The sequence below is a fragment of the Papilio polytes genome, unplaced genomic scaffold (genome assembly GCF_000836215.1).
Source record: "Papilio polytes unplaced genomic scaffold, Ppol_1.0 DF820844.1, whole genome shotgun sequence".
NCBI classification, from domain to species: domain Eukaryota; kingdom Metazoa; phylum Arthropoda; class Insecta; order Lepidoptera; family Papilionidae; genus Papilio; species Papilio polytes.
In genome coordinates, this window is record NW_013528360.1 from 297212 (window position 1) to 441390 (window position 144179).

The 144179-nt window shown below is 34.7% G+C and overlaps 14 protein-coding genes across 18 annotated transcripts in view; 7 read left to right on the top strand and 7 right to left on the bottom strand.

The window, feature by feature from the left end:
• Positions 1–6243: 6243 nt before the first annotated feature.
• Positions 6244–8882, bottom strand: LOC106110144 (putative mediator of RNA polymerase II transcription subunit 26). The gene is made up of 2 exons (XM_013291859.1): positions 8830–8882; positions 6244–7974 (listed from the first exon to the last, which is right to left on the bottom strand). Exon 2 carries the CDS (start codon positions 7902–7904, stop codon positions 7095–7097), a length of 810 nt encoding a protein of 269 aa, XP_013147313.1. The 5' UTR covers positions 7905–7974; positions 8830–8882; the 3' UTR covers positions 6244–7094.
• LOC106110118 lies at positions 8826–9793 on the bottom strand. Its single transcript, XM_013291830.1, has 3 exons — positions 9619–9793; positions 9161–9486; positions 8826–9013 (listed from the first exon to the last, which is right to left on the bottom strand). The coding sequence occupies exons 1-3, from the start codon at positions 9735–9737 to the stop codon at positions 8826–8828; spliced, it is 633 nt and encodes a 210-aa protein (XP_013147284.1). The 5' UTR covers positions 9738–9793.
• Positions 9794–13243: 3450 nt separating this feature from the next.
• Positions 13244–18469, top strand: LOC106110181 (organic cation transporter protein-like). Its single transcript, XM_013291919.1, has 5 exons — positions 13244–13468; positions 13951–14358; positions 16518–16925; positions 17051–17294; positions 17988–18469. Exons 2-5 carry the CDS (start codon positions 13964–13966, stop codon positions 18408–18410), a joined length of 1470 nt encoding a protein of 489 aa, XP_013147373.1. The 5' UTR covers positions 13244–13468; positions 13951–13963; the 3' UTR covers positions 18411–18469.
• Positions 18470–18474: 5 nt separating this feature from the next.
• On the bottom strand, positions 18475–24415 carry LOC106110182 (pancreatic triacylglycerol lipase-like). 2 transcript variants are annotated; one of them, XM_013291921.1, is made up of 9 exons: positions 24155–24415; positions 21488–21574; positions 21132–21183; positions 20769–20870; positions 20287–20428; positions 19755–19903; positions 19470–19684; positions 19063–19216; positions 18475–18840 (listed from the first exon to the last, which is right to left on the bottom strand). In XM_013291921.1, exons 1-9 carry the CDS (start codon positions 24204–24206, stop codon positions 18768–18770), a joined length of 1026 nt encoding a protein of 341 aa, XP_013147375.1. In that variant the 5' UTR covers positions 24207–24415; the 3' UTR covers positions 18475–18767. The 2 variants fall into 2 exon arrangements, with proteins under 2 accessions (XP_013147375.1, XP_013147374.1); XM_013291920.1 differs by having other exon boundaries at positions 20769–20873.
• A 1482-nt stretch (positions 24416–25897) lies between these two features.
• Positions 25898–53834, bottom strand: LOC106110168 (synapse-associated protein of 47 kDa). Of its 3 annotated transcripts, none has more exons than XM_013291896.1 (10): positions 53441–53834; positions 52918–53115; positions 51290–51369; positions 50919–50984; positions 50145–50266; positions 30043–30183; positions 29791–29930; positions 29600–29712; positions 29216–29329; positions 25898–26523 (listed from the first exon to the last, which is right to left on the bottom strand). In XM_013291896.1, exons 1-10 carry the CDS (start codon positions 53566–53568, stop codon positions 26399–26401), a joined length of 1227 nt encoding a protein of 408 aa, XP_013147350.1. In that variant the 5' UTR covers positions 53569–53834; the 3' UTR covers positions 25898–26398. The 3 variants fall into 3 exon arrangements, with proteins under 3 accessions (XP_013147350.1, XP_013147349.1, XP_013147351.1); XM_013291895.1 differs by having other exon boundaries at positions 52909–53115; XM_013291897.1 differs by lacking the exon at positions 25898–26523 and adding an exon at positions 28146–28846 and having other exon boundaries at positions 52909–53115.
• Positions 53835–54115: 281 nt separating this feature from the next.
• On the top strand, positions 54116–62545 carry LOC106110119 (ubiquitin carboxyl-terminal hydrolase 8-like). Its single transcript, XM_013291831.1, has 12 exons — positions 54116–54372; positions 54445–54675; positions 55571–55710; positions 56251–56413; positions 58039–58195; positions 58613–58754; positions 59487–59662; positions 60372–60491; positions 60681–60806; positions 61380–61500; positions 61890–62062; positions 62531–62545. The coding sequence occupies exons 1-12, from the start codon at positions 54272–54274 to the stop codon at positions 62543–62545; spliced, it is 1665 nt and encodes a 554-aa protein (XP_013147285.1). The 5' UTR covers positions 54116–54271.
• LOC106110163 (ubiquitin carboxyl-terminal hydrolase 8-like) lies at positions 61901–72593 on the top strand. The gene is made up of 9 exons (XM_013291883.1): positions 61901–62062; positions 63049–63141; positions 63568–63693; positions 69162–69292; positions 69382–69481; positions 69552–69677; positions 69798–69992; positions 70228–70571; positions 71032–72593. The coding sequence occupies exons 2-9, from the start codon at positions 63070–63072 to the stop codon at positions 71132–71134; spliced, it is 1197 nt and encodes a 398-aa protein (XP_013147337.1). The 5' UTR covers positions 61901–62062; positions 63049–63069; the 3' UTR covers positions 71135–72593.
• Positions 72594–73324: 731 nt separating this feature from the next.
• On the bottom strand, positions 73325–75011 carry LOC106110135. The gene is made up of 3 exons (XM_013291848.1): positions 74802–75011; positions 74474–74711; positions 73325–73962 (listed from the first exon to the last, which is right to left on the bottom strand). The coding sequence occupies exons 1-3, from the start codon at positions 74925–74927 to the stop codon at positions 73868–73870; spliced, it is 459 nt and encodes a 152-aa protein (XP_013147302.1). The 5' UTR covers positions 74928–75011; the 3' UTR covers positions 73325–73867.
• Positions 75012–75305: 294 nt separating this feature from the next.
• On the top strand, positions 75306–76503 carry LOC106110146. The gene is made up of 2 exons (XM_013291861.1): positions 75306–75728; positions 75885–76503. Exons 1-2 carry the CDS (start codon positions 75419–75421, stop codon positions 76106–76108), a joined length of 534 nt encoding a protein of 177 aa, XP_013147315.1. The 5' UTR covers positions 75306–75418; the 3' UTR covers positions 76109–76503.
• Positions 76504–79799: 3296 nt separating this feature from the next.
• Positions 79800–93415, bottom strand: LOC106110169. The gene is made up of 8 exons (XM_013291898.1): positions 93117–93415; positions 90404–90590; positions 90039–90143; positions 83206–83340; positions 82464–82592; positions 81863–82031; positions 81237–81379; positions 79800–80779 (listed from the first exon to the last, which is right to left on the bottom strand). The coding sequence occupies exons 1-8, from the start codon at positions 93263–93265 to the stop codon at positions 80687–80689; spliced, it is 1110 nt and encodes a 369-aa protein (XP_013147352.1). The 5' UTR covers positions 93266–93415; the 3' UTR covers positions 79800–80686.
• An 899-nt stretch (positions 93416–94314) lies between these two features.
• LOC106110128 (chromatin target of PRMT1 protein-like) lies at positions 94315–98185 on the top strand. Its single transcript, XM_013291840.1, has 5 exons — positions 94315–94713; positions 94935–95095; positions 95757–95855; positions 96486–96592; positions 97520–98185. The coding sequence occupies exons 1-5, from the start codon at positions 94501–94503 to the stop codon at positions 97678–97680; spliced, it is 741 nt and encodes a 246-aa protein (XP_013147294.1). The 5' UTR covers positions 94315–94500; the 3' UTR covers positions 97681–98185.
• Positions 98186–103483: 5298 nt separating this feature from the next.
• On the top strand, positions 103484–122054 carry LOC106110153 (serine proteinase stubble). The gene is made up of 14 exons (XM_013291873.1): positions 103484–103669; positions 112003–112149; positions 113500–113610; positions 114000–114196; positions 114545–114754; positions 115592–115719; positions 116191–116330; positions 116799–117041; positions 117507–117584; positions 118121–118280; positions 118554–118741; positions 119451–119540; positions 120077–120231; positions 120720–122054. Exons 1-14 carry the CDS (start codon positions 103585–103587, stop codon positions 120885–120887), a joined length of 2100 nt encoding a protein of 699 aa, XP_013147327.1. The 5' UTR covers positions 103484–103584; the 3' UTR covers positions 120888–122054.
• Positions 122055–123385: 1331 nt separating this feature from the next.
• LOC106110151 (bipolar kinesin KRP-130) lies at positions 123386–136792 on the bottom strand. Its single transcript, XM_013291870.1, has 20 exons — positions 136551–136792; positions 135809–135956; positions 135198–135347; positions 134540–134758; positions 134195–134283; positions 133244–133492; positions 132338–132591; positions 131629–131858; positions 131018–131181; positions 130168–130307; positions 129601–129692; positions 129036–129236; positions 128449–128616; positions 127448–127829; positions 126932–127047; positions 126379–126510; positions 125725–125947; positions 124668–124771; positions 123968–124162; positions 123386–123600 (listed from the first exon to the last, which is right to left on the bottom strand). The coding sequence occupies exons 1-20, from the start codon at positions 136613–136615 to the stop codon at positions 123466–123468; spliced, it is 3456 nt and encodes a 1151-aa protein (XP_013147324.1). The 5' UTR covers positions 136616–136792; the 3' UTR covers positions 123386–123465.
• Positions 136793–143643: 6851 nt separating this feature from the next.
• LOC106110154 (NGFI-A-binding protein homolog) overlaps positions 143644–144179 on the top strand; it is a 26547-nt gene continuing 26011 nt past the window's right edge. For both annotated transcript variants that reach the window (XM_013291874.1, XM_013291875.1), the window contains exon 1: positions 143644–144024. In XM_013291874.1, the coding sequence (XP_013147328.1) occupies positions 143886–144024 (139 nt within the window). In that variant the 5' untranslated portion in view covers positions 143644–143885. The remainder of the gene's footprint in view (positions 144025–144179) is intronic.

Genomic DNA, 144179 nt, shown 5'->3' on the forward strand with positions numbered 1-144179 from the left:
GATGTTAATCTATACATTAAAATTTAAACTAACCTTGAACTCTAAACAAAAGAAAACTATAAAAATTTCAAACTAATCAAACTTTAATTCGCGGGTGACATGCAATAACAAAAGAACGTTGTTTTAGTAATACCATGGTTGGGTTTTCCCCACTTGCTAACGATCGATATAGTAACCAAGTAACAATGATATAGATTGTCCACAATTGTGCGTATTTAATTCGTGATTTATGACTGGGAACAATTAGGAATTACCCAACTTTCATTGGAATCGAAATGATGCACGGTATCCCCATGACGCAGTAATTTAATTTTATTACAAATGTTTGGATGAATGTTTGTTAATGTCTATCTCCAAAACGGCTTAATAGATCTCTATTAATTAGCACAAATGTATAACATGGAAGAACATTGGGTACTTACTAAGATTTTTTAAATTCCACGCAGACGAATCGCAGTCGAAAAATGTGACGACGATTGTAGACGATAGAAAACGATATACGTTTAAATGCATTAATTAACCTTGAAATATATCAGAACTACAATTCCAACAGTTTAATTTAATTGAGAAAGATGTTCCATTAACTGTTTGAGAGGTAACACCGTAAATAGACACATAAAAACTGGAAGTGCCACTCGAAGTCGGAGTGCGGGATATAAATACATACTGTATTGTAGAGAACACGTGTTAAATGCCTCATCTGGCAATGATTATGGGACACTGTTTATACCTATTTGTTACGGAAGCTTTTATTATTTGTTATATAAAATCTTACTTATATTATAAATGCGAAAGGTCGATAGATGGATGGATGTTTGTTTAAGTTTGTAACTTGAACGGCTTAATGTATCTCAATGAAATTTGGCATATTTGGAGTATAGTCTGGAAGAACACATAGGCTACTAACTTTAATTTTTTTTTAATTTCAGCGGACGGAGTCGCGGAGGAAAGCTAGTTTCCCATAAAATGTGCCCGAGTTTTGGGCTTTTTGAGATAACCTAAGGGCATTAAAGAATCTAGAATCTGTTGAGCCGTGTTAGATGAAATAAACATCCATACATCCAAAATTTCGTACTTATAATATTAGCATGAAGTACTTATTAGATTCTTTTGGAAACAACGTAAATAATAGACACGTCACTTATCGCCTGTTATCATAGTGTGCACAAAAACTCTTACGTTACTATAATAGGATTTTTAATGCGCTATTATCAGCTGATAATGGAAAACAATATGTTGATATAATGTGTTGATACGCGGATTTAACAACACATCTTTATAATATTACTAGCGTTCGCCCGCGACGTCGTCCGCGTGGATTTGTAGCCTGTGTTCTTCCAGACTATCCTCTACATCTATACCAAATTTCATCGAATTTGATTCCGAAGAAATTTACCCTAATTTAGCCTAAACGGCTAAACCGAAAACAAATCAAATCAAGCCTAGTTACTCAAGTAGAGTTTTTACGCTATTTGTAAGAATGTTTCTTTATTTACACAAAATATTCAATATTTTACTTAGTAGAATCTACAAGACTTGTCTTTAAATTGGTGCTAAGGTCAGATAGAGGTCAACAGTTGTTTTTGCACTTTCAGTCACTTTTTACCACCGGCTGCTAAAAGGTTACCGCATGCAGTGACATACGCCTGAAGAGTTAAACTTGTAACGTATATTGAAAAAAATAGAATCCTGAAAGCTGAAAGTGTATTTTCGTCAACAGATATTTCAGTCATGCAAATAATCTTACTAATATTATAAATGTGTAAATTCAGATGGATGGATGTTTGTTAGAGTTTGTAGTGTTGAAAAGGATGGATAGAACAAATATACGAGTAGTGTGGTAGACACTCTTTAATTTGAATATCGAACTTGATCCAAAAAGGTTTCATATATATGCACTTGTAAGAACTTTTTGATTCACCCTCGTACTTATTTTTTTTTAATTACATGCGGACGGAGTCGCGAGCTAGTTATTATATATGTTTAGTTCATTAGCCGAGAATTTTTACTTTCCTAGTAAGAGATAACAATAAGCTTATGTTCCTAAACGACAGGTTATTGCGATCTGTAGTTTTTTTAAGATATCGTAGTCTGTTTTAGCACAAATTGGACATGAAATCTGGTGGTGGATGGTGGTAAATCGTTATATCGTTTAATCTATACTAATATTATAAAGAGGAAAGCTTTGTTTAATTGTAATGAATAGGGCTTAAAAATTTCACCGTTAAAGGTAATTTATCTGTGAGTAACATAGGCTGTATTTTTTAATTTCTTTATCATCGGACGGAGTCGCGAGCAAATGCTATGGAAGATAAAAACAATTTAATTGTTGTAGCCATTAGGTTATAATTTTGATAACAATGTAGCCGTTAAATTGACATTAATGAGTGGTGAGAAAGCGGTGATTTTGATATCTTTATGTTCAAGCCTGAAATCGTTGAAATCTACTGAGAATTTGATAATAGAGTTGTTGAACATCACATTGTCAAAGGTTAATTTTTGAAACATCCAAGTAAAATTTTATTAATTAACTATAAAATAAACTTTATTTTCTATGCCTTTCTTAGGAAATAAATTAAAGGGTTTTTTTTCTGAGAAGAATTTTCTCTCGCAACTTGCGATAATGCTTTCATGTGAAGTTAAACTGATTATTTATTATTTATATAAAAGAAGAAAACGGTCCGGAATTTTATCTAAATAAATATATTTTCTTTACCAATTCTGGATTCAATACCATGCAGTTACAACTCTACAATAAACCTGTGGTAACTTAGAAAAAAACCGTAAACTTTTAAAACTATTATTTAACAAACAAAACAATACAAGAAACGGTTAACTTAAGTTGTATAACATGCATGAACATAACATCGTCAAGGTAATACTTGCCAAAATATGCAAAAAAAAGAATCACAATTATGCGCGTTCCTTATTTAGTCTCGGGTTCGTATTCGCACTTAACATCCGTTTAATACAAAATTATGTAAAACTTTGAAAACGAAACTCGTACAATAGAATCGCTTTGTTTTTAAGTTTCACTTAAGTTTTCGTAGCGCGGTCTTTGAACGCTAGCGCACGTAATCTCGCGGCGACGGTCGGGTACATACTGGCTCGGCCGCCCTGTCCTTCGCGACTCAACACTTTCACTGTAGATAAACCTACGGATAGGGGTGACGGATTCGAATCCAAACACACTCAGAATGATGAACAAACTTAGGGAGTCCCTTAACATTGATATATATTACAAATAACTACTCTAAGGTGTTGTTTAATAATCATTGATGTTTCTGAGTTAGAAATCTTTGTGACTAAATCATTTTTTTTAAACAGATAATCTACAATTGGTGAATAGCATTAGTAGAAACTATCCTAATAAAATTTGCAGATTTAATTAACAAACGGTTCTCGAAATACAATCCTTCAGTATAAACAGAAAATACATATATCTTACTAATATTATAAATGCAAAAATTTGGATAATTAGACGCATGTTTGTTAGAGTTTCAAACTAAACTGCTAAACGGACATCTTGAAATTTAGCCTAGTTGTAGAGCATAGTCTGGAAGAACACATAGGCGGTTTGCTTTTGTTTTTTTCTAATTCCGCTCGGTCGAAATCGCGGGTATTGTACAGTAGTTAATTATGCATCATACATGAACAAATTCCATTCACATTACACGCATTACTAAGGTGAATATCAAAGTACCGGAAATCGGCGAGCGATAGCAAGAACCGATCACATACGATCAGACATCTTTTGTCATTACCGCATATACCTAAGGTGTCTTTGAAACATATGTCATTACAAGAAACGCATCTTTTTAATCGGAAATTACTTTATCAAGGAAAAATCTTTCTAGAATGAAGCAATAAACCCGCCAGATGCTACGTGACCACCAGTTAGAAATAATTGATATCTATAGACTCCATCCGCATGGAATTTAAAAAAAAAAAACAAAAGTGAGTAGCCTATATGTTTTTCCAGATTATCCTCTACATCTATACCAAATTTCATCTAAATCCGTTCAGCCGTTTAGGCTACAAACTCTTACAAACATCCATCCATCCATCTAAACTTACACATTTATAAAATTAGTATGAAGTATGGTAACTAACAAATAAAGAGGTAAATTTAGACATAGATGTATGGAAGACTACGTATTGATTGGACACTATGTAGACAAGACAGATTGACAAAATATGCCGAAAGATTTTGGTCTTTATCACAAATTAAATAAAATACCGAATTGCTTAAATTTTTGTAAATATGGAAATACTGCGAGCGGGAAAATGTGCGATTCTCGATTGTTTCGCAGCCAATTCAATTGTTTATTCAAGTAAAAATCGCGTAAGTAAGCCTCCATATAACCTCATAAGAATCAAAACTTATCAGTCGTGCGACATTTTAGTCAAAGGTGTGCACACGCATTGTAAATAATTCATCTGCAGTAGGAACACTGGAATACTGCAACACCCTAAGCGGCAGTATTTGATGAATGCTGGTATGTAAAACATATTGTCATTATGTACTAATTGTTATGTAAGTCACAATCAATTGTTTACTTCACTACATCCACTTAGAATTCATTACATTTCAATGAATGTATGGATCTTTACCAACATACAATTCCCAGAATGTTTTTTGGAACTTCAATGAGAAGTTATTCTGTTAATTCCGTAAAATTGTATTGTAAAAACCTATTGTTTTTGTAGATATTTACAGAGCGATTGGTCTTTCTCAGGGGTTAAGCACTTCAGGTCCTAGCTTCTAATCCCGTTATGTGTAAATTGTCTGTCAATTTTAGAATTTCACATATATGTACATTCCTTAGAACTGATAAATTCTATCAGATTGTGTCGTCCGATATATCAAAACTATCCTGCAAATTATTTTTCAGATTATTATTGTCGGAGCCAGGATGCGGTGATCTTTACCGATTGAGATTGACATGTTGCAACGACCGCTCGTAAATGTCACTCGTAAAATACAATAAAAATCACTTATTTAATAAGTACTTAATGTCTCATAAACTTCCTTAGGGACTGCTACAAAAGACATTCGACTTCGCAGTTACACAAAACAGACAGACAGCAAACTTCGGGCTACATGCTTCGCCTTCGGCCTAAAGTGTGAAGCAACCAGTTAATAATTTTACGTCATTTCTCAATACATATGCTTTCTAGGCGTTTAGTAGCAAGGTATTGCGTAAAAATATTATCATAGTATAATTACAGTTGCATTAATTTAACATTTAAAATCAATCACCGATATGTGTTTGATAAATGGTCGTTGCCAAACGCGCGAACCTGTCGGTTGATTGAACTTTGAAAATAAACGCTATACTATCAAAAAATGTTAATAATCAGTTGTTTTTTTTATTACATAAGGTGGCAAACGAGCAAGCGGCCTGAATACGCCAAAATGGCGAAGCGACCGCTGCTCATAGACATGTGCACAGAGGTTGCGTTGCCTACCCTTGATCGACGGAGGAGACCCACTTAAAGAGAATATTTCCCCTTTCTATGCGTCTCCTGCACTGTCAAATCCACGTTCCCTTCTCACCACACTCATCAGAGGAAACGAGGAATTGCTGCCACTTCACGCCTGTCTTCTGTGTGGTCGTGGTATTGCTTATGTCGAGCCTGCCCTACAGTGCGAAGATGTGAAAGCGGGCTCTACCACTGTTTCTTTAAAATATCGGTATAAATAAACGAAGTAAAGTATTGGTACATATTTTATTTACAAACAGTAGAATTCAATTGCCTTTATTGCCGCTAGTTTACCTTGTGTTAACAATAGCTTAATTTATAATTTAAGATACTGGTAACACTCACTAATTGGTTCCTATTAGGGTACTAATGTTACGCGGTATTTGATGTTACACGGCGAGCATTTATGCGGTCTGTGGGAAAAAGCAACAAGTCGCTTAATACGAATGTTACACCATACACACGTAAAATTAAAACCGTACTTACTACCTAGTAACTAAACGTTTCTTGGACGAGGCTTTAAAAATAAAGCCCGTGTAAGTTCAAGGTGTCCTTCGACACCACTGCTGCCACCAAAATTGGCAAATGTCATGAACGAAAACAATTGTAAACTTTTATTGCGTACGATTCCGTAACGATACCGACATGACACGTATTAAAAAAATACATTTTACATGCAGATTTTACAGCGGGCGCACACCTTTGACTAATCTATCGCACAACTGTTGTGCGATTGTCGATTGTTTCGCAGCCGATTCAACTGTTTAGTTGCACAACTAATCGAGTAGTGTGCGCACCTCTATATAATTTCATAGTAATCAAACCGAGACTAAACGATTGTGCGATAAATTCGTTTTAGGTGTTCGCAAGTTCTTACTGGACAACTTACTTATACAAACATTATATTTAATATATGAACTTCTTCTATTACTACAAATAATTCCAGATAACAACATTTTTATAAGCACAGAAGTCAACGCTATAGTACAGTTGGGGAAGTACGCAGTGTCCCACTTACGGAGACATTGACATATTCTTTGCAATGAGACAAACTCCGCTCCTTCTTACTATTGTTTCATTTCTTCAAGCGAATGTGGCTTGTATTGTTGAACACTGCTTAATTCCCCGACTGTACATAAAATGTCGTAAAGTATAAAAGAATTCAATTCGTTAAAAGGGTGGACTCCCACAGGTGTTGAAATAAAATTAAGGCCAACAGAGAAACATCATTTGCGACGTAAATGACAGCGTTAATAAGAAACGATAGCACGAGGAAACAAATTGCAACAATTTATATAATTAGCTTTTATTATACGGTGTCTTGTAGAACTGCATACGAGTACTTTTAAACGAATCATTATATACAGACTACAGAAATATCAGTGCTGTTTATTCAATTAGGAAAAAAATTGGATTGCATCGTACTTGTAAGTAACGTCCCTTTTCCTTCTATACACTATTAAAATGTACTACAGAGTTTCTTGAAAGTTGAAAACAATTTAATTCGCAACTGGAACAAATGTATCGGGACATTTCACGATGTTTGAATTAGCGTCAATCTACGTGTCTAAATATTAACTGCTCTATTATTTAGTATAGTACAGTACTTAGTATATTGTTTGTCCTGGCCTCAATTTAATAATTTCCGGATGGTTAGGGTCGCCATTACCTCTCACTACATAAACCGTTCTAACAGATTGGTCCTCTTTATGTTCATTATAGTTATTGCTATATCCTTTGTAAATATCTGAGTTTAAATTATTGAAACTGTTATAATTATAGTTAGAGTCCAATTCTTGATACTTGTTAATGTATTCAATGTTTCTAGTATCAGGGAACTTAAATCCTCTTGGATCTCTTTTGCTTTCTTCTCTGTTAACTTCTCTTATATCCTTATCGAAGTATGATTCATCTGGAAATTTCAAACCTTTACCAACTCTTACTTTAGTATTAATATCATCTGGAAAAGACCATTTTGTATTATCTATGTTTTCAAAGGACAAATTATCTTCAAAGTCATCCAAATATTTGCCAGGTCTATTTTGAATTCGCTCTTCTATTGTGTTCTCTTCTAAATTCTTGAATCGTATTTTATTTAAACCATCATTATTTTTATTATAAGGATAATTGTTGCCGTATTTTTGTACTGGATAGCCATTTATTTGATTTTGTTGGTTATATTGATATGGGAAGTTATTGTTTATAAAATTTTGAGGAAACTGGTTTTGTTGGTTGTTGTAATTCTGAGACAATTGGTTGTAGAATTGATTGATATTTTGTTGATTGTTTTGTGGTGCGTTGAAGAATCTGAAGAAGCCACCATTGTGGTTGTTCAGGTAGTAGACGAGTTGCTCAGCATCTGTGGGGCAGAGGGGGTATGCGACGCGGCACGACGAGGGGTTATTCTTAGACGACATCCCCAGGAAGGCAGCTCGGCCGAAGACGAACAAAGGATTAGAACTTATACCTCGGTATGCTGATAGTAACCTGGAGATGTAGATATAAAAGAATTTAGTTAAACACCTATGTTAATACGTGAATTTTATTTAATATTTCTAATTCGTAGTGTCAAAACTAGCTTTAATGGTGTTAAACACAGCTAGATATATGATCAATTTGTTGTACATCCTATTGCAGTAGCAAGTCTGCTAATTAAACCCATACAGAGCCATGGAAAGATAATAGTTTCATTTATTTATTTATTTATTTATTTATTTATTTATTTATTGCAATTAAATTATACAAACATTATACAAACATCTATATAAAGTAACAACAATAAGTACCCCTTCGGGCGTGTAATATATTGAGTACAAATGCAGCGAAACAAACTTTGGGAACATCAACATAACCGTATCATATTTGCATCTAAAGTTATAGTCATTGCATGTAGTTGCATTATAGTCAATTCTTCAACTAGTTTCACATAAACCATTATCGTATTGTAATAAATAAAATACCGCTAGCTGTTAGTTTTAATTGGGTCAGTTATAATTTTGATAAGCGCCCCGTTACTGCATCTGAAGTTCCCTCACGTTCAGGTAGTCGCCATTTATATCGATAGGAACTGGGCCAGCAGAAGTGACAATGGACTAATGGCTGTGGTTATTGACATGAGTTCGAATCCAGTAATATTGCGAATAAAGCACATTTAAAAGAAAAAGTATGTGCTGGGTTCTAAAATATCTAACACTTTATAATTTAATTAAATAGATTAATTATCTACATCGCAGAAACTCCTACGTCAAAATAATAGCAATTAGCCATTTAATAACGTATTGCTATTTTTAATTGCAGTTTAAATATTGTTAGTATGACTTAAATAATGATCAGAATACTTACGTGAGCAGAGGCTGCAGTCCAGCGATGGACTGCAAAGTTCCGGAGACCGGGGCTCCGCTTGCCGCCTCGCACAGCAACCGCGCCACGCACTCCCGATCGTCGAACAATGCTATCGATGTTAGAGCTTCGCTAACAGTCGATAATGCTTCAGTGGCCAGTGACGGCCTTTGACGATTAGGTGGCCCTGAAATGACATAAATGGAGCCCCTTACATACTATATTTTACTACCACCCTTACTACATTTTGTACGGTAAATTACTGATGCATTGTATAAACAAGCATTAAAACTTTGGGTAAAGTAGATCGTGTACAAAACCATTTGTAACTTACTGTAAATACCGCTTGGGTCTTGTCCGTAAAACGGAGATCCTCCAATACCGGGTGGTTGGACATAGGGTGCGTAAGGTCCATAATATCCAGGAGTCAAACCCTGTGGTCCCTGCACCCTAGGTTTGCGTCTCCTCCTCTTCTTTACTTTACCTACCCTATTATCGTCTAAGAATGTTATTTCCTGTTTATCTTCATTTGTGTTCAATTGTATATTATCATTGACTTTTGATATCATTTTGTTAGAGTCGAAATAGACATCTCGATCACTTTCTTCAAAATTGAATTTAGTACGACTTTGTATAGTTCCGTTCAAGTTAAAGATTTTACTGAAAGTAACAAACATTTTTAGAAATTGAACAATATATGTGTAAACTAGATGTACTCGTATGTAGATGTAGATTATTATCGATAGCAATTGTTCTTTAAGTATTTAAAATTATGAAATCATTTATACTTACATTAGCAAAGCTTCCGGGTCGTATTCCACTGTTGAATTATTTAGTTTGTCGGACAATTCCTCGCAGAATATTGACAAAAAGACCAAAGAAACAGCGACGTACAAACACTTAAATCTCATGACGAAATCTGCAAAATAACTTCCAATTAACACGATTATTTCTTTACAAACATTTACTCTTCTCCTCAGTAACTATAATTACAAGAAATGCAATATTTTAAAGTATCGAAATTAATAATTGCTACTTTGTAGTTAAACCCTGTTTATTAGTTCTCTAAATTGTCTTACATATGTCTTTATTAAATTTCAAATAAGCGTAACTTACAGCTTTAAGTAACAGACGGTCTCAACACTAACATCACCGACTTCCAAATGAGCTTTTTCTCAATTTCTCCAACTCTCTGTTGTAGAAAGCTCTGAGATCATACATCCTCCGCGCAGCACCTTACAAGGGTTTATGATCACATAATGCCATAACAAGGACACCTTACAAGTGTTAGGCAATATTAACGATAGTGAAAACAAAAATTTAACACGGATCTAACAGATAATATAAGCTATAAAATATAGGAATTTAGGTTTCATTCTTTTTTCAATAAGCGTGAAAAATTTTCATCTTAGAGAAAAATTGCTATATGTAAATGGTAGGCGTTTTTACCTAATGCAAAAAATATTCTCATTTAACCTTCCATATTCGGCGTATTCTAACAGTAGAGACTGTTGTTGTTAGTCAGTGTAATGTAACACTTTAAATTGATAATGTTAAGTGTGTTTAAAGATTATATTTCTAGTGTTAATCTTAAAAGAAACAAAAGTATGCGTGTGTTCATCTCAGCAGTCTTGCGTAACGCAAACCTTCCTCGAGCCTACGTCCAAGTGAACGACCTTTCCTTAAGACTCGACATGTTTACGATTTTGTAACTTATCAATTTGTAACTTAATAACAGATTATCAATGTAATATCTATTTGTTTTGCAACGCTTCTAAAACATACATCACAATGGTACGAAACTTAGACGGGGTTTAAACACTACATAGGATTAAGACTCGAGGATGTTCATGTCATAACAAGATCGTTCGCACACCTTTGACAAAACTATCGCACACTGTTGTGCGACTGTCGATTGTTTCGCAGCCAATTTAACTGTTTAGTTGCACAACTAAAAATTGCATAGTGTGCGCACCTCCATATTCATAGGAATCAAAGCGAGACTAAACAGTCAAAAGTACTAAAAATCTTTAGTTTAATTTGCTAAAACACTTCAAACCTCCCTTAAACAATGAACCTCATGAAATAATCAGAAAGTTGCTTAATTCTTTGCTGTAAATAAATCCATAAATACATAATAAAATATCGGCGAATTTGTCGTACTTGGAGGACAACACAAGGTTATGTCCTCGTCGAAACTTGCAAAAGCGAAAACAAAAGGATTTTACTTATGGTGTAATAAATACATTAAGATAAGTTGAAATCAAAATTATTATAAGGCTTTTGTACAATTCTACATAATAATTTTATTCTAAATCTATCTGAAGTTATTCAGATTTTTTTTTATAACATCATAAATGTTAATGTTAAGATGACGAATGGCAAATGCATGATGTTTTTTTTATATACAAAACGGCGGCAAACGAGCAAGCGGCCACCTAAATCCGCCAAAATGGCGAAGCGACCGCTGCCCATAGAAATCCGCAATTGCAGATGCGTTGCCTACCCTTATCCGACGGAGGAGGAGACGCACATAAAGAGGATATTGCCGCTTCCTATGCATCTCCTCCACCGTCAAATCCACTTTCCCATCCCTCCTCCTCTTAAAGAAAAAGGTGGGACGGGTAAGGGACTAAAATCGGGCCTCCGGCACCACACTCATCAGACGAAACGCGGAATTGCTTCCACTTCACGCCTGTCTTCTGTGTGGTCGTGGTATTACACCGGGCGAGCCGACCCATTCGTGCGAAGATGAATGGCAAATCGGATCTAGATTAAAATAAGCACAGATAAAACATAATCCAGAAAAATCACATAGATTAATTACCGAGTTTTTTAAATTCCGCACGGAAGTCACCGGTAAGAGCTGGTCTTAAATGAAGATAATCGCCTCAATATTTTGTTAACTATACGCTTTCTAAACGAATCCTTCTGTCATATTATTATCAAACAGCCTTTTTATCAGCAAATTCATACTGTATTCTGTATTCATTTTATTTATATCTTTAATCTAGAAGTGTTTGCTGAAGAATTTATCTCATGACTTGAGCCGACCTAATTTTACATAAATCTGATGTCTGCGACGTTTATAAAAGCAACTGTTGTTTATAAAGCAATCATCTTATCTAGAAGGTACAAATAAATCTTTTTATACAACTTGCATGTCATCTACACATATGTATAACAAAATTGGAGTGTCTGTTTGTAATATCAAATGAAAAATTCCAGATTTCGGGAAGATGTTGTATTTATTGCCTGTCTTTCCGCAAGCCGAATTTGTTTCGGGTAATCTCCGAAACGGCTGGGCCGATTTTGACCGGACTTAGAGAGAGTAGCTGAATAGACGGACATATTATAGGCTACTTTTTCATCTTAATGCATGGACGAAGTTGCAGGAAACAGGTAGTATTATATAAAGGGAAGATATGTATTTGTATATTTTCGTATGTAAGGAATATAATCAAAACCTACTGCAAAAACGGTTTTTTTTTTTAATTCCGCGCGAATGAAGACGCAAGCTAGTTAATTAATAATTTTGTCATATTAAAAACGATTAAGACAAAATGTAGCTATTTTCATTTAATTAAAATCCCATCTATACTATAATAATAAAGCGTAAAGACTCACTTCTTTGTTGCCTAAGATGTCAGCTAATTGCTGACATCTTAGGCAACAAAGAAGCATGTTTTTGAATAATTCTGTTGTTAATAAAAAGCCCTACACTTACGTCACGCTTTAGGCTATATATTTTCATGCCATTAAACTTAGGGGGTAAATATTTTGGATAAAAACCCTAATGTGGGAAAGTGACCATAAATTGCTCGCAACATCAAGAAAGTAAGATCGCCAAAGTTTGTCATGTCAATTTGGTATTGATAATTTGACAAATATAAACAATAAAATAAAATTTTCATAATTTCATGCGGATGAAGCCGCACGGGATCAGCTAGTTATTTAACACGCGTGTATCCATGTTTTCACTGCAGATTGAAAACAATATCATATTTAATAAATGAAATGTATTTAATCAAAATAAATGTATTGAGACATAATATTTTTAATTCGACTTGATTACAAAGAAAAAATAATTCTTTTGTTATACTTAGTTGTAAATTTCATATTAACTATGTTATAGTTTAAATTGTTAAAACATTTTGCCACTTTGTAAATTGTTTAAAAAGAATTAAAGACACTACCAATGCAATATTTTACTCACGCGTCACACATGTACTATTATTATAAATGTTTGTCGACAAATTCGCGTTTGTTTCTTGCTCAGGTTCCTTTATCTAGGAAACAGTAAGACTGACTTTGAAGGGAATTTTAATGGGAAGTTCTGGTAAAAAGATGCGATAGTAATACGGATTTCAGTTTTAATTCCACGTTAAGGAAGTCGCGGTCGATCACTAGTATCTCATATGTTTTATAGTCAGTGTCAGAGACAAGGCTCTCACGGCAAGTTGTATCTCGTTTTCCTCAGTATTATAGACGATTTTGTGAATTTTATTCAAGAACATTTAAAATGTGATTTTATTAAAATAATTTAAAATCTTTGTGCCCTGAAAGAGTTATTTGTGAATATTTCATGTAAAGAGCAATGGATTTAAGTGTGTGAATATCGTGTTTTTGTTTTTCTTTTAAGGTATGTTTTTATATTATAACTACAATAACAGATAATTTATACTCAATTTGTTTGTGTTCGAAGTACATTTCGCTGGTACGGAAGCGATTTAGAGTACATTAAATTTTATGTTTTTGTTTTTTTTATTTCATCCATACTTACATGGTTTCGAAAGTTATATGTAGATGACGTATTCGAATAAAAGCCTAGAAATGTAAGTGGTCTTACCTTATTTGGTAGACGCCTGTGATGGGCATGTCCTACATACATTAGTTAAAATAAATTTATAAGTTTGGTAAAATTCACCACAAATAGATTTCTTTATTTATATTTAAGAACGAATTTAGTTTTTTTTAAAAAGTTGTTCTAGAATTTATAACATATAAAATATGTTTTAAAAAATTAAAAACACACTCTAAGGAATTATATAAGTACGTAACTAAGACGCGTTTTATCATAAAAATAAAACGGTTTTAAAAACAGCAAATTTTACATGTTTTCAGGTTACAAACAAAAATGGTAATCCAACTCTCCTCTCAAATAAACAGCGCCAAAAAAGAAGATGGCTTTGCCAACATTCTCGGCCACATCGGAAGATGGCAGATCTTAGTCTGCGCTACAGTTTCTCTTGTAAAATTATCCTCTGGTTGGGTTCAAATGGCAGTACTCTTTCTTACACCGAAATTAAACTTCTGGTGCATAGAATTTTCTAATTCAAGTCGAATTGTTCACAATGCAACATGTTATGACGATTGTTTGAAGTACGAGTACGATCCGAGCCCGTTTGAGAACACGATTGTATCGGAATGGGGTCTAATCTGCAGCAGAAGTTGGCTGGCGAGCTTTACACAGACAGTCCTGCAGTTTGGGATATTATTAGGAAGTATTTTGTTCGGATTTCTTTCTGATAGGTAAGTTATTGACTGACTTTCCAAAAGAAGGAGGTACTCAATTGTTCTGTATGTTTTTTAACGTATAGTTTGCTAAAGCGTGTTGATATTACTGTAGTAATTTCTAAGAACACATAGGCTCGTTTTTTTAACATTGCGAGTAGCTTTACCATAAATTTGTATCGCTAGCTTTCGCCCTTGACTATGCGTGAATTAAAAAAACATAAGTAAGTAACCTATGTGTTCTTCCAGACTAATCTTTACATCTATGCCAAATTTCATCGTGATCCATTCAGCAGTGTAGGCTAGAAACTCTAACAAACATCTGTTTAAATTTTCGCAAAAATATTAGTAAGAAGTAAGGTATTACGAATACACTGTTTTTAGTATATTTCAAGTTTTTGCTATTTTTATGTCTTCAAAAAGGATGAGAGAACCGGCGTTTGGGTAGTGCGCGGTAGGGTAACTAACCCAGGGCACTGAACGGAAATAGGCACCACACGCCACAAGTCTGTTAAAGATATACAAAGTTGTAACAATTGATTGTTAGAGTTAATAGCTTTAGTATCTACAAACGTAAACGGAATACGTGACCTGAATAATCTGCATTAATTAATTTAAATATCTGTTAACTAGTAAACCCGGTTTTTGACTACATTTATCGATTTACGAAACACAAAAATTTCTCAACACAGTAAACTTGTTTAAAATTACTGTATAAAGGATTCAATTAAAATAAAAAATTAATTTTGCGTTGAAATCAAAAAGTGATAAAGAAGAGATACTGGTTATAAAATTAACAATAAAAAATCAAGGCTACCAATAAAATATTATGATAAAAATAATTACATTTTTGTAGTTCCTTATGAATTTATTCCGCAACTTAAAACTTTAAATCCATATAAGACAATCAAAACATTATTTATCTTCGATATTTTAATAAAAGTTATAGCAAATATTAAATATTATTATGGAAAATCTTAATTACAAACATGTGTAGGGCCATTGACTCCTCTGCGAGAGGTAAATCCTAAAAATGAGGCCACTGAAACCATTACTGTGTTACGCCTTCCCGCTACGACATGACTTTGTATGGATGGTGGGAAGTCCTTGGATGCGTTCGGAATACCGTATATTGTATGGAAGGCCTTTGTCTAATAATTATAATCATAAAAGATGACAAACACGATTCAGTATATCAAATTAATATATAACATCGTGACTATATTAATTTCGCGGATAATAAGCTTGTAGCGTTTTTTAACTCATCTGTAAACGACTTTAGCGTGTTCTATGAATTTAATTGACCCTGACTTAAAAACAATGGGTTTTATCTGACCCTTGATCTTTATAAGTTGTGGCGTAGAAATACATTGCTTGCCAAATGTTAGTTTTATAAATTCATATTTTTACGCGTAAATGCGTATCAAATTTAAATGTTCTTTAACATTTTTAATTTAACGTAACCTTTTATGATCCTATCACTCTTAAAATCCTTTGTTAAATCATTACTGCATAAAAAATAAAAATATTTAACATCTTAAGATAAGAAATTGTGCCAAGGTTACAGAAGAACATAAAAATAGTGATGTTTTGTACATTTGTTGCATCTCGTAGGAGATAAAATAATAAATTATCATACACGTATATAATCTATTTTGATAACAATTTTACATGATTCGACATTATCTTGAAGATATATTTCATTGTTTAACTGAATAATGGCCTAAAAATAAATTAAATGATGTAATAATCAGAACTTTCAAAAATAATTTAATAATCATGCTAATATATGAAAGGTTAGATGGATGTTTGTTAGAGTTTGCAAAGAAACTGCTGAACGGGTCTCAATAAAATTTGGCATAGATATAGAAGTTAGTTTGGAAGAACACATAGGCTACTTAGTTTTTTTTTATTCCACGCGGGCTGTGACGCGGGCTAAAGCTAGTAAATAATAATTTATAGTTACTTGAGTATATATCACTACGCGATAATGCGGCTTTGTTGCAGCGTTACTTCAATAACAGTAAAGTTAATATTGGATTTTATATGAATGACATTGAATTAACTAAGAATATAACATTATTTACAAGCATAACACATTATCTGATAATCTCAGTATTGCTTTCTGCATTATGTGACATTCTGCCTTCCACTGACATATATTACGTTCCTTACAGGTATGGCCGAAAGAACACATTCCTCGTCTCAATAACAGCTCTCATAGTCTTCGGATTCGCCATCCCTTTCGCACCCGATTACACTACCTTTACCGTTTTACGGTTCTTCCTCGGTATAGCAACATCGGGAACTATGGTCGTCTCTTTCGTGCTGATCATGGAGACAGCCGGCCCCAACTTCAGGGAGATATTGGGCTGCTTGTTCCAAATACCATTTATAATAGGACATATGACTGTGCCGTTGTTCGCCTACTTTTTCAGGAGTTGGGACTCTTACAGTTTGGCGTTGGCGATACCACCTGTCATATATTTTGGATACTTTTTCTTATTAACGGAATCACCACGATGGTTGGTCAGCGTTGGACGAGTGAAGGAGGCAACTGTTATTGTAAAGAGAGCTTGTGTAATGTAAGTCTTTTATTACCTACTACCTTTTATGCCTAAGCTAAGAGTACTTAATCTTTGATTGTCATAGATTAACTTCAGAAAGGGTTCAAAGGCTACAAAATAATCCTTTAAAATTAATCTTCCAGGAACAATCTACCAACAACTAAAGTAGAAGAGAATCTCAGTAAATTAGCACAGAGTATACAGAGCAGTCCGTCAGGGCCCAAACTCAACTATTCAGCGCTGTTTCGCAAGTCGCTGCGGCTGAGGACAGTCTGCTGCTGCGTCATGTGGACCATCAGCGGGCTGACGTTCTTCGGCTTCAATCAGTACATCAGCCAGACTAGCCCAGATCCATTCATCAGCGTTGCTGCTGCTGGAGCTATACAGGTAGCTGGCATGTCTATTTAAAAGTGAAAAAGAATGGATCTTTTTTTAATTTAGAAAGCTGGAGTGTACATTAAAAGTAATATAAAAGAGGTTATAATTACTTAATCTAATCTGTTTGAAATTATGTCTGTAATAAGTTTAACAATAAAATTCATGGCACGCGTGATCAAGGGCGATGTATTAAATATAGTTACGCTTTGATTTTCCTCGCAATGAATGGAGACATCGAAGAGACTTCCTTATGGCAGTCGATAAGGAATCCTTGAATTTACAATTGGAATGAATAGTACGGAAAAGGAACAAATTAAAGAAAACTTACCATTATACGATTGTACTAATAAAACCCGTGAATATTTATGAAGACAACTGGGCTGATAAGGGAAAGCATGCAAAGACGATAAGGTTTCCGTAAACTAACAATAATATACAGCATAGTGTTTATTACTTTTCTCCATTGTGAGATTTAACAAAGTACGTGTAAATCATACTAAATTTATGAATGCGAAAGTTTAGATGGATGGATGTTTGTTAGAGTTTGTAGCTCAAATTGCTGAACGGATCTCGGTGAAATTTGGCATAGGTGCAGAGGATAGTGTATAAAACGCATAAGCTAAATCCATTTTTTTAATTTCAAGCGGATGGAGTCGCAAGCAAAAGCTAGTGGTGAATTAAACCAAGTTTATTCTTTTCCAGATTCCATCGAATCTTATATCAATTTGGTTGATAAAATACTTCGGTAGAAGGATCACGACTGCGATGTTCTTCACGCTGGGGGGCGTCTGCGTGGTGGTGCTAGGAGTCGTCCCTGATGATTTTTGGATTACACTAACTCTTGGGACATTAGGAGTCAGTTGTGCTGCTATAGTCGCCGCTACTATTTACATTTATACCTCGGAGCTGTTCCCTACTGTTGTAAGGAACATGGCGATGGGATCCAGCTCAATGTCTATGAGGATTGGATCTATGATAGCACCGTTTGTATCCAATTTGTCATTAACAGTGTCATGGTTACCTACATTGATATTTGGTTTCGCGCCAATAGCGGCTGGCATAGTTTGTCTGTTACTCCCAGAGACGAAAGGAACTACATTACCTGATAGTTTAGAAGATGATTAAGTACAATTAAGTTTATTTTATAGCTTTATTAAGTATACGATTAATTAATAAATGTTGAATTTACAATTTTATTTCCCACGACCTTCCTTTTGCCTTCTATATAAATGAATGATAATCGTAACAAGTATTTAGTTGGTTTTAAGAATGACGAAGTATTCTAACGGATTGTTAGTAATAAAACTACACGCTAGGATCAACAGTAGATGGCCTAAAAACAGTGACCTAGGGCTAATACAGACTAGTAAATTAAGCAATAACATTTATGCACCTAACGCCGATATTTTCTATTATAATTAACAGTCTATTTTTTAATTAAATACAATAACTAGTTAATGAGTATAATTTTAGTTTTTCGCATCAGTCTGCGCCTCTTTCACCCAAAGCGAAGGGAGATTCCGCCGCCGTTCTTAAATAATAATTTCCACGCAACCTGAAATAAAAAAATAACCAATACAAAAACAAAACAGATCACACTGGAACCGTAGTCTTTTGAGATAAATCTATCGCATAACGGTTTAGTCGCGCTTTGATTCCTATGATCTTATACTACTCGATTTTTAGTTAAATAGGCCGCGAAACATTGACAATCGCACAACGTTTTTCGATAGTTTAGTCAAAAGGTGTGCTCTAAGTAATGTTAGTGTAAACTTACATGGGGGTAGCGTTATACCCCATGAGGACTATGGGCTCGTGGTGACAATGGCCGCGCAGGAACGCGTCGTAACCGGTGCAGCGCCGCGCCGCGAACACGCCGCCTTCCACAGACTCCGCCCAGAACCGCCACGACCTCCAGTGGCTGCAGAAGTCTAAGGAACCATTGTTATAGGTATTGTTGTCTCTGTTTTTGTCAAAAAGTACAAAAGAGATACAATATGTAACACAATTGTAAATACAGTGGAGTTCTTTGGTCATTTTCTGAAGGTTCATATTTTTAGATGTAATTGCTATTATATTTACGCAGGAGCTTTAATATTAAGATATGTAAATAAAACTTGCGGGATTTATTAGTGTTACTATTAACTATCAGAAATAGAATTAAAGCAACAAATTTATAAATACCTTCAACAGTAAGCGGCACTGTGAGAGGTAAACATCCCGGTTGTTTAGCGCGTCCTTCGTTGGGCCAGAAGTCAGCATGTCCTATCGCCGAGGGCGCGCCAAAGCCCCCGCCATCTGTATGGATGACATCGACAAAGCGTGCGTCCTGAGGAGTCAGCGGCTTCAGGAATAAGGCCGGATAGAAACCAGGATATGCAGCGTCTAGTACTGTTAACCTGTAATAAATTCTCCACCAATTGATTTCAGAATAGTTTAGTTCTTTCAGAGCTTAGCTTGTGAACATACCTGGGCACTTTATATCCTAAAGTCTTCAGATATCTGCAACAGAAGCCGCCGAGATGTGCTCCCAGCGAGTGACCGATTAGATGCAGTCTATCGATAGGGAGACCACCTTTGAGTAGCTTCGCCATTGCCTTGGCTGTTTCCTCACCAAGCTGAAAACAAAAAAATACTCTAGTATTATACATTCATCGGTAAAACAGTTAAGCGGATTTCTATGAAATTTGGCTATAAATAACTAAATAATAAGCAGGAGTTGCCACAAAAATACATTTTAAATTTAATGTACAACAACCTGAGTAAGTAAAAAAAATTGGCAAAAGGTGGCAAAGGGGAAAAGTAAGGCAGGGAAGACCCAGGCCGTTCCTGCACTGGTTTTCAAGGTTGCAAGAACACACAGTCTAAGTACGCTCCAAGTTTTTTGTTTTTTAATTCCGAGCGTAGGAAATCACGGGCAAAAACTGTAATTAAGTAGTTATACACATCGTATAATAAATCGAGTTAATTAATTCAAAAATATTTTTGATAAAATCCTAACCAGCTTTAAATCGAGTATAACGTTGATGTAGTTTCCGAAGCCAAGATTGCTCCAGTCCAGCAGCAGAAAGTTGTGACCGCCACGACGCTGGTATGCACGCACAACTGTCAGTATGCTGTCGTCTGTAGCCTGCTCCACGTACCTGCGACATGACAAATTACATTACATGGTCTATCTGTCGGTGGCTGAGGGGTTTGAGCCCTTGACTTGTAATCCACAGTTCCTAGGTTTGGAACCCAGTTCGAATTTCGCCATGTACCAATGTGATTTTCGATTTCTCGAACTTCATATGTACATAATTTACCCGACGTTCTTACAGTGAAGGAAAACATCATGAGTACCTGCAAATATTGGATAAGATAAGTTTGAAGGCGATCTGCAGTGGGTCAAAATGTCTCCGAGCGTCTTAGTGGGGATGAATAGTTAGCTGATTATAAACTAAGTATTGTTACTTTAATTATTATGTTACTTACATAACTCACCCGTGTATGTACAGCGAAGTGGGTTTTGTAATGTCGAACTCGGGCTCTGCCAGCAATTGTTTGAGAGTCGCGTAGTGGTATACCGCCGGCTCGCTGATGTCCCTGCTGAAGTGACACGGGAATATATTGTAGATTTCGCCCGCGACAGCGTCCGGGTGGAATTAAAAAAAAAAACAAAAACGTGAACTGCCTATGTGTTCTTCCAGACTATCCTCTACATCTGTACCAAATTTCATCGAATTCCGTTCACCTGTTTAGGCTACAAACATCCATCCATATTAACTTTCGCATTTATAATATTAGTATGAAGTATGATCATATAGTAAATTGTGTTAAAACAAACGTAAATAAATAACAACTCACCCGTAATAAAGAATCCTAACGTCCTTGGAGTTAGCCACTCGGCCGCGCGGAACTGAAATGTAACACGCACATATCAATTGATCAATATCTTATCTAGTTAACTAATATTATGAATCCGAAAGTTAAGATGGATGGATGGTTGTTTTATTTTGTAGCCTAAACGGCTTAACGAATCTTGATCTAATTTGGCATAGATGTAGAGAGTAGGTAGCCTGTAAGAAAACATAGCTACTTACTTTTTTTTTCCACGAAGAAGAAGTCGCGGCCAAAAGGTAATTTAATAACTTAGAAAACAGAATTCTAGTCAAGGAAGTCTATTTCCTACCCACTCTAGTGAAATTATGTATGATACATACCGGGCACCATAGCGCGAAGAATGTTCCGGAAACTGTAAGGTGACAATGGAAGAGATGCGTTCCTCTGAGCCATGCCTGGTGACGTCACTGGAATATTCATGTGTCAAAGAAACTTTGAAATATATAGGGCTGGTTAATCTATACATATAAAAAATTGGAGTGTCTGTTCGTAATATCAAAAGAAAAATTCCAGGTTTCAGGAAGATGATGTATTTGCATTGCTAATAACTAAAGTCGCATTTAAAAAGTTTTTGTCTGTCTGTCTGTCCTTAAAGCGCGTTTGTTCCGGGTAATCTGCGAAACGATTTTGAAGAGACTTTCACTGAAGAGTAGCTGACATATACGGGGATATTATAGGCTACTGTTTTATCTTTATTGTACGTGGACAAAGTCGCGGGCAACAGCTAGTTCATTACATTTACAGCGAAGATAAATAAAGTCTTCCGTATCTTAATTAGACAATACTCTCGTACTTGGCATCTGGCAAAAAATTACATCCGACATTGGAATTTGTCATGGCAACAAAGTTGAAAAAAGCATAAAAGCTGACCTTTTCGTAGCGAAAATGATATTCGGTTTTAAATTCACAGTATCATTATACTGCGATGTTATATTGCTACGTTGGTATTAAAGTAACATAAACAGAACCTGGATAAGAACTAGATATGTCGGTTCTAATAGACGACCTACATAAAGGAGGTTAGAAACCTTTACAAGCGAGAAAAATATCAGTTCCTTGGACTCTCGCTTATCCGGTTTTGACAGAAATTTACTGTTTTTGTTTTTGAATTTATATAAGATAGCTCTTCCCCTGCGACTTCATCCGCATAAACTTATGAAAATGTTATTTAATAGTTTACATGTGCCAAATAATCAATTGCAAATGTCAAAATACCAATTACCTTACTATGGCAATTTTGCTTTCTTGATGTTGGCAGCAACTTATGGTCTCTTTCCCACATTAGGGTTTTTATCCAAAATATTATCCCTCTATGTTTAATGGCGTGAAAATACATAGTCTAAAGCATGACGTAAGTGTAGGGCTCTTTATTACAAAAAGAATTATTCAAAAATATGCTATAATTGCTGACTTCTTAGGCAACAAAGTAGTGTGTGTTTACGCTTTATTATAATAGTATAGATATAGATTTCGCCAATGGGAACAGTTGTGTAGAGAATCAAAAAATTGCATTAAAAATTAAAATATATAATATTGTGTTGGTAACATGTAATATTTTTTTGCTATAAAAACTCCGTCTAGTTAACAGTTAAGTATATAATTATAACCACATACTTTGTGGTCAATGTTAGTAAATCGTAAACCAAAGGTTTCTGTATAATAATTGTGGTTCTTGATGCTATAAATAACTAAAGTAATTACATAGATCGCGTCTACATTTGTCCTTGGAAATGCTATGTTTAAGTTACGGCTGGTTTCCCAGTTATATTTAAGCATTCATTAGTGTATTTTGTATGATTACTTCATGAAATTCCGATCTACGTAACTTAAATTTTAATCTTTTAAGTTTAGTTCAACTTAATACTAATGAATCGATAGGTAACGATAAAATAGAAACTTCAGCAACCCAGCATTAGTTGAATTGATAACTCCAGTTTTAAAGGACTTCATTTATATTTTTGACCGACTTCCCAAAAGAAGGAGGTACTCAATTCGTATGCAGATATGTTTTTTTAAACTTAGGATAGAGCTGAAGATAGACTATATATTACTCGAAGATTTCTTTTTAACCTTATATTTGAAAAACGCTAGAAATTGCACGTTACAGTCAAAAGAATAGAGTACAATTTCATTTTTCATTCGATGAATATACGTATTAAAATGGCTTATCTAAGTTACTAATTATTCTTATAAAAAACAGACAATTGGAAACTGTGTAACGGACAAAAAATATTGAGATTTAGTTAATTACCATTATGGTAATTTATTTACCATATTAATAAAGCTACGTGAATGAAAATCAAACTAACTCCGAGTATAAAATTATGTCTGAATGAAGTCTGAGGACCTATCGTTTTTACAACTAATGGAGACGCGGTCTAGGTATAAAAGTCTCTTGGCTTACAATCATTTTAGACCTTTCACACACTTATTTGGATTTCCTTTTTGATTTTTCTTTCGAAAACAGTAGTTAGTAGTACTTGATTAATTTCTTTACTGGTGAACCTTGAATTTTTCGCTGCACACGGGTCTCTGAGGACCTAGAGGTCATCTGCACCACATTAGCGACTTTATTTTTTTTTTATAATATAATGTGGCAAACGAGCAAGCGGCCACCTGAATCCACCGAAATGGAAAGCGACCGCTATCCATAGACATCCGCAATTGCAGATGCGTTGCCTACCCTCCATTGACGGAGGAGGAGACGCACATAAAGAGGACGTTTTTCTTTCCTATGCGTCTCCTCCACCATCAAATCCACTTTTCCTTTCCATCCTCTCCTCTTAAGAAAAGGGTGGAAATGGAAAGGGACAAAAATTAGGCCTCCGACACCACACTCATCAGTCGAAACGCGGAATTGGTTCCACTTCACGCCTGTCTGTGGTCGTGGTATTACACCGGGCGAGCCGGCCTATTCGTGCGAAGATGTTAAAGCGGGCTCTACCACTGTTTTAGTTATTGAGTAAATGTAGAGACAAGATACTTACCAAAAATAATATTTAGAATAACCAAATAAATTATTTCCAACTTGTAGCGCATTTTACACAAATACACAGTCTATACAACTTTAAATATTCAAATACACCATAAACTAAATCACTAATAATTTTCTTGATATTTCAAAGTAAGAAACCGTATAAAAAATTAATTTGTTTCAAGATATTACTAGATTACATTTAAATTATCTCTAATGATATTGAGCGGATAATATGTATCAGGATTAAATTGAAAACAACGTCGCAACAGAAGTGACCCAGCACGACTGGCTTCAGTCTTCATTGCTCGACCTTCTTGAGTTTTTGTCATCGCACGCAACACTACTCGTAATTATTAATTCGACAATAACTGTTGTGACAATTGACGTGACATCTTCACGGCCGCGGTAATGTAGGTTGGACAGCGGTGTAGATGAAAATATCTACTTATATAAATGCGAAAGTTTAGATGGATGGATCTTTGTAAGCTTGAAACCTAAACTGCTGAATGCATCGTGATTTAGTGATATAGAGGATAGTCTGGAGTAAACCATTTTTGAGTTAATGATATTTGGTCCAAATTTTATAGTAGCTCGGGGTTAATTGCAAGCGCAGATCAAGGGTTGCTCCCCAATAGGCGGATAAAAACTCGTAGTATGTCATGCCTCCGTTAGGGGTGAGCAACGCGGATTCCTTTACATTAAGTTAATTCCTAGTGTCCTGCACAACGTGGACGATATTGTCATCATAGTTTGTTCACACTGTATCATTAGTAACGAAATCTATAAATTGCAAGTAACTTTACACGCAACCTTGTATACGACCCTTGGGTCAAGTGATCGCGGCTGCATATTAAATGAAAAACTATTCATATCTCACGGTCGAATATACAAAATGACTGTCAAAGATTACTTTTTTTTTCTCATAAATATAAATAAACCAGCCAATTCTTGTCTTTTTTTATTACAAAATGCATGTAGGTTAAGTATACTTTAAGGTTATGTACAATTGACTGGATATATAACGAGTTTTTTTTTAAAACTTCGATCGCTACGCTATATTATTTTTATTTTTTTTAAACATTGGTTTGATATTAAAATTATATAAACTTGAAAATAAGTGATATTAGTCGGTTTAATTTTTATTATCTTTATTTTAAATACACAATGTGGGAATGTTTAACAATACACTTTTCAGCATCAGGCAAATTATCCATTTATCTGACAAACATATAACTATCACATTTAAACTAAAAATAATTTTATAACCTAAAATAATAAATACAAACAAAAAAGGAAATATTGTAAAGTATTGGAGAACGAGAGTTTCCCGTTAAGCCTATCGGCGCATTTGGGTAATTTTTCCATTGGGCTGATCGACCCAATGGGAAAAAAATCCCAATCGGCCCAACGGGAAACCCCTTATAGAACAAATATTTACAAAAAATATTTTAAAAATTTACAAAGGAACCTCAAACAAAATGTATAATACAATTCACATAAATAAATTTTATTGTACAAATTTAATTCACAAAAACAATCAAACTCTAACAAAATCATAGCATAAAACAATTGGCATTAAAAAGATAAATTGTATGGAAAAATGGATATGTGAGCTAATTTTGATGTAGACTTGATAACAAAAAAAAACATATTTTATTGTAGATTTGTTAAAATAAGCTACAGCCTCCTTTATATTTTTATTATGAAAAATTACATTTATTTATTAAATGTGGGTTTTATCATTTATTTGTTAAAATTCAAATAAAGGCAGCCTAACATATACTTATTCTCATAACATCTTCAATGTTTTAAGTAATATTCTTTCGAGTAATAGTAACTCAATTTTATTATGCTTCTATTTCTTCTTTTTAAAGTATATTCCGTTTTATTTCTTTTTATTGATCAAATTTCACAAAACCAAACAGTGCCTTGAAAATAAATTTGAGCATAGTAATTGACTGATATAAGATTATTATAAAACACAAATGAAAATGATGAAATCACTTAATTTCCATTACACAAAATCAAATTGAATTTAAAATATGAAATAAAATAATACATGAATGTAACAAATAAATACGTTAGCGGTTATCTTCCAACTTGCAATACTTTACTTTAAATATTTGACGAACATTTGCCATAAAATCCTTTCTTCTTTTCTAAAACTTGATTGTCAACTGTTGCCGACGATTGCCAATTGCTGCCAACGATTGCCAACTGTTGCCAACAATTGCCAACTATTGCCAACTGTTGTCTACTTGAGATCAACGTCATCTCCCAATAGATCGTCGCACTCTTTCTCCCACTTATCATCTCCACTCTTCTCCGCCACCACCTCGTACTCTTTCAACTCCGCTTCGAGTTCTTTCTCCCATTGCTCTGAAAGTTTTATTATGTTTTATACTTTTAACATTCAGGAAAACAAAATAATCAATAATTCAATTGTAATTTTACCAGAATGAAATATTTTGTCTTCGTTAATTTCTTTGTTTAAATTATTTATCATCGTTCTTTTGGGATTGGTCTTTTGACTTTTGATATTACACATTTCTTATTACCATTTCAAAGCCGGAAATTTCGTTGCGTTTTACATTCGCGACTTATTTTAAGGCATACTTTGAGCTAGAAATTTGTAAATAAAAATGCAAATGCTATTTTAGAATAATATAATTATTTCAATTCATAATAGCTAACTATAAATGCCATTAATAACTATATGATTTACTAAACATTCCTTTACTGACAGAGTGTCCCTACACAGTCGCTACGAGATAGTAACACGAATATAGGGTTTATATGTTGCTAAAATATATTTTTATCAACTAATACAGATTATAAAAACATATTAAGATAGCAGCATTAGACTTTTAATTTCTTGAGTCCATTAGAAAAATTACTCTGAATTGTTTTTCATTAAATTAAAAAAACCTACAACACAAAAGTTTCGTAAACTTATAAGATAAATTAAAAATAAACCATCTTTATCCGTACTAAAGTGTCCATTATGAGATCGACGCAAAACCCTAGCCTTAGTATTTAAAATAAGGTTGAAAACGAGAAAAACTAGGCCTGTACGTATCACCAAATCCGCCCCCTAAAACTAGTAGAAGTTTACAAACTAACAAACACAACTAAAATTAAATACTAAGCTATGGCATTTCTTTTAAATTGAATTCACTGATTGAATTGTATGAGATATAATTGACCTGTCACAGAAGTGATATGCCTGCTATAGAAAAATGTATTAAATCGGATGAAATTAGTACTTTAATTTTTCCGTACTTACGAGGTAAATCTAAACATTCATTACAAACACGACTACTGTTTAGATGTGATTTTAAATAGTAACAACTGGGGAAATTTTAATACTTGAATCATTTTTTTTTATTTTTTTCTAAGAGACTTCAACATACAATCATTATGCTCCTCATTAATTAAATATGGACAAACTAACACACAGATATCAGAAAAATGGTGTTTCAACATTGCTACGTGGAATAAGATGGAATAAAAAAGACCAACTTTGAGAAATGCATCGAAAATATATCGAAACCAATACCAAAAGCAATATTATGTATAGCGAAGTTATTTTAATAAAATATATAGCAATGTCGAAACCCACGAATATTAGCAACATTTCTACGGAACAGAACATTGATACATATGAACATTATCTTATTTACTTATACATATATATAACATTCAATAGACATTAAGAATTTCTATAGGGACTAGAAAAATTTATAGACGTATAATTTATATAAGACTCAAATCTATAAAACGTACTCAAACTAAAACAAAATAAACTCAGCATCTCGGTTAGTTTATAAACCAAATAATACGATAAATATTTATAATTGAATGCAATATTACAATCATTTCTTTCGTTTAAATTGACAATATTTCTATTTTAATGAACAGTAAATATTTTAATGAGTAAGTATTTTAATGAAAGTTTGAATCATTAAAATCTAATAATGAACATATTTAATTAAAATAAATTATAAACTCTCCATCTTAACTGAAAATAAAATTTGAGTACGTTTTATACATTTCCGTCAAATAGTGTCAGAGATCTTTAGTCATATAAGACGTAGCAGTGACGTTAGACGTGGTATGTAGTCATTCCTCAAACATACGATATAACAAGGATGAAGATATGAGTACACACAGATATACAATATATCTCGAAACGAGAAACATATAGTAGAAACAGTTTTATTCTATACATAACGTTAGAAACAACACATATAGGGAACGTGTAGACAACAGTTTAATATGGTTGATAGAACAATGAAATGATTAAGTAAGTAGTAAAATAAAATCATAGACAAAGAATGAAATAAAGATTATTAGGAAATCCAAGATAAATTTCCAGAACATTCCATTATTCTATCAAGAAACAAGTTATAATGAGCTTCAAACACATTCTTACAGAAAAGCATCGTTTGGCGATTTTATATCAAATCCGATTTCAAACACAAACTATTCGAGTCAACACCGGCGTAAGGGCGAGATGGGGCAATGGCCCAGGGCGCCAAAGGCGCGTAGTAGAAATCTCGCCCAGGGCGTCGTAATGGTAAAACCGGCCCTGTAGTACATTTTAATATCCGCGAACCTTTTAGATATGATAATAAATCGTCAATACGAATACGATCGGGTGTTTCGGGATGTCCCTTTGGAAGTCCGTGGCTCGCTTAAGCTGCATTCCAGAAAAAAGAAAAAAATCGTAGTGTAACAATCTCGATACAACACAGATATTCCTTTTGGTAGAATTACCGAAATGTTGCTTTCTCGCCAGATCTTAAGACGTTCAGAATTTCTCAAAGTTGGTAATTTTTAACACGTCAATCCAAAAGAAATATACCATTGTAATAGAAGAACAATGTCAGTTGAAATCAGTCTTAAAAATGAATCAATAATGAAACAAATGAATGATAAATAAATCAAACTAAAATAGCACAAACAAACAAATAGGAACTCCTGTTTAGAACTTAGAAGACAAAATATCTCTAATTACAAAAGAAACTGGGACTTCTTAAATTATTTAGAGTTTACACCGAAGTCTTACCATCGTCGTTTTCACGATCTACTTTCAAAGACTTTATTCGTTTCTTGACATCGTCTATCGATTCTTGGGACGATTTCTCTTTGGATATCAGTCTGTCGCTTGCCGATTTAACATCTGACCGTGTGAGGAAAAACAAAACAAATGAAATAAAAAATAACAAACAAATATGAAAAATAAAATAAAGCGTACAATGTATCTGAAATGAAAAACTTCAAAATTCAAAATAGTGCAATAGTGTTATAATTAATAAAAAAAAAAAACATTTAAAAACAATTTAGCTTATGTGTTCGATAAGTGTAAGAATGACAAAAAATATCAAGTAAAAAATGTTTAAGGAAAATCCTAACCTAACACATGAAGTGTCCTAACCTAACAGATCCGTACCTTGCGAGTCGTCGGCGCTTTGCTGGCGGCCGGCGGCGGCGTCCGCCTCGTTAGCCTGGCAGATCAGCGACAGGCGGTAGAAATAGTTCCGCCAGAAGTTCTCCTCCGTGATGCTGCACACAGAACAATATTGAAAAATAAACTAAGAACAGAACAACCACACAGCAATTGACATATCGATTTAAACTCACACTTTGGGTACGAGATCGAAGCGCATCTTCTCGAGGTTGGGGTCCTCAGCCATGAGAGCGACGGCAACCGGGTACATCTTGTCATAATCGAAATCGAAATCGACGCCGGCGGGAGGCGCGCGAACGAAGTTACGTCGGTCCTGCAACGGTTGTACAACGCTCAGTCTCAGCACAGTAAACAAGAAACTTGCAGCAAACTTATGATATACAATTTGTAAAAAGTTAAGACTAGCTATCTACGAATGTACTTACAGTGGAGAGAGAAAGGCACTCCTCCTTGAGTGCGGCTTCATTGGGAGCCCCGACCCAGGGGGGCACGGCGGCGCCACTGCCGCGACCTTCCTGGCCCTTGATGAACGCGTCCTGCTCGCGGTTGAACTCGCCCAGGATGCTCTGTTGGCAAGACGAGACGTGATTTACAGTTGTCTTCAGAACCTAGACTACACTATATGGCGTAGTTTCATAATATAACAGGGGTAGTTTTCTTTCTAATCCATAAATTTTCGTACTTTACTTCTACACAAAATTGTCTCATAATCTTGTGGTCAGGATTATAAAGACTCGAGTAATTAATGTGGAATCTTAGCAGCTTCTTAACTTTGTAGTGCTACGATAGTTCAAAACTTTGTAGGTGAAGTTTTGAATATTAACTGCAAAGTTCAGTCTAATATAATGTTCGTTAAAGGCGATAAGTTCGCGAGTCGTTGCCAAAGCAAATAGGCCGTTACCACTCAAATTACCGGGAGCTCATCGATTCACTCGAATTTACGAGAAAAACCATTAATCTTAATGCGGAAGAGGGAATTTCTGGCGAAAGTCTCATTAACCTTTACTGGATTCGCTCTTGACGTAAATTTAATGGGAAATCTACGTCTTCGAGGAGAATAATGTAATTTGATCCGTCATATCGAAATTCATAAAGATTATTTTGGGACCTATAATTTCAAATACAAGTTGTTGATACTTTTTATTGATATATTATAATCTTGTTTGCTACTAACTTCTTGCGAGTTTTAATATATCCCCATACTATTTAAAGAAATAACCAATATGCTCTAGAAAAACTAGATTAATCGAATAACTATAATCGCAGTCTATAGGGCTTCAAACAGGTCGTTGCCTGACTAGCATTTCAGCGAACTTTCAGTTACAATAAACAATGTGACATAACACATAAATACCATAAAAACAAACATTCATCTTTTCTATATTTGGAAGTAATAGTGCCACCATTTTGAATTGGTTGTAAAAGTCAAAAGCAAGGTCGGAAACCGTTGGGAAGCAGAAATATCGTCGCCTTCACGTGAAAAATCGAGCTTCTTTTGTGTGAAATGGCCGGCAATTGAAAGGCTTTTGAAGGACCGGAGCCTCTAAGCACGATCATAATAGTCTACGAGCCTTTAAAAATGTAAGAGATATTTTATATTCTGTTCTCTTCATTCAATATACGTTGTTCCAATGTTGATAGGTTTACATCTTTCAGCCGTAAGCATTAGTGGTCAAAGTCGAAATATACCAGGTGTCCCAATTAGCGGCGATGGACATTGTAATTTGAAACAGAAGTTACAAATCAACAAATTTTCATTAAAATTCGTGTCAATCAAATAGGTTCTAAAATATCAGAGCAGTTAAAAAACCCAATTAGCCAAACCATAACCGGAGACGAATCCAATCTCTTTGTTCATACGAAAATTTTAAATGAAAAATATTGAACATTTCCATCTCGACTTTATTAAGGCAATTTTTCTTTCCGGTTACTTTGGCGAAGGTAAGATATAATGATATTTTCCTTCAAAGAAACAAATATACCCTGAGAACCGGTAATTTTACAAACTTCCTCGATAAAACATTAAAGGCATAACCAGCAACATTTTGGCCCCACAAATTACAAATAAAAAACTAGAATATACGAATGAACATTGGGATAAATACATTAAGCTTAGTAACATCAGAATGAAGGAAGCTGACAATTCCGATAAGGAACAAAAGAAAACCGGAACAATGGCTTGCTATTGGACAAAGAACAAGTGTATAGGGGACAGTAATGTGATTGTGAAAGTTGCAATTAAGTTAGTAATGTTGAGACAAACTCCATTACTGTACTCAGTAGATTAACAATTATCGCTACAATAAACATAACGTAATAATGATTTATTTAGAAAGAAACAAATATAAATTCAAAAGGATAAAAGAGACTTTTTTGGTAAACATAAAATGGTGATACCTTGTATATTGGGATAAGAAGGCTTGAGATAAGAATCGTGATAAACTCGAGTAACTAGGGGAGCGATCCATCACTTAACTAGGACAAGGAAAACTTTGTTCCTTTTACATTAAGTTACTTTGACTTAATTTATTTTTATTTAGTAACCAAGCTAGTAAAAGTAGCAAATAACTCAAAGAAGTTAAAGAAACGTTTAATTAAAAATAACTAAAAAAAAAAATAAGTCCAATCAAAACGTTTTTTTTTTTTTTAATAATATAAGGTGGCAAACGAGCAAGCGGCCACCTGAATCCACCGAAATGGAAAGCCACCGCTGCCCATAGACATCCGCAAATGCAGATGCATTGCCTACCCTTAATTGACAGAGAAGGAGACGCACATAAAGAGGACATTTCCCCTTCCTATGCGTCTCCTCCACCGTCAAATCCACTTTTCCTTCCCATTCTTTCCTCTTAAGAAAAGGGTGGAAAGGGAAAGGGACTAAAACGATGCCTCCGGCACCACACTCATCAGACGAAATGCGGAATTGCTTCCACTTCACGCCTGTTTTCTGTGTGGTCGTGGCATTACACCGTGCGAGCCGGCCCATTCGTGCGAAGATGTTAAAGCGGGCTCTACCACTGTTAAACACTGTTATAACAAGCCAGAACCCGGTAAGTAACTCAATATTAGTCGTAAAAGTAAAACATGTAACACTTTTGTACAGAAATATAACACAAATGATTCCTCATCCATTATGTGACAAGGGATCAATGAATGAGGAATACGGTAGCAATATAGCTAATGATGTAGATGGGCAGCATTACGAACAAACGATAGCCATCGATCAAGAGGACGGACGAGCGCGGGTAAAGGTACACAATGGAACAGAAAGTAATTGTTTTACCATTATAAGAGGGGAAATAAACATTTACTGGATAAGTTATATAGAATTATGGGGAAAATTGAAAGAAGCATGTCGATCGATCTCATATCGATAGCGTAGATGTCTCAGGGGGGTGTCAGTAGGCTCTTAACTTGGAACCTGCTAGTTTTGGGTTCAAATTCCGCTGTACTTGAATGTTTTACGATTTTCTAATTTCATACTCACGTTCTTAGGTGAAGAAAATTTCATGATGCATCGTGGTAAACCAACCCGCAGTTTGCTAGCGTGGTTAACTAGGACCAAGTCACCCCTAACATTGGAGTGAGCTGATGACAATAATTTATCGAGATCTTTGTAATGAATGTCATAGATTTAAATTTATAGTGACGACGAGATATAACAGTTACCTTAATAAAGTGACATCATATAACCAGCTTAATAAAAATTTAAAATGGAATTTTAAAAGGCATACAAACAATGAAAATGTCATTAATGATACAGACAAGAGTGTAACAATGGACGATGACGTCACGGGAACTCATAATGACGCGCGTGACAGTAACAAAGCTCCAACTCGTATAACGATGTAACTTCTGCTAGTTATAGTTAACAGAGCTATAGATACAAAGAGATTTCATTTAAAGTTTTCATACCATCTAATAATCCTATAATACTAACATTATATAAATGCCACAGTTTAGATAGATGTTTGTTTGTTATAGTTCGTAGTCTAAACGACTGAACGGATTTCGATGAAATAAGGTATAGATATAGAGGATAGACTGGAAGAACACATAGGCTAATCAATTATTAATTCCACACGGGCGGAGTTGAGGGCGAAAGCTAGTATTAGATAAGTTTGATCATCGCACCTTTCTACAATCGACGCACGTAATAAAAGAAAGGAATAATAATTTATTTGTATAGGTTTTTCGCCAGAAACGAACGGCAAAATTTAACACAATCGTGTAATATTAATAATCAACATTATATCAATGTTCGCGCATAAACCCTCAGAGATATAGCCTCGTGTAAGCTAAACGTCCTAAAAGCTTTTAAGCAACATTAAACTCGAGGGTTCTTTAGCAAATTCATTTTACTAGAAGTGATAAGGGTCTCGGAAAATGGACGCAAATCCACAAAGTGAGAAGCAAACCTGTTGGTGACAGTAAATGTATTAATATAAATTATTTCGTCTAATAATTTAAATACATAAGATTATCCGGAGCCCTAAAAGCCCCAGTTTAATTTATAATAAATAATAACTCTTACTATATTAAAGAAATATATTTTTCGAGTATATAAACGTCTTTTTTTATTACTGCATATTAGTACTCCGGTACACAGTTTCAAGTTTAATAAGCATAGTTACATAAAGTTCTAAAACTTGAGTTCTTTGAAGTGCTTCTAAGTTAGAACATTCTCTAAATATCAAAGCTTTTCAAATTAATTAACATTTAGGTTGCTGAAGCGAGACTCGTTTCCGAGAAGGTACAGAGCAGTACTGTCCTTCACTCCAACAAATTACTTTATACCTTCTATGTAAAATAATTATATACGACGATTGAATATAAATAAAATAGATTGGAAATAAAAGACATAACTTATTTATTTACGTAGTTCAAGTATAGAAAAAGAAAACAGAATATTTATGCTAATAATAAACAGAAAAGATTTGATTGTTTCCATTGAAAAGGCTCCGAAATTACTAAATTAATATCAAAAATTTTTTGGCCTTTGAGAAGCTACATTATCATTGAGTAACATAATCAACGGGAAGGGTAAAGTTATGAAAAATTAACATGGATCGAATTATAATTGTGACTATATTTCATGTTCGAAAGGCCACATGATATTTACAAAAGATTAATATATTCCTTTATAAAAAGGTTAAAAACGCGATATAAGAAATAACCCAAGTCTCAGAATAATTAAAAAAGTATTTTTTTAGACTGGCTTAAAAATTCGTAGCATCTGCGTTGAGCTACGTGTGCGCAGTTACGCTCGTAGCTCAATGAGAAAACTTGTCTGGCCGCTAGAGGGCAAACTACAAGGGGTAGAAAGTTTACCGTAGCCGTAACGACGCCCGTTATTAAAGCACTTTATCCAACTCTATTTGAAGTATACTTTTTGTTGGAAACGCTTTGTTCTGCGAACCATTTTGATTAAGGGGAAGTGACCTTTAATAAAATTTATTACGCTCCCCCTTGCTTTCTTAAGATGTTACAATTTTTTCTATACTTCAGTGTTTATGAAAGTCGATATAAAAGTTTCAAACGTAAAAGTTGCTTGAATAGTAGTATAATATAGTAATAGTATCTAATCTTATAAAATCTTTGTGATGTTATGTCATAAAAAAATGAATATCTTTTATCGATTTATTCAGATATTGCGAATTTCAATTTCGAGTCTCTGTGCACACTACTTTGTGTCATTTGATGCAACATTTATATGATATCGTAGATTGAAAATATGAGCTTTATGAAGATGTCATATAAATGGAAATGAAATATTTCATTGGTCGTCTCTTAAAGATATGAATAAAAAGTATAACATTTAAAGGAAAATACCATGGAATAGAGTGTTTTAGGGTCATTGTATAGTACATATACGTTGTACACAAGTAAAGCTGACAAAACATACCAATAAATAAAAATAATACACAATAAGAACACCAAATGAATAAACAAGAAACCCTTAAAATAACTGAATGTATTCGAAATGAAAAATAAATGTAATACAATACAGGAATACGAGAAAATTCTGGAAGATAACGTCTCCGTGAACAATGGAGACGCGTCCCGGCTCCGGCGCGCTAACATAATTCATGTCCTTGTTATCCATTTTTACGTATTTTTATAGAGTAAAAAAAGATAAAATAGGAAGCGCTACATTTCCCTTCTAGTACTTATGTAAGAGTTTAAAGTTAAAGTAATGTATCTTAGTACTCTATAAATTCTGGTTTAAAAGGTACTCTATATAAATGTGGTTATACAAAACTTGAAAACAAACTCCTTTCCGACGAGCGTGTGGCGTAACCTGTTTTGCATAACAACGACCCTTGGATAAGTTTAAAAGCTCCATTATGTAGTTTATAATGTACATTAATCTTCCTTATGTATCTAACATTTAAGCGAAAATACGACAAAGTAGAACATCAAATACTTCACTAGATATGCCCGTGCGGCTTCATCAGCCTGAAATTATAAAAAAATAACTTTAACTTATTATTTACATTTGTCAAGTTCTCAATAGCAAATGTCAAAATTACCGTAACTTTTCTTCCTTAATGTTGGCAGCTTGTGGTTTATGGTCCCTTTGCTAACTGATTGCTGACATCTTACGCCACGAAGTACTAAGTGTTTACGCTTTATTATTTTAAGTGTAGATATGTATGTAGCTTTAAGTCAGTAGAGACTTTAAAAATCCGAGAGAACTTAAGACCTAGAATCGATAAGTTATCCGAGGCGACAATTCGGCGCACGGCTTTTAACTCAATTCAACCTCGAATATCTGAAAGCGTTACCAAAACTATTTTTGGATCCCATCCAACATTTCAAACTTACGTAATTGAATCCATTAACTAGAGTATCTATTGTTAATTTATTAAATTGTTTCTTGTCCGAGAACTTTCGGAAAACAGTATTTGTATATAGTGTATAGACACGGACAAGAATAAATCAGAATATACATTTTATATGAATTAAAAAAAGTTATCTTCCTAATATTATAAATGCAAAAGTTTATATAGATGGATGTTTGTTAGAGTTTGTAGCCTAAACAGCTGAAATACCCACGATGAAATTAGGCATAGATGTAGAGGATAGTCTGGAAGAATATACAGGCTACTTCCTTTTTTTTTAATTCCACGCGGACGGAGTTGCAGGCGACAGCTAGCATAACATATTTGCACCGAATTTATTTAAATTCAGAAAAAGTGACGAATAAAAGTAATCGTAATATAACTAAGTTGTTTTTACAAACACGAAAAAACTAAAAGTCATCGAAAGAAATTATCCTAACGTAAAACTTGGCAAAATAAGTTCCATGAAAACGCAAAGTAATCTATTTAAGTAATAACATTGGAGATTAATACAACTTTCTTATACTATTATCGTATACTCCATTAGGCGAATTCGCGACCATAAAAGCGTATTACATACCCAAACGTTATTGTTAACTGGAAAAACTTTCAGAGTAATAGGGCGGTACATAAAGAAAAAGAAAATTTACATTTCACTTATAAGGCAAAACTTAGTTTTACCTTTTAGGCGCTTTTCCATATAGATTATTGTTATTTAAGAAAATTAAATATTGTATTTGATTAATAAATCAATCGTAATAAAAATTGGGGACCAAAAGTCACAAACTTCATAGTTAATTTTCAAAGCGAAACTCAACTCTACCTTATAAAAGGCAAAAGATCAAAGCAAAACTTATAAATTCTATCTTTGTAAAGTTTTCATCTCGTTAAGCAGGAATCGCACAAGATGACAGACCTCGATGAATATAAAGAGGGTAGAACGAAATTCGACAATCGTATTACCGTTCTACTAAAAGTTTAGTCCCACAGGTCCATCGAAGGCGAGTTTTATTACCAAGTCATAACTTTACTTTTAACCTAATATAAAAGTAACGAAATCAGAATTAAACATCAAAGTTCAATCCATTTAAATGAAAACAAAGAGCTTATTGAATTGGACCAAAACCTTTCTATAATAATTGGCGCTTGCGGAGATATAACATTGGTAATTTATGTCGAATTAAGTTAGTTTTTCTTGTATAAGTTTTTACGATTGTAAAAGATAATAGAATAGATTACTGATACAAGTGGGGTTAAGTAGAAAGCTAAAACGTGCAATATTCAAGTGGTAAAAGCAATCGAGCAATTTTAACCCCCGGAGAGTAACTCTGAATCCTATTCACGCTCGTTGAATTTCCCGACTTATTGATTTTACACGAGAGAGCGATTTGCGCATCGTATACACGCCACTGGAATAATTTGGGCTGAACGAAAACCTGTATTTGCTAAACAATCGATTTTATAACAAGAGAAATAACAAAGTTATGAAGAATCTTATAAGGACGGAAATTTCAAAATTAATAAAACAATTTACAATAAATCACATATTTCATATCTTGTTTTATAATTTTTTCTTAGGTATTGTAATATGTGAAATGTGTGAGAATATTGAATTAAACATCGTAACAATGTCTAGAAAGTTCAACCACGCTAAACTCAAAAGCTATGTATTCCCTGTAGTGATAAATGCAGGCGGTATTTCCACCGTGTTGGCGCCTGCCGGCCGTCCGCCGCCGCTTACGTAACAGCGTGTATTGATCGGGAGCGGCCGCCCCCACCCCGCGCCCTCCCGCGTGTCCCCCCCACCCACAGCCAGCTCCGCAAACCCGACCAATAGGAGCACACCATTTAATTTTAATTCGATGGCCGCCGTAACGGCAACACTGTTGATTTGTCAGCAATGTTGCCACATCGCGTGGCTTTATGCGTTCCGATTTCTGATTCACGTTTTAAACACATTTCAAATTGTTTAGATTTACTTCCTTTTTCGCATGCTGAAGTTTTCTTACACATAAAAGTATTTCAATAAAGCAGTTACGTGCGGTTTATTGCCGCTGCGGGAGAAGTTTATTTAGGCGAGTCAATATAACCCACATAAATAAGATTTAACATCTTGTTTGCGTCAATAGATTTGTTCTTTGATGACACCAAAATATACGAGTTTAGAAATTAACCATAATATAAACTGCAAGTTACATCTTGTATCTAAAATTTACTCAGCAACAAAAACTGTTTTCATTATTTACAAAGATAGTCTTAAAATGTACATAAGTAATCGGTCCTAAGATTAACGTCACAACTTAGGAGGGATAAAAGGGGATGTCTAAACTTCAAAAGGCTTGAAAGTTTGCCGACATCGACCCACGCTTATCCGACTGATAAAGACTGGAAATGACAAGCGTGGAGTTAATATAATTTACTAAACTTTAATCAAAAACTAACATAGTAATTATTTTTATCAAAACATTATTATAACGTTAAGACTATCTGATCTAGTGGAGATATATTACTGTGAGGCGAGGACATAAATTACATAATCTAAGTGGCATACTCTTTAGAGTTCTCCTAAAAAATCATTAATTAAAAATGCATTATTCGTACAAAATACATTATCATTATCGTCATCAACTTGCCCTTAATCCTTATAGAGGGTCGGCACAGTATGTGCTGTTCTTCCATGCATCTCTATCAGCTGACATATCTGAATCCACTCCTTTCTTAAGCATATCCTCTTTCACACAATCCATCCATACTTTCTTCGTCTTCCTCTTCCTTTGTAGCCATCCACAATCATTCTTAACACTTTCTGGTTTATGTCTCCATCGTCTCGTCGCATAATATGTACAAAATACATTATAAGTATTAATATTCTATTTAAAGAACTGCAACAAAATACTTTTGTTACTGTCTTTCTACGGTGAAAGCGGACAGTAATTTATTTAATTGCTAACATATGGAGCATATGCTTATAATTTAACCTAATTTTATTAAAACAAAGAGAAATACGATGTTTTTATGTAAATAATTCAGTGGGGTAATTTTTATGTTGTTGCGTGCTGGGAAAAATTACTTCTATTTATATAAATTCCTTCAGTAAAGTAAAAACAAAGAAATAGAAGCTACAGTTTACTTATTAACAAGTGACATAAATGGGTCACTTAAGGGACATTTCCATCAAATCTGGCCCCTAATTTTTTTTATTACAGTTGCAATTTATTTTTACTTAAATAAACAATGACGTAAATGTGATGCGTAAAATGACGGTAGTCATTTGCGTTCATTACTCCCGCCCCCTACATCCCCCACAGCCCCTACGTCACTCGTAATCAGTTGATTAATTCATTACGCAGAATAATACGACGGCTCTAATTTTACCACTGAGATTATGTAAAACGATTTCGTAAATCTCGTATTTCCTAGAATATACGTTTAACTTGATAAATAGAAATATTATACCCGCATATAAAATAAAAAGTAGGGTTTTACACTACAGTGTACATCAGTTCTAATATTCAGAATTTAACTTCGTTAGTTTATAAAATAAATTTACAATATAGTATACAAAAATTATTAAAGCCATCATAATTTATTCGCCGGCACTACCGCCGTACTTTATCTACAAAGAAATTGAGTAAAAATTTTCTGGAGATATAATTTTCATCAGATCTCCGCAACAGGAACCGAAACGACGGACCCTCCCGAACGAACCGTGAAATTATATTTTCTGCTACAAATAAACAAGTCAAACATCGTAAAGGAATGTTGGCAAATATACCGGTTTTATAAGTCTACATTTTAGGTTGTCTCGTTACAGCGAGATTTTACATTTGCTTTTTTTATTTTTTCACAAGTTTTCCATACTTTTTAGGTTACATTTTTCTACTTTGAAATTCTTTGAAAATTCTGAAAATTTATTCTGAATGTAAATAAAAATTACTGTAGAGGTTAGTTATATTGTTAGTTCCACTAAATCATAGGATTTCAGGCAAAAACATTAATTTCTGTAATACATAATTTTTACATATGTGTGCGTTATCGCAAAATATTTATAAGAATACGGACGCGTACACGTAGTCCCCTACGGTTTCAATCTCGTAGCGCTACGAGATTGAACTGTCAAGCTACATGAAACAGAAAACAAGACGTGTTCGTAATCTTGTTACACTTTGAGAATATCAAGGCCTTTCCTTTACATGCTTACTTAACTTCGACTTCCTAAAATTATTAAGATTTCAAGTTAATCTAAGTAGAGAGTTAACCAAGGTCCGAATTTATCAATTTGTATTAATTATTCGATTACCCTCTCAATAATAGATCATGTTTTAAATTCCTATTGCGATCTATAGATCGGTTAAATTCAAACCAAATAGATTAAAAATAATACCGCGGCTGAGCAAAAATCTGAAATTGCGTAGCTAGCCAATCCAATCACATTTTTCATTTCCAACGAAAGTACAAGAAATAAAGCCTTAATTAAAGGCTAGTAGACAGACTAAGATCAAAGTAATTACACTTTAAAAATCCAAAACAAACACCGAGTTGAATTCATAAACATGCTATCTCTTGCTTTGAGGGCACACTTAACAGTAATTGGCCTGCGTATCAAACAATACTTTGAAATGCGAAAAAAATGTGAAAAAATAAATGTGAGAACCATAGACCACGCTACAAACAAAAATTGAACCATAATTTACTTATCAATATTTCCAAATAAAAATATAAGATACTAGCTTTCGCCCGTGACTTTGTCTGCGTGGATTTAACAAATACTAAAGTGAGTAACCTATGTGTTCTTCCAGACTATAAATCTAGGCCAAATTTCATCGAGATCCGTTTAGGCTACAAACTCTAACACAAATCCATCTATCTAAACTTTCGAATTTATAATATTAGTAAGAAGTGAGATAGTACGATATTAAATGGAACCCCTTCGGTCCCATAGGTTTCTATTGAGTGAAGAATTGTATTTATTCGTTTTTAGAAACACGCAATACATATTTAAAAATAAATTTATTCTGAAAGCATATACATTTTAATAATAGAGCAAAAGAAAAAATATAATTTACTTAACTTGGAAACGATACTCCGATCCCAAGCAATCCAAAGTTACATCGGTTATGAAGACTGAGGCAAAGTAATTTAAGTTATAGTGGGGGCTATTTGTTGCTGTCCCAAGTTACGAACGGGGTGGGGGATATATTGCTTCGATATTACTACTTTTATACAATGATAAAATTCTTAATATTTCTATATTTTCAAAAAGATACCTATAGTTTTTACTACATTATTCTTATTAAATGTATGAATTAAGAGGCGAGAAATTTATGTTCTAGTCACCCCTAATTTAAGGAAGGCTCTGAACCCCATAATGGTGACGTCTAACAAGCTAATGATATATTAGCTATCATTAACAAAGATGTAACAAACAGAATAAAATCTCTGCTTACCACCCTTGGTTACGGGCTCAAGCCCGGCTCTAATATATTAAAACAACATTCAAGTGTTGTTTTAATATATTAGAGAAGTACGTAAAAATCAACGGGATTTTGCATATAAAGTTAATTTGTAAATCCCATTAGAGAAAAATTTGATGTAAATTGCATATTGAACAAGAAATTGCTTTGGGGAGATGTAGAGTTTAGGGGTTCTGAAACCTGCGAGCGAAATTAATTTATTCAGCTCCAGGAATCTGATATTGGATTCATATTTAATCTCGATTGCGGTTGCCCCAGCAGCCTTTATTCAGCAGTAAATTTAAGATATTAAGGTTACGATTAAGGTATTTTTAAACATTACAAAACATCAACATAAAGAAAAGAATAAAGTATATTCTAAGCGTCTACAATATTTAAAACATGTCTACTAAACTCATTATTCCTTGCAGTTGAAAAACATTGACACAGGCAAATTACCTCCATCAGTATTCGGAACAAGAGACGGCAAGACTTTGCATACTTGCTCCATTTACTGTCGAGGAAACTGAAGACAAAAGGCGATTAAAATAATGAACCGATTAACATAGTAAGAGGATAAAATGAAAAAGCGATACCTATTTTATATCGGAACTTGGTAATAAAGGAACATTTGTTTGCAGAACTATAGAAAATGTACATTTAAAACCGATAATTTTTAAGCTATCGCCTACAAACTCGACAGAGCTGAATTAAAAAGAAAACTTAGTAATTTATATGAGCCTTTTAGTGATACCTTTTCAAACAAACGTCCATCCATTCGCCTTTAACATAAGTAAAAATAGCAGTAATACAGTAAATAAAACTAAAAGTAGGTAGGTGCCGGAGGCCTAATTTTTGTCCCTTTCCATTTCCACATTTATCTAAATAGAAAATGTTTTGACGGTGGAGATGTATAGGAAGGGGAAATATCCTCTTTATGTGCGTATACTCCTCCGTCGAATTAGGGTAGGCAACGCATCTGCAATGATGTCCATGGGCAGCGGTCGCTTCGCCAGTTTGGCGGTTTCAAGTGGCCGCTTGCTCGTTTGCCACTTCGTTATATAAAAAAAGTAAATTGGTATTCAAGCTAGTTTAATAAAATCACAAACAAGGTATTCGAAGATATAAGAGTGAGCAACACGAAATAAACTAATCTAGATATAATATTACAACTATATATAACCTAAATAACAAATTCCTAAACATTTAACTTTAATGTAGAGGCAACGTAACAATAATTCAGACAGGGAATGGAATTTATTTGCATGAACGCGTTGCGAAGCTTTGAGAAATGTTTTATTCATGAAAAGCCAAGTGTAACTGAAAATAACTTAACAGACGATAAAAAAGGTTCTTTCGAGTGTATTTACTAAAGCGCTGTGATATTGCTTTTTTGTTTTTTGTCAAGAAAAAAAATTTCTCTATGTTAAAAAGCCTACACTCCTATATTAGTCTATCTTTAAAGGGTTGACTAAACGCTTAAAAAACATTAGCGTAAATTTAGGGCCAGTCCCACCACTGGCTGATAAAGCTTAAAAATTTGATATTTCCATAACAAATTTTACACGTTGGATTGTTATCAGACAGTTTACAATTTGGTGGGACAGACCCTTAATCTCTTTTAGTCGCAGTTACCTTGTCAATACGACAATTAATGACTTTCAAAGGGTATAATTACCGTCCATATCCACGTATTCAATCAGGGGGGTAGCATCCCTTTCTATTAGCGTATATATCCGTTAAGTGAAGGGGAAATGTAATAAAGCTCCAGCTTAAAAGGAAGCAAAGGTCAACAGTGAGGAGGGCTCGAGAGGGGTGTAGGAGGTGGGGGGAATTGGGTCAATGTGACGCTGATGTGGGTCGCACCTATTTCGATGAAGGTAACACGAAAAATCAATCAAGTTAAAAATCGATGTTAGAATATTCTTTTTTTATTAATTATTCACAATAGATATTTATACTGGTGAAATATATATTCATTAATAAATAATAATGATATACATTCATTATTTTTATTCTAAAGGGGGACACCTAAACTGACCTTTACAGTTCTACACGGAGTTACATTTTCTCTCTCTCTCTCTTATGGTCACAAAATCAATAATTCCGTAGCATCGCTATAAAAATTGTGAGTTTAAAAACAGTAATATAAAATGTCACGCAAGCCCACATTTACGATTGTCATACACCAACGTAGGTACTATTTTGGGAATTCAATGAACGGAATCTGTAATTGAGTCAAAGTTATACAACCAAACAGTTGAACAAACTGGAACAACAAACATTTGTTCAAACTTTGGACAAACATTAATGTTAGAAATATTAATGTAAATTGTAATTATACGACTAAACTAAAGATATTATTATCATATTATTATTATAAATGCGAAAGTTTAGATGGATGGATGTTTGTTAGAATTTGTAGCCTAAACGGCTAAACCGATTTCAATGGAATTTGGTACAGATGTAGAGGATAGTCTGGAACACATAGGCTACTCGCTTCTTTTTTAATTCCACGCGGATGAAGTCGCGGGCAAAAGCTAGTATCTTCATAAAACTATCCACATAAATATTTAGACATACTGCCTACAGACGATAGGGACAGAAACCATAAAGTTTTAAGATTGAGTGTGGATACAAAGGTAGAGGAAGGAAGAAAGCATGGATGGATTGAAAGAGGATATGCTTAAGCATCCCTTCTTAAGAAGGGAGTGGATTCAGATATGGCTGACAGAAATGTATGGAAGAGCACATACTGTGCCTGTGCTAGGATAAGGGCAAGTTGATGATGATACTGTCATTTTTTTAGTAAAACTATTTTTATAGACTTTGAATAAAATAGTTGGTATAAAGCATATTTTTAAAAGCAATATAAAAACCTATGTAGGCCACAATCGATGCACACCCATTCCATTTCAATTATTTTAAAACGAGCCAAATATATCGCACTATACAAAATCCAATCAACTGGGATTGAAGCGACGTCTGTTACGAGAACGGTATCAAAACAGTGGCGATCAGTGACGTCATCGGAAATAAAGTGCACTAAAAGCGATGACTATTTACTGTTACAGACTAAAGGCTGGTAATTCAATTATTAATCAAGGCTAAATTTATTTCTCCAATTAGAGTAACAAAAGCAGTACACTATTGCATGCAAATTTATTTCCGAGTCGAAGTAATTTTCACCCTCGCCACCTGTCCTTATTCTACCCCTGTACATTCTGCGCATCAGTTTTTCGTCCGCCGGGTATATCTCTTCCGTCATCTCAATCACTTCCTTCATGATCACAACACCTTTCACGCAATCCATCCATCTCTTTCTAAGCCTACCCCTGTACACTGTTACCATGGTGCAGACAAATCGGTTGGGATTACACAACGTCCCATTTACGGTTGGCAGGCCGCCAATCCGGTGCCAACCGACAACCCGACGCCAATACGACGCCGTCTAGTCTGCAAAATCGTACAAACCTGTTCTACTTCATACCACTCTCATTATTTGCTCATCTATACTGACATTATAAAAAGGGAATATTTGTATTTATGTATGTACTGAAATAACTCAAAAACTACTGGACCGATTTCCAAAATTCTTTCACCATTGAAAAGCTACATTGTCACTCAGTAACATTAGCTACGTTTTTTTTTAATTTCACGCAGGCGAGGTCGCAACAGCCAGTTATTTATGAATTGGCAAAAGAACTTTCATTAAAAATCTTTTAGATTTGTCCCCTTGACAAGATTGGAAGCAATCTTTGTACCAAAATCACACAAATGGGCAAATATGTCCAGTTTGGCCATAAAATAAATAGAAAAGTGTTTAGTAAAGAAATGTTTTCAAATGATCACCGCTGATTTCAACGTCGTCAACTTGGTCTTACGGTACACCATAATTATATAATGCATCTAACATTTCATCGTAACTAGACTACGAACTACGTACTCATAGCTGCAGTGTACATTTCCTGCGACGTAGACGTTAACAAGGCTTCCGGGGCCGCTGTAACTTCATCAGAATGCATTAGAAACTCGGTGGGGCGTATTAAAAGCCACCATTAGGTTGCGGACACACTCACGTTACTAGAATTTAGCAAATACTTTAGAAATATAAACTGTTAATATATCTATACTGATATATAAAAATATCTAGAGGAGGAAAGAATTGAAAGATTTTTTTGTACGTATTGATATAACTCAAAAACTACAGGACCGATTTCAAAAATTCTTTCACCATTAAAAAGCTACGTTATCGCTGAGTAAGACAGGCTATCTTTTTAAATTTCACGTGGACGAAGACGCGAACAACAGCTAGTTTATTATAAAAAAAGACTGTTATAGTGTATTTGCCAAATTAACATTTCGGAAAGTGCATTTCAATAATTAAAAAAAAACCAAAAAACACCGCCCTATATCATATGATTCAAAATAAATGACATAGTATCTTTGTCTCTATATGGAGACTAGATACGGTATAAAAGGCTTTCAATTTAATGAACTCTGAGCACACCAGTGTATTCAAGGCTTTACTCAATACCGCCTACGCGCCAGTTACACGAGCACACTAAATCAAACTCCCCTCACCAACAGAGTAAATATCTCCACAACACTGACGTTCAAAACAAAATTAAGCTCTAACAAAGTTATGAAGCTTTGACGTAGTTACAGCGTAAGTTTAATCGCTTTTCGGACGAAATTTAGATTCAATTCCATACAGTTACACTTTTTTATTATAGTTGAATTTATAATACAACAAAGTGAGTCCAAGCTCCCCGCTACGCATTACGTAGCGTGGTAGTCTACAAAGTGCTACGTAGTAAAACACGTAGCGGTATTCTAGACTCGCCAAAATGTAAATATTGGTATTTCATAGTTAACAAAGCTACAAATGAAGTTTAAAAGTTTAATTCGAATAATAAATTTAACCACGAAACTTCAATGAAGAAAACAGTTTCAAGTTTTCTATAAATAAATTATATTAGAAAGTAATATAGTAGTTGTAATTTAATATCAACCCTGGGGGTAGGTAGAGACAGCAACGCCCACATTGTCTAGTATTATCCACGCCGCATTACATGAGCATCCGACAGCTTACTTGGCTGTCGGCCATTATACTGGCTTCGATTGAAAACAGGATATTAAAAAATTTGCTACAAGACGTTATAAGGACTTGCTGTTACTTAAGTCAGATTTAAGTTAAGTACAAAAAACAAAAGATTCACGGCGAACTAATGACGGAGTAGAGATAACACCCATCTTAGGCTTAGTACGTAGTGTTCAGTACACTACATATAATGAACTGCAAGTAGCCACTCAACAGCTGAAAGGGTCATTTACGAGCAAGCGGCGGGAAACAGGTCGAGAACGGAGCTTAAATATCGAACGAGCTAACTCCAACCTAAGAACGTATTCCACAAAAATTTAAAGTGAAACTAAATGTATAAGCTCCAATATTTTCAACAAAGCTTCTGTAAGAAATTATTTCAGTAATATAGTTCATTCGGACCAAGTGCTAGCACAAATTCCCAATTCCTGTTATGTCGAAAGAAAAATACAGCTTTTCTATTTCGATTCTATTACGTAACGCGTCATATAATTTCGTTGAAACCTAGCTAAGGAATATTGAAGGCAGTGCGAGACTCGACAAAAGTAGGTCAAGAGAATGAAGCAATCCAACAGGGAGTTGAATTTGACAAGCTTCATTTTATAAAAGTACGATTTCACACACCCTAATTACACATCTCTTACTCCAAAGCAATTCGATTCAGGAGTTATATAAAATAGTAATAGCAAGTGCGTAGTAAATTTAGTTCAAAAACAGAAGTCTCAAGTCTCAAATAAAACATAATAAGAAATTGTAACGTAATGATTTAATCCATCTACCCTACATTATCCGACCTCAGCAAACTAATACGAGGGCACTAATGATCCCAAACCGCCTACAATCACAGCCACCGCTACTTAACTACGACCCCTCAATAAAATCCAACGACCAAACACTTCGGTCCGTTTACTCAGGCGACATTACGACTGCTCTGAATGATTACGTCACAGGAAAGGAGGTAGTCATTGCTTCATAAGAAACTAATAAAGAACATTGTAAAGGTAATCTAGTTGTACGTAGTAATTAATTGCATTGCTGATAAGATAATAATGAAGCTTAAGGAGACGAAAATACCTAAAATAAAAAAATACTATTTTTGATTAAGATGCGAAAATATAAATGCTGAGAGTGATTAGCTAAACCGAATAGTATAAACTTGATGTTATCAAAATAGAATAATTTACCGTTAAGAAAAATCTGGGAGAAGGTATATTAAGGGCTTGAATTTTTAAATGTAAGAGTGTAAGACTCCAATCGTTGAATCCAAAAAGAGAAGATAACATTTCAGTCTCTAAAATAGACTTGTATTTGATTGTCAATAGTAATCAACTTTGTCAAAAAATGATAGGTAAAATAATAACTTAATGATTGGCTTCTGAAAGCAATAAAGTTGGCGTGGGACTTGGCAAATAACATAATGAGGCTATTTGGCACTCAAGTTGGACAAAAGTCATTAAATCGATCATAAATGTTTTACAACTACGTAAAATTTCTAGACAAAATATTAAACGACTAGCTAAGTCCTATGCGACTTCATCCGCATATAATTATAAAAAATTCATTTTATTGTACACATTTGCCAAATTATCAATTGCAAATGTCGACATGACATGATGTCAAACCATGGCAACCTTGATTCCTTGATGTTGGCAACAACTTATGGTCTCTTTCCCACATTGGATAGAAATATCCAAAATAGTCACCCGCTAAGTTTAACGGCGTGAAAATATATAGCCTAAAGCGTGACGTAAGTATAGGGCTTTTTATTAAAAAAAAGAGTTATTCGAAAATATACTGTGATTGCTGACATCTTAGGCACCAAAGAAGTGTGTGTTTACGCTTTATTATAATATACATAGTATAGATTAGACAGAAGTAATAAAAATGTAACAAATGTAGTGATTTCCTTACTCAATAGGAGGTAGACACAATAGAATTAAATAAAGAAAAGCAAATTTCTTTTACAACTTTACAACTTATGTAACCGATTTGGCAACACTTCAAAAAACAACTTGAATTCAGACAACTATAATAAATCAAGCTATGCCTTTTACACTAAAAATGTTGGATAACATAGCTCAAGAGCCAAATAAAACTTGGCTTAAGTTAAATTCTTTAGGCCTACTTAGCTAATGATATATTTTATTGTTCACTAACTTATTCTAGGCATTGTAACTAATGTTTTTATATCTTAAGCTTAAAATGTATGTATTGCTCCTGTTAACAGAACTCAAATTACGACCGTTACTATGTGGCCAATATTGTAATCTTTTGGCTAAAACCTTAACATGCTTGATCTGATTGCATAGACATTTTACAGAGTAAAAAATGTTACTTCTTACTTATATTATAAATGCGAAAGTTTAGATGGATGGACGTTTGTTAGTTTGTAGCCTAAATGACTGAAAGGATTTCGATGAAATTTGGCATAGATTCAGAGGATAGTCTGGCAGAACACATAGGATACTTAGTTTTTTAATCCCACGCTAACAGAGTCGTGAGCGAAAGCTAGTATTACATAAAGAATAAATTTCTCTTATATCATAACAAATATCCCAAACAATAAATCTGAGTTTGCGAGCCCCCGTACATTGGGAGCGACACGGATAATAAATTGATATTTATCTTACTTTCAGATGCCGCGCGGTTACATAACTAAGGTGAATTTTACGATAAAACGTGAAATATTTCTAGATTTTACTATTGTCTTTGTTTGTTATATACTTTTTAGTATCTAGGAAAGTAAATTAGATGTTTAACCGAATTATTTGACTAAGTTTTTACTTGAGACATATTTGTTAATAGTGGGCGTAAACGAAAGTCTAGCCACAGAGATAGAGATGGTCGACGCCTATGTTGTGTAGATAATATTAAATAATTGAAAACTATTAAAAAACACAAAAAATCATCAAATGTGATAATAAAGAAATATTTTACGACTTAATAAACGTGACTCAGTAATACAACAGTAAAAAACAATGTTCATGATAACAATACATTTTATAAATAACCGGAAATACTATTTCAAGACTTCAATCTGAAAAAAATTTCAGCGTTCACATCCCGTACTTTAAGCTACTTCTGAAAACATCCCAAAAGTTACAACTTAAAGCAATACTACTTACGTTTTCTTCCACCGTCTTCTTGATCTTGGCACCAGCCTCGCTGACTTTGGCGCCGGCCTTGTTGACGGCCGAGTACAGGAAGTTGCCCAGAGACTTCGCCCCGGCGACTGCCTTCGTCGTTACTGTCGATACACAATGGAACTATAGCTTATATACGAATTTGTACACAGAACAATACGCTTGATGTTATTACAAACCCGAAGATTCTGTTAACGAATAGATTTTGATACTAATTACTGACCAAGATGGGCAAAAAGCCAAGATACATTTATTTTTATTTTATTAACAGGGGATTATTTTACGCAATGGCAATCAATACCACCCTTACTGGGTTGATTGCCACACAGTCTAGGCACCCTTAGGTGGTCTTCAAACTCTTCAGTTGAGATATAGATAACAACGACCTGGCAATGAGACGCCAAAATATTTAAAAAAAAGTATAATACGTGAACATGTCTGAAATAAATGGAATACATTTCTATCCTAAACTTGATAAGAGTTTCAAAGATTAGACGGCTCTTGGGAAATCATCTGAGTAGAAGGCCGATAGGGTCAGACTATAGAGACGAGAAAATTGCATCAATAAACAATTTCAAGTCTGTAGAAATAAAAATTATTTACCTTGAAATTTACTGAAATGAGTCATCGCCATTCACATTTAACGAAATGCGGAACACGTAAAACATAAGTAAAAAATAAAACGTGACCTAAATAACTATAGAAACACTACAGAGTTTAAAACATAATTAAAAAATAAAATAAAAAGATACTAACACTCTTGCATATCAGGCACTTCTATTGCATCAACTGAGAACAACTTTTTATTTCCTGCACCTGAAACTGGGCATCAACAAAAAAAAACATAAAGCAACTACAAAACAAAAAAAAATAAAAAGGTCATACAGTAAGGAGAAAAGGGTCATACAATAATGATAAGGGCCAAAGTAGTACCCTGTGGCACTCCATAGTCAACGGCTAAAAAAAACTTGCCTTTACTTACCAGTCTTTAATTTCTAGATACATTAAATAGACCTTATAAAAGCATGATTACACGCTATACAAGCATAGCTAGATATGTGCATTTTAGCAAATTAAGTGATCAACGAAATCAAACGCTTTACTATAATTTTTAGTGTTTGACTTACCATTGCCAACTCCACCTGGTTGTTCCTCAGTTGGAGTACCGCCAGTCGACGCTGGTCTGCTGTCCGCTCCACCGGTAGCGCTGCGTCCAAATTATACATTACACATACTAAAAAAAAATAATAACAAAAAAAAACCATAAAGTGCATGCAAAACATCCAATAATGTTTAGTACATTACCAGGTACCTTGTTATGTAGTATTTTAATAGGTTTTCTAGAGATCTTGCGTGAGTTTTTAATAATTAAATCGTAGATGTGAGCCTTCTGTTGTTTTACGTGTTAGAACTTGATAATGTTAAAATAGACAATAACGATTTTTTCGAGTTTTTAGTAACGCTAAATTAACTAAAGAGTATCGATTTAGAGCGATACATGACCGATTCTATACATAAATTCGGGACTGCAATGCGGATCTATTGTGAATAATTTAATAGGTTTATTAATTACTTGATAATAATGCAACAAATCAAATCAAATCTTTTTTGAACAAATCCGTATTTTGCTGACGTAAATCCTAAGGTGAACTACATTCATGTTCTAACCATATTCAGTAAACGTATTATTGCATAGTTACATAACACGTCTGCGCAAGTGATGTTGCCACGCCCATTTTTTTTAAGCAAAAAATCCCACAAAATCTACCCATGTAGATTTATTATTCCCAATGGACCTCAAAAGAGAATCGGCCGTAAAGTTAATCTGATGATAGATAACACTGTTAAGATAAACTACAACTTACAAAAAATAACAAAATGAATGAAATATTAATATAACCCATAAGTAATACTTTTTTTTGGATTTTTTTGTATAGTTTTGTGTATTTTCATGACAATTTGTTATACCTAAAGTAGGTATCAGTTTGATTTCATTTTTTGTTATATACTTGAATTTTTACTTCCTGTTTGCCCCTAGGAACTGCTGATTATATAAGATAAAGTATGGAAACATTTTTTTTGTTTAAAAAATATAGTATCATAAAATATGCACAATGATAAAGAAAAAATGGGGTTAGAGCAGAGTAATGAGTTTACAAAGTTATATTTCTAGATGCTTCTAGAATAAGAAAAGAAATGTTAAGTTTTATTTGCTTTGTATAAAGTAGATGTATGTTATAAAAATAATTGTAGACATGTGGCCAATTTGAAAAAAAAATATGACATTTTTCCAAATTTTATTTTAAATTTTTTGTTAATTTCCAAATCAAAATGAAATATGAGTTTAGGTCTGGATGAGATATTTTGTAGAAATTTTGATACATAGCTGATATGCAAAAAAAACGTGATTTTTTTTTAAATTGGTGCATCAAAAGCAAATGAAAAGTTGATGATAAAGCATCTTTAACTCAGCTAAGCATTTGTGCTGACACAATATTAAGAAAAGCAATTTTTGTTAAAAAATGTATTGAAACATTTCTATTGCTTTGCGATTTTTTACATTAAAGTTTAAAATTTAGTGGCATGTCATTTCTATACCATAAAAATACTTCATCTACATTTGAAATTGATATGTAACACAAATTGTAAAAAAAATGTAAATTTTTTTTTCATAGTAATGACATCCAATAAATGAAAAAAACTAAAAAAAAATTGTGCAAACTCATTGCATCTGCCAACCCCGTACCTATTATACCTGGAGTTATCATCATCATCCTTCCCCTCAGGCTTGGCTTCCACTGCCTCAGCTGGTTCTGGAGCTACCTCCGCAGCCTCTGTGGGCGCGGCTTCATTTTTTCTTAAACCAGGAATGGGTATCCCGGATCCCAGCCAGCCAGTCATCTGTGACTTCACGTTGGTGATCAGGTCCAACTTGCTGGCTCCCTTGGTGGGACTGTAATGATAAGAAATGTTAGGAAATTTCATCATAAAATAAAAAAATTGTTACATAATCATAAATCAGAAGTTTTTTTGCAAAATGGTTAGATAATTTTCTGTGAAATTATACAATTGACCTAATTCTGTTGGAAGTACATTGTAAATTATGCAACAAAGGAAATAGCACAATCTGTGCATTTTTAATAGAACAATTAACAGCTGTTGGTTTCTAATAGTACTTTACTATATATTTCTGCAGATTTTTAGTTTTAGAAATTTTAACAAAAATATATAGAACGAAATAGAAACAAAAGAAGTAGGTAAACAATGATATTGAGTGCCTTTGTTTTTCGCCTTCCGCCTGCTCTCCAGTGGCGTCCTTGGTTGGGGTGGGCACCTCTTCATCTTGGGGCTCGCCCTTGGCTGCTCCCATCCACGACGAAACCTGATTTGTGAGCCCTGAAAACATTTTCACTGGCACTAGCTAGTCAACTACACGGACACAAGCACTCTAGTCTTACTACGCCGCGACACAAACAGACATGACACGCGCGAGACGTCTGGTAGGCGGCTGTGGGAAGCGTAGTCAGCTGAAAAACTAAATGGAACACCGCAATCGACCAGGAGACACGGACCAAGTCTTCATTGCGCATGAGAACTTGCGCAGATAGGGTTTTCCGCGAGTTGCAATAACATTAAACTTAAACGTCAAGTTTTGCAAATCAATAAATAATGTCATGTCAGAAAATGTCAGAAGAGGAAATGTCAAATTGTCAATTTACTTTTTAAAGAGAGAAAAACAATTTTCAAGAAGAAAGGAAGGAGGTATTAAAAAAAATCATTTAATTTAAATGAAAATGTAATCTTCCTTTGCATTGTTGTATTGCAGAAACTGTACACTATTTGCCAAAGAGTTAATTGAGTACGTTCAATTTTTCCGTATCCATATCAATGAATTAAAAAATCTGATTGACCGAATGAATAATTGATTGACAGCTGAATGAAATTGTGACGTTTCGAACTTGGATATTTGTATTCATAGATTTTTTGTTTCGTTTAATGTAATAATAACTAATTCATCATTAATTACAACAAATGTAGTGAACAGATATTTTATTTATATTACTGTGCAAACGACAGTGATTTCTTCACGAAAACACAAAATTATCAAGATGACGGAGACGCGTCGCTTGCAGCTTCATCTTGGCAAATGTATCGAAGATTTAGACAAATTACACAATGTTCCGGATTTAAAATCGAAAAGAGCTCATTTGTAAGTAAATAATGAAATATAAATTATAGTTTACTTGTACTATAAATCAATACAAGATAATAATTATTACAGGTTATGTAAAACTGCTCAGAAATTGTTTGAGAAAGCTGAACAGGAGCGCGACAGAGGCGATGAGGAAAACTCTTACGTTTACTATATGAAATATCTCCGCGTTGTGGCGTTCCTCAGCAAGGACAAGGAGTACATTAAAGATAAAACTTACTACAACAACATGCTAGGAACAAAAAATCCCAATAAGGCTATTGATGCAGCTGAAATGTTAAAGAACAGCCTTATTGATAGGTATGTCATGTATCTGTATTTATTATAATGCTATATTTTCTGTAATTTATTCTTATATGCATATCTCTTGTTTGAAAATAAAATAAATTACAATACTGTCAATATCCTAAATGTTTATATTATTAAATGTATCAAACTGATTTTTAAAATCTAAGTTTTCATAATGCCATGTTATGTGATATGTGACCATTCCTTTATAGAATCTTTGAATTAAATAAATTTCTCGCAGATTTGAAATTTGTACCAAATATCATACTTCAAAAATGAGCACATGAATATCCAATTAGTTTTAGTACTTGCTTAGCTTAAGCTATATTAAACAGAATGTTTTATAATTAAATAAAACAATGTAACTGGTATATTTTTAAATTTGCATTGTTAAGTTGTTTGTAAGCACGAGAAGACATAAAAGTGTATCTCAATTCTTCATAAGTTACATTACAAAGTTCCACCAACTGAACGCCATAAATATATAAAAATAACCACCGAAGAAATACTGAAAGATATATTAAGCACTTCACTTTAAAAGCAATACTAACCTGACAGAAGTCAAAGTTTTTAATTGAATTTGGAGTTTAATCTTTACCAATAAAATGCTGTTTTATACATGTTTATGGGCCTGTCCCACCAAAGTGTAAATATGATAACAATTGAACATGTAAAATAAGTGATGGAAATTTCGGATTTTGTTGCCTTGTCTGACAGTGACACCATTTTTAAGCTATCTGAGCCTCTATCAGCCAGTGGTGGGACAGGCCTTAAATATCATTTTTGTGTTTTGCTAAGTGATTTTAAGAGATAATAAGAAAATCACACACTTATGCTGCAGTCAGTTTAGTATATGAAGATTAGAAATGCCTTATAAATGGAAGTACAAATTCTTTTTGATTTCCAGATATGCAAAGGAACAGAAAGCAAAACGATTGCATGATATAAAAGAGAATGAACTTGTTAAGCAGATGATTGACGAGAATAGGAAGAAAGCAATTGAAGCCATCCCAGTACACGAGCAACCACAACCTTTAGGAGTACCAGGTTTCTATATATTTTTTTAATTTCATCCTTATTACAGTGGAGACACAAAGATTCCAAAACCAGCTTTAGTCAATGTTTTGATGTTTTTGACAGTGGTAGAGCTTGCTTTAACATCTTCATACCCATGTGCCGGCTTGCCCGGTGAAATATCACGACCACACAAAAGACAGGCGTGAAATGGAAGCAATTCCGCGTTTCGTCTGATGAGTGCGGTGCTGTAGGTCCAACTATAGTCCCTTTTCCTTCAACTCCTCTTTTTTATAAGAAAAGGATAGGGAGCGAATGTGGGCTTGACGGTGGAGGAGTCGCATAGGGAGGAGAAATATCTATGTGCATTTCCTCCGCCATAGATTAAGGCTGCATTTGCTATTTTGAATGTCTATGGGCATTGGTCATCTCGCCATTTTAGCGGATTCAGGCGGTCTCTTGCTTTGCCACCTTATGTTATAAAAGCAATTATGTCACCTGTTACAGAATTACTTAATTTTAGTGGACACCTATTCTCTTGAGTATAAGTTTTATGTAAATTTGTTCTTTTAGGTCCAGATGAAGTAACAATTAAGAGTGAACAGTTGTATTCAATTCTCAAGAGTGGGAAATTGAAAGTAATGATCCTTGATGCTCGTCCGGGGAAGGACTATTTGGAATCTCACATAAATTACCCCGCCTGTATCAGTATACCTGAAGAATGTATTTCACCAGGGTACGATATATTTCACTCATATTATTTTAAATCTATATTTCTATACTTTATTTTAGAAAGAGGTAAGATTTGTATTTTTGTATGTTTTGTAATAACTCAAAAAATACTGTGCCTATTTCAAAATTCTTTCACTGTTAGAAAGGTAATTTGTCAGTGAGTAACATAGGCTATATTTTTTATTATTTTTTAATTTCACGTCGGCGAAATCGCGAGCAATAGCTAGTATGTAATAATTGCCTTTGTTTAAGTAACTCAATGAATATGTCAAGTTTTATATTGCAGAAGATTTTTTATCTTATTCACTTCACTATCATATGAAGTGACTTGCATTTATAATATGAAATGTTTTGTTGCTTGTTTTTATTATTTATCTCTTCACAAGACCAATCTGTCACTTCTGTGCATCATACTATTATAAATGCGTTTAGATGGATGGATGTTATTATGTAAATTTTTTTTTATACGCGCGGATTGGCGCGGGCTAGTTATAAATAATAATGGAAATTAGAGGTGGGCGATACAAATCATATATAGTTTCAAAAACTATATATTAAATCAATATCTGAAAATCGTATACGGGCTTGTCCCATAACTATATATTTTCAATAACTATATATTTCTACCTACGCGGTACGACACGCATCGGCATCATCTGTACGACAAATCGCCAAATCGCATGAGACAGACATATATTGCATTAGAGCGGTAAGGTATATCCGTCGCAATTCAAAAAATCTGATATTTAGTAAAAGATTTAAACACGATATTTTTGTCATGGACTATTTTAACGTCTATTACTATACGAATAAAGCTTAGTGTCAAATAAATGTAGGATATCATGTAAACACGGTATTTTTGTTATAGACTATTGTAAATACTATTGTTGTACGAATAAAGTTTAGTTTCAAATAACTGTAAAATATCGTATATTATCAATATAGTTTTCTGATATCTTACCTAGCAGATTTAAACACGGTATTTTTGTCATGGACTAATAAAGCTTAGTTTCAAATAAATTTAAATTTTTTTTATTTAACCTTGAAGTCGACCTCGTCGCATCGTTTTAGTTAAATTGTTTCGAAATGTGTAATTGCGGTAGAAAGTTTGCCTTAATTTTCTATGCGTTTTAAAAATTTAGAAATACGATTTTTGAAGACCCTTTAATTTGTTCTAATTTAATAGGCTTTGTAATTAATAGTTCCAATTTAAAATAATAACAGAAAAAATTATATTAGTGTTCATTACAATAAATTAAATATATTAGTGGAAGTTAATGATTCATTTCAACCGTGTTATGATTTATGATTCTAAAATGGTTATGCGAGCCAAAAATATCTATATATTATAGTATATAGTTTTGATATCTGATATTGAAAATCGAAATCTGATTCAGGTACGATTTAAAAAAAAACAGATATGACACATCTCTAATGGAAATCTCAAAAACTAACCAATAAGATAAAATTGAATGAATGACTGAATGACTTCTGTTTCATGCAAGAGACTAGGAATATGTTTTTAATTTGTTGTGATTGTTTTTTTTTTCATTTTCTTTCATTCCTGCTGTTTTGATTCTTTGCAGTAATCTTGTTGGCATTGTAGTTATATTATGACGATTGTTGCAGGCAATCAGCGAATGTTCTAGAACAGAATTTGCCGTCATCGTCCCGTGCGGTGTGGTCGGAGCGCGCCGCCATGGAGCTCATCGTGATGCTGGACTGGAGCAGCACGGCTGTCATACCTGGGAAGACATTGCATCTCCTCAAGACTATACTACTAAAGGTATGCTTTAAGCAGAATTTGTTATGACTTTTAATTAATTTTAAATTATCTAATTAAGATTGCATCATTTTAGTATAGTGAAAACATGTACTAAATATTTAGTAGTAAAATTAATAAATTATTTTCATTTTCTTAATTAAAAACTCTTCAGATATGACAATACAATATATATAAAATTATTTCTTGTTCGCGACTTTTATCGCGTGGAATTAAAAAAAAAAAGTAGAAAAAAAATATGCCCTATGTTTCTAAGTGATAGCATAGCTTTTTAATGGTGTAAGAATTTTGAAATTGGCTCAGTTGCTTTTGAGTTATTTCATATTTTCTCGTTAAAATATTAGTAAAACGATTTTTTTTTCATGTCAAGCATTTGTTAACCTTTTGCCTGCTGCATACTTACAACTTTGTTAATTCCAGTGGGACATAAAAGTCCAGTACGCTCGCCAGCCGCTGGCACTGCTCGGAGGATATGAAGACTGGCTGCTCAAGTACCCGGCATTCACTACCAACCACCTCGCTGTTCCTCCCAGTCAGAATAGCATGCTTGATGATATGTTAGGTAAGTATTACAGTTTAGTTCTCTACCATTGTTGACCACATCAGGTAAAATAACAAATCGTCTTGAAGTTTCAACACCACTTAAAAATAGCAACCTTGTAGGAGAGAGAAAGAACTGCATTATTTTGTAAAGTGCGTCGGTGGCTCAGGGGTTTGAGCATCTGTCTTATAATAACCAGGTCCTGGGTTTGAATTCCGCTGAACCAATGTGATTTTCGGTCCGAATTTCATATTTAGATAATTAACCGGACGTTCTTAGGGTAAAGAAACACATCGTGATGCTTGCTGCACATATGTGTGAAGTCAACTCGCAGTCCAGCGTGGTTGACTAAGATCTAGTCACCCTTAGGGTAGGCTCCAAGTCCCTCAGTGGGGTAGTATAGTGTTTTTTTTTTTGTGACTGAATGGCCACTGTTTGCCTTGAAGAGGCATTTACAGATTCACCGGGTTTGAGGTGGCCGAGCGCAGATGGCGCTTAGCCTAAACCTCCTTTATGAGTAACTGAGCTCGATGGCTCCCTCAGGAGCCTCGGCACGAACCGTTACTTCGTTATTATTACCGGATTGGGAGGCCACCGAGCTCTTAGATCGCTTCGGTGAACGCTCCATGGAGTGACTAGGCACAAGGGCCCCCGAGAGGGGACCTCGGCTTGGGCTGTCACTCAATACGCGTTTAGCATTCCGATTCAAGGGCGCCCGAGAGGTAGTATAGTGATGTTGTATGTGTGTTATAGGTGAGATAGAGTACCCCAACTGGTCTGACGTGATCCCCCCGTCCCCCCCGGCGCAGCAGCCCTCGCCCCCGCAGCTCGCGCCGCAGCACCCCGCACAGCACGCCGCACAGCACGCCCCGCAGCACGCCGCGCCGCGCCCCAAGCCCGGCGAGCCCGTCGTTGATAGGAGTAGTAAAGTAATTACTTTAATTTTTCATAAATACTAGCTGCTCCCGTGCGACTTCATTCGCATGAAATTATGAAATTTTATTTTTACATTTGTCAAATTATCAATTACAAATGTCAAAATAACATGACATGACAACCTTGCTTCCTTGATGTTGGCAGCAACTTATGGTCTCTTTCCCACATTAGGGTTTTTATCCAATTTATTTACCAACTAAATATAATAGCGTGAAAATATATAGCCTAAAGCGTGAAGTAAGTGTAGGACTTTTTATTAAAAAAAAAAGAATTATTTTAAAATATGCAATAATTGCTGACATCTTAGGCAACAAAGAAGTGTGTGTTTATGTTTTATTATAATAGTATAGATAAATAAACGATATTTTAGTAATGACAAACGCACAAAGTTTAGTGACAAAACATGTTAGTCTCTTAAACAAACAAGCTAGTCTGTAGCTTATAAAGTGTTAAGGATTTTTACTGTAGTCTTTTTGTTGACTATTTTGGTAATGACCCTTATATTCCACTAGATAGGTTAAATGTCGTGACGTTTTGTACTTCTTTGACAGTAACGTTCTAAGACTGGACTGGTATTCGACTGTGGTAATTATTACTGACGTTTTAATGTTGGAATTATGCAAAATATTACTAAGTTTGCATCTTTTAGAGACGAGTGTTTTACAGACTTTCGAAAAGGAGATTTAACTGTAATATTTGCAGATGGCGGCGGTGCAGCTGTACGAGGAGCGCGCGCGCAGCATGCAGCTCATCCTGGAGGAGCAGCAGCGCATCGCCGACACCTCGCTCACCCTCGAGATGCAGAGGATCGAGGCTGAACAGGTACCTGGACACTGCTCACGTTACTGGACCTTGTATTCTTCATCATCATCATCAGCTCACTATACTTCCACACTGAGGGGCTTGAAACCTACCCTTAGTAGACTTCACATATATCTTTGAATTCAGGCATCACAATGTTTTCCGTAAAAAGAAAAGTATACTAATGAAGTGCTGTTCTGTTCTGTCCAGGACTGGGAGAAGGTGCGCGAGCAGCGGGAGGCGGCTCAGCGCGAGGACCTGCGCGCCATGTACCAGCTGCGCCAGCAGGAGATCTCCTCGCTCCTCATGCAGCTGGAGAACAAGCAGTTCGATATGGTAACTATCCTCTTTACAAAGCTTACCATTTCCAGACAACTGTTTAATGATTTATACCATTAGTTAATGATAGTAGGGTTTTTTTTTGTTTTTTAACGTTTTTACGTATAATAAGATAACCGGAAAAAATTAACTCTTGAGCTAAACATTTGAATAAAATCACAATAATATTCGTGCGACTAAAACGCCCGAAGTGTTGTGACGTCGTCAAACAACAAGACAGTATTTGATTGGTTCTCAGAGTTCATCCATTTGCCCTTATCCCTTACGGAGGGTCGGCACAGTATGTGCTCTTCCATACATCTCTATCAGCCGCCATATCTGAATCCACTTCTTCCTTAAGCATATCCTCTTTCACACAATCCATCCATACTTTCTTCGCTTTTCCTCTTCCTTTGTAGCCAAACACATTCATTCTTAACACTTGGTTACCCGAGTTATCAAAATTAAAAAAATTGGCGAGGAATTTTTATAAAAAAAGACACTTTTTAATGATGAAATTTGTTTTAATAAAATAAATAATGTTCATAAAACAGTTTCAGTATGAATGAATGTAATACTTGTGCGGCACAGGAGCAGGAGAACCAGCGGCTGCGCGAGCAGCTGGAGGAGTACCAGCGGCGCGAGCGCGAGGAGGAGCGCCTGGCCGACAGCGCGCGCGCGCCCAGCGCCGCCAGCGACGCAGACGCGCACGGTACTCACATGCCTTATTTTACTCTCTTTCCCTTTCCACCCTTTTCTTAAAAAGCCCCCAGTAATACCACGACCACACAGAAAACAGGCGGGAAGTGGAAGCAATTCCGCGTACAGTCTGATGAGTGTGGTGCCGGAGCCTTAGTTTTATTCTCTTTTCCTTTCCACCTTTTTCTTAAAAGGAAAGGATGGGAAGGAAAAGTGGATTTGACGGTGGAGAAGCATAGGAAGAGGAAATGTCCTCTTTATGTGTGTCTTCTCCTCCGATAATGAAGGACCGATTTTGGTGAAACTTCGACTACAGATAGCTGATATATTGGAGAATGTTATAGGCTACTTTTTTCTTTATTTTTTTAATCCAACGCCTGATATATGTAATTTGTATGGTAGCGGCGGCGGCGCGGCAGGAGGCGAGCGCGGCGGCGCTGCGGGAGCTGAGCGCGCGGCGTGCGCGCATCGCGGAGGTGCGCGCGGCGCGGCACCACCTCGACCGCCGCAGGGAGCTGCTGGAGGCGGAGAGGAAGCGGAAATTAACCGAAGCACGAACACGAAGGAAGCCACAGGTACTCACATACTTCATAATATCACTACGACTGCGAATTCATCCGCGTGGATTTGAAAAAGGTAAATAGAATATGTGTTCTTTCAAACATGTCACTTCGATGTTAAAAAACAACACAGTATCTCATTGCTTCTCAAGGTTAAAAAACCAAAAATCGATTCATTTTTATTATTCCTGGTACAAATAAGTGGTAGTTAATGATTTTTTTCATTTGTTTTTTACTTTAAAGTTAGTTTTGATATCGTGTCTACAGTAAAATACTTCAAGAGTGTATTTCTATATAAACTAACGTAAATGAACTGTGTATTGTCAACACAGCGACGCCATATTAGATAAGCCACTTACTTCGACCAATAGTGTGCGTTTTAGAACTTAGCGAGGGAATTTGAAAAAAGACACTTTTTAATGATTAAATTTCGCCACTAAATCACATTATATTAAAAAAATATTTGCAAGTACGTTTTTATAGCAACAAGGATGCTAAAAAAAGTTTGGTCCAATTTGGCGTCATATGCACATTGCCTATTAGCAGTTTTGGCTATACACTCTGACAAACATTCATAGTATATTTTACTTTATTTTAAAAATAAAATTAAAAATCTAACTTCTAACAAATATTATAAATGCGAGAGTTTAGATGGATGAATGTTTGTTAAAGTTTGTTGCTTAAACGGCTAAAAGGATCTCGATGGAATTTGGCATAGTTCTAAAGGATAGCCTGGAAGAACACATATGTTACCTACTTTTGTTTTTAACTCCACGCGAACGGAGCCGCGGGCGAAAGCTAGTATTATATAAAACAACGCACCCACCGGCTGCGGAGTCCAATAACTTAGTAAGATCCGTTAATCATATGTAAAATAGAAGATAAAAGCATTTAAGTAGAAAACAGAAATTGGTTATAAGAAGATCTTCACGTAATATGTCTATTATAAATACTGACACAAAAATTATATGACATAGTTAGAGTAATCAGTGTTCTGTCAGGACGACGACGGGGACACGTTCATGGAGCCCCCGGAGGAGTCCGCCGACGTGCCGGGGATGAACCGCTCACACTCCTCGCCCAATATACCTAAGGTGTGTGTTTCATTTTTTTAGTATTTTTAGAATTACTCGCTTAATTTGATTTTGTGAATCCAAATATATGTGTTCATGATTGTGTACACTTATGACTATTAATGTATACAATTGCAATCAGTAATGCACTCATTTACAATCATAAGTGTGTACTTTTGAAATCACAAGTGTGTAACAATTACAATCGAGTGTGTACATTTACAATCACAAGTGAGTATATTTGTAATCAAAAGTGTGTACAATTACAATCAAGTATGTGCAGTTACTATCACAAGTGTGTACACTTACAATCACAATTGTGTACACTTACAATCACAAATGTGTACACTTACAATCACAAGTGTGTACACTTACAATCACAAGTGTGTACATATTTAATCACAAGTGTGTACAAGTGTGTACAAATGTGTAATTGTCGGTGAGCAGCAGGCGTCCGAGGAGGAAGAGGAGGAGGTGCCGGCGCCGGCGTTCGACCGCAGCACGAAGCCGCACAAGGTGGCGCCCTCCAGCGACATGCAGCACAGGGACTTCCAGCCCGTGTGGGGCGGCGTCGTGAGTATATACTGACACTCTGTACCCCTAACACAAACTCTTCTAATCGGTTATACTTTAAATATACGCTGTAAGGTTTCATTTTGAATGACTTTTCTGGATTAAAAAAGATAGATTTCGACTTTGAACGATTATATCTGATACTTACTTTTGTTTACGGCTTCGTCCGTGTAAAAAAATAGTATGAAAACTAGTCTATGTTTCCCAGTGATGACATGATTTTTAGTAGTACAAGCCTTTTTCAAATCGGCTCAGTCGTTTTTGTGATATTTCAATACATACAAAAATACAAATCTTTCCTCTTTATAACATTGGTATAGATTCTACGTATCTACGGAACTGAAAATTTGAAGAATTTATAGGCTACATATTTTGTTTTTATATAATTCCGGACAAATTCGTGGGCAGAAGCTATTGTGATACTTTGAATTCGACATAAGTACTAGTTTCTACGTGTATTTTGGGTTTTCACTAAATATAGACAGGTTATATTGACACGTGTTACGAAGCCAGAGTCATGCAGAGTGCTATCACACGTGGCATTCGGGTCATGAAGACTTCGAGCACGCTTTTTGACACACTTTGCCACACGTGAATCTAATCTCATTTATATGTCCAATTTTGTTTTAAACTGTAATTCGGTTGAAGGGCAGAAACTTAAAAAACATTAACCGACTTCAAAAAAAGTCAATTCGATCGATTTTTTTAATAAATGTTTAAAGTTATGAAATTCTGAGTTGAAATTAGTATTTTCTACTTAAATAAAAATATCGTAATTACATTAAAAAGGTCATAATTAAACTGTAAATCGTCAACATGTAATGGATTAACTACAAAAAAAAAATTAAAACCGATACTGATGCATTTAAAATTAAAAATGAAATCAAAACGATTTTACGAAGTCTATTTTTTTACTAAAATAATAGAAAGTAAGAATCATTAGAGACAGTCTTGTTTTGCTGTCTGTACCAATTAGTAAAAATCGATATGACCGCGTGCAATGTCACGTGACACGTAGCGACAGCGGACAGTGTAATGACATTACTTGCGCGGGAAATAATGAACTTTTATATAGTAAATATACCACAATATATAAATAAATATATTTACAAACAGAACAGAACTGACAAAATAGATATAAATATTTCATAACGCTTTCCACAAGTTTTTTTTTTTATAACATAAGGTGGCAAACGAGCAAGCGGCCACTTGAATCCGCCAAAATGGCGAAGCGACCGCTGCCCATAGACATCCGCAATTGCAGATGCGTTGCCTACCCTTATACGACGGAGGAGGAGACGCACATAAAGAGGATATTTCCCCTTCCTATGCATCTCCTCCATCGTCAAATCCACTTCCCCTTCCCATCCTCTCCTTATAAGAAAAGGGTGATAAAGAGAAAGGGACTTAAATTAGGCCTCCGGCACCACACTCATCAGACGAAACACGGAATTGCTTCCACTTCACGCCTGTCTTCTGTGTGGTCGTGGTATTACACCGGGCGTGCCGGCCCATTCGTGCTAAGATGTTAAAGCGGGCACTACCACTGTAAAAGTAAAAAGAAGTGGCGATTTTTTCACATTATTCTTAATAAAAGCTATATAAAACTTATCTAGTACAAGCTTATAGGATTAGGTCCGAACTCAAGAAATAAACGACGCATAAAAAACACCTTGAAATGTTTTCTAGCACGCAAACTCGGTTATTTAGCATTTTCTTGACTTGTATTCGAATATATATGGATACATTTTAAGAAATAAATGTTTTAAACACTATTTTGTTACATATTCTGAAATAAAACCTGTAATAAGATGTTTGAAATATAGACAAATCAAAATTTTCCCTAAAATTCATTAAAACCTGCCTCAAAAAATTATATCTAATAAAACATTTTTGACATGTAACTAAAATGTATAATAACTTAATTATTTTTAATGTTATTTCATTAAAATATATCAAAACTCAATGTAAATAAATTTTAGCATCTAAATAAGTGTTACTTGATGTGTCTGGACACGCAATGGTGTAAAGGTCAGAAGCCCAAGGCTGTGGGATCTATTCTACATCTATCAAGCTTTCTTGACCTCTACTTAGTCTTGGCAACTTGACCATTAGCGAATGGACTTGATACCTGATTAATTTTATATTTTCGCAGTTGTTTCAAAATAGCGTTAATTAAAGAAACATTATTACTACGGCGTTACAAACCCCCCACTCTCCCTGCTATCATTGGCAACGCCCGTGTCACTTATTACACTGCTTTTTTAGCATTCCAGTCATCTATACTTATATTATAAAGACGAAAGGTTTGTATTTTAGGATTTTTGCATGTATTAAAATCATTCAAAAACTACAGGACCGATTTAAAAAAAATTTCACCATTAAAAAGCTACGTTATCACTGAGGAAGATAAGCTTTTACTTATTTTTAATTACACATAAGACGGCATAAAAATTACCGGATTATTCCCAACTGTCACCCCGTTCTGTCCCCACGTAAGAGTAAAAAGTTTCATCCGTCCCACCTTTTGGTCAAACTATCACCAATAAGGTGGAAGATGGAACCGTTAAGATATAAAATAAGTTCAAACCGTCCCCTCGTCGCAAAAGGTGAGACGGATGAAACTTTTTATTCTCATCTGTCTCCACGTGGGGTCAGAGCGGGGTGACGGTTAGGAATAATCCAAATTACCAGACGAAACTAGTCTTTCTTTACCCATTTCTTACTCTATTAGTAATAATTCGTATTTTAGTACATATGGGTGCGACATTTTGACTCCGTCTGACCGATTCCGTCCCTTGTTGTCAGGGGAAACAATCCGATATCATCGCCGCGCCCTGTCTAGTGTTCGTAAAGATTGTATAACCTTTGACGTTTAAAGAAACCATTCTGGTTTAGACAAAACATGCAAATATGAACAAAATTAGCACATCAAGTTCTAAAATTAGTTTATTTTTTCACTAATTACTAGCTGTTGCTAGCGACTTCGCCCGCGTGAAATTTAAAAATGATAAATATACAGCCTGTGTTACTCAGTGATAACGTAGCTTTTAATGGTGAAAGAATCTTCGAAATCGGCCCAGTAGTTTTTGATTTTAATACATACATAAATACAAATCTATCCTCTTTATATCAGGATAGAAAAATAAAACGATAACAGTTTTTTATACTGTATTGTACATACATAAAGCCAATAATCTTAACGTCAAGCTATATATAGCAAATAAACAAATACTCGAAAGGGTAAAGTCTCAAGGCTGCGAAATACGTTGTTAACGTCGGTTAAGAGAAGTCATCAATCAAACGATATCGTAACAAGTAAAAAAAAGCTGTATAGACTCCTGGTAAAGTGACCATCGTATACGGTTTCATACAAACCAGAGCGTAGAGCAGATATCGCAAACAAAATTGAGCTTAAATACAATTAAAATAGGGTTCCTTTTTAGGATAGATAAAGGCGTGCAAGGTAAATTTAATCATTGTATAAATCGTATGAAAACAAATGGTCTTATGAAGACTGCCTGACTTTAAAAGGGCCAAAGTAAAGCCAAATATACTGCTAGAAGGACCAATCTTATTTAGATGGGAAAATAGTGGAGTAACGTTGACAGAAAACGGAAAATAGAATATCGTAGAAGTCTTTAAACGTATCCACTATATCGTAAAAATCACAATTACTCTAACAAGGCTTTAAATACAAGATTTCTTGAAAATAAACTAAAAAATTGCAACGTAGACGTAAAATAACTAGCAACTTGAAATTTGCAGTAGCAAAAAATTCTACTTATATTCCACGTCGACATGCAAACAATAATGGCACTTGAAAAATATCGCGTGTACACGTATTCACCCTAATGCCACCCCCAACCCAACACCCTTACCTCCCTTTCGGACGGACATAGAACCTTCAGTTGTATCGTCGTGGCTGGACGCATAGCCTGTGTCAACAGTGGAAAAAAATAAAAAAAACAAATGATCGCGTCAATTATATCAACAGTATTTATGTTGTATTTGATCGTCTTACTCGTGTTGGTCTTTCCCCTGTCTAAATACAGGGAAATTCATTGGGTTTGATGTGATTTACAACGACCTTGAGACCGCGTTATTTTATTCTAATTGTTTAATTCGTGTTTGCAAACGAATTTGTGGAAAATTTTTACTATCGTACTCGATTGTGCTGAAGTGAAAATTAGAGTTCAAAGCTTTTAAAAAGCTTACAAAAAGCATTACAATATTTTTTTCCGTGAAGAAATTTATAGGAATTTTAAGCAGCATATATAGAAGTGTAGCTCAACAAGCAACCTAAATAATATTAAAGTTACAAAATTAACGCACTTAACAATAAACAAACATAATTAGAAATCATCAATTAATTTATTAAACTACTATACAAAAACGCAATAAAAAGCACCTTTGAAAAACGGCAATAGTAACCATCAAAATTCTCCGCTACGAGCAACGATGTATCCCACTGGATACAGCTAATATGGTGCTGAAGGTGAAAGTGAGGCTCAAGTACTCCCATAATCACATCGTGTGGCTCTTCAAACGGGTATGTTTCTCCTCCCATTATCAAAACAGCAACATATTGACCTCTCTATCATTCTCCTTTGAATAAATAAAGACAAAGATATCTTACAGCAATGAACTGTCACGGTTATCAGATGACCGTCATGGATACAGGTCTACGAGAATCGTATGGCATCCGACAATTTTGTGAACAAACAATGTCATTTAACCAGCGTTATATTTTCAACAATAGGGGAGGTAACTGCATGGGTTTCGACATTTTCATAATTTCGAAAAAAAACAGTATGCATGTAGTTTGGTTTTGTATTCAACGTGGAAGAATTACAAATGATGTACTTTTTGCTTACTGGTAACTCCAAAATCTAGCAGATCTGTTACAAAAATGTCTTAATATACTTGTAGGTCTATAGTATCAGATCCGAAGGTCATGTCATAATTTTGACATTAACGCCCCCTGTAAAATGCCACAAGGTTCTTTTCGTACTGTTTTAGTATTGTAAAACGGGTTTAAATGATATTATATAAGTATTATCTATAAATAGATGCATCCGAACAAAGCCCATTACGTACACTTCTAATCTCAGATAAATTAATTAATTAATTACATGATAATATTGCTCTACTTAAGGTTTTTATGTGTAAGTACTCCGGAGATAGGCTTGTTGAATAAATAATATTTGTTGACATAACTATCGTATTCCATCTTTATTCATATTTCAGAGGGTTTTTTTTTTAAGTTAGTTATTTTAATTCAATTTTTAAATGAAAAAAGGCACAGCGATATTTAAAAAATAACCGATTTTGAAGAGACAATCGATTTTTATTTATGTCAATCAGTCAATCGAGTTTATTAATAAAAGTCTTTTGATTAAATACTCAGTGGACACTAATAATTGGGGCCAGTATTTATAGGTATAAAATTATTGTGTACAACTCAGGGTCGCGGCCTCACGGGTCTGAAGAACTTGGGCAACACATGTTATATGAACTCCATCATCCAGTGTCTCAACAACACCGCGATACTCGTCACTTACTTCTGTAACGGACAGTACCTTGAACATGTCAATAGGTGAGATATGGCGTGATTTTACTTTTAATTATTCTGACAATAATTTACTAGCTTCAAGTCGGGAAATTTATTGTTAAAATGTAATGTAGGTCGCACAGCACACGCGGTGCGATCGCGGAGGAACTGGCGGCGGTGGTGCGAGCGCTGTGGTCCGGACAGTACCGTTTCATCGCTACAAAGGACCTTAGGGTAACATTCATATAGATATAAATATGGATGAATGTTTTGAAAACACGCGGCTAATTTGTGTATCTTACAGAATGAGGTGGGTAAACACCAGCGCGCGTTCCGCGGCGGCGAGCAACAGGACTCCCACGAGTTCCTCACCATCCTCATGGATTGGCTGCACCTTGATCTGCAGTTCGCCATCAAACCGCCGCAAAAGGTATGCCCCACCCTATAACAGCTGGCGGAATTTATGTTTTTGTTCTATATTCCACTTTTTATGTCGTTAAATGTAATTGGTCCTTCGAGTCGGATGCAGTATGAATGTGTGTGTGTGCAGGAGGGGCTGCCGGCGGCGGAGCGCGCGTGGCACGAGTACACGCGCTGCAAGGAGAGCCTCGTGCTGCGGCTGTTCTACGGACAGATCCGCTCCACGGTGCGCTGCGTGCGCTGCGCGGAGCGCTCCGCCACGTACGACTCCTTCTCCAACCTCTCGCTGGAGCTGCCCGCCGCCGCCGCGCGCTGCACGCTGCAGGTACACCACACACGCAACATACGCAACGCACACAACGCACACGCGACACACGCAACACATAAGCAACACACACGCAGCGCACACAAGTAGCACACGTAACACGCAACACACACAGCAAACACCCAACACGCACTCGTAACACACACAACACACACGCATTCACTAAATAAACCGACTTAGTGGGCGAGAGTTACTCACAGTCACACACAATGTTTTTAACATTGTTTGTTTACAGGACTGCTTAAACCTTTACCTCAAAGACGAGACGATACCCGGCTGGAACTGCCCCAAATGCAAGGAGAAACGAGACGCGGTGAAGAAGCTGGACATCTCCCGGCTGCCCCCGGTCCTGGTGATCCATTTCAAGCGGTTCTACGTGGACCCCAAGGAGTATATGAGCAACACGTACCGCAAGAAGCAGACCTACATCGACTTCCCGCTGGAGGAGCTGGACATGAGCCAGTTCTCGCTGCACTGCCCCGGCAACCCCATGTACAACCTCTACGCCGTCTCCAACCACTACGGCTCCATGGAGGGCGGCCACTACACCGCCTACTGCAAGAGCAGCGTCTACGGGAAGTCAGTACACTCTCTCTCTCTCTCTCTCTCCCTCTCTCACTCTCTCTCTCTCTCTCTCTCCCCCCCTCTCTCTTTCTAACCCACACTTCTTGTCAGCAATCACACCATATATTTAAATAATTATTTCTTTAATAAAAAGCTCAACATACGACATGCACGTTATTTAATTTAGGAACTGAATAAATTGAAAAAATGACCATGCGAGAAAAGGACAAAAACTCCAAACCAATAGCATCAAGTAAGATTGGCATAGTAATGATAGTAGGCTATCTAATGACATTTGCAATGGAATGTAACATTACAATAAAGTTTTTATTATTTCACGGGAACATCTGGTCTATTGTATTTACCACAGTTGTAGGAATTGGCTCCTAAAGATTAATAATCTTAGTAGATTTTGGTGTAGTTTTCTTGTTCTCTTTCCTTCAATATCGAATGTCCAATAAGGCTTGTATTCCAGATGGTATAAATACGACGACCACGTGGTGACGGAGATCCCCGCCAGCGAGGTGAAGTCCAGCGCCGCCTACATACTGTTCTACACGTCCTGTGCGCGCTCGTGATGCCCCGCCCACACGTGTACGCCACGCATGCGTATGCCACGCCCCCAAGTGTACGCCACGCACGCATATGCCACGCCTCCAAGCGTACGCCACGCATGCGTATGCCACGCCCCCAAGCATACGCTACACTCCCGCGCGTATGCCACGTCGCCACGCGTATGCCACGCTCGACAAGTATGTACGTCACGCCGACGAGTCTACCCGGACACATTTTATTTCGCCACTTAGCGTTAAACAATCATCTCTGAGTACAGAATTGTTTTGCGATCTTAAATTTCTTGAATGAAATATTGCAATCAGTGTCATTAAAAAAAATAATACGCTTTCGTATATTACCACGACTTGAGCTTGTGTCTAGTAGCGATGTTCATAGTAATTCATGTAAACCTAATTCGTTGTGATTATTAAACCTAACTTAGGTCTAAGGTTACAGTTAAGGTTTGTTATAAATTTTGCCACAGGTTTCCATTGACGAGATGACGATAATTTAGGAAAAACCTTTGAATTCCAACCGTAGAATCCCACGGTTACAACTGTATATTTAAAATATTATTTGTAAAATTCTATAAAACCACTATAAACGGTAAATTATTTACTATAGTCTTGATTATTATGATGTAATAAACTTTCTACCTTTTTGCTATATTTCAAGAATAAATATTAAATGTAAAAAGAAACAATTCCCCCCCCATATATACAGAATATTTAATTTTTTCATATAATTATTTTTTATATGTTTTTGCTTTAAGGCTATATACCTTGTATTAGCTTTTTGAGACTTTTAAAGCTTCGCTGGCGGTTAATGAATTTATTTTGAAAAGGTAAATTTAAATGTTTGTTTTAAATTGTTTTAACAAAGAAACCTGTTGTACAATACCTGAAAATATAGAGCTGTACAAAAATGCTTTTGTTAAACAACTATTGTAACTTAATTAATGTATGCATTACCGAAATATAGTACAGTTAGCTGCATAAATAATACATTTGCTAAACTTTGGACACTTGTATACATCTATGGAATTAGTTCATACAAGTTTGACATCTATCTTGACGTTGGCAAAATCATCGACATAACGATGTCCACTATTATTTAAAAGAAGAAGAAGTAAATGAAAGTCGATTTTTACTGAAACTTTTAGATTTTGAATTATAAAGTTTTTTTTTTTAATGTCAATAGATTTTTGTTAATCTACTAATATTTCCTTTAACCATTCCAACTAAGCTCTAGGCTTGAGCTAGGATGTGGTAAAATAACAACACTGATGAAATTGTATCCTCAAGGCTTTTGGATGGCTATTACTTACCATATTTTTGTGTTTCATATACCTAGTCCGATCCCATATTTATATTCTTCGGTTTCAAAATAACTTAACACATATCAGTTTGTTTCTGACAGTTACGTAAATTTTACTAATATTATAAATGCGAAAGTTTAGATGGATGGATGTTTGTTTAGAGTTTGTAGCCAAAACGGAATAACGGATCTCGATGAAATATGACATGGACGTAAAGGATAGTCTGGAAGGAATAGGCTACTTACTTTTTTTTTAATTCCTAGCGGACGGAGTCGCAGGCGAAAGCTAGTATGTGTATATTTTATTGTATACAAGTGTCAAAGTTTAAATGTATACAAATGTAGACAGTGTACATTTCGGTGGATGTTCTCGGTATAGATAATTTTGTGTATGTGTAGTCTAGCGAGATTGAACTTTGAGATGACGAAAGACTGAATAATGAATGGTATTACCATACTAAAATATACTGAAACAACTTAATTAGTTAATGCTAAGATTTTAACACTTCCAGTAAATATAAAAATTTGTAAATTTAATTATCAGTCAGTGTCCAAGCGAATGGTAAGATAGCTCTTGTCTTAGTTGAAAAAAAATATTTTCTTAATACTATGCTATTATCTAAATTATATCAAAAATGTACATAAATCGTTTATTTCACTAAGTGATGTTTTAATTTTTTTTCAGACATTTCTAGTTTTTATGACAATGCTAGAAAAAAAAAATATCGGTTTATAAATCTGTACCGGGTTGCCATTTGATAAGTAAGGCATTATTTATTTTATGAGGAAGGGACATTTAGTTGACTACTGTTGTATGAAGCCTGTACATAATACTTAAAACTTAATATACTTTAAAAGGTAAATTTATTAAAATTCTTTGTTAATATACATTTATATTTTTATTTCATTCCATTTCCCTAAAATTATGCAATTTTATTTTTGCTAAGTATATGGAGGAGTCACTAAAATGCTTGTTTACTGAAGACTTTAATTACTTAAGGTTAACTTACTGATTTGTTGCGCTATGACGCTATAGTGCAAGCGCATAAATGACAATTTTGAAGCTAAAGTATTCAGAAATAGTCATAAATACAAGATAATTAGCAATATAATAAGACAATTTTTATTTAGAAAACTATGATAGCACAATTGTTCATATTTATAAGACTTTACACAATGTACAAAATTCAGAAAATATACACCAACCAACATAGACTAAATAAAAAATCTCTAAAATGAACAAGAACAGCCAATTCTAAGTTATGTCAACCTTTGCAATCTTAACCCAATGTGTGATTTTTTTAACCTTTTAAGAAAATCATACTTAAAGCAAGATCGAAATAAAGGAACAATTAAAACCTTGCAATAATTTCATTTTTGTTGAATGTGGTATTTCTCCAACAGTGCACTAAAGCTTAACAGCATTCTACCACTTGTGGTCACTTGTTACCATTCATTAACATATTCATGTCAATTATTACATCTTCTTCATCCTCCTCGTCTTCCTCCATGTTGTTCTGAGCATTCTGATTGGCTGAAAACAAATTTATGCATATATTACTATTATATCAATAACTAGCTTTCACCCATGACATGTGGAATTTAAAAATACACAAAAGTAACCTGTGTTCATCCAGACTATGCTCTGTCTAAAAAAATGGGAATCTCTAAGAAAAATCCATTAGTAAGATTGTAATGATATTACCACGATTATAATAAGAGCGTCGGTGGCTCAGTGGTTTGAATACTTGACTTGTAATCTACAGGTCTTGGGTTCGAATCCAGCCATGTACCAATGTGATTTTCGATTTTTCGAATTTTCATATGTACATAATTTACCCGACGTTCTTACGGTGAAGGAAAACATCGTGATGCAACCTGCACATATCGGCGAAAGAAATTCAAAGATATGTGTGAAGTCAACCAATCCGCACTTGGCCAGCGTGGTTGACTATGGCCTAGTCACCCCTTAATAGTGTAGGCTCCAAGCCCCTCGGTGGGGACGTATAGTGAGCTGGTGATGATGATATTACCACACTACTTACCGTATAAACAATTTGACAGTATCAACAAATCTAATTCCTGTTCATTGCATATAATATCTTCATCCATGAGCCCATTCTTGTCTATGTCCGCAATCCCATTGCCCCGTGGTGCTAACTGCATTAAATTGACCGCGGATGTGCCTGGCACTTCATTGTCCGCTGTAGTTTTATTCTCAAAGTTAGAGTTTGTCTCCCCCTTGAGATGACACTTTTTACTTTCTAGTTGTAGCCTTTCTATCTGTTGCAAAAAAATGTATATAAATATAAATTTATTTAAATATAAAAGAAAAAACCTGAATATATTATGTTTTTAGCAATCAAAACTAACCTGAAGACTATTTCGTTGCTTTTTAATTTGATTTAGTGCATCCAGTATCCATTTTTTCTCAGCAAGTAACTGTGACTCTTCTAGGATATTACTCCCAAGTCTGCTCATTAAAGTTTTTTGCGACATAGTTTTAACACAACAAACCAAAGAATTACTTTAAAATCAACAACTTTTAATCAAAACAAAACTTTGCGAAATGACATCCTGTCAAAAATCAGCTGATGCCAAAGACTAGTTTTGTTTATTCAATGTCACTAACGACAAAGAGTAAATAAAACACGTCAACAAATATTTGCTCGAAACGCTCGAAATATTTTTACAGTAATATAACACGTACTAAGACTATTAAGCACTTCAGTCGATATATTTTGATCTTGTTTTTAACAACATTAAATTCGTTATGCTTCTTAGTCAACTAAATTATTAAAGTTCAAAATATTATAGCAACACACAACCAAATCCATCTGGCAATGCTGGCATAGTTAGAACTGGTCAGAACTCAGAACCCAGAATTCTAATTTGAAATTCACTACACAGTGCCGAGTAGTTGTGAAGTATCTTTAAATATTTAAAAGTTTATTAAAGGTTCAATTAAAAGCAAAGAAGATTTGAATAACATGGATTTGAGATACAGCAGTTACGATTCATCTGATGACGAGGGTGAAGTTGACTACGACTTGTGCACCATTGAAAGAAGAAATTCATGCGCTTTACCGTTCGACCCTTCATCTTTGGAAAATATAATCTTAAAAATTAGCGACCAATTTGATTTCCGCGTCTTATGGAAAAGTCCTCGTGCTAAGGCGGCTTTGATAGTAACCGCTGGACTGGCGGTCGCTGGAACTTTGATTGGCAATCATTATGGCGGTAAAACTGGCGCGGCTATAGGTGGAGTCGTTGGAGGTGCTTGCGGTGCTGGGCTCGTCAGTAAGTAAAACAATTTATTCATAATATAAAAAAAGAAAACAGACATAAGTTACATATCAAAGAAAATGTATATTTTTTTAAAGTACCCTCAATTTTTTTTTAAAGATTCTAAATTACCATTGAATTTTCTAATTTTATTTATTTGTATTGTTCTAGTTGTTGCAATGAGAGACGTTTGGAGTGAAATAAAATCAAAATTAACCGATGTATTCGACATGGTGTACGATTACCTAGCTGGTCTGGGTTTCGACGATTACAAAAAGGCTGCAATGTTTTTGGTTCAAAACGGCAGTTGCAGTAAACAACTCGCAATGCTTATCCTTCAAATATCATCTAGCGTTTTAGGACAGAAAATTTTATCCAGCTTAACACCAGCCTAACAAACTTGCCGGCATTGTGTTGATTACAAAACTTTAATCAGTTATTTTTCACTATTCTATTTTTAAATTTCTCTTTTTCTATTCTTTTGTGTTCTATTAGAAGCATGTCTCCTAACAAGTAATCAAACACAATGTATTTTGAACTGTGAAACGCTATTTTCTGATATCCCTGATATTTTCATATTTCCTTGCCTACATTGACTTTAGACATGACTTGGTAATTGTGTATTTCGTAGAAATCACGACGACTGCTTATTTATTTACAACTTTTTGATGACTGAAGACATTTGTAAGAATTTAATCTTAATGTTAAATTCAATATTTACTACGTAATGACGTGACGATGTACTACGTAAGTTTAAATGAGGTTCTTATGTTTTTTTTTCTAGTTTCAATTGTTTGTATAGTAATTATTTTATGATATATTTGTTAAATAAGCTATGTGGTATTATGAATGAATTTTGTTTTAAATAAATAAAATAAAAAAGATATCAAGTAATTTATTAACAATTTGATATTGTTTTATTTTTTACCATGCCGTATTTATAATATAAGAATTTATGCGAAGAAAAGCGACATGCTGCCATTCACACAAAAAAAAACGTGTTTTAATGGCAGTATTGAATAATCATTAAAGGGATTTTCCCGAAATATTTTTTTCCGTAAGCTCTTTGGTCACCTGACATCTACCGTCCTGAAACTGACTGCTTATGTCAAAATAAATCGTAAAACGTAATTAAGAACATATGTGAAATGTAATTGACTACAAAATAGTACGTTTATAGCACAGAAATTGGGACGCGAGGTTATTTCTAGAATTACCGCTGCATAGTCTCCAGTAAACTATAATGGATATTGATTGGGTTTTTAATTGAATGTTACGGTTGGAATGTGGATTTATAATGTAGATTTTTTTTCTTGCTCAAATAGTTGGTATAGTTGGATTATTTTGTTTTTTTGATGAATCCATTTTGGAATATCACAAGAATAATGACACCAATTTCAGTCTCTGAATAAAAGAGAAACATTTCAAACATTATAGCTGTTGTATGAGACATATACAAGTGTCATTTGTTAATTTTGTTAAAATGAACATTGTTTTATAAAATTATTTAATATATGTGTAATAAAAACAAAAAATATTTTTGTAAAACGAGACGGTCGTTTTACAAAAATATTTTTTGTTTTTGTTCTGCCAAAAAATGTTTATAATACCACTTGTTTCAATTTTTTTATATTTAATTTAAAGATAACCATTTAACTTGTATTTTTAGCAAACCGTACACTAAAATAAGTGTACTTACGTTATTATTACGTTGCTGATAACGAACGACCAATTTTAAACAATTTTCACAAGTCCCCATTGGTTGGAATACTAGACCTTTTTTGATGTGATTATAGGTTTTTTTTTTTATGGTGACGAAGTCGCGGTAAACCGCTAGTGTGTAACACTCTAAACCGTAAATAAAGAGTATAAATAGGAAAGATTTATATTTTTGTATGTATTAAAATAACTTAAAAACTTATTACTCGGCCGATTTGAAAAATCATTTCACCATTAAAAAGATTTTTTTTTTCACGTGGACGAAGTCGCAATCTACAGCTAGTATATGTATATATTGAATGTTGAATAAAATAACTTGATTTTGTGGAAGAAATCAAAGTTACCAAAAAATATTTTTTACACCCAGTATTGTGTTATGTAATTCCACAAAACTGTTCGTAGTGTCTCGTTAGTAATCCTTTAGGGTTGCTTTATTATAAATGTACACTAAATGGAAGTTAGTGACCATTAGAATACTAAAGTAGTGTTCCTAGGTAAAAGTCAACTGTTTTGTGATCGTAAATAAGTATTAGTACTAAAAAGGTTTTTGTACACTATTTGCATAAACGAGTGTTTGAAATTCATGTTAGCTATCGGATAAGCACAGGTTTTTTAAAATCTCACACAACATGACATTTTTTCATAATTTTCAATGTTTGTTCTAGAAATTTTGAATTTTTTTTAGAAACTCAGATTTAAAATCTGGGTAATTGCTATCTATCCTTTTTAGCGTAAAATGTAGTGTATTTTTTATTTGAATCCTGTATCATAGATAATAATAAATATAATGATGTAATCTTTTTGATGGAAATAAATTTAATTTGCTTTTTATATTGGCTTTTAGTTTCATTTTCTCGTAAACAAACAAGTTTATCTTCGTAAAAATGATATAATGAACTACACTTAGGGCTGTCTCACCAAATTGTAAATTGTTAACAAACTAACGTGTAAAATATGTGATGGCAATATCGGATTTTTTCCATTTTCTGACAGTGACGTCATTTTTAAGCTATCTGAGCTTCATCAGCCAGTGGTGGGACAGGCCCTGCTAAATCAAAATACACGAGACATAACCAGACAAATCAGGAAGGGGAATTATTACTCTAGCTACCAAATAAAGCGACTTTGGAAAGTGGTATTTAGGTTAAATCGTCGTATTTTCGACCAAGTAAGGGCGTCGGTGGCTCAGTGGTAAGCACTTGACTCGTAATCTACAGGTCTTGGGTTCGTATCCTGCCGTGTACCAATGTGAATTTTGAATTTTCATATGTACATAATTTACCCGACGTTCTCACGGTGAAGGAAAACATCGTGATGCCGGCACATATCGGCGAAGAAATTCAATATGTGTGAAGTCAACCAACCCGCAGTGCAGCGTGGTTGACTATGGCCTAGTCACCCTAACTTAAGTCAGGCTCCGAGCCACTCGGTGGGGACCTTTAGTAAGCTGGTGGCTGATGATGTGGTAGTCAACTGTACACGTCTTTCCCGGACACCCTGTACATCCCTTTCCTTCCCGAGTACAGAAATAAAACACTGGTTAATTTACATATATTTATTCTCTGCGGTCATAAGCTAAAGAAATGCAATCTATCACTTGCTAAAGGCAAAATACCTACAGTTTCCATTGCACATACACTTGTTTTAAAATATAGCCATCTCTTTCATTCAGTATTAGAGACACTTTTTACAACACATACAAATCGTGCATAAATATTTTAAAATTACAATAAAATAAACAAATATTGGAAACTTCACAAAAGAAACTTTAAAAATGTCAAATAATAAAAAAATGTAAGTACATTTCTGTTGTAAGCTAAGTTTAAAACATAATACATATGTCCTAGACATTTATTTTCTAGATCTAAAAGGAATGTCTAACATTGTGACGTAGTGCTAAGCTATGCTTTGCCCACTTAAGTACAGTGTCGTTAACTTATATATTAAAAATATACTAATACATATTCGAGAGGTTATGATCAAAATTCTGACATTTTAAAAAAAAATAGTGGAATTAGAAATTAATTTTATCCTATTCTATATGCCAAAAATTAAACATACCAATAGGAACTTGCATTATTTGAGAAAATAATTAAACACTGAAAAAAAACAACTAAAACACCGGTAAATGTATAGCACTAAAGCAATACAATTTAAAATATTGTACTTTTATTTAACTAAATGATGGTAAGAATATTAACCCAGAATTACAACAAAAAAAAATGGTTGCGTTTCAATCGTTTTTGGTCCTTCGAGCCGGATATATATTCAACGCTTTAACAAAATATTGCAGATACCAGAAAACTATTTTTTCTTACAACTTTACTAATGGACCATAAGAATTAAGCAAGGTGTTTGTTTTTTAAATAAATAAGATATCATGTCATAGACAATGCCTAAACTATTCTAAATCTAAATGTCATAATTAGACTAAATCTACCTAATTTCACACGAGGTGCATAATTCTTATAATTTTTGTACTTTTGTCTACCAATCAGCAAAAAAAGTCCCATTAGTAATAGGATATAAGCCAAAATCGACCATAGACAATATATTTTCCTAAGTATTGTCATTTACGCATTTTAATATAGTTCTTCTATTTAAATAAATATAAATAACAAAAATCTGTCCAGCAGACGAAACAATAAATAAATACTCAGAGGTCAAATTAAAAAAAAAATTAAAAACATCACAATAAATATTAAGGTATCCAGACCAAATATAGAAGTCACTAAATTTAATTTTCCCAATAAATTATTTTACATAAATTAATAAATTATATTCAGATCTATTAAGTAGGAATAAAGCGTAACATTTCATGCTATCGCTTTCATTATTTCACTTTAAGTTATTAAGTTTACACATTATTTAAACGCACTGCATATTTCCGTCTTAAATCAGATTATTTTCTAAATAATTACTAGTGTTCCGATAGCAAAATTAAACAGGACATATAGTCCACTGACCTCAATAAATGGACAGGTTATATTTTATGCCTATTTCATTTACGCCACTAATGATTGTCGGTGGCGAGAATCGGAACTAACACGACATTTTAACTGAAATTAACACCAACAGGCGAGTTTACATCAGAACGAAGCAAAAGCTGTCATTCTCAAATACCTATCCATTTATACAGATCGGTGTCATAAAAGTGTTGCTATAAAATAAAATTACCAATTTTGTAAAAGAACCTCTGAGATTAGGAACTGACTTGCCTCCAGGGTTCGGGAGCTGCTGAGGTCCAGGAGGATCTACTCCTGGTCTTCCATGGCGTGCTTCAGTTCCATAGCGAGCTTGTAGCCTAGCTCAGGTCGGCGGTCGCGACCCTCCACCATGGATAGTACCTGGAATATGGAAGATTGTCAAAAAAATCTGTTATTTCTTTCTCTTTTCTTTACAACAACTTACTTTTTTTTACTCGGCTGACAAGGACAGTAATATTTTTCGCGTGTATTTACAAAAAATCATTTGTAACAGCCTAAATACAGAATGACTGAATCGATTTTGACAAATGCGGTGTCATTCGATTCGTCTTCAATCCCGGAGTGTCATAAGATATATGACATCGGTACAAAACACTTACAGTGGACATGAGAATTAATATTTAAAAAAAAATAGTACAAAAACTGAGTTTAAACCTCATTTGACATATTTTTTTTATATCTAATAGTATTTTTTCATGTTTTCGTTTATTCATCTAATAAAATCAATCAGGATCGCTCAGCAGTTTTATTTTTAAAGATCTATGTTTTGTGTGTAAGAGAGATGGCTATATGTTTGTCGATAAGTACAAGTACTGACTTGTTCGGAGTGCACGATAACGCCGTGGTTGGAGAGAATGGTGGCCTTGGTCTTCTCGATGTCAGCGAGGTCTACTCCGCGGCTGGCGTCGTCCACCAGCACCGCGCGGTACCCGATGGCCAGCGCATCAGCTATTGTTGCTCCTGTATAAACTTCGCTAGTAATTCTTTGTTATCTAAGATATCTGCATTCATGGTTTATTTTTGGATAATTTTGTTTTTAGTACAAAGACTTAAAGTTACGTTACGCTTTAGGCTATTTATTTTCATGTTACTGAATTCAGCGGGTGTGTAAATTAGAAAAAATGCCGTGCGAGAAAGGGACAAAAACTACAAACCAATAGCAGGAAAGAAGCAAAGATTCCTAATTAAATTCTCCAAACGACCTTCAAGGTCATTTAAATTTTACGAAATGTAAACGATAAAATTAAGTTTAAGCCGCACCTAAGCAGAATTTAACTACTATTAGCACTAAAGCTACTAAAGATAATCAAAAATCGTAGTGGCACAGAAAGTATTTGAAGCCGGAAAGACTATTCCCTCACACGAATGACGTGCTATAAACAAGTGTTATGCGATATTGATCATTAAGAGTTAAGCAATTAAGTGTATAATCGTGCGACGTACCAACACAGACGTCGTACGCCAGTCCACAGATGTATATGTCAGTGACGCCGCGCGCGCGGAGCTGCACGCTCAGGTTGGTGTCCGTCAGCTTCTTGTTGTCCCAGAACACAGAGTACGAGTCTACGTCAGAGTTGGTGCCCTTGTACACCTTCACCGCACCCTCTACCACCTGGAAATCCAACCCAATACCGCACTGGAGACTTTGGCTTTGAAGAAGTTAGGCTGTTCCATTGAAGGATGTTACTTTAGCCTTTTATAGGGAAGGGATAAAGTTAAGAATCTGTATATTAGAAGTTTGAAAGTAGGGCCAATGGTGGAGAAATTAAGAAGGAACAGATTAGCGTGGGTTGGACATATTATGCGGCGAAATGGTGAGGACATAAACAAGAAAGTATTAAGGAAGAATGGTAGAAGAAAGAATGTAGAGAAAAACCGAAGGAAGTATGGATGGTGTTGCAGAGGATATTTTAAGTGACTGAATTCAGATATGAGGCTGATAGAGATGTATAGAGCAGGACATATTGTGTCGATCCTATGAACAAGAGCAGATTGATGATGACTAAACAAGAGTTAAGTCTACTTAGTCTCTGGTTGCACAGACCTTGAGGTCGGTGTGTAGCTCAGCGCCCCAGGAGTCCTGCACACAATGTCTGGGCCACAGACGCTGCTTCATGGGCGGAGGTCCCGCGAACACCACCGTGTCATACGCCTGCGCCTTGTCCGCAGACACCTAGACCACGGCAACATCATACACGACACTACAGTATACTATCTGGAGCCCCTCAAATGCATAGTTACCATTATCCTCAGTATTTTACCTAACGCTATTAGTTTCCTGCATAAATACTTTCAGATCACATCTGATGAGTGTCGCCAGAAGAGGCAATCTGCTGGATAGAATCGGAAAATTTCAAATAGAAGACTATATTAACAGTAGCCCGTTAGGGCTAGCTTATAAATCTGGCGACGTCCGTATCACCTCTGAATATTACATGAAAATGGCTGCTGTTGTAAGCACTTATAAGGCTGTTCAATCTTACAAAAGTTTAGATGGATGGATGTTTGTTAGAGTTTGTAGCCAAAACTGCTGAACGGATCTCGATGAAATCAGGCATAGACATAGAGGGGAGTCTGGAACACATAGGCTACTCACTTTTGTATTTTTTAATTTCATGGGGGTGGAATCAAGGGCGAAAATTAGTCTTATATAAAAGTTTCCAATTGTCATATCATTGTTGTTGATTAGTGATAGACCAGGTAGGTGACACCAGTTAAGTCTGACGATAAACTACATACTTCTTCTCCCCATTTGAATTGAAGGTGTACGAGGTAGGACTACTCACCGGACTGGAGACATGGAGCTCGCGCATATGCACGTTGTCAATGAAGGACACGTGATCCGGCGGGTGCCAGTCCAGCGAGTAGAACACGCATTCGAACGGCACCGACTCCAGAAGACGGTTGATAGGTTCCACCACCTGCAAAATACTGGTGTTAGTACACAGCATTAACTGCTGTATGAATTTTGACCACAATATCCCATATAGAAGACATGGTTCCAGTGCTGTTGTCTGATGAGATAGTCTATTAACCTTTGCCCTATTTTCTTATAAGGAGATGATGGGAAAGGGATGTAGATTTGAAGGGAAAAGGTACAATAAAGGGAAATATTGCTAACTTTAAAATTAAAATAATGTAAAAACAAAGTATTACAGTTATCATTGAAGTCATCGCAATACCAGTGATAAATTAAATGCATATATAAACTGCATTACAAATTATAAAGAATACGTCATTCAACGTTACGATTGTATGTGACTATTGGAGCGGAAACTATTGTGTTGTAATACATACATACATGTACATTAGTAACCAGGTAAAGGTCATCTATACAGTAGTATAAAGACCTTCTATACGGTAGTATACTACTCACAAGAGAAAAGATTTATATTTTTGTTTGTATTGACATAACTCAAAAACTACTATACCGATTTCAGAAATACTTTCATCATTAAAAAGCCGAATTAACACGTTTTTATCAATCGTTAATTATGAGTGTGGTACAAGTACAAGATGCCATCAAGAAGGAAGTAATGACCGAGATGATGGATGATAGAATTATTTGAAGGACGAAATCCCGGCGCGCCGACACTACGGGAGTAGGATAAGGCTGGGAAGATGATGATTACTGAGTACCATAGGCTATATTTACTTCCACAGGAAGGATATGTATGACAGAAAAGATATGAAGACTTGATTTACCACCCAGACGAAAATGAAGCGGGTAAATTTTGTCATATAAGTTTATATCTACCAAATTTAACGTAAAAGACATTTACTGAATTAAAAAAAGGTATTTTCAAGAAATACATGTCCGATTAATTACGCTATAAGTCAATACCAATATTCAAAATTCAATTCATTTCTCAACAATAGCGATTGTGTTTTGACGTCATTTTACGTCAATCAATAAACCAATGTTCTATGAACATAACATGTTTCCAGAAATAAAACCTTTCAACATTATTACTGTTAACTTAGTTGCGTTTTATCACACTGATATTAAAGGGACGCCTTAATGTCCACTTAACTTTGAAGTACTATTTAAAGAAATATCAACGCACATAGCTACAGTTTATCCATGACTAGCGACCCGCCCCCGCTTCGCACGGTCCAATATTGATACGAAAATGTGTTAATTTAAGACAGTGTATTAGAAACATCTAAATCTATCCGTATTGCTTTACTAAATGCATATTTTTAACATACAAATTTTCCTCTTAAAACACTCTATCGTAAAGCATACATAGAGACCAGGGATGTTGCGGATGTTGATTTTTTCACATCCGCGGATGCGAATGCGGATGCGGAGTTTTGAGGGCTTACATCCGCGGATGCGGATGCGGATGTTAAGATAATATGTAAACCGTGATCATCATTTCAGCCTTTATTATTAATATTCATTTTTTTATTGTAATTAATCAAACATTAGTATACAGGGTTATTGGTAATTAGACGTATTCCCGTTAGGAGGTAATAGAGGGGATCATTTGTGATAATTTTGACCCCTATATGCATAATCGAAAAGTTAACCGTTTTCGAGTAATATTATAATATAGTAATTAATTATTCAATATTTTTCGAGATTCTCATCCACTGAAATGCCTTAAAAACGAAAAAAATCATTATGATGATGATTTTTTTTAAAACATGCCCGTTTCCTAAGCTCTCCAAAAATGCATAATAACCAGGAACTTGTCCCCAGGTCACTGAAATAAACACATAATTTCAAAGGAATCGGTTGGTATTCGTACTCGAACTAAAGTTACGGTAGATTTTGAAAACTCCCATAAAAGTAATTAAAAACAGTGCCAAACGACAAATAAACCAAAAACACAAATTCATAATAAAATTTAGAACCAGTAAGTTTAATAAATAACTGTCATTAAAACAATCTCTTCGAAAACCCACCTTTGGTAACAGGACAAAGCATGACATACAAGAAGGACGGATGACCTTCACATTTTGGTGGTAATGTTAGGTGATAGCTGTTGCCCAATCCGCTGAGGGAGAGCCATAAATAGAAAATAGAATAGAAAAGGTGATAGCTGCGATTTTCCTTATTATTGGATGGCCGAGGGGAAACTTCAAAATAACTTGATTGTTACTTTAATATTCATTGTTAATTTCATTAATTCAATTTATTTAAACTTGTATTTTTGGTTTATTTTACGTTTGTTATGGTTTTTAAATACTTTTATGGGAGTTTTCAAAACCAACATTAGTTCGAGTACGAATACCGCCCGATTCCTTTGAAATCATGTGTTTATTACAGTGACCTGGGGACAAGTTCCTGGTTATTATGCATTTTTTGGAGAGCTAAGGAAACGGGCATGTTTTTAAAAAAATCTGCAGACTAAGTTCCTAAGACTAAGACTAAGAAAAAATTAAGTTTTCATGGATAGTTTATTTTTAAATAAATTTTTTAAGTTGCAATTTTGACTTATTTTGAAAAAATCGAAACATCAAGATTACTCGAAAACGGTTAACTTTTGGTTATTGCATATAGGGGTCAAATTTTTTACAAATGATACGTCTAATTACCAATAACCCTGTATGTTAAACACCTTTTGGTAAATTAGTAATTAAAATTAAAAATAGGAGCATTATACTTAATGAACAGGAGTATTGCCGCCTTTTCTGGTTCAGGGCGATTACGCAGAGGTTCAAAAATTAAACCCGGGCTACTAAATATTTGTTCGCTAGGAACCCTGCCCGGCTACTTGCATGATATCCGCATCCGCATGAACATCCGCACTGATTAATGCGGATGCGGATGCAGATGCAGATGTCCAAATCTATGCGGAAGATCCGCATTTGCGGATGCGGATGCGAATATTCGCAACATCCCTAATAGAGACAGACAGACTGACAGCGGGAAGCGAATTTGTTGTATATTTTATAGTGATTCTTGTCGTAGACAATGTTTATCTTCATCTAAGTGTTAATGGAAGTCATTCAAAACTATCAGATTGAAAGGCGAATAGTTCGTAAGCCGAGTAACCCTACAACCCTGTAGCGAGGGTTTGTGAGCGGTACCAGGCGCGGTAATTACCAACACCGATAGCTATCGTTTGTAAGGTTAAACATCAAAGCTGGCAAAGCCATTTGTTAACTTAACGCTATATTATCACACCAGTGGAAAGGTTCTACAAGTACTTGTAACTTTTATTGTTTACTTAGAATCTATACCTATACTAGTTATAATAAAGCGTAAACACACACTTCTTTGATGCCTAAGATATCAATTACAGCATATTTTTGAATAATTCTTCTTTTCATAAAAAGCCCTACACTTAACGCTTTAGGCTATATATTTAACGCCATTAAACTTGGGGGTAAATATTTTGGATAAAAACCTTAAAATGGGAAAGAGACCATAAGTTGCTGCCAACATCAAGGAAGCAAGATTGCTAAGTCATGACGTCATTTTGAGATTTGCTATTGACAATTTGACACATGTAAACATTAAAATAATTTTATGCTGACGAAATTGCACTGGAACACTTAGTTTTTTTTAAACTGGAGGGGCAAACGAGCAATAGATCTAAGGTTCCCCGACACCAGAGGAACTACAGTTGAGCCTTTAATTGTAGTCTTACTAATATCTTACTAACATTATAAATGCGAAAGTTTAGATGGATGTTTGTTAGAGTTTGTAGCCTTAACCACTGAACGGATTTCGATTCAATTTGCCACACACATAGCATAGTCTGGAGGAACACAAAGGTTACAGACTTTTGCTTTTTTTATGCGGATGAGTCGCGGAAGAAAGCTAGTGTTATTATAGGTAGTCATTGGTAATTTACAAAGTGTCTGTTGACTATGATTAATAATTTTAAAAGGCAAAAACGTATTTATTTTTTTTAAAGAATAGAACTGACAATTCTGCAAATCCAATTTATTAAAGCTTGGTTTTTAATGTTTGAGGTCATATCAAGGACATTATACAATAACTAAAAATGCTCGTTTGAGAATAACGTAATAGAAAAAAGCAAAACTTGTTTGATAAATCGGTCGTCAGTACCAGTCACTCAAATTGAGTCGCAATTTAGATATGAATTAGGTTTTATTTTAGGTCTATTAACTAGGTTGTGGTTAGGTCTTGTTTAAATAGGATGGTTGTAAACGATATCGAGCATTAAAAATATTGCAAATTTGATATCAAACCAAAAATGGGTTTAGATTGTTTTTATTTGTTTCGTTATTGTTTTGAATGGATTCACGCAATCGAACTATAATTTGACAGTATAAGTTAGGTGACACTGTCCGGGCAAAATTAAAAATATAATAAGAAATATAGTCTAGCCTATGTTAGTAACCTAGCTTTCTAATGGTAAATGATATTTCAAATCGGTTTACGGTTTAGTAATTTCGGAGCTTTAAGGGAAAAATAATCAATTTCTACACCTGTTCCAAATTCATCGAGATCCGTTCAGCCATTTAGGCTACAAACTAACAAACATCCATCCATCCATTCAAACTTTCGCATTTATAATATTAGTATAATGAAATGTACAGAAGTAATTTGGAAAGTAATTGAAACTTTACCAACACGAAACATAAGTCTTGGGTTAGTTCCAAAAACATTGATTAATTGCACTTTTGAAAGGTTAAAGTTGGCCAAGTAACCGATAAGTTGCGGTATGCACAGGGCCGGAGAAACTTAGGCCTGCTGAACACGCGAGCCTAATTTCAATTCTGTCAGTATTGGGAAAAGAAAATTAAGTTTCACAATTTACATTGGAAATGCCTATTTTTTACTCAATGTCTTGTAAATTAAAATAAAATGATGATAATACATAAACTGTTTATATATACTGTTTGATACTATTATGTATGAACTAGCTTTCGCCCGCGACTCCGCTCGCATGGGATTGAAAAAAAACAAAAGTGAGTAGCCTATGTGTTCTGCCAGAATATCCTCTACATCTATCCCAAATTTCATCGAAAACTGTTCAGGCGTTTAGGCTACAAACTGTAACAAATGTCCATCCATCCATCCATCTAAACTTTCACATTTATAATATTAGTAAGACAGAGAAAAATAGTGGTCATATTTTCCTTCTACGAAAAACTCAATAAAAAATCGGCATCAGTTAATTTTATTACTCACTAGCGTCCCGCCCCGGCTTCGCACGGATCCATTGCTGATACGAAATTGTGTTAATCACCTTAGAAACTTCTAAATATCAGTATATCTCTACTGTATTACATTTAAACATTCCTCTTGTATAACTCTACTAGCTTTCGCCCGCGACTACGTCCGCGTGGAATTAAAATAAAAAACAAAAGCGAGTAGTCTGTGTTCCAGACTGTCCTCTACATCTATACCAAATTTCATCGAGATCTGTTCAGCCGTTTAGGCTACAAACTGTAACAAACATCCATCCATCCATCCATCCATCTAAACTTTCGCATTTATAATATCTTCAAACTTCTATGATAGAATGAAGTATGATTAAGAAACGGCATCAAAATTTGTTGCTTAGTTTTAGATATCTAAACATACATACATATAGACAGTGGGAAGCGACATTGTTTTATACTATTTAGTCAAAAGATAAATCAAACAACTAACTAAAAAGTCGAATGTGTAAAATCTAGAAATAATATAAAATCTAGATTGACTATAAACATATCAAGGGAATGACTTGAGCAATTTTCAGGTATAAGTTGAGATTATAACGAGCTTTTCCATTTTTTTCAAAAGTTTCAAATGCTTTCAGCGGCATGCAAACTTATTCAAAGTTATTTAGGCTTTTACTTGAGTCATATTTTACTTTAATGGTTACATTTCTATGGTAAAAGTCGCGGATTTTTTAGTTTTCATTATTTGATGTTATTTTAAACCCAATTTATTGAAATTAAATCTTATTTTTACTAATATAAATGCGAGAGTTTGCATGTTTTTATGGTTGTTTGTTAGAAGTTATCTTAACTATGTCAAAACTGAACGGATATCCATTAAATTAGGCACAGATGTAGAAGTCTAGAACATATACAGGTTAACTGCTAAGTTTTTTAATTCCGCGAGCACGGAGTCGCGGGCATAACTCAGTATGTTTATAAACGCAGGTAACTAAGGGTTTCCGCGTATAGCGGTAATCATAGGAGGAAGTTAGATCGATTGATAGGCGAGCCACTTGAGCATGTATTTGCGTCAACAGTTAATTGGTACACGGTAACTATCAATTATAAATATATACAAGTACAACAGCAAGCAAAAACAAACAAGATTTTTACAATTCATTAACACATTCTGAAAAGAATTAGACGGCTTAACTGAGGTATTTGGTTTTTTTTTTTATAATGTCTTACGAAAGTTTCCATAAACATACTAATCATAATATCTTACTATCTTACTAATCTTACTAATATTATAAATGCGAAAGTTTAAGTTAAGTTTAAGGCAGAACAAGTACTTTTTCATTTTTCAAATGTACGGGGCCGCGGGCGAATGCTTGTATATAATATAGAAGTCAAAATTACACACAAAAGACAACACAGTTTCAATAGAATCTTGCTTAAAATGTGTTATTTACTGGTCTAATAGACTATTGTATGCAAGTGTAATGTCCACCGGGTCGCATAAATACATCGGACTATATCTTACCTCACTGCCATCTTGTTGCGCGTTGCACTTGCTGATGTTGAGAGTGCCGGAGATGAAGTCGTTCTGCACATCCACTACCAGGAAGGCGCTCACAGGACGCACGATCTGGGGAACAGTCACTTCTAAACATTGGTAGACTCAGACTGAAAATACACCATTCAAGTACGAATGACTTTAACGTTTTATCTGATGAAAGTGATAGCGGGATCCAAACCAACTATCCCAAGGTAATTAGCAATATAAAGCCTGCTATAGACGTTAATTCTGGCAGTTTGAACTGAACAGTCAACCTCTTTTGTTGAAAATTTCATCGTCTGTAGCGATCTTAAGAATACTGGCTCTTAACAGAATCGAATAAAACTTACAACTTTAATCCAATGATTCCAACAAAAGGTGAATTCCTCTTTATCAATGAAGCCATCATCATTCTTGTCAAAGATCTGGAAGACGTGGCGCGCCTTGTCCTCAGGCAGGGGGTAAATGTGCCCCTTATCATTCCGAAACAACGCCTTGCAGATCAGACGGAACTCGTCGAAGTTCAGCTGCCCATCGCTAGAGTAAAATAAAGTTCTGTTATCATATAACGTGCGTTATATAATCATTTTTATCTAGCTGTTTCTCGTGACTTGTTCCACGTACAATTTAAAAATATAGCCTATGTTATTCAGCGATAACGTAGCTTTCTAATGGTGCGAACATTTCTAAAATCAGCCCAGTAGTTTTTGAGTTACTTCAATACACAAAAATACAAATCTTTCCTATATAATATTAGTATAGAAAATTATAGCTCGTGCAAAGTCCACTAAAGACGTAGATCTGTCAGTTCTAACTTCGTCTTGGAGAAAACTATATGAATTAGGCTTGGTAGCGGGTTTTATGAGTTTGTTTAATATTCTAAGTTTGAATAAAACATGATTTCGATCGGAACTAAGTCTAGGTGGTGATTCAATAATGTTGTTGGTTGTTGCACACACGTCAATCCTTTATCGCAGGTAGATATTATAACCATTACTATGACCGCGCGGCGTTGATTTAAATCCAATCATGGTTATTGCAACATGATTACACAAACAAGGTATTAGTTATTGATTACACCAAATTCAATATCGATACCAGTACTGACGTTAAGGTTGGATGAAGTAGGACAACTCGGGGCCTATAAAGGGTGTTTGTGCGCCTCTTTATACCTGTGTATTTATGAGTTTGTAGAAGAAAATTTTAGGAAACCCGGTAAATCACAAATTCGTCTAATCTAGGAAATTTGTCAATATTTAAACTAGCTATCGGCGACTCCGTGAACGCGGGATAAAAAATAGCTTATGCGTTCCTCCAGTCTATGTTCAATGCCAAATTTTATCCACGCTGTTCTAGAGTTTCGTGACAACCAAACATTCATATTCATAACATAAGTAAAATAATAACAAACTAAGTAAGTCTAAGTAATGTGGAGAACAACAGGAAAATAGATAAAAATATTACGAAAAGTAAAAATTTAAGTCACCCTTAACTTGAGATAGGCTTCGTGCCCATCAGTGGGGACGTATAGTGAGGTGATGGTGATGATGATGATAAATGATAAGAATTAACAAAAACTAACATAATTTAAATTAAACACATATTCAACTAAACAGGATCAACAGTTTTTTTGTATAGTAAGGACTTGTCCCACCATATTATAAATTGTCTGATATTAATCCAACACGTAAAATTATGCGATGGAAATATGGGATTTTGTTACCTTATCTGACAGTGATGTCATTTTGAGCTATCTGACCCTCTATCAGCCAATGGTGGGACAGGCCTTAAATGTTATACTGGCTCTTCTTTATTGTTATGAGCTAAATCATGAGGTCTATGCTATTCAAAGTACATATATCTTTAGCGTGGTTTATTCTACACAAAGGGACACAAGAGGATTCACAGCTGAATACACACAGTTTAAAGCTGCTGCACCCATAACTACATCAGAAATAAAAGCGCCAATAGTGTAATGTGGTACGGACTACCGATTTTACGGTCGAAGGTTCGAATCCCGCCATTACGACGAGAGCATCGTGAAACACATCCTAGCACAAGTCTACAGCTCAGTTGGAATGGTTAAAGGAAATATTAATAAACTAGCTTTCATCCGCGACGCCGTCCGCATGAAATTGACAAAAATAAAAGTGAATAGCCTTTGTGTTCTTCTAGACTATCCTCAATGTCTATGCCAAATTTTATTGAAATCCATTCAGCCATTTAGGCTACAAACTAACAAACATCCATCCATCTAAACTTTCACATTTATAATATTAGATAGTATGATTAACAAAAATCTACCAATGCTTTTTCTAAAAAAAAAACACATAATACATCTATAGTTCTTAATAAGAATTATTATCCCCAGTATATAGCCCTTATGTAACGATAATGGGATTTTTAACACAGTTCTGCCAGAAGAGATATTTAACCAGGATATAAATAATCTCATTTTTGTTTTAATTTGTTCTTAATTCTCTATATTTGTTGCATATAGCTGCATTAATAAATTTTAGTTTGAGTCTAATGGGAAATTTCTTTAAAATGTATGTTATGTGCTGTAAAAATGTTAATTTAAAGACAATTTTATTCGAAATTAATTTAATAAATTAAATAAATTTAGACTAGGATTAAATGTTGTTAAAAGATTTAGAAACCAGAGTATTATTTAAATTTATCTTAAAAAAATTAAATTTACAATGAAGCTTTAATGTCATAATTTTTAAAAGCTACAAAAAAGCTAAGAAGTTGCTTCTTTATTACCTCATATTATGAATTCCTACAAGACTTGGATGTTTGTTTACTTATTAAAATACACCCTAAATTCGCAATAAAGTATATGAAATGTAGTCTTAAGTCTTAAGTTCTTTTTCCCTTAGGAATACCTTAGTTTTCAGATCAATAAACAAGTGACTTTTATTATAAATGTACAAGTATAAAAGTCATCAAAAAAACTGCTGAAACATTAAAATTAGTAATCATTGATAATGGGAGTGATGTTTGAATGTGTTTACATGGTGCTGATACATTTACGAGATGACATAAGAGATGGTAACATACCCATCCTTGTCAAATGTTTCATAGCAAGCGTCCATATCGAGCAAGCAAACTTCGTCGACTGGGAAGCCGTTGTCAACGTCCGACATCGTAGGTTTGATCGAAATGAGCGGTCTGCTTTCGCAGCGCTCGCTTTTAAGGCAAATCAACATTGTTGGGGTTGCACCACGATCCGCATAAACAAATAACAATGCTACAAAAATGCCGTATTACGACAACTTGCAGTGCCGACAGCCCGAAACTTTAATTACGAGGTTAAACCGACAGTGTTTTAATTCAGGTTTGCGGTTAATTTCACAGCGAATTACCTAGTTCCGTGTTTTCAGTCTTCCTGTCTTGAAAAGTAACATAAACGTCAATGTCAGAATGACTAGACAGCTTAAATGTCAATTATGCAACACCAACACAAGAGTTGCGTAACTAAATAATTTAAATTAGTTTGACAATTCATTTTAAATTTAGTAGGGATGAGTTGTGTAAAATCAGTCATGAATCTTATCGATTTTCGATTTTTATTCTTATAGAAGTTGGAATCGACAGATTTATAGTTATAACTTATGAAAGAAAAACATCAACATTGCATTCTTACATTAATAATGACCATAACAAATAATGAGAGTAAATAAATGTCTAAAGAGTAAATAAATAAAATTGTCCTCTAAATTAGTGAATAAGAAAATAATAATTTTAGTTGAGTTTGTTAATAATTTAAGCCGAATATCGATAGTTCAAAATTGTTTGCTATATATGTTTGTTCGACTCTACGATACCTGTCTATTAAGTATGGCATTTGACTTCATATATATTGAATTCGGTACTTCATATGCGTCATTTATCAAACTAATCTAAATTGTTTGGACACACCATAAATATAAAGTATGACGATTATTGATTTTGAAATGTTTAACTTTAATTAAACAAAAAATGTTCATCAATGCAATGTAGCCAAAAACTCAAGTAAAATATAAATGGTCACGGTTGAAGGCAGTTGAATGGGCTAGATAAAGGATGCAGGACAAGATGAATACGATAAGAGCAGTGTTTAGGGTTGCACTTAAATGTGACAACAGTGAAAGTGTAAGTATATGAAGATTTGAGCTTTTTCATTTGTTTCTTAATCAAGTAATTTCAATTTCCAATGTTAATTTTACCAGAAAGTTCGCACAGATAAAATAAACTGACAGATGACATTTACTCTTTGACTTTGAAATGCACCAATTTGATTCCGCGTTTCGCGCGATCGGCGTTGTGAAAAAATATTTCCAATAGCTGAAGTCGATGTATTTTTTTTCGAAGTACCCTGTTTTTCCACAATTTATTTTTATTCGCATAATTACTTATGTAAACAAGTGATTAGCAGTGTATTGGAGTGTATCTACCATACAAAATGTTCATAGAAAAAGTATATGGTTTAAGCGCGACAAACATAAGCCTGAACGATCGGTTCACAATGTTAGCTGCAGTAGTTCCAGAACGTTTGATACGTACGAGGAATCCGCAGGCAAGAAGAAACATCGGCAATATTTTAAATCAAAACCTTAACTTTGACGATGAAGATCTCATAGAACAGATAGCTAGAAAGATACAACAAGCTAAAAGGGTATATTTTCTATGTATTTTCAACTTATTATTTCACTTAAATTCTGTTGATTATCTTTTTTTTAAGATGTTTAACAGTTTACAAATGTAATAAGCTTCGGCTGTGGAATTAATCCACTGAGTACAAGATTTATGTTTTCGTATTAATAGATGAATCTTATTCATTACACAGTGAAGAAGTTAATATATAATGAACAACCTGTGATGTTTCTTTTTTTATAGCAAGCAATAAAACAGCGTCTCAGAATGAATATTCAGCGTCAACAGTTTGCCAGTGACAACAACATGCCTGCTCTGAGGCGCGCAAACAGCTTCAGCAGCTTAAATGGAAAGCAAAATATAAAAAACAGAGTGTTCTGGCAAAACTCTAATAATAATTTAAGGTAATTTATCAAGTATTAATATTAATTTTTGAATTAAAAACCTGACAATAAAAAGAAAATGTAGACTTATTACTCTCTACTGGACAAAATTACTTAATAAAATATTCATTGAAATTAATTTTATTCCTGGCCTTAGCCTAGCATAAGGTTTTATAAGTGTTGCTTGAAAGAAAGTTTGTTTTTATATGGTTTTATAAACTGCCAACCACTTGCTTATTCCATCTCTATTGTTGCTCATGCTTATTCCATCAGTTTAACTTGGAATCTTTGTTATTCAAAATAAATAAACAATTATTATTATCCCATTCTTCTCATATCTGTTATTTCTTATTTTTATATATAATATATTTTACATGATTTTTTATAAAAAACGAAATAAAATAAAATAAAATAATTATCAATGAATAATGGGATAACATATTCTGTTTTTTTATATAATATGTTATCCCATTTTTATTTTTATTATTCACATATATCTTTATTCCTTATTTTGTATAAGATTTTAAATTTAAAATTAAAAAAATTATTAACTTTTTTAGTCATAAACAATTTTTTAACCATTGTATTGTGTAGTAGATGGACATTGGTCAATCAGCAGTTGATGTTACAGATCTATTAGTGACAATGATACTTAAAAATGTCTTTTTTATTCACCTTTCAGTCGTTCTGCATCATTTAACAATCTATCTCAAGGGAACATTTTTGGGCAAGCATTCCGACGTCGAGGCAGGGGAGTGGGTACACCCAGAAGTAGATTACGGTAAATAGAAGCATTGTATTTTTCTGTAATGTAAATAATGTATGAAGAAGTATGTAAAATTTAACCAGAAAAGAAACTTGTTTTTTTTTTATAATATAAGGTGGCAAACGAGCAAGCGGCCACCTAAATCCACTGAAATGCCCATATACATCCGCAATTGCAGATGCGTTGCCTACCCTTAATTAACGGAGGAGGAGATGCACATAAAGAGTAAATTTTCCCTTTCTATACGTCTCCTCCACTGTCAAATCCACTTTTCCTTCCCATCCTTTCCTCTCAAGAAACGGGTGGAAAAGGAAAGGGATAAAATTAGGGCTCCGGCACAACACTCATCCGACGAAACGCTGAATTGCTTCCACTTCACGCCTATTTTCTGTGTGGTGGTGGTATTACACCGGGCGAGCCGGCCCATTCGTGCGAAGATGTTAAAGCGGGCTCTACCATGTCACTACCATGTCATGTGAATGAAAATATATGGAACTAATTGACCATATTGAAGGTGATTGAAGCACCCTCGGGCCATGTATTTTATCTTCTTGGCTATACATATCTCTGAAGTTACTCTCTCTAATTTAGCAGATTAAATTGAATAGATATACATTTAGCAGTGTTTAATGTATTATTTGTCAGTGGCGGTATGCAGTTGCTGCGGGGGCTGGGCCGAGCGGCCAACAAGCCGCACACACGCACTCAGCGCAAACAGAACGGACGCAGAAGAACGCGCGGACGAGGCAAAGGTATACCGATTGCAAATTATATTTTTAACTCTAGTAAAATGATTGTTTGTACTAAGAGATTGTATTATATAACTAGCTGTTCCTGTGCGACTTCATCCGCATGAAATTATGAAAATTTTATTGTTTACATGTGTCAAATTGTCAACAACAAATGTCAAAATGACATGACATGATAAACCTTAGCAATCTTTCTTTCTTGATGTTGGCAGCAACTTATGGTCTCTTTCCCACATTAGAGACTTTATCCAAAATGTTTACCCCTTAAGTTTAATGGCGTAAAAATATATAGCCTAAAGTGTGACGTAAGTGTAGGGCTTTTTAGTAAAAGAAGAATTATTCAAAAACATGCAGTAATTGCTGACATCATAGGCAACAAAACAAAGAAGTGTGTGTTTACACTTTATTATAATAGTATAGATAGATGCATGGAATATTATTTTTTCAATTTTCTACGATATTTTAAAATTGTGAGAAAGTAGCTTGTTCTTAGAATTGGTTCGGTAGTTTTTGAGTTTCATACATTCAAAATCTGAAGATTTCTGTTTATAATTTTAGTATAGATAATTAAGAGAACACAAAACAATGTATACAAAAATGTATAAATTTAGAAGTGAGATGGATTTATCAAGTTTCTGCCTACTCCTCTGGGCTACTTCTACTTCCGGTGGCCACGATACAGGCATTGTCTAGTGTGGCCATCACCAGATAAGCTTAGCTAGAATAACTTAAAATAACGACTATTTTTAACTTTCTGGTATGTATAATTTTAAGGTATTGTCAAAGTTATTTGTTTTGTACAATCTTTTTGGTTTAATAAATATTTTTTTCATTTTCATTTTCACTTATTATGTTATGGATACTTAGTAAAATTTAACAACGGAAAGATATAATCAGTAGTAATGTAGAGCCATTTTTATTTATTTACAGGTGGTATTACAAGGAATCAAATGAATGTAAAGAAAGTGCCAACAAAAGAGGAATTAGACGCCCAACTGGACCAGTACATGGCCAGCACCAAGTCAGTGCTGGATAAGGAATTAGACATGTATATGAAGAATGCAATGGAAATAGATTGTGACAGTGTTTAGTGTAAAAAAAACTGAAAATTTCTCCACCAAAGATATAAACAGTGTAAAGTGTGTGAAAATTAACCTCAAGTGATTTATCTACTGTCTACTATCTACCTATATTTAATATTAAAGTGCATTCTTGATATATTGGAGAAAAATACTAAAAATTTACTAAGTTTTCAAGTTAAGAAGTATTTGACGGGGGATTCTAAGTAGGTATTATCTTGTGTTTTTTGTAGTCTGATTTATTTGCAAGTATAAATAAAATAGCTTATGTTTTGAGTTACAAAGTCTAAATAATTTGACATATCGAGTATTTGGGTGTTTTCTTTTTAATTTCTTAAGGATTACAACTTTACAAGGTTTGTGTTAAGGACTCCTTATAAGTTTTATACAATTATGTAGATCTGTTAAGTTTGCAAATATGACATTAGTAAATATAACAAATGTCCATAGATATGATACCTCTAGATGGAGCATCTAACATATGACATTTAAAAGTATAGTAAAACTTGTAATGTTGCTATAAAATTATTAATTACTGTTTTAAAAATATTATTAAACTTTACTTGAAATTAACAAATAAAATTAAAGAACACGAAATTGTATTTCGTTTATTTTTTATGTAAATAACTATAGGGAATTTTACCACCAAAAAGCCTCCATAGGGTTTTCTAATATGCATAAGTGACATTCTCTAAATACTCCATCTAGAAGTATAAATCTATGTTTTTGACATAAAGTGGCATATACTTTAAAATTATCTTATATACGAAAAATGACTGATTCCGTTTACCTAATTAAATTTACCTAACCAGTTAGATAATAAGATTTTTTTTTACGTTTTTGTAACGAGTTATGTTTTTTTGCTAGGGTGGGTACACTTTGCTAGTTTCATGCCATCAATCCCATGTTAAAATTATCAGCTGTCGATTTCAACACCACATAACTAGCGCAATTTAATATCGATCTGAATGACATTTTAGGTTTGGTCGCGTTTTTTATTATTTTATATTTTTATACCATAAGGCGACAAACCAACGTAAGGCCTCGAATATGCAAAATCAATCAATAATAATAGTACTAGATGGCCCGGAAAATAGAAAAGTGTGTGAACCCTAGCGGTTACTAAAACGAAAAAAAAAATTCTTGTTGCCTAACTGGTTAGATATTTTGTTAGGTAAACAGAACAAGTCCCAAATTCATGAAAATAGTAAAATGGTACACATTATAAAAATACTAGGTTTCATTCATTTTGTTTGGTCTTAAAGTTGTAACATTTCTTTGTGGGTAGAAGTTAGGTTGATTTCTGCTTTAAATTATTAAGAATTTTATATAAAATTCTTTTGTTCTTTTTATTAAATTACTTTTAAAATACTCAGTGATTTTTTTGTATACAGTTAATATAATTGCCTTTAACATTTTATACTTTAAGATGATTTTCTATTTTTTCTCTGACATACGAAATTTTTTTACAAATAAGTAACCATACAGAAGAAAAGTTATTGGTAAATCTTATTATTAAAATGCATATAACGCGTACATAATATTAGTTTAAAACTGTGTTGTGACATAATTTTTGTAACTTTAATATGACAATTTCAAATAAGGACAGTGTAGTTTTTTTTTTGTATAAAAAATAAGATAAACAGTTCAAATATTAAAAAATTGTAAATGATACTTAGCTATATTAGACATTAAAAATAAATATAGGAATAAATAAACTTGTAAAATTTAAATTTAATTGTTCAAAAGAGAACAAAAAAAAATTACTTTGTATGCAAACAGTATGAAAAAAATAAACTGCAGTTGAGAGCTATAAGAAAAAAATATTTTTATTGATAATTTCTTTATTATCTTAACTCAATGTCTCCTATTCTCAGTAATTCTGTATTAATAGATTTTCTTTCGCATTGTAAAAGATAAAATACAGAAGTTATTTTGTTAAACACTTTTTGCTTACCTTTGTTTTTTTTTTGTAAATAATATATAAAAAAAATGTTATTCAATATTACATTTCTGTGAATATTGAAACTGTTTTTCATTTTAAACCGAAATACGTTAAAATAAAAATAATATTAAACGAAGTTTTCTTATCCAATGTGTTTTTATTCCATTTGGTCAAAATATAACCTGTCTATCACAAAACCATTAAAAAATATGGTATAGTTTGTCTAAATAAGATAAAATAGGTTAGTATGATAAATGACGCATATGAAGTATCGAATTCAATTTGTATGAAGGCAAATACCATACTTAATAGACAGGTGTCTTAGTGACGAAACAAACTCACACAGCGAACAATTTTGAACTATCGATATTCGGTTTAAATAATTATCAAACTCAACTAAAATTATTATTTTCTTATTCACTAATTTAGAGGACAATTCTAGTATTGATTATAGTGTAGAGAATTTAGCGATGACAGAAATAATAGCGAAATCCAATTCGATTACGTACGGCTGTAGTAGTAATAAACATTTATTTACTCTCACTAATTGTTATGGTCATTATTAATTTGAGAAAACAGTGTTTTTTTATTTCATTAGTTATAACAATAAATCTATGGATTCCAACTTCGATAAGAATACAAATCGAAAATTGATAAGATTCATGACTGATTTTACACAACACATCCCTACAAAATTTGAAATGAAATGTCAAACTAATCTAAATTATTTAGACACACTATTTATGTACTGTGAGGGATTTTGGCTGTGTTCCACATTAACAATTGAAGTCGTTTGATCGGTTTGTACACATTAAGACGACAACGCAAAATCACTGGGCACAGCTTTTAAAAGTATGTACAAAAATGATCAGTAGTCCAAGGCTGCTTATCATTTCGTTGTTTTCAAAATTCGCTACATAAATAGGTATTTGTAAGAGGCGTCTCATTGCAAGGAATAAGGCAATATTTCACTAAAGAACACCGCGAAGTGTGATGACTGTACTTTTTTTGGAGTGATTTTTTTCCGCATCGAATGTTTCTGAAAATACCCCTTCAATAACAAAGTTTTAAGTTAAACTTTTACACAATCCATCCATCTCTTTCTAGGTCTACCTCTACCGATGTACCCTTCCAAACTCGTTACTAACGTTCTCCTTGTAACATGCGATTCATCCCTCATAACATGCCTCTACCATGCTAACCTTTTAACGCACACTATTCGATTTTTAGTATTGGTTTGCACAGTTGAATTGGTTGTGAAACAATCGACAATCGCACAACAGTTGTGCGATAGTTTAGTCCAAGGTGGGCGCTCTAAGTATGAATGACTTGCTCGATCCTGTCACATGCTATTGACTATTGATAGATTTGATTAGCGTTTAGCGGAGAAAGTGCGAGTTGGCGCGAGTCGATCACCGTTATATTTGTTCGTGGCCGTAACAAGACATCTAACGGCGTGGCGTTACCAACGTAATTCATGCGTTTTGAACAGTTTGCGTACCACGTACAAAATTAGTTACATCCATAATTTTAAATTAGAGAATAGAGTTTTAGTTACGACTGCTGGGATATACGATTTTAACATTTCCCTCATTTGAAAAATAAGAAATTTTTACTTTGGTTTCTTTGTAATTACGACCAAGTTTATTAGAATTAAACAGAACCTGATCATTTATTAGCGACTAACTTTTTAAACTTCCGCGCTGACGGAGTTACGGGCATCCGCTTGTATAAAAATTATAATTCAGTTAATAATGATATACCATCTGAATTCCATTTTCAAATGCACCGTTAAGTTATCAACTGACCCGCAGGAGGTCTGAAATGTGGCCGTTAATTATGAACAACAAATGACCCGAACTTCCTTTATACATTTACAGTACTCATAATAACTTCTGCTATTTATTGCCCTACTGTGAAGAAGTTAATTTTTTCTGTCGTATATTTAAATGTACATACTAGATGTCGCCCGCGAGTCTATCCGCGTAGAATTAAGATAAACAAAAGTGAGTAGCCTATGTGTTCTTCCAGACTATCCCCTACGTCTATGCCAAATTACATCGATATCTGTTCAGCCAATAGCTACAATCTCTAACATCCATCTAAACTTTCGCATGTATAATATTGTAGGAAATAGGAATAAGATTTCATTGCGATCTGTAGTCGAGAATTCAAATGTAAAATAGTTACAAAAACTACTTAACTATAATAATGCAATAGACTTGACGCCTATGTCCTATGATCTTAACAAAAAATGATGAAGGAATTAGTTAATATATTGCATTAGTATGTACTGAATCGTAAATATTTATGGGATTCTCTAGTTGTTAGGTATTAGACCTATTCTTTTCCAGTTTTATAACCGTTATTACTAATAAGTATTACTAATTCCTGAGCTCAATCGACCACACATCAACAGAGGTTCTATCACGAAAGAACGTATTCGATACGATTTGTATGAGATTTGTTGATGTACTTTACGGCTGGTAGGGGCGCTGCATAAATCTAATACAATTTTTCGATGACGTTACGAACACGTTCTCACGAATTCTTGATAAGTTCTTAGTATACTTAGATAGTTTTATTTATAACGGTTTCAAATTTAAAATTTACATACATAATTTTTTTAACTCTGAATCGATTGTAGCTTTTGTAGATTTTATTATATTTAGATAAGTAGTAAGACCTTGGGTTAGTGACGTTTGACAAAGGTATGCGGGTTCAAATCCGGGAAATTGACATTTAGTCATTGCTTAATCAGCATGTTCATTATATAGTTTTTCTATACTAATGTTATAAAGAGGAAAGATTTTGTATTTTTGGATATTTGTATGTTGATTCACGCTAAAACTACTGAACCGATTTTAAAAATTCTTTCAAAATTAGAAAGGTAATTTATCTGTGAGTAACATAGGCTACTAATTGTTACTAATATTGAGGAACTATTAATAAATAGCGTATTTCTGGATCACGGCGTTCTTTAATATGTTTATTTAGAGATTTACGAGTATATTTTTAGTGAACTAAGTAATTCTGTAGTATATCGTAAAAATTATCACTAACTTACTATTCTATTCGTAGAAATAGTAACACACTACTAATCCCTTAATGAACTTAATTTAAGTTACCCTAAATATTGTAGATAATGTGGGACTAGACGACTGTTGTTTGCGTTGTCATACTTTAGCATTCCTAAAGATAAGTTGAAGATCACATGCTTTATTTATTGTAACTTAATGGAATTAAAAAAAACATAAGTCCCTTGTTGGATAGGTCTTTGCTCAGTAGACAGTCTATGATGTTAAGCGACTTATCAACGATAGCGTAGTTCGTGAAACGTGTATAGTGGTGATGGTCTGATGGTGACCGTCAAGTACTCGCCGCTTCGCTACGTCGTCCTACCTGTTCGCCGTTAAACAGTGATAATTCCTTCAAAGATTATACGTTAATGCAGAAGCGACATATAAATATTGAAATAACACACATGTTAATGACTGTTAGACATGTTTTAAACACGCTAATACTAGAGTAGCTTCAGCGCTATGAATAGCTTCAGAGCTATGAATGTTTGAATCTAACTCGAGGTTAGTGCACTACCAATACCATTTGTCTCCTCAGATTCCCTCTACAGAATGTACCTAGTTAATATAAATTAATTTTAGAAATGGAACACAAATTCCCATTTAAAACTGCTGCTGGTAGTGCACATTTTTAGTGATAAATGAAGGTCTGCCTATGAGGAGGCGACTTCAAGTAGTAATGGCTACATGGGGTCTGAGAGGTGTATAGTCTGTAGGCAGTAAAATTAATGTGTAGTGTGAAAGCCGGCGAACGTTGGTCTATGTGATGTTGCGAACGCCTTTCTTTCTTTCACCGGGGCTCGTCAGTCTCGATCAGGCGACGCGGCGACCGGTCGCCACGCCATGCGCGCTGCGGCAGCTCTTTGACAGTGACAGGTGACAGTGACAGTCATGACTTGCGTCAGTGCTGCCCTCCTGCTCCTGGGGATACTGACCCCGGCGAGCGCACAGAATGGGATCAGTTCGTTTATATCAGGTCAGTACACCAGAAACTTTCTCCCGCCCGAGATGCCTTGTTTTGGGTCAAATTTTCACCCACTTGCATGCGTTAGCGACCGTAACAGTCTTGTGGATTTTAGGTTGCACGTTGTATGAATTGAAAATCGAGTTTGCGTATTTGGTGTTCTTGTTACAACGGAGACGTTTCCGCTCTGTATTCCGCAATGCGAATAATAGTTCCACATACCAAAGTTACCATAAGAAGGGCCTAAATTAAATTCCAATTGGATATTTATAAAATTTTTATTTATTTTTCTCATATGAAAAAAAAAAACATCGCTTCTGAGAATACAATAATGTGAATATATAGTATATTTCGGCAAGAATGTAGAATAGATTTGTCGTAGATACCGTCATAGTTATTTCTTAAAGTTTTATGAGATTTCTCTTTGAAATAACTTCCGTTACAACGCTCCACATTGCCGCGTCGTGTCGGCGTGTGTTGTGCGAACGTGTATCACTGACTCCCGTTTAAGTCTTTTATTTGTAAAAGTATCTATTGATTAGTAAAACACAACACTACAAGTCCTTATTTATTTAGGAATGTTAATATCCCATATGTCCTTTATTTTTTTTAAATATGTAGTAATATAGGTAAAGTTTTGAAGTAAGTAAGTAGCCTAATTAATACACATTTGGAAAAGGTTTCTAATGAGAATCTTAGTAGCAATGAATGTAGTGATATCGAAGGTTTTATACCATGGTTAATTACAATTCAGTCAGTTGAGATATTATTCAATAAATTCAACGAGACATAAAATGTATCAATTAATTGATTTCAATCCAATTTCAAATTAAAATAAATAAAATGATCTTACTGTATGTAATATCATAAATGCGAAAGTTTGTATTTTAGGATGGATCATTTTAGTTACAATGTCCTAAACTTCTGTATAGATCGCCATGAAATTTCGTAAATATGTAGCGCATTATCTGGAAGAATGCTACTCAACTATTTTAATTCCGCGAGGGTGGAGTCGCGGGCGATAGCTAGTTTACTATAAAATGCATTTAAATTTTTATTATAATTGAAAACATCGATAAATAAAAAATCAAGATAACTTTGCTAACCAATTTTTAAATGTCAGAATATTTTACTTTATTACCTTATTCGATGATATTCTTTTTCATGTAAACAAACATTTCAAAACTGTATTTATGCATAATACATTTTTAATTCTATAACTTGTACATCCAATGATTTATTATAACAGAGACATACCCCGTTTATTCTCTTAAATATAGAAAAAAGAAGAGATTTGCACTTAATTTTAACAAATTATCTCTAAAAATCATTTAATCATGTACAATTACAATACTTTTCCGACCTCATGCAATACCCTTCCGCATGAGGTCCAATCTAGTCTGTTCTTCGAGGCCAAGGGTAATTTAACATTTCAAACTCTTTGTACTTCATAATATTGAAAGATTTAAAAGTCAGTTGTAGCTTTTGCTACAGTAAAATAGTTTGCAGACGAAATAAATTTTTGTCACTTACTTAAGTAACTAAGTTACATTCCAACACGTAACTATGCAAATGACAGAGAAAACTAAAAGGAGTTTACTTTCTTTTCTATTATCATATGATAAAATTGTATTTACATAGCTATTGATATTTGAATATTCAAATTAAATCGAATGTTCAAATCGATTTAGTTTAAATCGATTAATCGCTTCGTAACGATTGCGTGGAATCGATTGTCGGCGGGCAAGTAGGAAAGTGTTTTGTCGCAAATTCGATGACGTCTCCCCTCCCCTGGCGGCGTCTCCCCGCGGCCTCGCCCCCCCGCCGGCCGATACTTTCTCCGCACTCGGACTTTCTGCGCAATGTTTCGACATTACTATTTCGTAAAAGATTTTAAGCGTGTAGTGAACGATGACAGGACAAAAACGAGTACACAAAAATAATATCTATATTACACTAATAGCCACTGTTAAGTTATACACATGTTTTAATTCTTTGACCACTGGATATTATGAATATCATTAAAAATATCTTATTACTTACCTGTCTAGATTTAGCGTATACATACATATATTTAAACTATTGTATTTGAAACTTTTAGGTTATATATTCTTTTAATAAAATGTTACACATAAATTACGTGATTCTAAAATCTTCTAATTTATATACGATTTGTGACAGAACGTAACTATGTTCGAAAAATAATAAAAATTAACTCACACATATAGCTTTAAGTAGGTCTGTACGTACTTTTTAAATAACCACAAGTCATAATAATTTGTTTAAATTCAATAACATCATTATTTGCTTCAATTCCTTCGAGACGGAATGTGCAGTAAAGGTTAAAAAATCAAATTGTTAAATACAATAGACAATTGATATAAGACAAGTATAATTGATTCATTTATTATCATACTTCATACTTCATACTAATATTATAAACGCGAAAGTTTAGATGGATGGATGTTTGTTACAGTTTGTAGCCTAAACGGCTAAACTGATTTCGATGAAATTTGGTATAGATGTAGAAGATAGTCTGGAAGGACACATAGGCTATTCACTTTTGTTTTTTTTAATACCACGCGGGCGGAGTCGCGAGCTAAAGCTAGTATTATATATTGTTATACATGCTTCCACATCCTAATTCCTATTATTTGTATTATACATGTCGATTTTTTTGGTGGATCATCATCAACAGCCTTCACCTGCCCACTGCTGGACATAGGCCTTTCCCAATGCCTTCCTTCCTTTTGGTGGATGATGAAAGGTAACTCTCTAACTTCACTTAACTGGTGAACAGATTAATGAAATTTGAAAAAAAGATTACATTCTGAAATAACGTAACTACTAAGTTTTATTATAATGTGCTGAAGTCACTAGCTGAAGCTAGTTTTAAATAAATTCAATTTTAATAAAGAAAATATCAACAGTAGAACGCGAGTTATAGTCTATCTGTCTCCGGTCAATGACCTCGATTTGTTTTTTATTTATTGTACAGATTAGAGCAATGTTGTTAGGCGAGCGTCCAGTGAAATAAATACGGACATAAATAATACAAAAAGCCACTGCATTCATAGTTTAAATAATCTCTATGAAACGTCTATGAAAGAAAAACAAAACTTATTTTATAGTAGACGAAATTGCACTGTTATTAGAAGTAATGGGATAAACTATAATTAACTAAATTTAAAAAAAACAGTAAGTAAATAACAGTACATTAGAGTTTTAACATGTAGTTTGAGTCGAGATACATCTCGATTTCCCACCAAAATCTATTCACAAGCGCTTTCTTAACAATAGACAAATGAGTGCCTGTATTTAGGTTATCTGTGGATGTTAATGGCCGCCACTCTACTCATTGTCTATTGACATTCTTGAATCTGTAACCTCTATGAGACGCTACTATACGTTACTTTTGCCGTTCCTTAAAAACATTTTACTAAGTTATAAATGTTCCGTTGAAAATATATAATACTAGCTGTGGAAATATTAGTTAACATAGTCTATGTTACTCACAGATAAACTACTTTTCTAACGGTGAAAGATTTTTTAAAATCGGCCCAGTAGTTTTTACTTGAATCGGATACATACAAAAATCCAAAAATTCAAATCTTTTCTCTTTATAATATTCGAATAGATATAGATTATTTTTGTTTGTATTCTTCAATAAGTGATGTTAACAATTTTTAGGTTATGTTTTGAAATAAACTGTACAGATTTCAGTCTCGACATCAGAAGTTATGTTTGCTTTTTCATAGACACTGAGATAGCATGTTTGATACAGGTACTTTGGTTGGGTATTTACTATTACTATCGAAGTACATAAGTTGTATCTTGTTGGTATCGTCTGGTGGTATATGGGGCGCGGCTAACGGTGAGCGCGCCGTTACCCTGCCGTCCCCTGCACCTCGCGGACACCTGCGCCTCGCTATATGCTTTCAATACAAACTTATGGGAAAATATTATCGATCTGTAACGAGATCATAGAAACCTTAAATAAGAATTTAACTGTTTAGACAGTGTTTGTATCTTTAATCTTATGATAAATATATATAATATCTTATGATAAAGTGAATGGAAACTTCAGCAACCCAGTATAAGTAATGTTAGTTTTAAAACAATTTAGGTACATTAAGTAAGATCTAAGTGTTTTATTTGTGTTTTGTTTTTTATATTTTTCCATAAATTTAGATTTAGATTAAGTTTTCGAGTTGTGACCGAGTGTAACATTAAGTACATGTTTTATTTTTCTTCTACTATTTTGTAAAACTGCGTGTTCTGTTTTTTAGGAATCATTGAAAACCGGCGCTTCAGGGTACACCGAGCACATGCCGAATGAATTCCTTTTCATTTTTTTTTAATAAACTGATTTCTTTCTTTCTTAATATTATAAAGAGGGAAGATTTGTATTTTCGTATGTATTGAATTCTCAAAAACTACTAGACTGATTTCAAAAATTTTTTTAACATATACTTTTGTCGTTTTTGTCTACGTTGTCTGTAAATAACATAAGCTATGTTTTTCACTATTTTTAATTTCCTGCGGGCGAAGTCGCGAGCAACTGCTAGTTGTTAAAGCAACTTAATTTTATTTTATACAAAATGTTTAATATATAGTAACTGATAACGTAGCTTTTAACGGCGAACGAATTTTTAAAATCAGGCCAGTAGTTTTTGAGTTATTTCAATATATATGAACATACAAATCTTTCCTCTTTATAATATTAGTATAGATATAGTTACAAAGCTTGTTCAAATATTACATTTGATAAAGTTTGAAGTTCATTGATAAATTATGTGCGTTATTCAATTTAAGTGCGCCTTGCGTTGGTGTCCGGTTTGTTACCGTAAGGAGTAGGGGCACGGAGAAAGTCCTGCGGCCGGTCGTTCCTCTTAACTCTTGATTATAACGTACTTTGTACACCTTACATTTAAAAGTACTTAAGTTACAAGTTTATTGTTAACTTACGGGAAATAAATACAACAATAAAAATTTAATATAATAAATGCGAAAGTTCAGTTGTATGGATGGAGGTTTGTTAGCGTTTGTAGCTTAAATGGCTGAACGGATTTCGATGAAATTTGGCAAAGATGTAGAGGATAGTCTGGAAGAACACGTAGGCTACTCACTTATGTTTTCACGCGGACGGAGTCGCGGGCGAAAGCTAGTACAACAATAAAAATATGGTAGACATTGTTGAAAAAATATTGTTACGTAAACAAGATGTCTGTTTACAATACGTATTGTTTTTTTTCTATTGTCAAATTAGATTACTAGCTGTTGCTCGCGACTTCAAACTTGTGAAATTAAAAACAAAAATATATAGCCTATGTTTCTTACAGATAAATTACCTTTCCAATGATGACAGAATTTATAAAATCGGCCCAGTAGTTATAACAATACAAATCTTTCCTCTTTACTATATTAGTACAGATAAAATAACGCTTCCAGTTATTTGTACTATGTAAAGATCAGGATAATTTCGAATAAAATTTTGAATGATTCAGTTTTGTATAAGATACAGTGAATCATATTTTATTTTAGCCACTTTCACTTACCATTATCTTGTTATTTTCCTTGTATGATTAATTATTAAACTATGTTGCGTAAGTTAATCTCAGTAACGCTTTCAAAACTAAACACCTCCTTCAACTTAATTGTTACATTTATACTAATATTATACAGAGGAAATATTTGTATTTTTGTATATTAAAATAACTCGAAAACTACTGGGCAGATTTCAAAAATTCTTCTCCATTAAAAAGCTATGTTATCGCTGAGTAACATAGGCTATATTTTTATATTTCACATGCTCGAAGTCTCGAACTGCTAGTCGTTTATACAGGAACATTAATTTAGAAAAATAATCCAAAAATAATGAAGACTAAATAGAACTCAATCTAACATTTAAGTATTGTATGTATACTATCATCATCTCCTCACTATTGGCACCACTGAGGGTTTCGGAGCCTACCCTAAGTTAGGGGTGATTAGGCCATAGTCTATCAATGGCCCATACGGGTTGACTTCACGCATCTATTTTAATTGTTTATTTCCAAACATTTGCAGACATCTTGATGATTTCCTTCGCCCTAAGAACATCGACCAAATGTACACATTGGTAGTCGGGACTCGAACCTAGGACTTGCGGTTTACAAATCAAGTCTCCTGAGTCACCGACTCTCAGACTTGGGTTTCGTTTAATTTTTACATAATCGTATTCAAACACTTAAAGTGAGAATAAACAATTTGAATCAATTATAAAGCATTGTTAAGTTCAGTCATCACCATTACTGCAACTTGCTATATTGAGATAAATTGGCCGCAGTCACGCGAAACCAAACTGTTATTTCATTATTCAAGCTTATTTTATTATTATCTATACGAAAAAACATGATTCTTTGTATCTTTCCATTGTTTACACTTGGCCAGTGAGGTATAGTCAGTAGCTCTCTATAACTGGACTGGCATAGAGTGGTCACTGACATAGGTATGTATATAAATCATATGATATTCGGGTTCACACAAGTGTGGAAACCTTGAACATCAAACATAACTGTTTAGTTCGTTACACGGCGTGTAGGGTACTTTCGTTTTCTTCTGGCGCACAAGGTGGGGTCCAGGGGCCTGAAGGGAGAGAGGACGATCTCTCCACGCCGCCCGTGTTAGGTCATCTCGTAACGGTCCTATAACCAATGGCCCAAGTTGTACAGTATGTTGACCTAACACCTTACAGTTTTGTGTACTAAAAGTGACTTTCCTATGCAAAATCATACAATTTTTTATCTCATTAATATACTAGCTTTCGCGACTCCGTCCGCGTGGAATTTAAAAACAAAAGTAAGTAGCCTATGTGTTTTTTTAGACTATTCTCTACATAAAAAAATCCATCGAGATCCGCTTAGTTATTTAGTTTACAAACTCTAATAAACATCCATCCATCTAAACATTCGTGTTTATAACATTGATTCACACAAAAAATAACCTCTTATTAGAAAAACTGAGTTATTATTTTACTTCTGTGCGCGTTTTATAAGTAAACTTCACTGTAGGAACAGAACAAGTTACTTAGTATGACGCAAACGCTGGTAACTCGGACCACAAACTGTTTTCCTTTCATTTGTCTTTATGTGTGCCGAGGTGCGCCGGGACAGTCGACCTAACGGTCAGCCCATCTTCAGGAATGTCGTCCAGTAGGTTCGGTTTAGGACAACTGTTAGGTAATAAGGTCGAGACTCGCTTGGCACCGTCAATGGCGAATTTGCGGTTTCATTGAACTTTACAACAGTGTTCATTCATGATTCAGCTAAATTTTTCGCTTGCACTTTTATATACACTTTTATACTAATATAATAAAGCGTAAACCAACATCAGTATATTTTTGAATAGTCCTTTCATTAATAAAAAGCCCTACACTTACGACACGCTTAAGGCTATAGGCTATTTTCACGCCATTAAACTTAGGGAGTAAATATTTTGGATAAAAACCCTAATGTGGGAAAGAGGCCATAAGTTGCTGCCATCATCAATCAATAGATTGCCAAGATTTGTCATGTCATGTCGTTTTGACATTTCCTATTGATAATTTGACAAATGTAAACAATAAAAACATTCATAATTTCACACTGATGAAGTCGCACGGGAACATCTAGTATTTTTATAAAACAATTGAATTCTACCTAAGGTAATGCTGATTGTTGTTGGATTGTTTTAATAAATTTAACAAGTATTATAGGCATTGTAATTTACATAGTTATTATTTAATAATTATTTTACTGGATTATTAAAGTTTTCGGATTGTTGTTCGATTGCCGTAATTTAAATATTTAAATGGCTTATCAAGGGGGAAGTGGGGGAGGGTGTTAGCCTGTTGGCGCGAGTGGCGCCGCGCTGCCACATATAGGCAGCGCAGAGAAAAGATTCTTAGAAAATGAAGGAAAAAACATTTTGCAAAGTTGTCGCCGTCACTGGAAGTCGCTGGGCGGCTTTCTCAGCCGCAGCTGTTTGCTCGGCGACTTTTAATTTAAAATAAATGGAAAGGGAGAAGGTAATTATGGGCAATGATTGTACGAACATATATGATCTTTGAAGACCTGTGCTAAGTCAATCAACTCCTCAAACTGTCTGACATTGTTATAGGTTTTAAGCTATTAAAAGGATCAATGAAATTGGCTTTGTATTTCCTGATCTTTATTTATATCTTCGACATTATCGTGCCATAAAATCACTCATATAACAGAAAACATGACGAGAATACCCTGTGATATTTACGCTGTTCTTTTTATGCAATTTGTATAGTATCTGAACCTATGACGATGGCTAATAACCGTGTGGTTACCTTACAGATCTGTTCGAGTCATTGGACACGCAGGTGGAGACGCGCAGTTGTCCGGGCGCGTGTATGCACACCCTCACAGCGCTCATCTGCTCCAATGTGCGTGATGACGCCGACTGCCCCAGCGGCATGAAGTGCTGCATGGATGAACCTTTAGGTAACACCCCTTTTGTGATTATGTCTTAGTCAATCACAGCCTAATGCCGGTTGACGGTTTCTCTTATTACTTATAATATGCGAAAATTAAGAAACATTTTTTGCAAATTGGTGTAATCAGTTTTCTACGCCACCGACGCTACATTCAAATTCGAAGCGAATACTTCGATTACTTGACTCTAAAAGAGCGAGCGCTTTTGAATAAACTACCGCACAACTGTTGTGCGAGTGTCAATTGTTTCTAAGGCAATTCAATTGTTTATTTATTAAAAATCAAGTAGTGTGCGCACCATAAAACAGTGGTAGTGCCCGCTTTAACATCTTAGTACTGCATGGCCGGCACGCCCCCAGTAATACCACGACCACACAGAAGGCAGGCGTGAAATGGAACCAATGCCGTGTTTCGTCTGATGAGTGTGGTGCCGAAGTCCCTTTCTCTTTACCACCCTTTTCTTATGAGAGGAAGGGGAAGCGGATTTGACGATGGAGGAGATGCATAGGAAGAGAAAATATCCTATTTATGTGCGTCTCCTCCTCCGTCGGATAAGGGTAGGCGACGCATCTGGTATTGTAGATGTCTATGGGAAGCGGTCGCTTCGCCATTTTGGCGGATTCAGGTGACCGCTTGCTCGTTTGTCATCGTATGTTATAAAAAAATATATATATAAGCTCATAAGAGTCAAAGTGCGACTATACAGTTGTGCGATTAATCAAAGGTGTGCGCACTTTGACATTGTTTCACATTGTACTGTTCAAAATCTTACAACTGCTTAGATTGAGATAAACAGTAGAAACAAGATCGTGGGATTGTTTATTTCTATAATTTTAATTGTAAAAGGTATTCATGTGAACGCAACATTGTTAACAACTTTGTTTGAGATTGTAAAAGCCTTTCTAATCTTTGTATGCAGTTTAACGGTCTCGTTGTATCGTTGCCCTTCCTGTCAGTAATTAACACAGTTAGTAGTTACTATTAGCATACTGACATACATTTAACATTTTAATATACATACTTTGTTAACTAAGGCACTTTTTTTTTAACTAGACCACTTTTTCCACCAAGATATTAATATCTCGCCATATTTTCCGCAAGGCGAGCATTTTTAATTGCATATTTTATAACATTAGGATATTTGACTCTGCAAAATAGTTAATATAACTTAAGCATATGATGAATCACTATGCAATAATTGTATTTGTTTTCTACAATATGTTTAAAAAAGTTTAGTTTACAATTTTTAAAACAGTGAGTTATATTTTAATTGGCATCAAAGTATATTTCACATTATTTAAACTTAATTTCTTTTTAATAAAGTAATTTTGCTTCTTGTATTTATTTTTATAATTTCAGACAATGATACGGCAATCACAACTCGGCGTCCGTTCACGACGCGCTACACGACCACGGAGTCCGACGAAGACGAGACCACCACACTGACGCCCGACAGACACAAAGACAGTGGTAATTATTAGGTACACATATTACATATTAGGTCTTCATTAACGCGAGTATATCAAAAATAATAGATTCAAAATAACAAGGATACAAGTTAACCTACGAATATTGGGGCCAAGATTACATCCCTGAAGCACTCCTTGTAAAAACCTTTTTTTCATCAGACATTTTACTGTCTACACGTATATTCGGTTCTTAAATCCATCGTATAGTTTATTTTCGTAGGCTCTTTAATTAAAAACAAACATATTAAAGGATGTCTATCATGTTGTCATGATGTACTCTTTCAAATGCTTTTACAAAATCGAAACAGCACACACAATGGACTTTTGGATATCTTTAGATTATCCTATTTAAAAGTACTATCTAATTGGGATATCTGTTCTTTTTATCAGGTAATATAGCGTGTCCTGACGTGTGCGTGGTGGTGCAACTAGCGCAGTACTGCCAGGCGTACCTCAGCTCGCCGGGGCTGTGCGCCAGCGGCCGCGTCTGCTGCGTCGCCAGGGACTTTTATGGTGACAGCCCGCCTGACGACCTCGTGGTGCCTAATGAGAAACAGCATCATCATACTAAGAAGCCTAGCACTGCTGTAAGGGGAATTTTTAACTTACGTAGATATAGCGCTTTGAGGAAGAAAAGATATATCATCATCATCATGAGTTCACTATACGTTCCCAATGAGGGTCTCGGAGCTCACCCTATAGGGGCAACTAGGCACTAGTTGTCGGCCCACTGCGGGTTGACTTGCCGATATGTGCAGGTTACATTACGATGTTTTCCTTCAACGTTAGAACGTCAGGTAAATACATATGAAATTCAAAATCACATTGGCACATGACGTGATTCGAACCCAGGACTTGTTGATTATAAGTCAAGTGCTTAAAGCCCTGAGCTACCGACGATCATGTTATTAATTAGAATTTAAACTATATTGCAGTTAACAACAACGCCCCCGCCGAAGAAGAAGACAGCAGTGAGCCACAAGGAGCGCGAGTGCCGCGGGGAGTGCATCAGCGGGCTGTTCGTGTTGCTGTGCGACCACGTGGACGAGCAGGCGACCTGCGCCGACGGCGGCACCTGCTGCATCACCGACAGCAAGGATACCACCACGAGAAGACCAACCACCACGCCACGACCTACCACACCGGTGAGATACATACTAACATAACTTTATTAGTGAATGCGCTGGTTCTATGCGGCATCCGCATGCAATTATGAAAACATTATTTTATTCTTTACATTTGTGAAATTTCCAATTGAAATCATAAGTCAAATGTACAAATAACAATGAATTTGACTTTGGATAACAATAACCGTTACCACGACAACCGTGCTTTTTTGATGTTGTCAGTTTTAGTTTTTGTCCCGTTCCCCAATGACGAGTTTTTCCAATATATTTAGCCCATAATTTTAATAGCATGAAAATATATAACCTAAAGCGTGTAAGTGTAGGGTTTTTTTTAAAAAATCTTACTAATATTATAAATGCGAAAGTTTAAATGGATGGATGCATAGATAGATGTTTGTTAGCATTTGTAGCCTAAACGGCTGAACGGATCTATATAAAATTTGGCACAAGTTTATAGCATAGTCTGGAAGAACACATAGGCTACTTTTTATCCCGGGAGTAGTTACGGTTCCCGTGGGATTCATTAATTTAGTTTTTTAATGTTTACTCGACCATTCTGCAACGGTTCAACATATCTTATTGAAATTTGGCACAGATATAAAACAAAGTCTGAAGTACACATGGGATAAGCTTCATCCCCGAGAAATGCCCGGTACCCAAGGGATACGTAACTTTTTGTAATTTGTATGTTTTCTAATACCACGCGGTAGAAGTCGCGGGCAACAGCTCGTAAAATAATAATTATTCAAAAATATACTGTGATTGATTTCCTTCGTAACTAAGTATAGTGTGTGTTTACGCTTTATTAGTAATGTTGTATTTGTAATCTTGTTAATATATACTGTATGTCCACAGCCGCCGCTGCCACGCTGCCCGAGCTTCTGTCTGCCGACGGTGATGGCTGCCTTCTGCAAATACCCCTCAGAGATCAACGCGCACACCAACTGCCGGCTCGCCAACATGTTCTGTTGTGATAACACCAGGTTCAAACTTATATTAACTACTTTGAAACTCTTGTAATAATGTACCTACTGTAAGTTGTAAGATTTCAGCTGGAATTTTGTTGAATTTTGTTGTTTGATGGGGACATAAACCAGAAAGTGTTAAGATTGAATGTGGATGGCTACAAAGGAAGAGGAAGTCCGAAGAAAGTATGGATGGATTGTATGAAAGAGGATATGCTTAAGAAAGAAGTGGATTCAGATATGACGGCTGATAGAGCTATATGGAAGAGCAGCACATACTGTGCCGACCCTCCGTAAAGGGATAAGGGCAAGTGGATGATGAATTTCATTTTTGTTTTATTTTATTGTTATTTCACTAAGATTTCTTTAACCATTCCAACTAAACTGTCTGTAAAACTTTTCGGGAGTCCGTAAAAATGTTATTGGACCAAAATTTAAATTCAGAGTTTTAAATTAACTGGACAATAATTAAGGAGTGTGATATTTCAGAGCGGCGAAGACCCCCCGGCCGACGACGGCGCGGCCCACCACCACCACCACGCCGCCCCCCGCGCCCCCCGCACCCGCCGACCCCCGCCCCGACTGCCCCGGCTCCTGCGTAGTGCCGCTGCTGTCCTTCACCTGCTTCCGTTAGTATTACTTATCCTGTCTTCATGACCTTGTTAAAAGCATTGATTATGACCACTTTAGGATGAAAAGATTAATTCATCGACCATATAGAAGATAATGGAGCTTACACTCAGCTATGGTGCTTATTTATAATAAGCGTTAATGTTCCGCAAAAGCCTTTATGTAACGTCACTTGCAGTACAAAAAGTACCAGTAATTTGAGCCTAGAAATAAAGAAATAAACAGAGAAGTTACATATTTTTTTCCGGTTCAAAAAAGAAGACCTTTTACTTAATTAACTATATTGAAATCTGTGCAGTATAATAGTGTGTAGCCTATGTTTCCTTCCAGACTATCCTCTACATCCATACCAAATTTCATCGAAATCCTCTCAGTTGTTAAGGCTACAAACTCTAACAAACATCCATCCATCTAAACTTTCGCATTTATAATATCAGTATGATAATTATTGTTTTTTATGTTTGCAGACAACGCGGAAATAACAGATGTATTTAAATGCAAGAAGGCGGGCACTCAGTGCTGTGCGCCGAAGTCCAAGATCATCGAAGTGGTCGGCGGCCCTGAGCGGAATGACTCCTACCCGCTCACCACCACCACCACTGGTTACAAGCACCACGCGCTCACCACTAACGAGATAGTGCCTCACGTGCCTCATGTGCCTCACGTGTCCCACGTGCCTCAACACACCACGCCTATTGATCGTATCGCATGTAAGGCCATTTTTAACTATACTAATTTGTATTTTTATATGTATTGAAATAACTCAAAAACTACTGGACCGATTTCGAAAATTCTATCACCATTAAAAGCTACGTTGTCGCTGAGTAACATATGCCATATTTTAAAATTTCACATGAACGAAGTCGCGAGCAACAGCTAGTTTATTGGCGATCATGCAAGCGGCTACCTGAATCTACCGAAATGGCGAAGCGATTGCCCATAAACACGTTGCCTACCCTTAGTCGATGAAAATGACACACATAAATAGGATATTTCCCCTTCCTATGCGTCTCCTCTGCCGTCAAATTCACGTTTCCTTCCCATCCTCTTAAGAAAATGGTGAAAAGGAGTAGCGACTAGAACCAGGCCTCCGTTACCAATTACAATTGTTACGTTCTTTGGTTATTCTAAAAATGTCTTCACCGTAGAAATGTTGTTTATCATCTATGTTCCAGATCCCTACGAGCCGAGCTATGGCACCACGATGATGCATTCTGCAGAGAAATATAATAAATACGTTTGCGGTGTTAAAGGTTTGACATAAAAAAATAAACTCGACTAGTCAGTAAATTTTAAATGTCACTGTAATTTTACTAATACTATAAATGCGAAAATTTAGATGGAAGGATGTTTAACTATTAGAGTTTGAAGCCTAAACGGCTGAACGGATTTCGATGAAATTTAGCATAGACGTAGAGAATAGTCTGGAAAAAGACATTCGCTTCTCACTTTTGTTCTTTTTTAATTCCATTTGGACATAGTTGCGTGAGAAAGCAAGTGTGATTTTTGTCGATCAACAACTTTTTGCTTATCTATATCCAGTTATTATACTAATATTACAAAAAGAAAAGATTTGCATTTTTGTTTGTATTAAAATAACTTGAGAAACTTCAATCGCGATTAAAAGGCCACGTTATCTTTGAGTAACACAGACTAGACTCGATTTTAATTTTACACAGACGAAGTCGCGAGCAGCATTTTAATTATTAAAATTATTTTTCCCTCTTGATTTAAAAACGTCTATTGTTTTTACGAGTATGTGTTCGTTAGTTACTGTTGTGTGGCGCAGGCACGGCGGCGCGCGCGGGCCGCGTGATGGGCGGCGAGGACGGGCTGCCGGGCGAGTGGTGCTGGCAGGTGGCGCTCATCAACAACAACAACCAGTACGTGTGCGGCGCCGCGCTCGTCGGCACGCAGTGGGTGCTCACCGCCGCGCACTGCGTCACCAAGTATGTCCCCTGTACACTATCTCTGCCTCACCAAGTATGAACATTGTACACTATCACTGCCTCACCAAGTATTAACATTGTACACTATCACTGCCTCACCAAATATGTACATTGTACATTATCACTGCCTCACCAAGTATACACTATCACTGCCTCACCAAGTATGAACATTGTACACTATCACTGCCTCACCAAGTATGAACATTGTACACTATTGACAAGTAAATTTTATAAATCTTTGCAATTATTATAAGACTTTGTTTAAATTTCCAGCATCGTACGTTCCGGTGATGATTACTTCGTGCGCGTTGGTGACAACGACCTGACGCGCAAGTACGGCTCCCCCAGCGCTCAGACTCTGCTGGTCGCTACTACATATATACACCACAACCACAATAGCCAGACTCTCGACAACGATATCGCATTACTGAAACTGAAGACTAAAGCGGAGCTGAAAGACGGTCAGTCACATGTACTTTACATTTTTAAAATATGCTTATTGTTTCATAAAACCCTATTTTTCTGTTTAAAAATACACAGTGTAATGTGTACCATACAGATTTCACTAATTAAGCAGGAGAAAGCTACGAACCCCTGAAAATGTAAAATAATTCAGTACACTAAAGCCTCTAGATAACTTAAAAACTATTTAACTACGTCGTAGTCTTTGACTCCAAAAATCAAACAAAAAAATGGGACCCACCTGCAAGCATTACCTTTCGGATAAAAAATGAATTATCAAAATCGGTCCACTAGCGGCGGAGTTATGCCGTAACACATAAAAAAAAATAAAAAAAACATACAGACGAATTGAGTACCTCCTTCTTTTGGGAAGTCGGTCAAAAAACGAATTATGTTCAGTTGCTCAAGTTTCCGTTTATTCTATCGTTACCTAGTCATTCATTAGTGTTAAGTTGAACTAACTTTCAAAGTTAAACTCTATTTAGGTAGTTTAAAACGTGATTCATGAAATTCGAAATACTAGCGAATGGTTAAAAGCAGTTGGGAAACCGGCCATTATTAAAGTTTGTAAGATTAAACAATTTTGAATAAAGATGTCCTCCCCTGAAATTCTTCCTGGCCGCAGAATGCCGGCTACACAAGTATTTTTCTGTAGTTAGCTTGCGAGTTTACCTTGTTTTCTAAATATTTGCAATGGCTGTGTGTCAGGCGTGTGCCTGGTGTGCCTGCCGGCGCGGGACGAGGAGCACGCCGCCGGCAAGCGCTGCACCGTCACTGGCTACGGGTACATGGGGGAGAGTGAGTACATCATACTTCTATACTAGTACTAGCTTTCGCCCGCGATTCCTTCCGCGTAGTATAAAACAAAAACCAAGTAACTTATATGTCATTCCAGACATCTACACCATCCATCCATCTAAAGTTTTGCATTTATAATGTTAGTAATTTTTGTATGTATTGAAATAACTCAAATACTACTAGGACGATTTCAAAAAATCTATCATCATTAAAAAGTTAGTAAAGTAAGGTGTATTTTTATTTCACGCTAGCGAAGTCACGAGCAACAGCTAGTATTAAATATTATAAGTACATTTGATATGTTTAAATTTTAAATAAAAAAAAATATCTAAAACAAAGTTTAATCAAAAGATTTTAAAGTAGTTATCTGTGCATTTGTCTATAAAATACTTCTTTACCTTTGATAATCTCTAGCGAATATTTGCCAGCAGTAGGATTGTTGAATTATCCTGATCTTAAAATAGTAATCTACTAATCTTAGTAAATTTGAAAAATTGTCTGTTAACGAAATTAAATATGAAAAGTATATTTTCCAGCGGGTCCTATTCCTCTGCGTATCCGCGAGGCGGAGCTGCCCATAGTGAATGACTCTGAGTGCGTGCGGAAGGTGAACGCGGTCACTGAGAAGGTGTTCATTCTCCCCTCCTCCTCCTTCTGTGCCGGCGGGGAGGAGGGCAACGACGCCTGCCAGGTAAACTAAACTAGGAAAATTGACAAATTTTAACTAAATTCTAACCTCTAATTTATAATGTTAGTAAATGGTGTAGAAGGTCAATCTTTTGTCTTCTGTTCGTTCCAAAACCGAAATAAAGTAAACAAAAGAACGTCTAAACGTAAATAGCTATTACGATTTTCAACTCTTTTTTTGTGATAGTCTTGAGTAAAATTTTAAACTAGTTATATTTGTTAGAAAACCAAAACCGACTTCCAAACAACGTACCAAAACATTCTCAAAAAATATTACACTATAAGTAAGGAAATATGACCTAAAATTATTTAGAACTCCTTTATTGTAGTAAATATTTCTGTATTGTACCTTAGAATTGGAATTTGGAAGTCGGCAAAAAAAAGCTATGCGAAAAAACTTGTAACTTTTGACAAAAACATTTATGAATTTAAGCGAAAATGGCAGTTTGTCTGTTAAAAAGAATTCCAAGAAAACGATTATCGTGTGTACAGGGCGACGGCGGCGGTCCCCTGGTGTGTCAGGATGACGGCTTCTACGAGCTGGTGGGGCTGGTCTCCTGGGGCTTCGGCTGCGGCCGCCAGGACGTGCCCGGCGTCTACGTCAAGGTCTCCTCTTTCATCGGCTGGATCAACCAGATCATATCCGTCAACAATCCATAGACCATCAACACTGGAAGACTATCCAAATTATAACCTACAAATTAGCAAAAGCATAGACAATTTTTTATTTTCATAACCTAAAAAAATTATTGACCTAGAATACTATAGAAACATTTTGATAACCAAAATAATTCGCATTTATTTTATTATAGTCTTCCAGTTAGAGATAAATAGACCTCATGTTAGATTTATGTTTTAAACGAGAACTCTATAAAATTGTGAACTGTGTAAGACGCCTAATTATATAAAAATGACCGTAAGTTCCACTGTCAATATTTTCATACAAAAATATTGTCATCTTTGAAAAAGTGAAATAACAGTTTTTTTATGTCGTTAATTATTTTAGCATGAGCAAGAATATAAAAATTTTTCGGCAACCCGATAGTTTATTTTATATTTCTGTTCAGGCTATAAACATGGCGTCTTTGAAAATAACGACAGCATATTTATAAAGTTTTCAATTTTATTAGGAATAAAAAAATGTAAATAGACTTTTATTTCTCTATATTTAGATTAATTTATTTATTATAGTTAAGTCGTATGTGGCATTTATTATTGTTTTCCCACCATTATTTTTCATAAAATCAGCAACTATTTAAAAAGCATATAATTTCAAACAATATGTATCCTAAATTATGGCCTATTTTGCATTTATATTTATGGCCATGTTGTTCAGATTATTTAATATTTCCACCTGCTTTTAGTGACAGCAATGTTCCCGTGGGATCAATTTAGTATAAGTATGAGACCAAACAGTAAATTTTATGCATTTTTTATGTATTCTAGTAATTTATTATAGTTTTAAGGCTATGGTGTAATTAAATAAATGCAATATTTCTTTCAAGCCATTAATGTCACTTAAATTATTTATTCGTCATGTTGTAAATATAATTTTTGGTGCTAGCTGTTTGTTCTGCGCCCACTGATCTGTATAAATGGATAGGTCTGCTTGGAAATGATATCGCTTTTAGTTAATACATCTATTATTAATTCCAATTCTCACCATTACTCACTTTTACCAACGACCGTCAGCGCCAAAAAAGAAATCAGATCGGCAGAAATTACCTATTCCATGTCGGCAGAAATTAGCTTGTCCATTTATTAAGGTCAGTGTTGCGACTAAACGCGCAGATACACTTGTTTGAAAAATAAATTTATTAAAAATTAGTTTTTGTTTTATTTTCCATTTACCTTTAGCTGAGTACTCATATTCTTTTATTAGTTTAAATTGTCGCTTTGTGTGGATTTCGGACAAACAGACAGACCTGTATTTTTTAAAAAATTTCGAGTGTTGGATAAAAAATGAAAAAAAAATTCTAATAATCTTTATAATTCATACATAAATCGTTATTTCGTACACAATTACAACTACATACCAGAAAAGATATTACTCATAAAACAAAAAATCCATTAAAAATATATTCATTCATATAAAACTATACGAGTGTATCCAAATTTATTAAAATATAATACTTACGTCAAACACACAAACATACTAAAAACATAATATCTAACGTAATAAGGTGAACACACACCGCTTTATGCGAAGTAGTCAGGTGTGGACACACCTTTATCTTTTAAATTCTGAACAATTAAGGGCCAGTCCCACCAAATTGTAAATTGTCTGATAACAATCGAACTTATAAAATATCTGATGGAAATATCGGATTTTGTTACCTTATCTGACAGTGACGTTTTTAAGCTATCTGAGCCTCTATCAGCCAGTGATGGGAAAGGCTCTAAAAGATACAAATTGATTTCTATGCTTTTTAAACTGACTTGCAGTTTTTTTATATTAGAACTTTTATACGATTTTAATAATTTAAAAAAGCTATTAGAATATCGGATATGTTTGTTTGTGTACTATTCTTTACATAACTTTGGTCAAATTATTGACAAGTTTTGGTCAAACTTCAAATAAACCTGATACTTAATTTATTATTAAAATAATAGTAAAGAAAAAGATTTCACTAGTTAAAATTAAATACAATGAAAAAAAAAAACAATTTTCAATACAAAAATATTTCGATAGTGGAATTTTTCTGTTATTTTTACATAAAAATTGTCCTAAAACTAAAAACAAACACATAAATCTGCAAATATTTAATTAGGGTACACAGTACTTATAAAATATTAATTACTCTAGCGTTAAATACGGTCATACGAATTAGTTGGGAAAATAAATTCCTTACGTGTGAAATATACTTAATAATAGTGTTTATCTATACTTTTATAATAAAGCGTAAACACACACTTCTTTGTTCCCTAAGATGTCAGCAATCATAGCATATTTTTGAATAACACTTTTTTAATAAAAAGCCCTACACTTACGTCACACTTTAGGCTATTTTATTCACGCCGTTAAACTTAGGGGTAAATATTTTGGTATAAACCCTAATGTGGGAAAGAGACCATAAGTTGCTGCCAACATCAAGGAAGCAAAATTGCCATACTTTGTCATGTCATGTCATTTTGACATTTGCAATTGAATTTGACAAATGTAATCAATAAAACAATTTTCATAATTTGATGCGAATGAAGTCGCACGGGAACAGCTAGTTTTTTAATAAATGTGTAGTCAGGATGCGTTGCGTTCGCAGAGAGGTTTCTTGCCGGAGGGCGGGGCGGGGGCGGGGGCGGGGGCGGGCAACTTGGAGGGTTTCTTAAAACTCATTGACCGATTCACGTTCTCTTTGCCTTGCTGTTGTTGACGCTATAAAGAAAAACGTTAATTTTTAATATGGTACGTTACACATAGAAACCCCATCTATACTTGTGTAAAGAGGAAAGATTTGTATATTTGTATGTATTGAATTAACTCAAATACTGAGCCGATTTCTAAAATTCTTTCATCATTAGAAAGCTACGGTATCTGTAACATAGACTATATCTTTTTAATTTAATGCAAAAGTGCCATTTTCTTAAAAGTACAATGCGGTCTTAGATATGTCATTGAATAATTTTGACTGCGATTATTACATTTTCATCTACTTCATATTTTTTCGTAGCGTTTTTATAACTATCGACGTGCCAAAAATGTTTGCTACTGCTCTAAGGTATATTGGTTTGTGTGAACTGACCTGCCGTACATAGATGTCTGTCTCGGAGGTGCACTTGGTGAGGGGTGGTTGTGTGGGGTGTTCTGGCGGGGAAGGTGGTGCGGGGTGGTCCGGCGGGGAGGGCGCCACAAACACCACCGCGGAGTCCTCGGAGCTGGAGGACTCGCAGTCACTCTGGCCTCGTGTCTCCTCGCACTCCACCATTATGCAGTCGTCCTGGTATCACAATATGACATCGTTATCAGGGTAGGGGGGCGTCTACCCCCTTCTAAACTCAGCCAGATAATGCAATACTATACAAACACAATTATTTTCTAAAAATTGGAAAGTTCTTATTATTATATACACGAATTTCGATGAAATTTGACATCGCTGTAGAACATAGTCTGGAAGACCATATAAGCTACCAAGTCATTATTTTAATTCTACAAGGACGAAATCGCGTGAGAAGGCTAGTTAGAGATAAATATTTATCCCCTAAGTTTAATGTCGTGAAAATATATAGCCTAAAGCGTGATGTAAGTGTAGGGGTCTTTATTAAAAAAAGAATTATTCATAAATGTGGTGTAATTGCTGACATCTTAGGCAACAAAAAGTGTGTGTTTACACTTTATTATAATAGTATAGATAAGGTAATAAGGTATATGTATGATGGAGGAGGTATGGGGGATGATTGGGGATAGCCAGCTATATATATGATAGTGGGGTTGTGTGTACATACGTGGTGTGTGTCGCGGGCCCGGTAGCGCGCCAGCAGCCGCGCGTGCGGCGAGGTGTGCGGCAGCGCGCGCGGGTAGCTGTACTGCGTGCGCGCCGGCGTGCGACCTACACACATAGTCATTGCAAACATAACGGTAACTTATACAACTTAGAACTTGTTAAATGATGGGAAGAAAAGTAGATTTGACGGTGGAGACGCATGGGAAGAGGAAATGTCCTCTTTATGTGCGTCTTCTGTCAATGAAGGGTAGGCAACGCATCTGCAATTTCGGATGTTTATGGGCAGCGGTCACTTTCCATTTTGGTGGATTCAAGTGGTCACTTGCTCGGTTGTGTTAGGAATAAAATTAGTACCGTGCTATAGAATTGGCGCAACTCTAGATTATCGGCATAAACGTCACGTCCCTAGCTGACAGCTGTCAATGTCACTAGAAGTATGGATAGATTTGGCGCGCATCCTAAGTCTTGACGAAGAAAGAAAGAAGTATTGCTCTGAGTTAAAAGCGACAGTATCAATTAAATAAGTTGTCTAATAGTTGTCACCTTATATTATATAAAAAAAAACATCTCTACTTCTACTCCCGTAGTTTTTTATTTTTTATATATAACGTGGCGAAATTATTAATACTTTTTGTACGATTAAAGTAGCTGGCAACTAATAATTTCGAGTACTGGCTGATTGTGCATCGTTTGATAGATGTCAAGACGAAGATAGAATGACTGATGACAGTTGTGTTTGGATGGTGGAATAATGTACTTTGTTTTTGTAAAATCAATTGGTTAATCTCTGTAAATGTTTGCAATTCGATTTAGAGTGTGTAGAGAAGTTATCAATTAAGATGGTGGTCAACTAAGGATAGTGTTTCTAATGTTGCTAATCTCCGAACTACGCACGACCGACTACTGACTGATAGAGGCTCAGATAGCATAAAAACATCACTGTCAGCTAAGGGAACAAAATCCGATATTTCCATTATATATTTTACACGTTATCAGAAAATTTACAATTTGGTGGGACAGGCCCAGACAAAAAAAAATAAACCTACAAATGTTCTTACCAGTAGGTGAGTATACTTTGTATTCCTCTTTGAGACATTTCTCCTCCACCTCCTCCAATGTGTTCATCTCCTCCTTCAGCCTGGAATAGAACGCCTCCGCCTCCGCCTGCGCGGAGGTGAGTCGAGAGCTTTGCACCTCCGACTGGCCGGAGGTGGATGTTTCTAATGTTGTGTTGTTTGTTGATATTGTTGTCAGTTCTTGTATTGTTGTTGTTGTGTTTTCCTGCAAATGGACAGTTCAAAATTCGTATCATTGCTTCATTTTTTAAGTACTACGACCATTTACAAATTTGAAGTATAAAAAATTATTTGTATTTTTCCAATAATGGAATAATGCGATTTTAGTAAAGCATTCGTCTTCACTTTAATGAAATACTAGCTTTTGCTCGCGACTTCGCACGCATGAAATTAAATAAAAAAATAATAGAAATACAGCCTATGTTACACAGTGATAACATAGCTTTTTAGTGGTGCAAGAATTTTGAAATGAGTTAAGTAGTTTTTGAGTTATTTCAATACATACAATCCACAAATACAAATCTTTCCTCTTTATAATAATAGTATAGATAATGCAATAATTTCTAAGGATGGATATTTCTACGTAAAATGGCGTAACAGGTCTGAACGATTTTTATATGAAAATACAGTACTTACATTAACATGTGCCAGCATTCCAGTGACAGCTTGAAGACAATCCTTGACGACAGTCTGTACAGCCACCTCCACACTGTTGTATATTTGCTCTGACGCTTGTTGATTACTTGATAACATATCCTTTGTTTCCTTCTGTAATTATTAATAAGATAATAATAATTATTTAATAATAGTCTGTATTAATGTTTTATAATATTTATTTATGTTTCAACTATAAAAGGTGATAATAAAAAAAAAGGCTGTAAAAAAATAAACATGTTTCTGAAAATGAGTAGATATCATTAAAATTAAAAAAATGATAAAGTTCACAATTCAAATAGTATTTTTATGTATGTAAATCGATTACTCTGTAATTTATTATCCGATTTACGTAAATATTTTTTTATTCTATGCGGAATACGAACTTTTTGGTCCCTCTTTTAACCAATACTACAAATAATCCAATAATATTGAGTTTTTCTTGAAAAAAAGCGTCCCGAAGGTCGGAAAATTTTGTCCTGAAGTCGGTTTTCGTTATTTGTTAGAAATATGTATTCAATATGAGTGTACAAACCTCAATTTTCTGTTTCGCGCAGTGTATAACATCCAGCATGTTGTTCCTGATCTTTCCAACCACAGACAGAACGTTTCCGGTCAAGGAATCTACTTCCGATGATACCGCGTTCATTCCTACAACATTATTTATATTATAAATGCGAAAGTTTAGATGGAAGTTTGTTAGAGTTTGTAGCCTATACTGCCGTTTGGAACTCAATGAAATTTGTCATAGATGTAAGTCTGGAAGAACGCATAGGTTAGTTGCTTTTTTTTTTTAAATTCCACACGAACGGAGTCGCGGGCAAAAGCTAGTATATTTATGTAGAATTGGAGTAAAATCGAGTTCGAATCTCGCTTCCCATAACTTTTTTTTCATTTTTAAAGCAATATTTAGATGTTACATTTTTTTAAAATCAAGGTTAAGGTTTTTGATTACTTTTTGAGATACAAATAGGTTTTTATTCTGCTATAAAGATGTATGTAGTTGTTTGTAATTTTTATCTCATAAATAACTCGAAAATTATTATGTTACCTTCATCACAAATTTGTTTGAAACTCTCCATCTCTTTCAAATATTTCTCAGCATCTTCTTCATTCTCCTTCACTTCTGCATCAAGTTTTTCACTCTCTTGTTCATTTAACCTCAACAAAGCCTCATGCCATTCCAAATTATGTGATATATTCTCTTCCATTTTTCTTCTATTATCTTCTATTCTTGATAACCTTAACTTTATCCTCTCTTCTAAAGAGTTTCGTTCTCTCTCAACGTGTTTCGCGATGCGTTCCTCTAGAAGACGTCTCTCTTCTTCCATCCATTCTGTTAGACGGAACTCCATTTCCGTTCTTTCGTTATTTATGTCTTGAAGTTGGTCGTTTATTTGTTTTTCAATATTTGTTTTGTCTTCCATTATGAGCTGTAAGAAAGTTAATTAAAATTTAATTAAATCTGTTTAGACAATATCTATATCTTCAACGGTTTTTTATTTAATTAATAAAGCTTAAGTTTTTTAAAATTACAAACTACTAAAATAGATAGAAATATCAATATTATAAAATGTAATTTAATTCAGTGTTTTTGATGTGTGTAGTTTGAAACATTTTATAAAATTATCTTATTTTCGCTAGTTAGATGAGTCGACTTTTAATATAAAAAATTGTACACCTTGTTACACCTTAAATTTCTATTACAAACAAAAAATCAATTATGAACATAACAACGAAATTTCTAAGTTTTTTATTAGTCGTCGACGCAATATAAAGATAAAAAAAAGTAGCCGATAATATGTCCGTCTATGTCAGCAAGCTATCAGTGAAAGTCCGGTCGAAATCGGCCCAGCCGTTTCGGAGATTGCCCGGAACAAACGCAACATACGGACATACAGACAGACAGACAGACAGACAGACAGACAGACAAATATTTAGGAATCGTTATCAGCAACGCAAATACATCATCTTCCCGAAATCTGGAATTTTTCTTTTAATATAGACACATAGAGACAGATAATCGGTATTGTACAGAAGTATGAAACGTACCGCAATCCGTGCGTGTATGGCTGCATTAGTGCGCTGCGCATGCGCCTGGCGAGCTGCGCGCTGCCGCCGAGCAGCTGCTGCGCGCGCCGCCGCAGCCCCAGCAGCTGCGCGCGACCACTCGCACTCGCCGCTGCGCACCGCGCACATGCTCGCGCACACGCTCGCGTACTGCAACAAGTACAAATGGTAACTTTCAACTAGTTTGTCGATTTTTTGGATAAATACAGAATAGAAACTTAAATAGCGTAAGCGACCTTACAATCTGATAGATGTAAGAATTTGTAGTTTGAATGTGTCCTTATTTAAAATGCTGAACGTATTTCAATTACATTCCAATATTCAGTTTTTGGTGTAATTAACGACTGGCAACGTAATTCTTGTTAATATAACCACTTGAAACAAATTGGTCGCCCTAAACATACATTTAGTGTCAAATCTACTTAGAATACTCCATTAGTAAACACTGACAATTTTAAATACGACAAAATCAAACAAATTGCCAAATATCATACATGTCCTGTTGTATACACTAGTTTTAATGCCACTAAATTTAGTTCAGTAGTTTTAGAGTGAAACATATAACTAACCCATTGTCCCAGATAATCAGCTAGTGGTGTGCTAATGTCGACATCTGCAGCAGTAAGTGCGTCAGCTGTTGTCTCCCCTGCGCGATGCACCGCCGCCTGCAGCGCGCCCGCCTGCGCCAGTACTGCGCCGCGCAGCAGCGACAGCTGCTCGCTGCTGCTGCTGTCGATGTGCGCACTTAACTCGCTGTGTAATGCCGACATCTGGTGAACAAAATTTTAAATTAACTTTCTCCTTATCGATTTAAATAAATGGTGTGTAATATTCGCTAATATGTTAATTATATTCTAGTTTAACTCCCGTTAAGATTAAACTAGACTTTTCGAATATTACCAAGACCAAACTTAGATAAAAAAAATGCATATTAGGTATCGATTCAAGTATTTCTTCCCAAGAACGTGTATTTTTTACAACTATTTTTAAGATACCAGAAAAATAGTATTATTTAAACTACCTTTGGTCATCTGCTTCCCCCCTTCCCCTTTATAATCATTTTTCTTGTTACATCTTATCACGTGCGTTATTATGATCCAATATAAGTTGACCCTAGTCACTATAGCTAGCTACCTTGTTGATGGTGTCAGTGGCGCTGGCGAGCAGCTGCTGCAGCCGCGCCCTGTTGTCGGCGCAGGTCTGCGCGCTCGCCGCGTTGTAGCTCTCTGTTTAGTCATATTTCATAGTTGCTTTAACTTCTATATTTACACAACTTAATAACTAGACAAGTAGTTTGACAAAAATATTTGAAAGTCTGTACAAATGCTTGCAGTGCAGTGCAATGCAATGCAGTAACAGATGCTTTAGCTTTGTCAAATTTTTAATTTCGATTGTTATTTGATTACATGTATTTTGTTTTAGTAGTCGCCTATGATTTTAACAGCGCAGAATAAAACACCACCGTGATCCGTTCAGTTACTCGGTACACTAACATCCATTCATTCTGCCGCAATATATGTTACTAATATAAATGCGAAAGTTCGGATGGATGGATGTTTGTTAGAGTTTGTAGCTTAAACGGTTGCACGGATCTTTATGAAATTTGGCGTAAATGTAGAGAATAGTCTGGAAGAACACTTAGATTACTTTTTTTTAATTTCACGCGAATGGAGTTACGGGTGAAAACTAGCCAGTACATACGTAGTGCTTGTTGCATGTCAGCGAAGTTGTCCGCCAGCCGTGTGAGCAGTGTGTCAGCGGCGCGCGACACCTGCGCACGCGCGCGCCCCGCCGCAGACAGGTACTGACTGCGCACCTCCAGGTTGGTTTCCTCCACACGTCTGATATACCATTCGTTAATTAGAAGTTAAAAAAATTAACTTTATCGACTAGTATGGCGATATCCATTGCGAAGTCGATTATAAACTAAAAAATCTACAAGAGTTTATCGTTGAAATTTAATTGTACGTTTTGGGTTAAAATAAGAATAGAACAATATTAAAAAAATATCTGCCTACTTTTTTACTATTTTTGTTTTTTTTTGTACAACATACATAAAAGTCTACAATAGTAAACCTATAATTAAGTTAAATTATCTGTATGTTACTCATTGTATTGTGTACAAATGTTTTGTCCTGTTGGTTTATCGAAATAAATAAAAAATGGCAAATGTCTAATATTCATATCGCCCTATTTTTATCTAATAACAAAAAAAAAATTCAAATTCTTTACAATGCCAAGGTTTGCGTTTAACTTTTTAAGGTCCAAAAAATAATATTCCCTACATTCATCGGATAGGTGGCTACAAAAGTAGAAGTGTGGATAGATTGTGTTGCAGAAGACATGCTTAAGAACATAGTGTTTTTAGATATGATGGTAATAGCATGTAAAAGTACATGCTGACTTTAAAATACGTAGGTTTACTGACTTTTATCGAGAATATCATGTAGGCAGTGGAACCTAACGGCGCTTAAAACTAACTTTTCAGCCATCGATATATTTAATTTAAAAAAAATAGTTAAAGGCTACTAAAATACTTAGGGCTACTGACTTCCGTTTATCGACAGTGTCGTGTAGGCAGTGCGCGTGCGCGGCCGCCGTGTCCGCCGCCGCCAGCAGCTGCGCCGCGTGCGCGCACAGCTGCTGCTCCGTGCGCTCGTGGCACCGCACTAGCTGCCTCTGCTCCTCCGCCTGCTGCCGGCTGCTCTCCAGCATCTGGGAAACGAAACTGGGTTACTGAAACAGTCTTTTAAAGGATTTACTGCATAAAAACGACGCTAAGGTCTTAATTTTTTTTACTAATTACTTTTGTACGCCACTGTCACCATGAAATTAAAAAGTAAACTAAATTTCGTTTTTTTTTTAAATCGGTCCAGTCTTGTTATTAATACGTATACATAAACACAAATCTTTCATTTTTATAATATTATTATAGATAAGCAAACACAGAAACCTCAACTCTTTGCAAGATATTGCTTGAGAAATTAAGTAACAATAGAAACGTTGCTTTTTTGCTGCTATTCAAACCAATAGCAGTGTCGTAATTGTACGGCTTTTTAGTAGAAAAAGATTTATTAAAAAAAATGTGTACTGACATTCTACATAAAAATGAAATATGCGTGTTTCCTTTTTACATTAGTATAGATAGATGGAGATACTCACATTTTTAGTCTGTACAAGTTTATCTGTAGTACTGTTCAATATATTCTTGGTGTTGTTCAGCTCTGCGAGGTGGCGCTGCAGCTCCTGGCCCTGGTAGTTAAACATCGTCTCTATCCTCTCCTTCTCTTCTTCTACCGACTTCTTCCTCAGCAGGAGTTCTTGTACTTCTTTACGCTGCTCCTCTTGCTTCATCATTATCTCCGTGAATGTTTCATTGGCAAGATATACGCCTGAGAATTAGTTTAACTAATTAAAACACTAACAACCTTATAAATAAACGCGCTAAAAAGTCAAATTGGGTATAAGCAAAATTTGTACTAATATCTTTTATGCTTGGTTTATTCCTAAATTTAAGTTTATACGGAGTTTATTTGTAAGGCTGTAATAGTAAACTTTACTTGAACAAAGTCGCGGGTTAGACCTAGTTTGAAAATATTTACGATAATAAGATGTTAATAAAAATTAAGTTTTCATAGTGATAATTATTTACAAGATTAGCTTTTACATACGACTTCGTCTGTACCAAATAAAAAAGAATTAGTAAATAATTCTACATGTAACAAATATTATTGAGATCTGTTAAGCAGTTTTGAAAATACCCAGAAACAAACATCCATGTATTTAAATTAGTAAGTTAGTAAAAAGTCACATATAGATAACTTTAAAATATGAATTTACAGTAAAAAATTATGTATTTCTGATATCTCACCATTTTTATCTCTTGCCGCTTGTAGATCTCGCTTCAACCTGTCAATTTCCTCGGCATATTCCTTAAGTATGGCCTTCTTGGTCATCTTCTGGTTGATTTCAGGCTTGTTCTGTATGTTCTTGGCGCGGTGCGCGTACTCCAGCGTGCTCATCGTCTCCTCCAGGTCCTTATGTCCGGGAGACACGGTGGCGATGATGGAGGTCTTCGTGCGACCGCCCAGAGACTCTTGTAGGATGCGGGTCAGTTTGGATTCCCTAATGAAAGAAAACAGACTTTTAAGGAAAACTCAAAAACTACTGTATAGTTTTTAGTTTTGAATGTTCCGAATGGCAGATTTTGTATATTGCAGAGTAATCGATTTACACACATAAAATACCGATCGAATTAAGAGCCCTCTCTATTTTGAATTCTCTTAAAAACTAAAACAATACAATCCTAAGTTTCGGATTTAAATCATTTAGAAGTTGCGATTTTGGTTTCGAGTTGTTTTTAAGAGGATATGACTTAAAACTGAATAAGAAGGTGCCATGGTTCTTTTCGTTAGAAAAACAACATAATAAAGACGAGGGCGAGCCGAACCCTTAGGGCCTATCCCACCACTGACTGATAGAGGCTCAGAAACTTAAAATGCCGTCACTGTCAGATAAAGTAACAAAATCAATTCCATCGCATATTTTGCACATTGCATTTAGTGGGACTGACGATAAGCCTTATTTTAATTTCTTCCTAATGTTTTCTTATAGAGCAAAGTGTCGATAGAAGAAGTAGCTAGAAGCTTTAATGGAGGACAGACATAGGAAGAGGAAATATCTTTTTGTACATCCTGTATTAACTGTAAAACTTTCTAGATGATACAAGGAGTCTTTATTGAGCACAGTATGCTGGTGATGATGATGGTGATGGTACCTGTACGGTATGTGAGGGTGACGTTCTACGAGTGCGGTGATGACCCTGCCGAGGGTGAGCAGAGACTGGTTGATGTTGACACACTCGCGCGCGCGCTCGCGCTTGGCGGGGTTGTCAGAGCCCGCTTTGCTGATGTTCTCCGAGCCGGCGAGGTCCACCAGGTTCAGCTTGCCGATCTTCACCAGCTCCTCACCCTCGGGGCTGTTCTCCTTCATGTGGATCACGATCGTGAAGACTGTGTGCGACCGGCTGCAGATATCACAGAAAAAAAACTAATAAAATAAAAAATTGTCATGTTTGTCTACGACATACTTGGTTATTTTTTTTTATTTAATTACAGTCTATAGTTATTTAAGAAGCATGTGCAATGACTCTATTCTTTTATGCATTTTTTACTAAATTGTTTGAGTCTTTCAAGTTAAACAGTGATTTTTACTTACATGTATAACTACTATACTAAAAACTATAAGTTCTAACATTACAAATAATATCAAAATTACTTCAATTTTGTTAAATTTCGGTACAATTTCCTACAACATAAGGTATTTTTATATATTTGTAATACAATTACTAGCTACAAATACACTACACAAATGTTAAGATACTTTGCATATGCTTCCTCTAAAGAACATTGCAGTAACCAAATACATTTTAATAGAAAAGCTTTTTTTTTTATGGGAGGAAACATAAACAAGTTTTATGTAACAGAATATAACTTACAAACGCGATGAGTTTAACTTTTCATTTGAGTTGCTGCAATGTTCAAAACAATTCGTCGTCAATGTAAAAAATATAAACTACAAATCGAAAAATACAAATTATAGTACTAAGTAATAATTAGCAGAATAGTTTTAAAACATTTATTTCGAAAGATTTAAACAAAATTATAAAAATATCCAATTTTGATATGGAAAACAAATTAATCGGACAAGTTTTTTTTTTAAATCTCACCTGGATTGAGCATTCATAAGCGTAGAAGCAACTCTTTTCCTCTCTTGTCCTTGCGCCATTATTTTATACACCTCATTCTTATTATAAACCTGTAAATCAACGATAATTGACTAAAACTAGGGTTTTTTTGTTATATTTTAGTATTAAACTTATATTACAATAAATAATTAGCAATTGCTTAAAAAACTAAGCTTTTGGAGTTATGCAGTTATCTATATTTTCACATAACAGATCTTACTAAAATTCGACATATTTGTAGAACATAGCCTGGAAAAACTCATAATCTACAAGTTTCCTTTAATTCCGCGCATAGTCGCGGGCAGCTATATTGCAATTTAAACTCACCGTAATCTCTTCCAAGCCATTAACAATATTGGATCCTTTCCTGGTGACATCCTCGTATATCCTCAACTTGGAGTTGTCTTCCGATGTGGAGAGCAGGTCAAACAGTTCCTCATTGTACAATTCCAGGTATGAAACCCGCACTGTGTACTCCGTGTTGGTCAGTCGGAGCTCGTCAAATAGCTGGCTGAGGGCACGAGGAATTATACCAGCAAGAGGATCCTGAGGAAGTATGACATGAAATGAAAGTTTTAGAAGTTATTTTTATTTCATCTCTCCCACCAAGTGATCACTTTTGGTTTTCCCTTACAATGATTTAAAATACATATTACAATTAAATATTATTTTTCATGAGTTACAGGTAAAATCAATCTTCATTCTTATCCTAGTCCCGTAGGGTGGGAGCGGCAGGTTTTTGTCCTCCACATAACTCTATCATATGTCATCTCAGTCATTACTCTTTTTTTGATCATGTTACATGTAAGATATCTTATCAAGTTGCCTTTGTCCCTACAGAGGATTGGCACAGTATGGACTACTCTTCCATACATTTCTATAAGCTATCATATCTTAATCCACTCCTTTAAGCATATCCTCTTTAACACAATCCATCCATACAAATACAAATGAGATGTTTTTAAATGTTTTTTTTTTTACTTACATCCTGCCATGTTGTCTCATTGCCGGTATTCTCACCAACCATAGTATGAGTCTTCCCAGTGCCAGTTTGTCCATATGCAAACACCGTGCAGTTATACCCCGCCAGCACCTCCTCTATCAGAGGGCTAACTACATCTTGGTATACTTCCACCTGGAATTTGTTTACATTTGAAATTACAAAAATGCTATATTATTTGAAATTTTATTAGAGATGCAGTCGATTATTTTAAATTCTAGACTTTTCTCTGTTGTCTATTGTTCTATCTTGATCATACAAATATGTTTGTTTTTAATAAATATGTGGACTAGACCTTTTGGACATTAAATTTGGTTAATGTTGTTAAAAAATATTTAAAAACCCTAACAGATTAATAGCATATAATTTTGATTTATTTCTATCACACTATATTTATTATAAAGAGGAAAGATTTGTATTTTTGTATGTATTGAAAAAACTCAAAACATACTAGGCAGTTTTCAAAATTCTTTCACAATTAAAAAGCTATGTTTTTGGTAACTTAAGACTATATTTTTAATTACATTTTAATTTGATGAGGACAAGCAGTGTTTTATATGAGTGAATATAAAACTGTTATTGTAAAGTTTCTATACCTGCTTGGTGTTAGGACCAAAGGCCCTGTCAAAGGTGAACTTCTTGGTGTGTGCAGTCTGCTGCGACTGACGGACTACCACTTCCCGTCCATTGACAACTTCAACCACACCAAGAGATCGGATGTCCCTCTCTCGTTGGTTTAGAGGTCTGAAATATATTTTTAACAATTCAAATGTTAATTAAAAGAATTACAAGTTATTAAAAGTAACATTGATCACTAAAAATATTAACAATGCTCTGTCTAACTATAGGTATAGGTATCTTGGATGGCAGAGATCACATGTACACTATACTCCCAAACTTTTGATTTCTTTCATTCCATTTATATAAAATGGTAATTTATTTGTAAGATGTAATCATGTTTATTAACGATATACTGTGGATTTTTGTTCTAGGAGCAATAAGAAGCAACAATTAATGTCATGAGGCTTACATTGCTCTTAGTGTTGATATTTAATAATACAAAAAGCCCTCTTGTGATTAAATACATCAACGTTTTTACTAACACATTGTCTTAGTAACATTTAAAATGTTTGTGAATTGGTACAAGATTGTAAACAGTGCCTCAAATACCTTTATATCGAAACACAAGTACATAATTGTGCTCGGTTAAGCCGTATATAAAAACACTCATGTATGATGTTACATGGCATTCAAACTCAACTACTCGATGTAAATATGACTTCTAATACATTTTATATAGATAAGAGACAGTAATTAAACAATTATTGTTAATTTTACCTCAAACGAACAAAAACTTGAATGTTCTGATTCTTTTCTTTCCTGCCTCCTTTTTCGGACGTCATCTCGAGGCACTATTCCAAAAACACTTAACAAATTATGCGTGCACTAATTTTATGACACAAATTATGTAGAAAATATATAAAAATCCGTCAAAGTTTATACAATATCAAACGATATTCGTTAAAGTTTTAGACAGCACTTTATACGTTACATCGAGATTCAAACAAATTCAAATTTATCGTTTACGTCAGTGTTGCTACAGCAAAAAAAGTATGTTCGGAAATGCTTTCACACAAAAGGTTGAATCTTTAAAAATTTTTTGAAATGAATCGAATTAAACAAAAACTAAATTCTTTATATAATATAATTTAACAATACCTTACTAATATTTTAGCTTGTAAAAACCAACTTCATTTAAAAATGTTGTTTTTTAAATTTTAAAATGGCAAGTTCAATTAGTGCTAGTTATTACCGCTAGATGGCAGCTAAATAAATTAGCTAGGGAAGTCTACATTTTGAAGTAAAAGTAAAAATAAAAGCAAAAGCAATGTTACGTAAATTTGCAAAACAATGAAGAAAACTAATAAACTTTCACTCAAATTCCAAATCACCTAATTGCAGCCTCACTTTCACCATGAGCATGATCGGAAAGCCATGATTTGTACCAACAAACTACGAGTCCGGAGGTCAAAGTTCAAAACCACATCAAGAAAGACCGACACTGATGATTTAATCATTAATGTCTCTTATCGATTCATATGTCAATTATAAAAAAAAGTGCATAACACTTTTTGATTTAACCCAATGGTCTTCACCAAAGTTACTGAGTATATGAAAGAACTAAAGATAGCAGTTTTTTACTGAACAGCATCAAAAACTCGTAATGCATATTTTGTACTAATTAGGTTAATAATAAAAAATAGATCTCATCAACGAGTAACATCATTATACAAAGATTTTTTGCGGGTACAGCACTCTCATTACATCGTTTCCTCTTGTGCTTTCTTGAAGAAAATTAAAGAGTCGCCGCATTAATTCTACCCGTATGTCTCTGCGTTTTTGCGTCGGTTGGTAGCGTTATGGCGGCCCTCTCGAGCGCTTTTTGCCTTCCAACAGAGCCGAGTTCCCAGACTCGGCCCGACCGACAAAAAGCCGACCGAGTCGCCGAGCCGCGAGCACGGGAATCTCAATAAAAACTCTCACTCCACTCAATAATTCGCGTCGCGATGAAATACTATGAGTTCCTCTACGTTTTTACATTTTCAAAAGTGTTTTTTTCCCGCGCGCAATTTGCATCGGTCCCGACGTCGGCCATTTTGTAGTTTTTCCCGCGCGCGACCGTTTCGAAATGATGTCGCGTTCCTAAAATTGTTTGTCAAGTAAAAAATATGGAATGTATGCTTATTGAATAATAAAAGGGGTTGGTGTTTAATGTTTTTAACAAAACATTCACAAGAGCACAGGAGCGGCAGGTGAATTGCTTATTAAGAGAAAACTATATCTTTTTTTTAGCATACGCACTTGCATGAAAATCTTTATTGGTATAATAACAAAATGTACAATTGTTATAGTTACTATTCTGTCGTTTTTAAGCTTACGAGAATTTAGCATCTTGTCTGAAAGTATTTTTATTATAACCCTAACAAATTTTGTAATTGGTTAATTTTTTACTTGAATAACTACGTAGTGTGAAATTTAATTTTATTCAGAAGTACGGCTTGCAACTGCTGCATTCGTTCGTGTCTGTAAGAGAGTAATTTAGGGTGATTATAGAACAGCAAAGATGATGCTAACATACATTGTAATGCAACCTGTATTTGCTAGTAATTTGTTCTAATTATTTAAAAGTTGTTTTAATTACGGTTTCATTAAAGTAATAAAATGAGAATGAACAGTATTTTTTTAAATAACTTTATTTTAAGGTGTGAATGAAAAGATCTGTTTCTTTCATTCTTCTTGAAGGAACAGATAAAAAATGTTAAACCATGCAGAAATGAATCAAGTGCGTTGACATACGCTTTAAATGTTTCATACACACTTACTTGTTGTAATTATTGTAAATAAAAGTAAATATCTAAAAACGGCTCACGAATCTCGATGAAATTTGAAACATACATAGGCAGTCTGGAAGAACACATAGGCGTACTTAGTTACTAGTTTTTTTTTTAATCCACGCGGACGAAGTCGTGAACAAAGAGAGGCATGTAAATATTTGGTTATCGATTTTGTTAATTCCCAAAGTAGTAGCTGATCGATGTTATGTAAAAATCGATTCTAATAGTCGTTTTCTTTTAATAACAAGGTTTTTACTGAGATTGTAGTGAACCCGCTCTACTCTATGCTGGTATCTTTCAGCCTTGTTTTTGTCATTTTAAAATTATCTGAGAGACGCTTTCTACATTTCCTGTTCGTATGCCAACCTGGCGACCTAACCTGACTGAAATCATACGACACGTTTTTATGTGTTTTCTATTTATAAGTTACTGTTTTCTATCTGTGTAATGTGTATAAAAAACAATATAATTAAATTGTAAATTTGTCTTTTTTTATAATATTAGGTGGCAAACTTGCAAGCGGCCACCTAAATCCACCGAAATGGAAAGCGACCGCTGCCCGTAAACATCCGCAATTGCAGATGCATTGCCTACCTTTTGTTGACGGAGGAGGGGACCCACAAAAAGACATTTCCCCTTCCTATGGGTCTCCTGCCCCGTCAAATCCACTTTTCCTTCCCATCCTTTCCTCTTAAGAAAAGGGTAGAAAGGGAAATTGTCTAACATTAGGCCTCCGGCACCACACTCATCAGAACAAAAAGAACTAAATGAAGTTCACTAACTGACTCGAAAAAAAAGAACTATTCCAAAATATGCTGTAATTACTGACATCTTAGGCAACAAAGAAGTGTGTGTTTACGCTTTATTATAATAGTATATGGAGCGGACACTACTTGATTTTCAGTTGTGCTAAACAGTTGAATTGGCTGCGAAACAATCGACAATCGCACAACCGTTGTGTGATAGTTTTGTCAAAGGACTGCGCGCACTAAGGCTAGGTTTAAAAAACTTTTCATTTTTAATTTTAATTTTTACTTGTTTCAGCTTGTGTAATAAATCAATTCTGGTGTAATATTTTAAAAAATTTAATGTCATTTGAATTGGATTTTTTTATATAACTCATAAATATATATCAAGAAATGTTAATGTAACTTAAAACTTGAAAATAGGCGATGTAAAAACTTATATAAATCCAAGTATGCGACGTTTATTGCAGAGTACATATGAATCATACGCACGGTGACCATTCAAGTGTAAAATTCCGGATATTTTTGTAAGTTTTTAAATAAAAAAAATCTCTAATAGCAAAAAATGAGTGTATTGAAATTACTCTTTTTTATTATTCCTTGCTTCATTAAAACTAAATACAATTTGGATATCTCTTCTAATATATATTATAAAGAGGAAAACTTTGTTTGATTGTAATAGAATAACTCAAAAACTACTGTTCCGACTTCAAAAATCCTTTCACCATTAAAAAGCTACATTATCAGTGAGTAACATAGAATATGTTATATATTATTTTTTATCTCACGCGGTCGGAGTCGCGGGCGAAAGCTAGTTATTTATAATGGTGGAAAAATAAAGATTAGTGTAGTTTCTTTACAAATGACAATATGAATCAATTTTGTCTGTTCGTGTTAAAATTTGACACACAAAATTCTAATAACAAATTCTAGTATGTAAATAAAATGTATTTATTTTTACATTAAATGTACTTTTATGTATTTTATTTAAAAAAACAATTTTTTTTCTATGACTTTAGCACTGGTAACCCTATCGATCATTGCAATTCGTAAACTGCTTTTTAAGTAGGCGTGTACCGTATCTTGTGTTACGTGGGCGTTGCTTTTAGCAATGTTTTAGCAATACGGCAGATAAACGATATAAATACGATGTGATAAGGAATTCGTCGCAAGGCCGCGTCGCGTGAGAAAATAACTGAACGCAGTGGCTTACTGCAGCACGGGCCATGAAAACAGCGGATTAGAATTTTAAATAATTTAATTCATCCAATTAGAATATTGAATGAAAAATGTTTATTAACAAATTAATGTTATATAAGTGAATATTTTTGATGCGTAAATTAAGTCTTTTGAGGTATTATTTATTAATATAGAGGATATGCTTAAGAAAGGAGTGGATTCAGATATGACGGCTGCTATGTATGGAAGAGCAGCACATACTGTGCCGACCCTCCATTAGGGATAAGGGCAAGTTGATGATGAAAGTAATAAAAATAAATTCAAACAGAATAAAATCTTACGCATCATCATTTCTTTTTTTACTTTTCTTTACCTTCTATAGATAAATCTTTTTAAACATCAGTATGTGATATCGAATACTTGTCCTTGTTATACAATAAAAATTTGATTTTTAAATTCTTTAATACGTCTCGCTGTAGTTGTCGCTGGTTTCCTAGCCTCGGTTTTTCTGCAAATAATATCAAAGGTTCTGTTAAGGCGGTATCAGTTTTTCTTTATGGCCGGTGAAAGGCGTCCGTGACGACGGATCGCTGGAACTATGCCGTCGATACCTCTGACCAACGGCACCGGTAGTGTGGGAAATGTATTGAAGACTCCCGCCCTTCGCCCCGCAGCCGCCGCCACGCTGCCCTCAGACGAGACCAGGAAAAACTTATAACGCTTTTCTAAACTGTGAGAGAATACTGTTCATATTAAAAAGCTGATGTTAAGAGAAACTTTAACGTGTTTTGATATTAATTTTAATGGTTGATTGAAGAAAAAAGTTAACTAAAAGTTACAGTAAGTCATTATGAACTAAAAAAATCATCAAACTAAATTAACGAGAGTACTAAAGTTAATTAAATCAAAGTATCGTAATTACGCTAAAATATTGATCACATAATCGACACTTTAATAATCTCTAAGGAACCAATCATACTTCATACTAATATTATAAATGCGAAAGTTTAGATGTATGGATGTTTGTTAGAGTCTGTAGCTTAAACTGCTGAACGGTTTTCGATGAAATTTGGTATAGATGTAGAGGATGTTCTGGAAGAACACATAGGCTACTCACTTTTGTTTTTTTTAATCCACGCGGTCGGAGTCGCGGGCGAATGCTAGTGTAAAATAATTAAACTCACTTAAGTATTATATTAAAGTAAGTATCGGAATTATATGACATGTCACGTCTACGGGTAATTTTTTTGGCAGAATCCCAAGTGTGCCACCGGCTTTATTCCCCTGTTAAACACTGCCAAGTATTTACAACGTATACTTAAATAAAAATTGTTTCTAACACTTTAGTATTTTACATAAAGGGAGAAGTTATGGTGGAAGATACCAGGTATTTCGCAATTGTTATGTCATCTGTAACTAATTTTAAATTGAATGTGTATATAGAATATTAATATTTATTTAATAACTAACTGTTGCCAGCGACTTCGTCCGCGTGGTATTAGAAAACATATGAACTATGAACTATGAACTATGAACTAAATAAATATCAAAAAGCTACGTATCCCTCGGGAACCGGACATTTCTCGGTGATGAACCATATCCCATGTGTACTCCAGATTTTGTTTTATATCTGTGCCAAATTTCAATAAGATATGTTGAACCGTTACAGAATGATGGAGTAAACATTAAAAAACTAAATTAATGAATCCCTCTGAAACCGTCACTATTACCGGGATAAAAAGTTGCCTATGTGTTCTTCCAGAATACGCTCTAAACCTGTCCCAAATTTCATGGGGATCCGTTTAGCCGTTTAGGCTACAAATGCTATCAAATCCATCCATCCATCTAAACTTTTGCATTTGTAATATTTAGATAGATGATTTACTATGAGTGTTACGTTACAATATTACTATTTAAGGAAGGTGGTATGCACGTAAGTGTAAGAAAATAATCTGAAACATTCTCATGGGAAATTAAAGCGATAGTATTTTAAATCAGTATCGAACGATCGTTGATAGTCGTAATCAATTTAATAAGGCTGTAAATATGTTAAATATTCGCCAACTATTTTCCCACGTGCGGCAAATGGTCCGTCACTTTCCTTCGCCGCATTGCCGGCAAGAGATCAGGGCTACCAACATGGACATATGTTAGACATGCTTTAATAAAATTATTAAAATACCAAAGATTAAGCACTGGCTTAAAATTATTTTAGATATTTTTTTTTATTATCTTCTTTTTTTAATTTCCTTTAACCAATCGAACTAATCTCTAGACTTGTGCTAGGATATGGTTCACAATAATAGAATGACGGGATTCGAACCGAGCGCAAGATCGGTAGTCCGTACCCCAAACCTAGGCTATTAGAGCTTAAAATTGATTAAAACGCCTAAAGTATTTTCTTAACAAAAATCCCACAATAGTTACAAAAACTGAATACCATTCGACCCTTTCGTGCGGTGATCAAATTAAAAATGATAATCAGTTGCAAAAGCTTAATTCGTCCGAGGGCTCCGAAAGCAGTCCGTTTTCTCGGAAACTATAAAAAACTTATAAAATGGCCGATCCGACAACGGTACTGGGTGATTTGCAAAAAACTAACCATGTTCAGACCGAAATATAGGTTACACGTATTAATCAGGCCGGCCGCGCTTTCTGAACCGGCTCTTATGAAATCTTGAATTGCCTCTCAAAAATAACATAATAAAACCATAGATAGATCACATCTTTTTTTATTAATACCAAGATTAGTTTCCTATTTTAAAATCGCGATTATGGATAGGGCAAAAATGTTTGACCGTTAGTGCAGTTAGCTCGAAGTTACTATGCTTTTTTACTTAACTTCGATCGATACGCAAGTCGGATTTTTAAATTAAAAAGCGACCCGTCGACCCTCAAGTCTTTACCCTTCCGACCCTCTACATAGAGTCACAAACACTCGCGTAAGTCACGCATACATTAGCAGAATTTCGTAGGCCGCAGTAGTAGTTTATATTGGTTTTTTATGTAAGAGTCGAGGGCAAGGAAAGCTGCCGTGGGGCTGGTGGGGCCGTGGCCACGTGGGGTGCCGGGCGGGGGGTGACAGGCGGCGGGCGCTGGGCGGGGCGAGCGGCGTGCAGCTGCACTCGTAGGGCCCGCGCCCCGGCCGACAGTCGCGGCGCGAACTTCAATCCGCTCACGTCACGGCTACACATTCAATAAATTAAATTAATTTTAAAAACATATCCGAATTATTTAATCGGACGTGTGAAAAAAATAAACTTTTTAATCTGTGACAGTTTTTCAATCTAGGTTATAATGTCAAACAAAGTTGACACTTGAAAATTTTGTGAAGTTTTCAATTTGGCGGGTTGATGTGTGCGAGCGAGAGGGGCGACATGGAGAGCCCGGGCGAGGAAACGGGACGCAGCGCTCCCCCCGCGCCGCACGCCCCCGCCGCGTCGCAGCCCAACGGATCCAATAAGATCATCGGACGAAACGTGAATGGGACCAGTAAGTCACCTCGTGCAATATCATTTTAACAAGTTTTTTACGCATCGCAGCCAAAAATAAGGCTGAATTAATTCACCAATTAGTATCTCCCATACTGACATATTTGCATTGCTAATAGAATAATGTTTTTACGATGCCCTCGAGGTATGTAACAA

Excerpts from the sequence above, each read along its gene's own strand:
- LOC106110118 (XM_013291830.1), bottom strand. The coding sequence starts at position 9,737 with ATGAGATTTAAGTGTTTGTACGTCGCTGTTTCTTTGGTCTTTTTGTCA. Across the intron at positions 9,487-9,618 it reads GACCCGGAAGCTTTGCTAAT|TAAAATCTTTAACTTGAACG; the intron begins GTAAGTATAAAT and ends TGTTACTTTCAG. Across the intron at positions 9,014-9,160 it reads AGACCCAAGCGGTATTTACA|GGCCACCTAATCGTCAAAGG; the intron begins GTAAGTTACAAA and ends ATGTCATTTCAG.
- LOC106110153 (XM_013291873.1), top strand. The coding sequence starts at position 103,585 with ATGACTTGCGTCAGTGCTGCCCTCCTGCTCCTGGGGATACTGACCCCG. Across the intron at positions 116,331-116,798 it reads GCTGTCCTTCACCTGCTTCC|ACAACGCGGAAATAACAGAT; the intron begins GTTAGTATTACT and ends TTATGTTTGCAG. Across the intron at positions 117,042-117,506 it reads GCCTATTGATCGTATCGCAT|ATCCCTACGAGCCGAGCTAT; the intron begins GTAAGGCCATTT and ends TCTATGTTCCAG.
- LOC106110151 (XM_013291870.1), bottom strand. The coding sequence starts at position 136,615 with ATGACGTCCGAAAAAGGAGGCAGGAAAGAAAAGAATCAGAACATTCAA. Across the intron at positions 135,348-135,808 it reads TTGGTCCTAACACCAAGCAG|GTGGAAGTATACCAAGATGT; the intron begins GTATAGAAACTT and ends AACAAATTCCAG. Across the intron at positions 127,048-127,447 it reads CAAACAAATTTGTGATGAAG|GAATGAACGCGGTATCATCG; the intron begins GTAACATAATAA and ends ATAATGTTGTAG.
- LOC106110182 (XM_013291920.1), bottom strand. The coding sequence starts at position 24,206 with ATGCGCTACAAGTTGGAAATAATTTATTTGGTTATTCTAAATATTATT. Across the intron at positions 21,184-21,487 it reads TCTTCGCGCTATGGTGCCCG|TTCCGCGCGGCCGAGTGGCT; the intron begins GTATGTATCATA and ends GTTACATTTCAG. Across the intron at positions 18,841-19,062 it reads GGGTATAACGCTACCCCCAT|GTTGCGTGGAAATTATTATT; the intron begins GTAAGTTTACAC and ends TTTTTATTTCAG.
- LOC106110181 (XM_013291919.1), top strand. The coding sequence starts at position 13,964 with ATGGTAATCCAACTCTCCTCTCAAATAAACAGCGCCAAAAAAGAAGAT. Across the intron at positions 14,359-16,517 it reads TTCGGATTTCTTTCTGATAG|GTATGGCCGAAAGAACACAT; the intron begins GTAAGTTATTGA and ends CGTTCCTTACAG. Across the intron at positions 17,295-17,987 it reads CTGCTGCTGGAGCTATACAG|ATTCCATCGAATCTTATATC; the intron begins GTAGCTGGCATG and ends ATTCTTTTCCAG.
- LOC106110135 (XM_013291848.1), bottom strand. The coding sequence starts at position 74,927 with ATGTCGCAAAAAACTTTAATGAGCAGACTTGGGAGTAATATCCTAGAA. Across the intron at positions 74,712-74,801 it reads AGCAACGAAATAGTCTTCAG|ATAGAAAGGCTACAACTAGA; the intron begins GTTAGTTTTGAT and ends TTTTTGCAACAG. Across the intron at positions 73,963-74,473 it reads ACTGTCAAATTGTTTATACG|CCAATCAGAATGCTCAGAAC; the intron begins GTAAGTAGTGTG and ends ATTTGTTTTCAG.
- LOC106110169 (XM_013291898.1), bottom strand. The coding sequence starts at position 93,265 with ATGTTGATTTGCCTTAAAAGCGAGCGCTGCGAAAGCAGACCGCTCATT. Across the intron at positions 90,591-93,116 it reads GAAACATTTGACAAGGATGG|CGATGGGCAGCTGAACTTCG; the intron begins GTATGTTACCAT and ends ATTTTACTCTAG. Across the intron at positions 82,593-83,205 it reads AGCTCCATGTCTCCAGTCCG|GTGTCTGCGGACAAGGCGCA; the intron begins GTGAGTAGTCCT and ends GCCGTGGTCTAG.
- LOC106110163 (XM_013291883.1), top strand. The coding sequence starts at position 63,070 with ATGGAGCCCCCGGAGGAGTCCGCCGACGTGCCGGGGATGAACCGCTCA. Across the intron at positions 63,694-69,161 it reads AGCCCGTGTGGGGCGGCGTC|GGTCGCGGCCTCACGGGTCT; the intron begins GTGAGTATATAC and ends TGTACAACTCAG. Across the intron at positions 69,293-69,381 it reads TACCTTGAACATGTCAATAG|GTCGCACAGCACACGCGGTG; the intron begins GTGAGATATGGC and ends AATGTAATGTAG.
- LOC106110128 (XM_013291840.1), top strand. The coding sequence starts at position 94,501 with ATGTTCATAGAAAAAGTATATGGTTTAAGCGCGACAAACATAAGCCTG. Across the intron at positions 95,096-95,756 it reads AACTCTAATAATAATTTAAG|TCGTTCTGCATCATTTAACA; the intron begins GTAATTTATCAA and ends TTCACCTTTCAG. Across the intron at positions 95,856-96,485 it reads ACACCCAGAAGTAGATTACG|TGGCGGTATGCAGTTGCTGC; the intron begins GTAAATAGAAGC and ends ATTATTTGTCAG.
- LOC106110168 (XM_013291895.1), bottom strand. The coding sequence starts at position 53,568 with ATGTTTTCAGGGCTCACAAATCAGGTTTCGTCGTGGATGGGAGCAGCC. Across the intron at positions 50,267-50,918 it reads AGTGCCTGATATGCAAGAGT|TAACGACGAAGGCAGTCGCC; the intron begins GTTAGTATCTTT and ends GTGTATCGACAG. Across the intron at positions 29,713-29,790 it reads TTCGATCTCGTACCCAAAGT|CATCACGGAGGAGAACTTCT; the intron begins GTGAGTTTAAAT and ends TTCTGTGTGCAG.
- LOC106110144 (XM_013291859.1), bottom strand. The coding sequence starts at position 7,904 with ATGTCGTCTAAGAATAACCCCTCGTCGTGCCGCGTCGCATACCCCCTC.
- LOC106110119 (XM_013291831.1), top strand. The coding sequence starts at position 54,272 with ATGACGGAGACGCGTCGCTTGCAGCTTCATCTTGGCAAATGTATCGAA. Across the intron at positions 54,373-54,444 it reads AAATCGAAAAGAGCTCATTT|GTTATGTAAAACTGCTCAGA; the intron begins GTAAGTAAATAA and ends TAATTATTACAG. Across the intron at positions 58,755-59,486 it reads CATGCTTGATGATATGTTAG|GTGAGATAGAGTACCCCAAC; the intron begins GTAAGTATTACA and ends TGTGTGTTATAG.
- LOC106110146 (XM_013291861.1), top strand. The coding sequence starts at position 75,419 with ATGGATTTGAGATACAGCAGTTACGATTCATCTGATGACGAGGGTGAA. Across the intron at positions 75,729-75,884 it reads TTGCGGTGCTGGGCTCGTCA|TTGTTGCAATGAGAGACGTT; the intron begins GTAAGTAAAACA and ends GTATTGTTCTAG.